General features: G+C 38.1%; 1 protein-coding gene and 2 long non-coding RNA genes across 5 annotated transcripts; 2 read left to right on the plus strand and 1 right to left on the minus strand.

Annotated features, from left to right (window-relative positions):
• Nucleotides 1-22,382: 22,382 nt before the first annotated feature.
• LOC113537232 (uncharacterized) lies at nucleotides 22,383-25,534 on the plus strand. The gene is made up of 4 exons (XR_003403736.3): nucleotides 22,383-22,544; nucleotides 22,746-22,793; nucleotides 22,937-23,173; nucleotides 23,965-25,534. It is a non-coding gene; the product is annotated as an uncharacterized LOC113537232 (long non-coding RNA).
• A 16,868-nt stretch (nucleotides 25,535-42,402) lies between these two features.
• Nucleotides 42,403-86,143, minus strand: brat1 (BRCA1-associated ATM activator 1). 3 transcript variants are annotated; one of them, XM_053229843.1, is made up of 14 exons: nucleotides 86,061-86,143; nucleotides 78,930-79,089; nucleotides 76,474-76,628; nucleotides 75,628-75,775; nucleotides 74,075-74,468; nucleotides 69,531-69,650; nucleotides 69,356-69,444; nucleotides 62,883-62,983; nucleotides 57,604-57,784; nucleotides 51,611-51,684; nucleotides 51,337-51,421; nucleotides 44,130-44,228; nucleotides 43,869-44,020; nucleotides 42,403-43,667 (listed from the first exon to the last, which is right to left on the minus strand). In XM_053229843.1, the coding sequence occupies exons 2-14, from the start codon at nucleotides 79,054-79,056 to the stop codon at nucleotides 42,912-42,914; spliced, it is 2,481 nt and encodes an 826-aa protein (XP_053085818.1). In that variant the 5' UTR covers nucleotides 79,057-79,089; nucleotides 86,061-86,143; the 3' UTR covers nucleotides 42,403-42,911. The 3 variants fall into 3 exon arrangements, with proteins under 3 accessions (XP_053085818.1, XP_026787981.1, XP_026787980.1); XM_026932180.3 differs by having other exon boundaries at nucleotides 43,869-43,951; nucleotides 62,874-62,983; XM_026932179.3 differs by having other exon boundaries at nucleotides 62,874-62,983.
• Nucleotides 86,144-86,839: 696 nt separating this feature from the next.
• Nucleotides 86,840-107,454, plus strand: LOC117596136 (uncharacterized). Its single transcript, XR_008301046.1, has 2 exons — nucleotides 86,840-89,012; nucleotides 105,999-107,454. It is a non-coding gene; the product is annotated as an uncharacterized LOC117596136 (long non-coding RNA).
• Nucleotides 107,455-107,729: the final 275 nt, after the last annotated feature.

The raw sequence follows: 107,729 nt of genomic DNA on the forward strand, positions 1-107,729 counted from the left end.
GTACTTTTTATGTACTTCTGTGTGCATTAGGCTCTGAAAATGCGTTTAACCAAGTTTCAAAGCATCAGAGCGACAGCATTTTTTTAATTAAAAAACATACTTGCACATCTGTTTAATAATTTCAATAAAGGTTTTTCACGTTGTTATGATGGAAAAGGACAGGAAGCATGATTTTTTTATTTAAAAATTCGTATTTTGATATTATGTGATTTAAAAAAACTCAACCCTAACATATCATGTGTAGAAAGTGACGTTTTATTAACAATGGTACAGCATATTCTTTTCTACCCGACTTCCTAAGTGCTTACTCATGTGTGTGTATTAGGCGGAGAAAATGCGTTTTGTTTTATGGCGCCAGAGGTGTCAAAACTTCTCAAATTGATATTACTGAAAATGAGATGAAAAAAATGGTTATTTGGAATTCATAATTTAGTAAAATAGTGATAAAGAGATTAAATAGTGACAAATCATATGCTGAAAGTCCTTTTTCATCAAATATGGGACAGTATATTATTTTCTCAACGAGTATACTGCGTTTTAGCGAGTATCAAAGCGCAAGAACATCAGGAAAGCCGTATTTTCATTAAAACACATACATGCACATCCGTTTAATAATTTCAATAAAAGTTTTTCACAACATGAAGTTAGTTATAAACAATAAGTTTCATATCGTTTTCCATCATAACAATGTGAAAGACCTCTACTGAATATAGGACAAGAATGTGTTTGCAGGTATGTGTTTGCATTCATATTTCTTGAAGCTCTGGCGCACTGAAACTTGCTAAAAACAAATTTTCAGCGCCTAATGCGCACAAGTGTAAGTACATAGAAATTCTTTGAAAAAATAATATCGTATTTAATGAAAAATGACTTTCAACACGATTTGTCAAGATTTAGTCTTTTTGTCATTGTTTTACCAAAATATGAATCTTAATGTAAACAGTTCTTTTTCATCTCATTTTCTATCAATAACAATGTGAAAAACCTGTTGAAAGTATGACACGGAAGATCACGTGTATGTGTCTGGATTGAAGAACGGCTTTGCTGGCACTCTGGCTAAAACGCATTTTCTCCGCCTAATGCACAAACTTGAGTAAGCACTAAGGCAGTCGTTTAGACAACAGAATGCTGCACCATAGTTGATGAAAAATTACTTTCTACACATGATTTGTTAGGATTGAGTTTTTTTTTAATATCATCATAATGCCATCATAATATCAGAATATGTATTTAATACAAACAATCATGCTTCATGTCCATTTCCACCATAACAATGTTTAAAACATCTACTGAATATATGACACGTACGTCCACGTAAAAGTTTGCATGAAGAATGGCTTTCCTGCCCTTCTGGAGCATCGAAACTTGCTAAAAAATCATTTACTTAAACTATTGCACTCAATTTTTTAAGCACATTGGCATTCTTTGACTAAACAATATGCTTTACCATAGTTGATGAAAAATGACTTTCTACAAATGATTTGTCACGATTTAGACTTTTTATTATAATGTTAATAAAAAATGACGTTTATTATAACGATTATGTTTCATATCATTTTCATCATAACAATATGACACACCTCTATTGAATATAAGAAAAAAAAATTTTTTTGCACGGAATTAAATATGCACGGAAGACGGCTTTCCTGCCCCTCTGGCGCCTTGAAACTTGCTAAAACGCATTTTCAGCGCCTAATGCACACACGAGTAAGCATTTAGGCAGTCATTTAGAAAACAATATGCTGTGCCATAGTTGACCAATAATCACTTTCTACACTTGATTTGTCAAGATTTATTCCTTTTATCATTATATTATCAAAATGTGAATTTTAATATAAACAATCATTCTTCATGTCATTTTCCACCAAAATTTTGTACACAACCTCTTCTGAAAGCATGACACTGAATTGAAGTTAGCACTGGCTATGTACATAAATCTTTCAAACTAGCAGTTATCAAACCCCTGATTAAAAAACCTGACCTCAATCCCTGTCAATTTTCCATCTATACGCCAATGTCAAAACTCCCCTTTGTCTCCAGAATTTTAGAAAATGTTGCAGCACAGACGATATGCTCATACCTTATTTAGGAATAACATTCATGAAATGTATCAGTCATTATTTAGGCCTCATCAAACAGAGACAGTGCTGGTTACAGTGGTAAATGACCTATTAGGGCTTCTGATAAGGACTGGGTCTCCTTGCTTTTGTTGCCTGAACTTAGTGTAGCTTATGATACCACTGATCATGCTATTCTCCTTCATAGACTAGAAAATGTTGTTGGCGTTAAAGTGAATGGCCCTCTCCTGGCTCAGGTCTTAGTTTGTAGATGCATGATTTCTCTACACACAAAGGTAAAGTTTTGCGTTCTGCGAGTTTCTATTTTACGCCCACTGATCTTTTCTTTATATATGCTACCTCTGGGCAAAATTATTTGTATACATTGTATTAGCTTCCACTGTTATTCTGATGACACGCAGTTGTATGTTTCAGTAAAGCCAGATGACAGACATGAAGTTAATAAAGTTGAGGAATGTGTAAAGGACATTAGACACTGGATGATTATTAACTTTCTTTTTCTTAATTCTGAAAAGACAGAAGTACTTGTACGAAGACCAGATTCAGCTAGAACTATGCTTTCAGATTGCATAGTAACTCTGGATGGCCTTTCTGTTTCATCATGTGCAGCAATAAAGGACCTTGGTTGTGAATATTGACTCTAGTGTTTCATTTGAAGTGAATGTAGATAATATTACTAGGATAGCCTTATTTCATCTCAGAAATATTGCTAAGATAAGAAATATAATATCACTACACAATGCAGTTGACTCTATCAATTTAGTTACCTCTAAGTTGGATTATTGTAATACCTTATTGTCTGGATGTTCCAGTAGGTGCATAAACAAGCTATAGTAAGTCCAGAATGCAGTATGTGCCTCTGTTCCTGAGCATACTTTTAGTGGTTTATGATTCTTCATGCCTACTTCAATCAAAAGGTGCAGGCTATTTTTTGTTACCTTGAATAGTGAAGGCTACATTGGGGGGTAGAACGTTCGCTTACAAAGCCCCACAGTTATGGAAGAGCCTTTCAGTTAGTGTTCGGGACACAGATTCAGTCTCACTGTTTAAGTCTAGGGTGAAAACATATTTGTTCAGTCAAGCCTTTTGTGAATAGTTTTTTCTTCAGACCTGGCAGAGTGTTGTGGTGAACTGGAATGTTAGGATTCTCTCGTGCCTCCCACTCTCACGCATTCACTCAGGTTTGTTGACTGTGTAGTGTCTGGCTGCTTTATCTGGCTGCTTTATCTGACCTAGGGCAACTTCATGTCTGTGTTACCTTCTGGCTCCCCCTTTAATTATGCTGTCATAGCTAGTCTTGCCAGAGTCCCTGCTTGCACTCTGCACGCAAAGTACATTGTCCTTAAAGCACATACCTAACAATTCTCTGTCTCAAGTAGCTAACACACCTCTCTCTACCTCTCTCTCGCTCTATCCATCTCTCTCTGTCTCTCTCTCTTTGTCAAGGTTCAGTAAAAAAGACCTCATAGGCACACCTACTTCGAACAAAAGGTGCAGAGGATTTGTTGACACCTCGGACAGTGAATGCTACAGCATGGGGTAGAGCTTTCTCTTTTTTCTGATTAGGCCACAGCTCTTTCACCGCTGCTGCCAGGGTTCGATTCCCAGCTAGGGAACTAACCCCATCCACTGGGGTTCCGTGCTACAGTGCGCTGTCTGTGCCAGTCCCAAGCCCGGATAAAATTGGGGAGGGTTGGGTCATGAACAGCATCCAGCTTAAAAACTGTGCCAAATCAAATACACAGATCCTCTGTGGTGACTCCTAACAGGAGCATCTGAAAGAAGAAGAACCACAACTCAGTCTCAGTGTTTAAGTCTCAGCTGAAATCGTATTTGTTTCATCAAGCCTTTTGTGAATAATTTTTCTTTGGTAAAGGAGCAGACCTGCGTTGTGAGTGCTGTGGTAAACTGGGATGTTTCAATGCACCTCTCTCACGCTTTCTTACAGGTTTGTTGAGGCTGGAGTGGCGGGCTGCTTTATGACCCAGGTTGCCTCATGTCTGTGTTACCTCCTGGCTCTCCCTTTTGGTTATGCTGTAATAGCAATTCTTGTTGAAGTTCCTGCTTGCACTTTGCACACAAACTACATTGTCCTTACTCATTACGGGACAAAAAGCATACCTAAAAATCTCTCCCTCTCTCTCTCTCTCTCTCTCTCTCACTGTCTCTGCTGAGCTACACATTCTACTACTGGGATACCAGTGATCCTGACCACTTCTGCTCTTGAAATTGAAATTTGAATTGGATGTGCATGTATGAAAATTGAAATTGAATTGGATGTGCATGTATGTCTTTTCAATGAACAACAGATTTCCTGCCACTCTGGTGCCTTGAAACTCACTAAAACACATTGTCGATGACTAATGCACACACTTGTTTAGGCACTCATTCAGAAAACAATATGCTGTACCATATTTGATGAAAAATCACTTTATACACATTTAGTCTTTTTTCATTATATTATCAAAATATGAATTTCAACAGAAACAATATTGCTTAATATCATTTTCCATCATAGCAATCTGAAAAAAAAATCAATTTAATTTATACCACCTATGTCCACATATGTGTTTTCATGAAAAACGTCTTTCCTGCCTCTCTGGCACCTTGAAACTTTCTTAAGCGTATTTTCTCTGTCTAATGCAGAGAAATGTCTCTAAATGTATTTTCTCTGTATACACTTGTGTAACCACTTACACAGTCATTTAGAAAACAGTATGTTTTTCCTCTTTTGGCTGCTCCCGTTACGGGTCGCCACTGTGGATCATTGTTCCATGTATATGATTTGGCACATGATTTTTACACTGGATACCCTTCCTGACGTAATCCTGACCAATTTTATCAGGGCTTGGGACCGGTACTGAGAGCGCACTGTTGCACTCAGTGCACCCAGGTTGGTTCCCTGGCTGGGAATCAAACCCAAGTTGCAGTGGTGAGTGCAATGTGGCCTAACCACTAGTCCTCCAGGGACCCTTGTTTAGACAACAATATTTTGTACCATATTTGAAAAATGACATTCAATGATTTTCACGATTAATCTTTTATTATCAAAAAATGAGTTTTAAAGTAAACAATCATTTTCTATCTCATTTTCTATCATAAAATTGTGAAAAACCTCTACTGAAAGCATTACAAGGATTTGAATGTGTGTGTTTTAATGAAAACTCCTAATGCACACAGATTGACCGGTATAAGATGTAAATAGCGATTTCTCTACACATACTAACGTAATGTTTGGTGCTCTGCAAGGTTCTGTTTTAGGCCCAGTCTTTATATATGCTACCTCTGGGCAAAATTAATTTCAAACTTGGTATTAGCTTTTCCTGTTATGGTGATGACACACAATTGTAGGTTTCAGCATAGCCAGATGACAGACACCAGCTTAATAATGTTACGGAATGTGTAAAGGACATTAGACACTGGATGTTTATTATCTTCCTTTTACTTACTTCTGACAAGACAGAAATACTTGTACTAGGACGACATGAAGCTAGACGTAAGCTTTCAGATTGCATAGTAACTCTGGATATTTCATCACGTGAAGCAGTAAAGGACCTTGGTGTGATTAGTTACTCAAAACGTTTGAAGCTCATCTAGAAAATATCACTAGGATAGCCTTCTTTCATCTCAGAAATATTGCTAAGATAAGAAATATATTGTCACTACGCGATGCAGAAAAATTAGTTCATGCTTTTTTTAATCTCTAGTTACGATTATTGTAATGCCTTACTGTTTAGATGTTCCAGTACATGCATGAACAAGCTCAAGTTAGTCTAGAATGCAGCAGCGAGAGTCTTTACTAGAGCCAGAAGATATGACCATATCATATCTTATCATATCTTATCCACACTGCCTTGGCTACCAATCAAATTTCACATTGATTATAAAATACTGACCTATAGCATTAAATGATCGCAAGTCTCAGTACCTGAGCAAAATTTAGTCTTTTACAATCCATCACGCCTTCTTAGATCAAAAGCTGCAGAGTATTTGTTGGTACCTCAGATTGTGAACGCTACAGCATAGGGTAGAGCTTTCTCTTACAAAGCCCTTAACTTATGGAAGAGCCTTCCAGTTAGTGTTGGGACTCGGCTGAAAACGTATCTGTTTAGTCAAGCCTTTTGTGAATACTTTTTTCTTCTGTAAAGGAGCTGACCTGGTGGGCTCTCAGGCATAGAGTGTTGTGGTAAACTGGGATGTTTCAATGTACCTCTCTCACGCTTTCTTACAGGTTTGTTGAGGCTGGAGTGGCGGGCTGCTTTATGACCCAGGACGTTCTCAAGTCTATGTTACCTCCTGGCTCTCTCTTTTAGTTATGCTGTCATAGGTATTCTTGCCCAAGTCCCTGCTTGCACTCTGCACACAAAGTACATTGTCCTTACCCATTACGGGACAAAAAGCATACCTAAAAATCTCTCTCTCTCTCTCTCTCTCTCTCCCCTTCTATCTCCCTCTCACTCATTCTCTATCCTCTGTCTCTGTCGAGCTACAAATGCTACTCTTGAGATATCAGAGATCCTACCCCTTCTTGCTCTCTGGCCTACCTGATCGACCCTGATGCCCTACTTCTGGTTGGAGTTCTCATCGGTTGGAAATCGCTCGCTGCTGCTGGGGTGGCCCCACATGGACGGCCTGAAGATTATTGTGATTGATGGGGATGGTTCTGCTTAGGGAACATGGAGATGGCTTTGGACTCCAGCTCATATGGGCAGTTGTACTATGATGTCTTGGGACTGCGATTGCCGTGGTGGCTTTGCCGGCAGCAATTTTGCACTCACGTCTCCACCAGTGGACAGTGGATAGTTTCAACAAAACATACTTTATTTGAAAACTGTAATCAAGTTCCTGGCTACATAATTGCACTATTTGTTCATGTAGTACACAGGTATAGAAGTGATTTATTCATAATTGCACTATCTGTGGCCACCCAGATGTGCATGCGTTTGCTTTTGAGTCTGGTTTCTCTCAAGGTTTCTTCCACATATTGTCTCAGGCAGTTTTTCTTTGCTACCGTCGCCTCTTGCTTGCTCATTATGGATAATTTTTATAAATTTACAATGTATATCCTGAATGTATTTATTTCTGTAAAGCTGCTTTGTGACAATATCCATTGTTAAAAGTGCTATACAAATAAAATTTACGTTGAATTGAATTGAAAATGAAGTGCACATACCTGTTTTCACCGAACAACGGATTTCTTGACGCTCTGGCGCCTAGAAACTTCCTAAAACTCATTTTCAGCGCCTAATTCACATACATGGAAAGCTCTTATTAAGTGGTATAGAAAATAATATGCTGTACCGTAGAAAAATACATGATACAACGCATGATTTCTTAGGATTGAGTTTTTTTTTTTTTTGATCATCATAATGTAAAAATATGAATTTTAAAATACACAATCATGTTTCATGTCCTTTTCCATCATAACAGTGTGAGAAACCTATTCCTAAATTATTAAACAGATGTGCATGCATGTGTTTTATTTGAAATACTGCTTTCTTGACGCTCTTGCGCTAAAACGCATTTTCAGCGCCTAATGCTCACAAGTACATAGAAAATTCATACATAGTAAGTTCCTAGAAATTCGTTGAGAAAATAATATGCAGTCCCATACTTGATGAAAAAGGACTTTCAGCACACGATTTGTCACGATTTGGTCTCTTCATCAATTATTTTTCATCCTATTTTCCATCATGACAATATGAAAACTCTCTATTGAAAGTATGACACGGATGTCTACGAACGTGCCTGCAATGAAGAAGGGCTTTCCTGGAGCTCTTGCGCCTTGAAACTTGCTAACGTTGCATTTTCTAAGTCTAATGCACACAACTGAGTAAGCACTTAGGAAGTGGTTTAGAAAAGAGTATGTGGGGCCGTTGTTGATGAAAAATCTATTTCTCCACATGATCTGTTAGGATTTGGATTTTTTTAAATCATCATAATATCAAAATATGAATTTCGATATTATGTCCTTTTCCTTCATAAAAATGTGAAAAATCTTTAATGAAATTATTAAACAGATATGCATGTATGTGTTTTAATGAAACACGGCTTTCCCGACGGTCTGGCCTAATACACGCAAAAGTAGCTACATATAAATTTCTTGAGAAAATATTATGCGGTCCCATATTTGATGAAAAAGGAATTTCAGCACATGATTTGTCACGATTTAGTCTCTTTATTACTATTTTATCAAAATATGAATTTTTGTAAACAGTTATTTTTCATCCCATTTTCTATCATGAAATTTTTCAATCATGCGTTTTAGCAAAAAAAAAAAAAAAAAAAGATTATTTTTGAAATTCATAATTTAATAAAATAGTGATAAAAACATTAAATAGAGACAAATTATATGCTGAAAGTCCTTTTTCATCAAACATGGGACATTATATTATTTTTAATAATTTCAATAATTTCAATGTTTTTTCACGTTGTTATGTGGAAAAGGACATTAAGCCTGATTGTTTATATTAAAATTCATATTTCAATATTATGATTATTAAAAAAAAACCTCAGTATTAACAAATCATGTGTTGAAAGTGATTTTTCTTCAAATACGGTTCAGCATATTCTTTTCTCTACGAATTTCTGTGTACGTAGACATTTGTGTGCATTAAGCGCTAAAAAAAAAGAAGCGCATTTCAGCAAGCTTCAAAGCGCGAAAGCGTGAGGAAAGCCGTTTTTTCATTAAAACACATACATGCACATCCGTTTAATAATTTCAATAAAGGTTTTTCACAACATGAAGTTCATTCTAAACAATACGTTTCATATCATTTTCCATGATATGAAAAAATTTGTTTTCCTCTGTTGAAAGTATGACACGGAAGATCACGCGTGTGTCTGCCTTGAAGAACGGCTTTGCTGGTGCTCTGGCTAAAACGCATTTTCTCCGCCTAATGCACACACATGAAAGTATGGCAGTATGGCACTAAAACAGTAGTTTAGAAAACAATATGCTGTACCATAGTTGACGAAAAATTACTTTCTACACATGATTTGTTAGAATTGAGTTTTTTTTTTGTCGTCGTAATATCAGAATATATATTTAATATAAACAATGATGCTTCATGTCCTTTTCCATCATAACAAAGTTCAAAATCTCTACTGAATATATGACACGTATGTCCCCGGAAGTGTTTGCATAAAGAATGGCTTTCCTGGCGCTCTGGAGTTTCGAAACATGCTAAACTAAAACTACATTTTAAGCACATAATTATTCGTTGAGAAAACAATATGCGATTTGTTACGATTTAGACTTTTTATTATAATGTTTTAAAAAAATGAAGTTTATTATAACAATTATGTTTCATATAATTTTCATCATAACAATATTATACACCTCTACTGAATAAAGGCAAAATATGGATACCTATGTATTTGAACGGAAGACGGCTTTCCTGCCCCTCTGGCGCCTTGAAACTTGCTAAAACGCATTTTTAGCGCCTAATGCACACACGAGTAAGCATTTAGGCAGTCATTCAGAAAACAATGCTGTACCATAATTGACGAAAAAAATCACTTTATACACTTGATTTGTCAAGATTTATTCCTTTTTTCATTATATAATCAAAATATGAATTTTAATATAAACAATCATACTTCCTTTCATTTTCCATCAACCTCTGTTGAAAGTCTGACACTGAATTAAAGTTAGCACTGGCTGTGTACTTAAATCTTTTAAACTAGCAGTAATTAGCTTCCACTGTTATGCTGATGACACACAGTTGTATTATCACATCCCACACGGCACCACGCTCCCTCCGATCCTCTAGCACTGCTCGACTGGTCCCCTCATCTGTCAGGGTACAAGGAAGGCATGCATCGATACTCTTCTCTGTTCTGGCACCAAGGTGGGGGAATGAACTTCCCCTAGATGTCCAAACAGCTGAGTCACTGGCAGTCTTCAAACGACGTCTAAAGACTTACCTGTTCCTAAAGTACTTAAATTAGCATTTAAAAAATTGTACTGTCTGAGCTCTTGTCTATTACTTCCCCAACAGAGTTTTTGGACTGATGGTATTCCTAGTTTGTGACCTAGCGAGCCATATAGCCAGATGACAGACACCAGCTTATTATGTTGAGGAATGTGCAAAGGACATTAGACCTTGGTGCGATTATTGACTCAAGTCTTTCATTTGAAGCTCATCTAGACAATATTACTAGGATAGCTTCCTTTCATCTCAGAAATATTTCTAAGATAAGAAATATATTGTCTTGGTCTTTTATCAAAATATAAATTTTATAGTAAACAATCATTTTCCATATTGAAAGTAAACAATCAGATAATGTTCCATCATAACAATTTACCTCTATTCTAAGCATTGAAAAAAGCGTTTGGATGAAAAACGGCTTTCCTGACGCTCTGGTGCCTTGAAACCTGCTAAAACGCATTTTCTGTGCCTAATGCAAACACTTCTGTACGCACATACGCTGTCATTCAGAGTACAATATGCTTTACTATATTTGTGAAAAATGTCTTTCAGCACATGATTTGTCACTATTTAGTGTTTTCATCACTATGTTATGAAAGTATGAATATTAAAATAAACAATATATATATAAACAATATATACATTTTTTATCTCATTTTCTATCATAACAATGTGAAAAACCTCTACTGAAAGTATGACACTTATGTGCATGTATGTGTTTGCATTAAAAACGGCTTTCCTGACCCTCTGGCGCCTTCAAACTTGCTAAAACACATTTTTAACGTCTACTGCACACATGCATTACTTGTCTAAGCACAACGGCATTAGCTGAGAAAAGAATATGCCGTAGATGTAAAAGTACTTCTTCCACCATAACAAAGTCAGAAACGTATACTGAATATATGACACCAATGTGTTTGCATGAAAAACGGCTTTTCTTAGGCTCTGCCTAACGTACACACGTGTGTAAGCACATTAGCGTTCGTTTAGAAAATAATATGTATAATAGTTGATGAAATATGACTTTCTTCACATCCCTTGCCATGATTTAGACATCAGGGTTTATCATTTAGTGAAGTGAAGTGACTTGTGGCCAAGTATGGTGACCCATACTCGGAATTTGTGCTCTGCATTTAACCCATCCAAGTGCACACACACAGTAGTGAACACACACACACCGTGAACACACACCCGGAGCAGTGGGCATTATCCATTATATTATCAAAATATGAATTTTAATCAAAGCAATCATGTTTTATATTTCCATTATAACTATTTGAAAACCTCTATTAAATATATGACATGTATGTGCATGTATGTATTTGCATGAAAAACGACTTTCCTGACGCTCTGGCGTCTTGAAACTTGTTAAAAGGCATTTTCTGCACCTAATGCACACACTTGTGTAAGCACATAGACATTTGTGTATAAAACAATATGGTGTAGCATATTTGATGAAAAATGACTTTCTGCACCTGATTTGTAACGATTTAGTCTTTTTATCATATGTTATCAAAATATAAATTTTATTGTAAACAATCGTTTCATTTCATTTTCCACCCTCTTCAGTAGAAAGAAAACCCTCTATTGAAAGTATGACACGGATGTGCATTTAAGTGTATGCATGAATAATGGCTTTTCTGAAGACCTAACGCCTTTAAACTTGCTAAAACGCATTTTCAGCGCCTATTGCTCACGGTTGTGTAAAAACATAGATATTCCTTGAGAGAAGAGTGTGTTCGACTCTTTTTTTTAACATTTATCAAAATATTTTAATCAAAGCAATCATGTTTCATATTTCCATTATAACTATTTGAAAACCTCTATTAAAATATATGACATGTATGTGCATGTATGTGTTTGCATGAAAAACGACTTTGCTTACGTTCTGGCTCTTTGAAACTTGCTAAAACACATTTTCTGTGCCTAATGCACACACTTGTGTAAGCACATAGGAATTCGTTAAGAAAACAATATGCAGTAACATATGTGATTTAACTGATTTATAGTTGTGGGCAGTATCATTTTACATTACGTGTCAAACACAAGGCCCTTGGCTCAAATCTGGCTCGCAACCACTTTACACTTGGACCACGTGATCTTATATAATGAAAAATAATGAGACTGGAGCAAAGATCCACCTTGCAATGACAATGACATACTGCCAAAGCTACAATGGAGTTGTGTACAGTGTCGTTGTTGTGTGCGTGTTCTCCCTTCATTTCCTCTTCAGAAGGTGAAATGCATGCTCAGTTGGTTAAGGTCTGGGTGATAGATTTGGGCAGCCTGAAAGCTTCCACTTTTTTCCCTTGATAATATCCTTTGTTGTGGTGGCAGTGTATTTTGGGTCATTGTCTTGCTGCATGATGAAGTTCCTCCCAATTAGATGTATTTCTCTGTAACTTGGTAGACAGAATGTTTCTGTAGACTTCTGAATTCATTCTGCTCCTACCATCATGACTTAAATCATCAACAAAGATTAGTGAGTCCATTCCAGAAGCAGCCATGCAAGACCAAGCCATGACTCTACAATCGTGTTTGACCAGTCAGCTTGTATGTATTGGATCATGAGCAGATCCTTTCTTTCTCCACACTTTGACCTTTCCTTTACTTTGGTAAAGGTTAATCTTGGTCCAGAGCTTTTGTGGCTCATCTCTGTATTTCTTTACAAATTCCAATCTGGCCTTCTGATTCTTACTGCTGATGAGTGGTTTGCATCTTGTGGAATGGCCTCTAAATTCAGGTAACACTTCATTTTGATAGTCCATCTGTTGACAAGTTATCTGTAGCTATTCAGTCGCATGTCAACAGTGTATCAGCTGACATTCAACAACACTGTTTCAACAGACAAGTAACATACTCTCAACTAACTATATGCCTACAGACTATATGGTGCATTTAAAGTGTTGATCTACAGATTTTACAAAAAGGTGCCTGTTGACTGTCAATATGTTTTATTAACCAATATTCAACTAACTATCTGGAGGTTGTGTCACCATCTTGTAAGTTGTCTACCAACTACTCATAATCAATCTGTCAGCTCAGAGTCAACATCTCAGTCATGTCAACATATGATCAAGAGCATGATATGTCATCCTTACTCACAAGGGGTCTCAAACTCATCAAATGAATGATTAGTTGTTTTTTGTTGTTAGCTGTTTTTTCTCTGTTGGTTTTTCACAAAATCTTTATTTTGCTATCTGTTGATAATTTGTTGATCATCAACTAAAGATTAGTTGCTTATCTGTTGTTGTCAACTAATCTTTAGTTGACTATCAGCATACTATTAGTAGGTATTCTCCACTCAGCGTTTGTAGACGTGTTTTAGGACCTGTTAAAGTTAACAATTGAAGTTAAAAACAGTTGAGAACAGTAGAAAGTCTATAACTTATCAACACAACATATACATTCATTCACTAATATGAATATCCACTAGTGGTTAATATGCAACATAGTACCCATTTGTAAATAAAGATAAATGTTTTGCACAAGTGATCGCTAACACTGGATAACTGAAGTCAATATCAGGCTATAAATCGATCAGTAAAACAAACACTATATAGGCAGCATATCGGAAAAAGAAAGCACTTTTATTTTAACAAACTACTACAAATATTACAAGCCATTCTTCACTAGGCTATCAGCAGCACATCTGAACTGTCTGATTATGTGTGACGAACATTATACTGACCATTTCAAAGTTTGTTGTGAATATCAAAATAAGAAAACTCTCTCAGGTAGTCAATACCTGGCCAAAAAAAAAAACATCACTACAATGGCAACGCAGAATTCTTTACAGTTCAATTAGCCACAAATAATTGTAGTTTCTCCCTAGGGTCCCTGGAGGACTAGTTTTTAGGCCACAGTGCTCTCACTGCTGTGGCCTGGGTTCACGTCCCAGCCATGTCTCCAACCCCAGCCACTGGGGTTGCATGCATCAGTGTGCTCTCAGGGCCGGTCCCAAGCCCGATAAAAATTGGGGAGGGTTGTGCCAGGAAGGGCATCCAGTGTAAAAACTGTGCCAAATCAAATACATGAAACAATGATCCGCTGTGGCGACCCCTAATGGGAGCAGCTGAAAAAGGAACAATTGTAGTTTCTGCCTTTTTTTCTTTTGGTGTTTCTTTGACATCATGGAGGGTGTTGCTGTGCTCTGTGCCCTTTGCAATGCCATCTTGAAGCATGTCTACTTGCCGTAGATGCAAACCCTGTACAAACGATTAACAAAAATAATTATCATTAAATAAGAACAGTGCATTTCCACATCAAGAAAATGTGTGCTTGATCAAGTCACAAAGCATAATTTGTACGAAGTATATTGTATTTGGGACATCAGTTTTTTTAACTACTGACATGTTTTGCTGCTCAAATTCTACAAGCATCAATCGTTTGCAACCATTTTATTAATTTTTAAAGACGACATTTTGATTTCTTTAACATAAACCTTTCTCAAAAGTTTTCTCTCCAGTGAAGCCATAGAGCCAGTGCCGAAAAAAGCATCCCTGCCGCGGGAACGCGCATTTGGAGATAGATGCCTCACAACGGAAAGATAAGGAATAACAGCTGCCGTTATTATTAGCGTTTGCATTTGTTCTCATTCAAGTCCAGATATAATTAGTAAGTATGGTGGAAGATTGTTTAACAAGTGTGTAGCAACAGGGTGAGGACTAGGCATGCTGGCTTAAAATACACTATATGTTCTCAGCGTGTCAAATATTACTGTTTGTCTGGATTATTTCAGCCTGTAAAAGAAGCTTGTAAGGTGGCATATACTGTAACAATGTATCAACAACATAATGTAACACATTGGTAATTTGTGTGCGCGTGAAATGAAAAATAATTATTGACTTTTCGTTTAGATTGGATGCTATTTCAAAAATGGGATTTTGAGCTCACACACTTAAATAGAACAAATGTAATGCTTTTCACGGCAAGCCCCTCTGCCAGGAAATGCACCCCCTCATACTGTATCTCCCTCTAGGCAAGTGCCACAAACATGAAACTCCCAACTCCCATTGAGATAGTGTTATATGAAAGTTTTAAGCCAAGTGGTTGAACATATTCAAGCATATTCAATTTTTTTGGGAAATGCATATACGAACTCGTTGGGAGCATACACAAATTCTATTGTAATAAAGTACTGAAAACCATCTCAAGTTTTTATTTTTTAATGAATTAACTTTTGAAAAAATATTTAAATAATAAATATTAAATATAGAAATAATAAAAATTAAATAATAAAATTAAATAATAAAAATTAAATTTACTAAGTAATAAATTAAATACTATCAAAATACTGTTGTCGCAGGTAATAAATCAAAAGACAGTACAACAAGGGACACCATTATGCACATGCCGGACGCAAGTACTCCTCATCCACTGGAGGCCTGTTCACGCATTCATGGCGGTGCCACCTTTCACAGCCATCACAGCAAACCTGGGAAAACAGGGTCATGTAGTGGTCTGTATGTTTTGAATTGTAGGGTATCTCTAAATACAGCATACGTGATCTCTAGATTAACTGACTGCTCATATTACTATTCTGACTATTACATCTTACATCTTACTATTCTTTTCATTTTTGGAAGTTCTCACCAACTTAATGTTGTATTCTGACTACAATTAGAAATTATTAACATCATACCAATCCTGCTTTGACCAATCTTATATTATATAAAGCAATATAAAGGTGACATGACACCTTAATAAAACCTCCATCAGGATGTATAAAAGCAGGTCAAGATCTTTACTGTAATTGTTAGTGATGGTAACCGCATTTCACACTCACTTTTAAGGCCAGGACATCACAGAATGTGCCATCTTGCTGACATCTATGAGGGAGACTGCTGCATGTCCACCTTGACACATTACAGCCTTTTTTCCTCATGAATGCTCTAAAGTAAGTAAATAGTATGTGTAAAATATGTTTTACATCACTATTTAACAACTCAAAAGACATAAGTACTCATTTTCAAGTCAAGTTTACCTTGTAGACTCCAGGCACATCTTAATCTTTCTGTCAGTTTCCCCTAGTGAATCGAGGAAAAGGGTTCTCTTCTCATTTGGGTACATAACCTTTTATTATTGACAATAATGATTAGGCAGAAACACATGGTATTAGTTATACTAGTGAAATTGTACAATATGGGGTATTGTAGATCAATTTTACTAACTGAGTGCATGTCTGCATTGCCCAATATAATTAGTAAATGGTTAATTATGAGGAGTTTATGCAGTACATCACTATAGATACAGAGTTAGGGTTAGTTAGAGTTGTGCAATCTCTTGTTCTCACCACCAACATCCAATGATGGTGCTCATTCACAATTCCCACAATAACTTTGTGTGCCATTATATCAAGCTGAAAGTAGTCATGAGAAATACAAAATCCCTGTTACTTCAAAAATGTATATTTGCAACATTTACAAAATGTGAAATTTACATTACAATCCAGTACATACCCATATTCTTCCAAATTTTCCCTGCCAGATTGCAGTCATTGCATAGCTGTCAATAACAGCTGCTTCACCAGCATTGCATTGGTTGTATTTTCGAATAAGCAGTGTTAAATATGCACTGATCACCTATGAAAAAATACTAGGCATTAGGGAGTGGAAAGTGATAATTCTGGACAATGACAAAAAAGGGATACCTCACTCTCAGGCTCCTTGTTGGGACCAGTCTTCTCAATATCCCAATAAAACAGTTTGTATGAGTCAACTTTGGAAAGAAGTACATGCACATCTTTCCCCGCCCATGCCTCATGCACATCTAAAAAAGCACAGTAAAACATTATACTGTATAACATTATTAAAGGGATAGTGCACCCAAAATGAAAATTCTGCCATCATTTACTCCTCATGAAGTTCTTCCAAACCTGTGTAAATTACTTTGTTCTGCTGAACACAAGGGATGATATTTTGAAGAATGTGGGAAACAGAACAGTTATAGGGCACCATGGTTTTCCACAGTAGGAAAACCAATTCTATAGAAATCAATGGTGCCCCAAAATTACCTGGTTACAATGTTTCTTCAAATTATATTCCTTTCTGTATAAAGAAATTTATACAGGTTTGGAACTACTTGAGGCTAAGTATTTGATGACAGAATGCTTATTTTCTGGTGAACTTTGTACTAATTTCTACTGAAATAAAAAAAAAACCATCATACTACCTACATCTTTCAACTGAGGTGGCTGCTGAGACAGGGCCTGCTGAGGTTGGTGATGCTGTGGAGGCTTGTGCAGCTGATGAGGCTGACACTGCAGACGAGGCTGGTGAGGAGGAGGCTGGTATGGCTGTGGAGGCTGGTGCGGCTGTGGAGGCTGGCGAGGCTGGTGAGGAGGAGGTTGGTGCGGCTGTGTAGGCTGGTGAGACTGTGGAGGCTGGTGAGGTTGGTGCTGCTGTGGAGGCTGGTGAGGCTGGTGAGGAGGAGGCTGGTGCTGTTGTGGAGGCTGGTGAGGCTGGTGAGGAGGAGGCTGGTGCTGCTGTGGAGGCTGGTGCAGCTGTGGAGGCTGGTGCTGCTGTGGAGGCTGTGGAGGCTGGTGAGGAGGAGGCTGGTGCTGCTGTGGAGGCTGGTGCGGATGAGGCTGGTGATTTTTTTATTTTATGAGGGATTCGGGGAAGCTCAACCCTTGCAATTTTTAAGTGATCTACATTGATTTTGCTAAAAACAGTCCCATCTTCTCCCAGCAGATCAGCACTTTTCCCCTGTAGTGCCATCACAGTGAAAGGGCCAAGGAAGTTTGCCTCCAGCTTGCCACCTTTTCTCTGTTGGCTTCTTACATTTTGTCTCCACACCTGGTCCCCTATTTTTAAGGCCGGTTTAGGAGCACCATGCTTCAGTCGCCTCGATGTGCTCTGCTGCTGCTTGGTGACATTGCCATGAACAATATCCTTAATGTGATCAAGGCGCTTTATGTCCTATGTCACACTTTCCTCAGCCACAACATCCTCAACACTGCTGTCTACCTGTGAACACATTTTTTTGTCTTTCATTCCATGTGTTCAACACTGTATTGATGGATTTAAAATAATATTATATTTATGAGTTTATATTTATGTTTATATTTATGAGTTTACCAAGTGTGAAGTGTTCTGGCACCTCTGTAGGGTACCGAGCCTCTCGCCCAAACATCAAAAAGAATGGGGAGAAATTAGTTGTTACTTGTTTTTTAGTCCTCAGCCCAAACATGACAGCATCCAAGTACTCGTCCCAATTTTCACTTTTTTTTGCTACAAGTTTGCTGAAAGCTCTGGAAAAAAAAAAGAAAAAAAAAAAAAAGAATTTTAACTGACAATAAGAATCCCCCAAACAGATTTATTTTTATAAAACCACTTGCATTTGCTGCCGTAAATGGAAGACCACATGGTAAACATGACAATAACGAACATTAAGTTTATAATGAATTTATGTTAAATCAGCCATTTCACTTACCTTTGTATGGTACCGTTCATCCTCTCTACCAGTCCATTGGTTTGAGGATGGTAAGGTGAACAAAGGCTCCTTTTAATTCCCAAAAGTGCACATATATTTGTGTTTATTTGTTCATATAAAGAACATATTATAACAAATATTATCCAAATATTGAAATTTGTTTTTGAAAGGAATTCTGTGAGTGAAGGTGAAGATGTTTGTAATAGTAAACATTTTTTGTAACTGAAGCGTATATCAAAACACAACTTTAATATTTCAGCAAAAAAATTTTAAAGTATTTTTAAAAGTACCGCATTCACAAACTCCGAGCCTTGATCAGTCAATATCCTTTTTGGAGCCTCAAACTGGTGGAAAAATTTAATTATGCATTCAGCCACCTCAGCTGCTGTTTTGTTACGGAGAGGATAGGCTTGTGGCCAATGAGTCAGGTAGTCCACCATGACAGAGATGTACTGATATCCACTTTTTGTGGTTTTCAGTTTACCCATTAGGTCCATGCCTATCAGCTCAAAAGGATGTGTAACCGGAAAAAAAAGCAGCAACAAAATAAATAAGACATTTCATTCTGAGCATGCTGTTTAAATAAAATTGTTAGGCTTTAGTCAGTCAGAGCTTTCTTCCTTTCCACATGCTCTGCTAAGAAGTGTGTAAAGATTGTCATGTATTTAGATCTGTATGTTATTGCTAGATATGTTTTGTGATAAAAGAACAGACATGTTGATTTTGATTATGTGTCAACAATAGCTACCTTTATCGGTGTATACTCCACTTTTGTTTAATACTATGACCAGCTGCCTGGCACACTGCACATTCTGACACCTTTTTAAAACATATATAAATAACTAAGAGTAACTATCTGCTTGCATTTTTCTGTCACTTCAAGAACCTTTGAATCACTTCAAGATTCTCAGCTCAGAGACTTTGAAAGACAAAGATGAGGAGAAATGAGTATACAATATGGGTATATAGTATACCCATGTCTTGTTTAGAATTTTTTTTTCATTTCATGTGTTATCACAAAAAACAAAGGATATGGATAAATGTGATCTAGAAGATGTAAATGGCAAATATTAACCATATATGCTGTCTACATTGCTTGTAGTTGAGATAAAATCAACATCTGTTAAGTATTTATTACATAGATTATTATGGCTCTATTGTTTTATAAACACAATAATGTGGGTCCAGCACACCCGCGAATATTGGGTCTCATTCACACACATTTCTCGAGGATCGGGCGAGAGCGCGTCTGCAAACGGCGGCAGGTTTGACGAGAGAAAAGCGCGTGCGGAAATTTTTTGTGAAATGTTCTGTTCCTGCAAATACGAAATTATCCACGCAATTCTCAGTGAATGAAACTCACTGAGTAACAAAAATACGAACACATCAATAAAGTGAAACTCAATAAAAAGCAATAAAAAGTGCCTATTTTCCTCATTTGTAGTGCTTACCCATTTATCTATGTCAGCAGACAACCCAGGCCAGAAAAACCTTTTAGAAATTTCATCTCTGGTCTTTTTTGTCCAGTGTGAGCACCTGTGGGGCTGTCATGAAAATCCCTAAAAATGGCGTTAGCCTCCTCTGTGCCTCTGACCACTTTTGTTCTGACGACCCTTCCATGACCTTTCGAGTAGTACAGAGCTCCATCTATAAAATAAATTACAAATTTACATCCAATATATCAAACATTACTGGGTCGGATAGCGGCCTTTTGTTTTGTAACACAGAATAGTTTGATATAATTCTGGATCCATGTTCTGCTGTTAACGTCGCGAAGTTGTCGCTATCGTTTTCCAGGGTCTTATGGGGATCCCACAAATGTGACGTCACATTGGTATAATGACAATGTAATAATATAGGCTACAATAAATGCATTTAGCATATCATGCTGTTTATATATACAGAAATTATAATAAAATGACTTCACCTAACATAATCTTCATTATAATATATTTATTTATCATCATATTACGGTGTAATTATGTAAACTACATTAAAACTGTTACACTAAATGTAAAGACAAATGCAGTTATTATGTAGGCTACTTATGCCTACATTTCTATTGATTTCATATGCAAATAAGCAGATGCAATTGAGTGTAAAATAAATTTAGTGTAAAACTACAGTAACATATTATAATATATTCATAAGAGTAATATATTCATTACAGAAATATATGCATTAAAAAGGGTTGTGTTTCTCAAATAATTTGGAGGGTATAGTGGTAGGGCCGATGTGGTGAAGTGGGGTGAGTTTCATGTTTGTGGCACTTGCCTAGAGGGAGATACAGTATGAGGGGGTGCATTTCCTGGCAGAGGGGCTTGCCGTGAAAAGCATTACATTTGTTCTATTTAAGTGTGTGAGCTCAGAAGAAGCCTATTCAAAAGCCCATTTCTGAAATAGCATCCAATCTAAACAAAAAGTCAATAAATTTTATTTTCCAATTCACGCGCACACAAATTACCAATGTGTTACATTATGTTGTTGATACATTGTTGCAGTATATGCCACCTTACAAGCTTCTTTTATAGGCTGAAATAATCCAGACAAACAGTAATATTTGATTTAACTACACACTTGTTAAACAATCTTCCACCATACTTACTAATTATATCTGGACTTGAATGAGAACAAATGCAAACGCTAATGATAACGGCGGCTGTTATTCCTTTTCTTTCCGTTGTGAGGCATCTATCTCCAAATGCGCGTTCTCGCGACAGGGGTGCATTTCGCGGCAGGGATGCTTTTTTCGGCACAACACCGGCGGACCAAGCTAGTAACTGCTGGTCAATTTATCGACCAAGACAACCCAAAAATTGAAAACTGGCGCACTTTCATTTTATTGAGTTTATCGGGCTGATGATACACATGCGCTATACATCCTGGGCCCTGGGGCTGAGTGTTGGCAGAGCTGACACGTGACTAAATGATACTCCCTGAGATCTTCTAGCATCTGATTGGCCAAGCCGCACTGCTTACTGCGCTGAACTTTTGGCCGTTGAGATAGTAAGCGTCAACTTCTTAGGAAACATTGTGTTTTTCAGAAACAGTCCTTATTACTCCAATTGGTTCACACTGGTTCATTGCATGTGAACCAATATTGCTATCTCACTTTTCTTTACAGCATCACATTGCAGATTTGATCATGTGCGTTCAGTGCACCGCCCCTCACCTGGCAATGGGAGCAGTGCGCTGGGTACCGTGCGTTTTATCTGGGCAAAGGCACGGAGGGGGTATACTGAGGGAGAAGAAGGACAAGATTCCATACACGAAAGTGCTAAGTTATGATTATAAATTTAAAAGTAGTTGGCGTTATTGTGCTAACTTCAAACTCTAGATATGCTGACTATCCTGACCAACTACGATTAAAGCTGTGTTCAGACCAAACGTGAGTCTGATTTTTTTGTGCGGCTCGATTGCATACAAAGTCAAAAAAAAAAAAAAATTCCGCGTTTGGTCTGAACACAGCTTAGGCAAAAGTTAATATAACTAGGTGGGCTAACTGGTCCCAAGGTAGTATGCTAGGCTACACTGTTTGGTGGAAAGATAGCTAACATTCAGTTCAATTTTTAACACGCTATCACTAACATTACTTTGAATCTTCTCCTTCAGAGCTCCTTCCTCCGTATTTCTATTGGGTAGACCAGTTGTTGATCTAGCCTCACTTTTGTAAGTTAGGAATTTTATTAAAACATATATTTAAAACATATTAAGGAACACTGGCTCTCTCAGAGACCTAATGCCTGCAAGTGCAGATTAATGTTGTTGCCTATTAACCAGATTTTCATTGATTCTATGCTAGTGAGGGTGACCAGTTGACATTTCTGCAGTCTGTCGTCTTGTTGATCAAATTATATAATGCATAAAAAAACTGTTGACTCTGTGCCTACAAGGTTTGCCCCCTCTACTCCACTGACATGCATTCCTAATTTTTCATGTCATATTTTGCAGCTGGTAAGGTGGAAAATCTCAAGCCTGTCAAACAGCACATTTTCTGGAAAAAAAACTGAGATACTCCAGTCTCAGGTGGAAGAGCTGGAGGAGGAAAATGGCTTACTCAAGAAGCAGCTTGAAGAGACGTCTGCACAAGAGCAAGGTTTGTACAGGTGGAGCAGATGGCTCCCCAGAACCTGTGTGGCTTCAAAAGAATTCTGCCACAACATAACAATATTTCAGCTATGAGTGACTATTGTGGCCAACCTTTCCATTCTGCCACAACATACCTGTACCAAAACAGTATTTCAGCTATGACTGACTATGATTGCCAAACTTTCCATATTATTTTTTCTCATGTTAGGCAATGGGAGCAGTGCATGCATTTTACCTGGGCAAAGGCACGGAGGAGGTATGCTTACCATCTTTTCGCCCCTTCCTCAGCCTCTTGCCCACTTTTACCATTTTTCAAAATTATGCAGTGGGTGGAGTTAGGCTCAGAGCCAAGGTTTCACTATAAAGTTTATTTCTGTTTGTTGTTTTATCATTTGACAGATGGGAACATGGAGATAATGGACACTGGAGATGAGGAGCCACAAGCCAAGAAGTTGGACTCCAGCACTGACTCCATCACTGATTCAAGCTCTGATTCCAGCTCAGGCTCTACCTCTGTCTCTTCTGATGAGGAAAAGAAGAAAAAGAAGCATAAAAAGAAGAAGGACGAGAAGAGAAGCAAGAATAGAAAGAAGGAAATCAAAAAGGCAAAGAGGTCAAAAGGACAAGGAGCATGAGGTATAGTAAACTAAGACACATGCTGTATTTATTTAGGTATTAGTTATTTAGGTTATTATTTTGAGCTTAGTGCTTTATACTGGGTTTGAGGCATAGTGCACACTATCCCGTTGACCAATCGTGATCACTCTTATCACCAATGTACTCTTCATCGTGGTTGGGGTGTAGGTTGGTGACACATACTGTATGTAGTGTAGCCATGATAATTTCAATTGAGACACAACCACATGCATCGGAACATTTTTTGAATGACATGAAATCAACATGTCAAAAGCTTAACTGTCCTGTAACAGCCAGTATCCCAGATTTCTCTACTATTTTTTTTTTCTTCAATCAGTGTTGATCAGTATCTAACTTATATTCATAATATAGTTTTACTACAGGTTTCTTACAAACATTATTTAATAAATAAAGTAAATTAGAGACACACCATGCGCTTACTATTATAGCTGGATGAGCTGAACCTGTAATGAATAATTAAAGATAAAGAATGTTCTCACCAGTTTTTACCACCAATATGTTTTTTTTTTTTTTTTTTTTTAAACCAATAATCAGCAAATAATCATAACTAAACCGGCACACTGTGCACACAGGCACACTACCTACTATTAAATACAACAAATGTTCTAAAACAAACGGTAAGCCACACACACGTTCATCCAAGTTGTAGCCTCCCTTTTAAAAAGAAAATATGTGGGAAACACTATGACTCACCCTGCAACTGAGACAACGCAACAATCCTTGGGGGGCCATGCCATTTATTCACATTAATATATTTTTTTATTTTTCAGTTGCTACCATCTCAGAAGTGGTGAGAAGATATCAGCGGATCCTCAAACCTGTGCAGAGAGGCTTCAGGATGACCGCTTTCAAGAAAGCTCGAGTTTAAAAAAATGCTGTGAAAGACACGGCAGCAATTGCAGAGACACTTTTAGATAGTGGACAGAAGTGTCCTAGACCAGTTCAGTGGTAAATACAGACTTTTGAAACTAGCCCAAGTTTGTCAGAAAAAAAAAGTGGCAGAAAAGATCATTGAAATGAAAAGCAACAACCAGCTCATCCCCTTTACTGTCAAGAAATACTGAACAAGATAGCTAAAAGTTATTTTCTTTTTTGAGGGGAGGTGGCACTGTTTTTAAAGGTCAATCTTGGCCTCAGCATAGGGCAATAATTTAAAATGTTCTTTCACTGTTATACAGTTGGTCAAGTTTGTCCCCCCCATATCTTCCTAGGGAGAAACTGCAATTATTTGTAGTTAATTGAACTGTAAAAGAATTCTGTGCTGCCAGTGTAGTGATTTTTTTTTTTGGACAGGTATTGACTACCTGAGAGAATTTTCTTATTTTGATATTCGCAACAAACTTTGAAATGGTCAATATAAAGTTTGTCACACATAATCAGACTGTTCAGATGTGCTGCTGATGGCCTAGAGAAGAATGGTTTGTATTAATGTGTTTTGGACTCAATATTAGAATATATCAGTTGAGCGCCCACCTACAGTATATCTATGATTGGATAATAAAAGATGACCCCTCCATTTGGTTAGATATCAAAACGTACTTATCTAAATATCCATTGCAAGACTTATTATTCTTTAAAAGTCTTAAGGATATAAATGGAAGCTGTGTTAATCCTGTCACACTCAATACATGGCAGTTAGCTAGGCTACAGAGGGCAGGTCCAAGTTTACCTTCTGAGAAAGGCTGGCAAAAAAGTATTAATTGAGCTAGTACCACTGGAATACCTTACATGTATTTCTCACTCCAAAACTGATTATTTTTTATAAAGTACGGGAACCATTTTTAAAGTACTTGGATCTCGGTGTCTCAGCTATTATGCTGCATGAATTTCAATGATTGAGACCATGCATACCACCCCTTAGGCTAGTGTGAAGTATGCTTTTGTATTCTGAAACTGTTTTAACAACTGAAATGAGCTGTCTTTTTTTATTTTTTAAATTTATTTTATTTTTTTATTCTATTTTCTGATTAATGAATGTTCTCTTTTTTGTGGTTGTTGTTCGTTAATTGGTGAAAATCCAATAAATATACTATTAAAAAAAAAAACCTTGCTGAGCTTTGCCAGCTAGCTAGATAACTACCTAACACTAGATGAACAAGAAGTTCAGGGATAGCAGGTAAATGCTCATTCAAACATTAGGTAACATGTTGAATTGTAACATACCATGAAGCTTACATGGCTGATAAAAACTATATTGTTGGTCAGTCTAGTGGCTCTCTGTTTGTGTGTGCATTGCAACCAATATTAAGTAGATTAGAAGCGTTTGAAATGGATTTTGCAGGTAAATGAACGAACTGTGACTTTTGTGATATACTGCATTTGACCGTGGAGTATTATGTAATAAAGCATATTTTTAAAGAATATTTTGTTTCTTTTTCTTTGTTTCATTTTTGTTCAAAAATAAATACATCAATCTTCATCTTGGATTTTGGATTTTATGCATGAGTCAAATTACTAGCACCAGTAACTTTCCTCTTGGATAAAACCAAGGAAATAGCAAGAAACACAGGAAATGCTTGATTTTACCATTACAAGTTTCTGAAATACTCAGACCAGCCAGTCCGGCACCAACAACCATGCCACAATCTAAGTCACTGAGATCTAATTACCTGGTGAGTGAAATCTGCAGAATCTTTGTTTATACAATTCTGTCAAGCATTCAGCAGAAAATGTTTAAAACCCACCTACTGAGTTGAATTCAAATGCAGCATCAGTAATGGTAATCACGTGCACTTGTTATTTCTTTTTTCGTGTTATTAAAGAGAGTCTGTGGCCTGTATTTTTTTTTTCTCTGACTAACCCCAAACAAAAAGTTTGGATACCCTGCTTTAATTGTAACTGGAAAAAAAAATGTTTTTACTAGCTTATTTACACATTTTGTTTAACATATGTATTGAAGTCAAAATATTTTTATTGTGACACAAAAGTTAACTAAAGAAGGCATTTGTTGGGTGCATAAGTATTCACCCACCTGGCTCAATACTTGGTAAAGCCATCTTTAGCTGCAGTTATAGCTGCAAGTCTTCTGCGATATGTCAACTTTGCACATCTGGATCATGATGTTTTTGCCCCATCATCTTGGCACAATTTATCCCTAAGCCAGGGGCAACGGTGCCAAGAAAAAAACTCCCTGAGATGATATGAAGAAGAAACCTTGAACCAGACTCAAGAGGGAACCCATCCTCATCTGGGTGACACCAGATAATGCGATTATAAATAATTCCCTTTTAAACTGTATACTGTATGATCAAAAAGTACAACTGTGTAACCACAAAGTTCATTATAGTTTACACATGAAGTCTATGTTGTTGAAGTTATCAACTGTTCACTGATGGAGACTTGAGTGTAAAACTGTTCATGGGAATTGTAGTCCTAAGCCATCATAGCAAAACTCTTCAAATCAGTTGAACAGTTCCAAATCCATCTTCATGGGTTCCAAGTGGTACCATCCACAGTAATCTCAAGTCACTTTAGGCTGTCCATGTGGGGCCATCCTGGGCAGCAGGGAGTGGTTTCCAAATGATGAGAAATCCAATCGGGGGGATAGGATAGTGTAATGTGTAATGTGACTGACAGGTGTTTCTAGTTGCCCAGGTGTGCCCTGTTAAATTGATTAAGCAATTAATAGCTCTAATGTCTTCTCTTGGTTTGAGCCCTGGGAAGACTGCATTTGTTATTAAAAGTGGATAAACCAACGTGAAGACGAGGGAGCTGTCTATGGGAGAAAAGCAAGCCATTCTGAAGCTGAGAAAAGACCGAAAATTAATCAGAGCCAGTGCACAAGCATTGGGCATAGCCAATACATCAATGTCCTGAAAAAGAAAGAAACCACTGGTGTACTAACAACCAGAAATGGAACAAGCCGGCCAAGAAAAAACAACACCAGTTGATGACAGAAACATTGTGAGAGGTATAAAGAAAAACCCAAAAACAAATCAGTGACATCACCAACAACCTCCACAAGGCAGAGGTGAAGGTATCACAAGCTATCATTTGAAGAAGACTTTGAGAGCATAAATGTAGGTAACACTTCATTTTGATAGTCCATCTGTTGACACTCTACAAGTTATCAGTATCGAATCACTCGCATGTCAACAGTGTTTCAGTTGACATTCAACAACACCGTTTCAACAGACAAGTAACATACATTCAGCTAACTGCCTGAAGACTATAAGGTGCATTTCATGTGTTGAGGTGTTTATAAAAAGTGCCCGTTGACTGTCAATGTATTTTGAAACATGTTATTAACTAATATTTAACTAATTATCTGTAGATTGTGTCACAGATTGTGACACAAGCTACAGATAGTTAGTTGAATATTGGTTAATAACATGTTTCAAATGTTGTTGCAAGCTGTCTACCAACTACTCAAAATCAATTCGTTGGTTAAAAGTCAACATATGATCAAGAGCATGTAATCCTTACTCACAAGAGGTCTCAAACTCATCAAATGAATGATTAGTATCTGTTGGTTTTTCACTAAATCTTTAGTTTACTATAGTCTATAGCTTATCTGTTGATCGTCAACTAATCTATAGTTGACTATCAGCAGACTATTAGTATGCATTCCCCACTAAGCATTTGTAGACATTTTAGGACCATCCAGTTAAAGTGAAAAACAGCTGAGAACAGTAAAAAGTCTATAACCTATCAACAGAACACATACATTCATTCACTAATTATATGCAACATATTAACCATTTGTGAAAAAAGAGAAAAGTTTTGCACAACTGATCACTAACACTAAATAACTGAAGTCAATACCAGGTTATAAAGTACAGTAAAACAAACACAATACAGGCAGCACATCAGAGAAAGAAAGCTTTTTTATTTTAACAAACTACCAGGTTTTCTTGTCCTTCAATTTTCTTTTCCTTCAGCTGAGCTTTCACCTTGTCAAAAGTCTTTTGTTTCTTTATCAATGCTGCCAAAAAGTCATTGAAGAAGTAAACCTTAGGTGAACGTTTAGGTGCACTGTGATGAGCTGCATCCATAACTCACTGTTTATCAGTAAAGTCGTGAAACTTAATAATTGCTGGTCTGGGACATTGATTTGGTCCTGGTTTCTGTGCAGGAGACCGATAAGCCTGATCCAGCTTAATGCACCCAGCTTTAGCGGTTAGTTGGAGGTAATCCGGAATCCACTTTTCAAAGAATTTTCCTGGTTCTGCGCCCTCTGTCGTAGGCCTACCACTCCCACGTTGCATCTGCGCCCTCGGTTTTCCAGGTCATCCATGTGCTCTGCCATGCTGACACTGGAGGTTGTACAGGGTGTGCAACTAACATGGAGACCTGCACCAACACTTTTGCCAAATTGGAACCAAACTTTCTACAAGCAGTGGAAAAGATGACTGAAAATATCACGAGTGTTATAGACACAACAATTGGCACAGTTCTGGAGGCAATTCATGTCCAAGCAACACAGCTATACATACCACACACTATTTGTTTCGCTTCTGTGAGGTTATTTGAAATGTTAAATGGCACAATGTTACAAATGAAAAAGGACATATGTAACGTGTTCTGCCATGTCATGCATCCAAAGGTGTTATTATTGCGTCTGCGGATGTAGATGCCATCTCTACCATAGCAATCATCTCTTCCGCTTCACTAATTCGCTGGCCCATTGCCTGTAGCTGTGTTGTTTGGACATGAATTGCCTACAGAACTGTGCCAATTTTTTTCTATAACACTCGTGATATTTTTGTTCATCTTTTCCACTGCTTGTAGAAAGTTCGGTTCTGATTTGGCAAAAGTGTTGGTGCCGGTCTCCATGTTAGCTTGCACACCCTGTACAACCTCCGGTGTCAGCATTTTCATCAAATGTCTTGTTCTCTTGGGCTTACTACTGGACGCTTTGGAAAAGTAATCCTACAAACTCATAATAGAACAGCCCAATTGTTAAACCAACGCACAATTTAACAGAAAAAATAAACTGATATTTCCAGAGCTCACTCGGGTTACAACTGACCTCTACGGCACCATCTTGCCTCTCCCCTCAGCATTGTTGGAAGTTAAAGCTGGGGTAACACATTTTCAACTTAGAGTGCACTTCAGCTAGTTTGTTACTATCTGAGTTAATGTTCAGCTAGATGACAATGTGTTACCATTAGAGCCATTCAAATGAGGTATTCCATGAGCTTTTCAGGCTAGCTAAGATTGAAAGATTGCCATTGAAACACCTGTCAGCAGTGCTTCGTGTGAATGAAGCTTTTCAGCTCTGAGCCTTATTAAAAAACATCTGAGAACAACAATGGGAGATAGGCATTTGAATCATCTTGGGGTCTTGAGCATTGAATCACTGAGGGCAAAGTAATTAGATATGAATGAATTTGTGATACGTCAGCAGCAACCTTAAAAAATGTTGAATTGTGCATTTTTGAGATGATCAACATGTACACTGCACCTCATTTGTCAAGATGGATACAAACAGATTTATGCATAAAACGTTCGTATGATCGAATCACTGAAATCACAAAAAATATTGTATTCATGAAAATCCTGTAAATTCAGAGGATGAAAGCTGGTTATAAGTCGGTTCCACTGGCTATAGCATCTTTTAGTAGTAGACTTTCCACTTTGAGAATTATGCCTTTTTATGGACAATCACCAGATTTGTGGGCATCACCAAATGCAAATCGGCTGTGCTGCGCTTGTGCCTAGTAATTTACGGATTTTTATTTGGACTTATATGGACAGTAAAGTGAATTTACTTTTTTCAGCTCTGTGTGCTGTGTCTGACAGTTTTGCTAGTTTTTGCTTGAACTTGAAAGGGCTTTAATGAGCAATTTACAAAGTATATTTGATGATGTGAGTGTCCTGCTTCTTGCACAAGGCTGTAGTGCCAACAGGAAACAAGGTATGATTGGTGAAATATGTATAAAGCTCACAGAACAAAGAATTATACAGGAATGCAGGACATATACTTGGGCCCTCTGTGTTGATTATGACCCCTCTGTGGCCCCTGATTTTGAAAACTACAAGATCCACCTGATCTCCTGGGATTTTCATGCACAACAGTCTACAGAGTTTACAGAATAGTACCAAGCCATGAACAAGGTCACCGAGATCATTTTTTTTCACATTCTGATAATTAATGTGACATTAACTGAAGCTCTTGACCTGTGTCTGCCTGATTTTATGCATTGCACAGCGGCTGTGGGATTGGCTGATTGGATAATTGCATGAATGAGAAGGTGTGTATGTGTTCCTCATAAAGTTGCCAGTGAGTGTATATACCATGTGAAATACATCATTGTTAAAGATGGTGTGAATTTATCTAGATAACGCTTATGGGCATTGGACTTTTAACTTGTTAAAAAAAGTCAGACGGATTGTGTTTCACAAATAAATATAATTTCCACCCATTACATCCCAAGTACATCAGTAAATGCTGATTTTCTTTGTATTTGAGTATATATGTTGATAAATGGCGAGCACCTGTGAACTACAGGGTGCATGCATGCCACATGATATTTGTGTTTGGCAACACCCACAAAACTCCATAAAAAGGCCAAGATCACAGAGCGGAAAGCACAAAATTGTTACTAAACAGCCAACAAAAGAAAAAATTTAAATACTTTTGACTCACACCTAAGAGAATAAAAATATTATGTAGCAGTGTATCCAATGGAGTCAAAGCAACTGAAAAGGCCTGAATATGAAGAGAAATTACAGAGGTAAATTTGGAGTTGTCCATCCACCACAATATAAGTGAGGTCAAAAGAAAATGGTTTGACAAAAACTGAGGCAAAAAAGTATTACTGCTAATCAGCAGAGATTTGCTTCTAAAGCATCAGTAAATGTTCACATCAAACATCAGAGTTAAAAGTGAGATCTCTGTGACTTTAACCATGGTATGATTGCTGGTGCCAGACGAACAATTTTTGCAGTGTGGCAGGGTGCATTATTCTGCTGAAAGAGACCACTGCCATTAGGAAATACTGTTGCCATGAAGGAGTGTACTTGGTCTGCAACAATATTTAGGTAGGTAGTACAGGTCAAAATAACATCCACATGAATACCACGACCCAAGGTTTCCCAGCAGAACATAGCTCAGAGCAACACACTGCTTCAGCCAGCTTGCCTTCTTCCCATAGCGCATCCTGGTGCCATCTTTTCCACAGAAAGCGAGGTACATGCACCCAGCCGTCCACATGATGTAAAGGAATGATTTGAAATATTTGATTAAAAACCTAGTGATATTCGCCCAGAGACGTTGTATCGAGACTAGAAGCAAAAGTCTGATGTAAAAAGAGAATTGAAAATGACCTTTTAGCAAAGGTTTTCTGTCAATGACATTTTGTCACAGTTCTTTGACAGTGTAAGTGACACAGAGGAGAATGTGTCTGAGACAGAGGTTAATGTTGAGGAGGACCCTGATTATGAGCATCCTCCTCTGATGAGAATCATACTCTTAGTGTTGACCCTCCTGTTGTCTCTCAACCACCAGCAGACACATTACCTTCCAAAAATGCAAAGTTACTGTGGTCCCTCTCCCCACTTGAATGGCAGGGTAGACTTAGTGCTGCTAATGTCATCAAAATGGTCCCAGCCCCACCAGATACACTGAGGGTGGTATTAGACATGGCTGAAGGACTGAATGGTCATAACATTACATGTAGGGGACAATGAGATAAAAACAAGCTGGAGCTTCCCTCTGAGCTTCTTGCAATGAAGAACAAGAAGGTAACATCTTCAATGTTTTTCCTTCACTGATGGAGCCACTGTCATCTCCTATTGCCCCAAGAAAGGGAAAAATGTCCTGCTGATGAGCACCATGAACAAAATGCTGTCCTGAGCACCAGAGAAGACAGGAAATCATAAATGGTCTTGGACTACAACCCCTGGCAAAAATTATGGAATCACCACACTTAGAGGATGTTCACCCAGCTTTTTTACTTTATAGCAAACAAACAAATCACAGGTATGACACAAAAAAGGTTTTGTTCAATAGCTTAACATTCTGGTTTGTGAAATATTCATAAAAAAAATTCAAGGACATTATTTTTTATTAATGGCATGTCTTTTTCCAAATCAAGTAGAGGAAAAAATTATGGAATCACTCAATGTTGAGGAAAAAATTATGGAATCATCAACAAAAAAAACACAATTAATACTTTGTTGCTCCTCGTCTGGCTTTTATTCTTTGAGGCATAGACCTCACTAATGAAAAACAATATTCCCCATCAATCTGGTTCCAACTTTCTCGAATAGCAGTTGACAGATCAACTGGACCAGTTTTTTTACTTTCCACCATAAATTTGAATTTGTGAAATTTTAAATTGGATTGAGATCCGGACTGTTTGCTGGCCATGTCATTGAGTTGATATGCCTTTCCTGAAAAAAGCTTTAAAACTGTTTGCTCTGTGGCAAGATGCATTGTCATCCTGAAAAATTATTTCATCATCACCAAATCTATTTTCTATGGATGGAATGAGAAAATGACATGCAACCCAATATCATAAATGAGTTGGGAAATTTGATTGATTCAGGCAGTCATCTTTATATGTTTTGTTAGAACGGCACCAGACAAAAGTTCCAGCATCATCTCCTTGGCCAATGCAGATTCATGATGCATCACTGAATTTCACTTTCATCCAATCATCCACACTCCATGATTGCTTCTCCTTAGCCCACTGTAACCTTGTTTTCTTCTGTTTTGGTGTTAGTGCTGGTTTTCTTTTGGCTTTTCTATATATAAATCTCATTTCATTCAGCCGGTTTTTTACAGTTCTGTCACAAACATTGACTCCTGTTTCCGCCCATTTGTTTTTCATTTGTTTTGTTGTGCATTTTCTATTTTCAAGGCATAGTGCTTTGAGTTTTCTATCCTGATGCTTTGACATCTTCCTTAGTCTGCCTGTATATCTACCTTTCATAACCTTCCCATTAAGTTTATACTTGCAACAAATTTTAGACACAGCTGACTGGGAGCAACCAACCTCTTTGGCCACACTCCATGTTGAAATTCCTTGTTGAAGGAGTTTTATAATCCTTTCCATTGTTTCAACTGACATCTCTCTCATGTTTCCTTTCAATTAGCCAAGTCCAACAGCCCATGAAAGTGTGTAAGCACTCCCTTTTAACTGCTGACTTATTAGCATTTTTAGACTTGTCCCAGTATGTTTTAGAAATGGAAATTAAAAATTGATTCCATAATTTTTTCCTCAACATTGAGTGATTCCATATTTTTTTCCTCTACTTGATTTGGAAAAAGACATGCCATTAATAAAAAATAATGTCCTTGAATTTTTTTTTATGTATATTTCACAAACCAGAATGTTAAGCTATTGAACAAAACCTTTTTTGTGTCATATCTGTGATTTGTTTGTTTGCTATAAAGTAAAATGCTGGGTGAACATCCTCTAAGTGTGGTGATTCCATAATTTTTGCCAGGGGTTGTACAATGATTACCCCTTCTGTTTTACAAATACAATCATTCTAAATGTTTGAAATTGTGTTTGTTTTTCCTGGGGTCAATTTGACCCTGAACATAATACATGTTACTATCCTTGGTATTCTGGATGTATAAAGTGGGGGGAGGGGGGTTGGGTGAGGGTGTATATTTTATTTAAAGGGCTATTTAGGTAGTCAACAAATAAACATAAAGTACTTGACACACAAACTTGGGTAAAAATCATATTCTGGAGGTTTAAATTGCTGGGGTCAAATTGACCCCAAGGATAAAAGATGTTAGTAATTTTGAGGATAATAGGAGGTTAACACATATGGCGTGTTATCTGATAATTAAAAGTGTTTCACACAGAAGCAAAAGACATTTTCGATTGGAAATTAATTTCATGAGTTATGAGTGAAAGACCGAGTGGAAACTGAGTTCTTCGGAGCTACAAGGGATTAAAACGGTCAAGTTCATCTGTGGTCTTGGTCAGGTTTTTTTTTTTTTCCTTCTTTCTACTTCTGATTTGGTTTCATCATAGCCCTGTAGAGCTGTAAGCTCTAAGTTAACGATGTATGGAGATCGATGCTTCACGGAATAAAGTATCTGGATTCCCGGATTTCATCCAAACTCCCGTGTTCGCGGAGGGAGTGAGGACTGGGAGTTCTCAACAAGTGCTACTGAGTGACATTTACATTGCTGTTGCCGAACTGGATGGTAGGAAAAGTGAACTAGCAGCACAAACAGCGCGTTTCACTGTTCTCTTTAGGAATGATCTAATAGGAGAGACTGAGTGACGAACAATTTCATTGTCGTTAACTGAATTCAGCCACATTCACAAGGTTGTGAATGAACCTCAAGTACTGAATTACAAGACTCTTGAAAATTGAGCTTTGAATTCATATTTGAATTTATTCAGGTTTATTTGGGTTTCTTCCTAATTGTGTTTTTCTTCTAATTTGATCAAGTGTATTTGTTTTCCCATTTTTTCATTTTTACAAATTCAAAACAAGAAAGGGAAATGTATTCCTCAAATTTCAAGAAAAATGTATTAAATAAGGGTTGAGTTTTATAATCTTCTGGAATCAAGCTTTCACTGAAAAAGGTGAACACACTGAGTTATTGATGCAGGTTTAATTTTTTTTATTTTTATGTGTGAACAAAGGATACAATTCTCATTTTATTTTGTTTTATTTTTCTCCAGAGTGAACAAAAAAATAAGTTAGCGATACCTCAAAAGGAGCAAACAGAAGGTTAACTTCATTAACTGATGTTAACGGTTTGTGGTGGAAGGGTGATTGTAATTCCCATTTGAGTTTTTCTGAGTTTTCATTTTGTCCTTGAAATCTATAAAGAAAAAAAAAAGAAAGAGCTATTGTCAAAACAGCTTGCACTGAAATAGTTTTTTCATTTTCTTTGTTTGAGAAACTTTCTTTGTTTGAGAAAGTTACCCATTGTATTTTATTTTATTTTTTTTCCTCATTCCTCTGATTTGGTGCATTTCAATTGCTAAGTCAAACATTTGCTTTTGACAAATAACACTGAGTTGAACATCTTACCGTGTCTGAGTGATTCATAGTTGTTGTTGAGCTCCTTATTCTCCGTAGGCGAACCTGAACTTCTGAAAAGCTGGTCCATATTCAGAACCCATCGTGTCTGCAGTACCAAGTACTGCAGAGGAGACTTCTGCATTGGGTAACAGGTATTTTGGCCCACTCTTCCTGAGCAAACTGCTCTAACTGTTTGCGGTTTGAAGGGTGGCTTCTGCACATTGCATATTTCAGATCTTTCCACAGATGTTCAATAGGATTAAGATCAGGGCTCATAGAGGGCCATTTAAGAATAGTCCAATGTTTTTTCCCCTAGCCATTCTTGAGTGCTTTTAGGTGTATGTTTTGGGTCATTATCCCGTTGGAGGACCCATGACCTGTGATTGAGTGAGAGCGCTTTCTGACACTGGGCAGTATCTTTCTCTCCAGGATGCCTTGATAGTCTTGAGCCTTCATTGTGCCCTGCATAGATTCAAGTCCCCCTGTGCCAGATGCAGCAAAGCAGCCCCAAAACATGAATGAGCCCACTCCATGTTTCATAGTATGTATGGTGTTCTTTTCTTTGAAAGCTTCATTTTTCTGTCTGTGAACATACAGCTGGTGTGACTTGCCAAAAAGCTCTAGCTTTGTTTCGTCAGTCCAAAGGACATTCTCCCAGAAACTTTGTGGCTTGTCAACATGCATTTTAGCAAATTCTAGTCTGTTTTTTTATGTTTTTCATTCAACAATGGGTGTTAAGCCCATTGTTGTTTAAAATGCGACAGATGGTGTGATCAGATAGTGACGTACCTTGACCTTGGAGTTCAGCTTGAATGGCTTTGGATGTTTTCCTTGGCGGTCACGTCCTGGGAGGTTGGCTACAATCCTATGGACCTTATACTTTTTGACAATATTTGCAACTGTAGTCACAGGAACATCAAAGTGCTTGGAGATGGTCTTATAGCCTTTACCTTTAAGATGGCTATCTACAATTTTCTTTCTGAGCTCCTCAGACAACACTCTCCTTTGCTTTCTCTGGTCCATGTTCAGTGTGGTGCACACAATGATTACCAACCTACACAGTGGCACGTTTTCTTTCTTTAAATAGGCTGATTCGCTGTTACAAAGATTGAAGACATCTGTGACACTAATTAAGGTTAAACAATTAGCTTGAAACATGATTAGAATGCAATGATTTCTAATCTTTTTAGGGGGTACAAAGGGGGTACTAATCTTTTTAGGGGGTACATCTGTCCAGGCTGTTTTAGATTATCTTGGTAAAATAAACAATAAGTCATTTCTCTTCACAATTTTATTGGGTTAATCTATCACATACTATGGGCAGGCAGGTATATATGAGACTATAGTATAATCACTTTTCAGGAGCAATGAATGAATCATTGTTTCAAAGAACTGTAAGGGTACCAACACATTTGTCCACATCTGTATATTTTGTATTTAAACATTTGAAAGATTAGGCGCTGCTAAGGGATAAACTGCTGACGATGCATGTGGACAGGGCCACCATATCTTGGATCATGGACTACCTGTCTAACAGGCCCCAGTTTGTTTGCCCGGGTAGCAGCATGTCTGAACAGGTGGTGAGTAGCACAGGAGCACCGCAGGGGACTGTTCTGCCTCCATTCCTGTTCACACTACACCTCAGACTTACTTGCCACTTGCAGAAGTTCTTAGATGACTCTGTGGTGGTAGGGTGTATTACGGATGGGCAGGAGGCAGAGTACAGGATGGTGGTGGACAGATTTGTGGAGTGGTGCGAGAACAACAAACTGCTACTCAACGTGTCCAAGACAAGGAGTTGGTGGTGGACTATAGGAGGAAGAAGACAGTAACCCAGCCCATCTTCATTAAGGGATAGGAAGTCATGGTGGTCAGTAGCTATAAATACCTTGGTGTCACCTCAACAACAGACTGGATTGGAGGACCAACAGTGACCATGGTCTACAAGAAGCATATGAGCAGACTCTAATTCCTGAGGACTCTAATTCCTGAGGAAACTCAGATCCTTCCACGAACATACCAAATTGCTGGAGACCTTCTATCAGTCTGTGGTTGCAAGTACAATATTCTTTGCTGCAATCAGATGGGACAGCACCATCAGAGCTGGTGATGCAAAGAAGCTGAATAAGCTAATCAAGAAAGCTGGCTCTGTCCTAGGCTGCAAACTAGACACCCTGGAGGAGGTGGTGGAAAGGCAGATGGTGGACAAAATTGAGAGGATCATGGACAATAGCAAACACCCCCTCCATGCCACACTGGCCAAAAAGCTGAGCTTCTTCTCCAGTAGATTATGGCAGCTTCTCTGTAACAAAGAAAGGTACAAGAAGTCATTCTTGCCCATTGCTACCCAACTCTACATTGAGTCAAAAACAAGGTTGGGGAGCTAGTTGGACATTGGAGATGATGGACATGTCTACTGATTTTGCATACCCTACCACTACATTGCATATTGCACAATCATTTTTTTTTACATAGGGTCACTGCACATTCTTACACACCCACTGCCACTTTACTTATGACTACTGTACATTTTTATAAACACACTACCACAACTGCTCATCACACATGTCTAATGTATAGTTTAAAGCCTGCTAAACTGTAATATATTTCATACAGTTAATCTGTACAGGAATCTTATTCTGTAAATAAATTAGAGAGCTATTTATATGTATATTTGTTTATTCCCTCTTATTTCTGGTATATTGTGCATTTTTGAAGTCTTGTGAACTGTTAAGTCTTAGCCCTCCGTGTTGCTCTTTCTTTGTGGGTGTTTCCCCTTGGGAATCAATAACGTACTCTCTCTCTAATACATACATATATATATATATATATATATATATATATATATATATATATATATATATATATATATATATATATATATATATATGTATATATATACAGTCAGGTCCAGACGTATTTGGACAATGACAGAGTTTTTGTGATTTTGCCTTTATACACCACCACAATGGATTTGAAATAAAACAATCAAGATGTGATCAAAGTGTAGACTTTCAGCTTTATTTTAAGAGGTTCCACAAAAATATTGCATTTACCATTTAGGAATTACAGCCATTTTCAACAAAGTACCTCCATTTTCAGGGACTCAGAGGTATTTGGACAAAGTGACATAATTGTAAATATAACCATAATTTTAATACTTGGATGAAAATCCTTTGCAGTCAATGACTGCCTGAAGTCTGGAGCCCATGTTCTCAAAACTCATATTCTGAGTTTCCTCCCTGGAGATGCTTTGCCAGGCCTTCAATGCAGCCACCTTCAGTTGCTGCTTGTTTGTGGGTCTTTCTGCTTTCAGTCTTGTCTTCAGTAAGTGAAAAGCATGCTCTATTGGGTTGAGATCAGGCGACTGACTTGGCCATTGAAAAATATTCCACTTCTTTGCCTTCAAAAAGTCGTGAGTTGCTTTTGCAGTATGTTTAGGGTCATTATCCACCTGCACTGTGAAGTGGCGTCCTATCAGTTTTGTAGCATTTGGCTGAATGTGAGCAGAGAGTATAGCCCTATACACCTCAGAATTCATCTTGCTACTTCTGTCAGCAGTCACATCATCAATAAACACCAGTTGAGCCCGTTCCATTGGCAGCCATACATGCCCATGCCATAACACTTCCTCCACCATGTTTGAAACATTATGTGGTATACTTTAGATCATGAGCTGTTCCTTTCTTTTGACATACTTTTCTCTTCCCATCATTCTGGTACAAGTTTGTTTCATTTGTTTCAAAGTGGTTTCATCAGTCCAAAGAATCTTATTCCAGAACATGGGAGGCTTTTTTAGATATTTTCTGGCAAAGTCTCTTCTGGCTTTCCTGTTCTTGAATGTTACCAGTGGTTTGCACCTTGTTGTAAACCCTCTGTATTTACATTTATGAAAGCGTCTCTTGATTGTAGATTTTGACATTGATATGCCTACCTTCTCCAGAGTATTCTTGACTTCTGCTGATGTTGTGAAGGGGTTTTTCTTCACCAAGGAAAGGATTCTGCGATCCACCACTTTAGTTGTTTTCTGTGATCTCCCAGGCCTTTCGATGTTGTTTGAGCTCACCAGTGCTTTCTTTATTTTTAAGAATGTACCCAACTGTTGATTTGGCCACACCTAAGGTTTTTGCTATCTCTCTTATAGATTTATGTTGTTTTTCAGCCTAATGATGACCTCCTTCACTTGCACTGAGATCTCCTTGGACTTCATATTGGTAGCTTCAGTCAATCAGCCGCCAAATACTTCCGGACTTGACTTTGTCAGATTTGACAGATTTGACAGATACACTATATGGACAAAAGTATTTGGACACACCTCTTAATTATTGAATTCAGGTGTTTCAGTCAGACCCATTGCCACAGGTGTATAAAATCAAGCACCTAGCCATGCAGTCTGCATTTACGAACATTTGTGGAAAAAAACGGGTCATTCTGAAGAGCTCAGTGAATTCAAGCGTGGTACTGGATAGGATGCCACCTTTGCAATAAGTCAGTTCATGAAATTTCATCCCTGCTAGATATTCCACGGTCAACTGTAAGTGGTATTACTGGAAAGTAGAAACGTGTAGGAACAACAGCAACTCAGCCACAATGCGGAAGACCATGTAAAGTCACAGAGAAGGGTCACCAAGTGCTGAAGCGCATGGTGTGTAAAAGTCACCAATGCTCTCCTGATTCCATAGCTGAAGAGCTCTAGACTTCCACTGGCATTAATATTAGCACAAAAACTGTGCGGCGGGAGCTTCATGGGATGGGTTTCCATAGCCAAGCAGCTGCATGCAAGCCTCACATCACCAAGTACAATGCCAAGTGTAGGATGGAGTGGTGTAAAACACGCTGCCACAGGACTCTGGAGCAGTGGAAACGTGTTCTGTGGAGTGACGAATCACGCTTCTCTGTTTGGCAGTCTGATGGGCGAGTCTGGGTTTGGTGGATACCAGGAGAATTTTACTTGCCTGACTGCATTGTGCCAACTGTTTGGTAGAGGAGGGATAATGGTATAGGGCTGTTCTTCAGGGGTTGGGCTAGGTCCCTGACTTCCAGTGAAGGAAAATGTTAATACTTCAGCATAGCAAGACATTTTGGACAATGCTAAGCTTCCAACTTTGTGGGAATAGTTTGGGGAAGGCCCTTTTATATTCCAGCATGACTGTGCCCCAGTGGACAAAGCAAGGTCCATAAAGACATGGCTGGATGAGTTTGGTGTGGAAGAACTTGACTGGCCCGCACAGAGCCCTGACCTCAACCTCATCGAACACCTTTGGGATGAACTGGAATGGAGATTGCGAGCCAGACCTTCTCATCCAACATCAGTATGTGACCTCACAAATGCTCTACTGGATGCATGGGCAAAAATCCCCACAGAAACACTCCAAATTATTGTGGAAAGCCTGCCCAGAAGTGTGGAAGCTGTTATAGCTGCAATGGGGGGACCCAACTCTATATTAATGTCTATGTATTTAGAATGCAGTGTCATTAAAGTCCCTGTTGGTGTAATGGTCAGGTGTCCCAATACTTTTTCATGGCCAGCTGTGGCCTGTTTCCTCCTTATATCATGATAAATTAAGGAGATAAAAGGTCTGGAGCTGATTCCAAGTGTTGAATTTGCATTTGGTAGCTGTTCATGGGAACTCTCAATATGCCATCCAAAGAGGTGTTGATGCAAGTGAAGGAGGCCATCATTAGGCTGAAAAACCAAAACAGACCTATCAGAGAGATAACAGAAACTTTAGGAGGGCCAAATCAACAATTTGGTACATTCTTAAAAAGAAGGAATGCACTGGCGAGCTCAGCAACACCAAAAGGCCTGGGAGACCACAGAAAACAACTAAAGTGGATGATTGCAGAATTCTTTTCTTATTGAAGAACAACCCCTTCACAACATCTAGCCAAGTCAGGAACACTCTCGAGGAGGTAGGCCTATCATTGTCAAAGTCTACAATCAAGAGCCACCTTCATGAATGTAAATACAGACGGTTTACCTCAAGATGCAAGCCGCTGGTAACACTCAAGAACACAAAGGCCAGATTAGACTTTGCTAAAAAACCTCTAAAAAAAGCCTGACCAGTTCTGATGCAAGATTAACTTGTACCAGAATGATGGGAAGAGAAAAATATGGAGAAGGAAAGGAAGGGCTCATGATCCAAAGCATACCACATCATCCATCAAACATGTGGAGGCAGTGTTATGGCATGGGCATGTTTGGCTGCCAATGGAACTGGGTCACTGGGGTTTATTGATAATGTGACTGTTGATAGAAGTAGCAGGATGAATTCTGAAGTGTACAGAGCTATACTTTCTGCTCAGATTCAGTCAAATGCTGCAAAACTGATAGGACAGAACTTCACAGTACAGATGGATAACAACCCAAAACATACTGTGAAAGCAGCCCAAGAGCTTGGAAATTAAATGTTCTTAAATGGCCGAGTCAGTCACCTGACCTCAACCCAACTGAGCTGCTTTTCACTTACTGAAGACAAATCTGAAGGCAGAATGACCCACAAACAAGCAGCAACTGAAGATGGCTGTAGTAAAGACCTGGCAAATCATCTCAAGGGAGGAAACTCAGCATTTGGTGATGTCCATGGGTTCCAGACTTCAGGTAGTCATTGACTGCAAAGGATTTACCTCCAAGTAATAAAAATAATCCTAATATTTATGATTATATTAGTTTGTCCCATTACTTTTGAGCCTGTGAAAATGGATGAACTCTGTAAAAAAAGTAAAAAATTCCTAAACGGTTAATGCAATATTTTTGTTAAACCCGTTGAATTAAAGCTGAAAGTCTACGCTTTAGTCACATCTTGACTGCTTCATTTCAAATCCACTGTGGTGGTGTACAGAGGCAAAATTACCAAAACTGTGTCACTGTCCCAATATTTATGGACCTGACTGTATATATATGAGAGAGAATTCCAAATTCCAAGAACTCACACATGTATAGGTTTATCGAGTAACAGACTTGATTCTTTCTAGAAAAAAACATGAAGGAGGCAAACATATGTTTGGAAATGTGCAAATGTGTAAGTTTGCATTTACCTTTACAACTTTGAGACTCACCTTTACTATCTTTCCCCAACAGCCAATTATGGTAGTAAATTAATTAAATGAAAGCTTCTGTTTGTTCTTGACTGCTTGCTTTTACCTTATTCTATTTGGGCTCTGTATCTTTTTGTGCTGGTTCCAGATCACAGAATTTCCCTCAACTGTAAAAGAGAACTCACTAAGCTCCATGTACCTGACAGACAGACAAACACACGTTGGGACATCACATATGTTTATTGATGAACTGGATAATGCCAAATAGCATGAAAATAGCCAAAAAAAAAAAAAAAGAAAAAAAAAAGAAAAACAAAAACAAACAAACAAAAAAAGAAGAACATGAGTATGACTACTTTGGGGTCCACAGAGATCATGTGTATCAAGTTACATTTCCATTTAAGAAGAATGTTTCTTACACCCTTTCGACAGTTTTTAATAGTCATATTTAATTGGAAAACCACAGTCAATCCACATTCCATTCAAGACATGAGACATTATAAGTTGCTAGTTATAAAAAAAAAGAAGCTCAGGGGTTATGTGCAATTATGTACAAGCATAATTGAGTTTAAAGTACAGCCCTATATTAAATTTTGTAAATGAAACTTAACATTTAAAGTTACTTATGAGTGTTATAAAACAAAGGCTTCTCTGTTCAACACAAAGCCATCAGGATACAATGTCAAGAGTACTGCCTCACAACAAGATTACCACTTTTGAGCACTCATTTTCAATAGCAATCTGCAATATTCTTTTCACTTTCTCTTGTCATAAATAAAATGTCTTCCATTAGTGATTTTGGTGAATTTATCACATGATCACTACTTAGTGATAAAGTATGTTGCATCTTCTCAAGGTCTAATAATTCTAATATCTGGCACAGATCCATCTCTTTTGGAGATACATCAAGAGAATCTTCACTGTCCATTTGCCTACAAGATACTTTGTCTCCATTTTTCACACAGTTAAGCTCAATGGCCTCTCGGTTTTTGTGGTATCTATGAAGTATTTCCTCATTCCAACTGTACTTACATATTTCAAGTCTAAGGACTTTGTGGTCAACAGTAGCAATCTCTTTCATAAATGTTCTTAGCTTAAGCAGGAGTGAACAAGCTTTCTGACAAACAGTTCTGTCACAGTCAAATAAGCATTTAAACAGAAACTCAAATACCCCTAAATCCTTCAGTTTGGTTAATGCCTGCATTAAGCATGTACTTTCAGAGCTTCTATAGATCTTCTGAAAGTGACAGGGACAATGATCTAGTGATTTGTCCATCAATACATCTGCTAACTCCAGGGTGTGAACTTTAACCTCCCAGTCAAAGTCATTTCCAGCAAGTAACAACACTGAGCTAAGAGATTGCTCCAAGGCAGTACAACAATGTGGGCTTTTTAGCCATGCAGTGAAGACCTTCACTGCAGCACGATGTGGGAAGCTCTGTGTATCTTGAGAGAGTATGCTCAACAGATGTGTCACAGCTTTTTCCTTAAAAAAGAAAGGAGGAAGGAAAGAAAGAAAATTGTGAATAGATCACATACAAAGATGAAAACCTTGTACGTAAGAAGACTTACAATTGAAGATTATAAATTTGTCATCAAGGCTGGTAAGTGGGCATGGTTTACAATGTCCATTTAGAAAAAAAACTATATTATTACCAAATATCTTGTTAAAAAGTAAATGTTTCACCTGCACATTGCTACAGACATCAGATGTAGTTATTGCCTCTCCAAGAGCCGCCACTGCACTTGCTTGGACATAGCCTTCTAAATCTGACAATGAGGTGAAGAGCACTGAGATCATGCCACTACTATGAAGAGTTTCAGTATATTTACTATTACCTGAACAAGACAGGAAGAAAGAGAAATCACTACTCGTTTTAATAATTTCATACAAACATTCTTTCAAATATTGCAATATTTCAATATTAAATTGGAAACTGGACAGTACCTTTGAGGTTGGCTGTGAGCTGTGTAATAAACTCCAGAGTTGAATCTCTCACTTCCCATCGTCCATCACATACATGTTTCTTCATTAATTGAAAGAGCTCTGACCACACACACAAATCAACCTTTCCTTTGATCTCCAAGAAACAAAGCTAGTAAAGGTATATTCAAACTCATCACAACACAATATTCTAATATACAGAGCAGAAAATTTCATTGCCACAAACGGCAAGCAGAGCTGAGCTCTAATACTCTAAATTGATGGAAATTAAAGCATGGCATAATGGTAATACTGTTTTACAGTTCTGTATAAATAAGCTTTCATTTTAAAATTGTAAATAGTTTCTCAGCCAGTCAATTGTTAGCTGCCATGTTACATTTGATTATTAAAGCTGCAGTGCATAAATAAATAATGAGTATCTTGTGTTTTATCTGACTAGAAAATATTAGCAACCTAGCATGCTCTGTGTCAGCTCTGTGCTGTTATTAATCTCTAGAAAAATTTCTACAAGATTTTTTAAATAAAAGGCACGTTGGAGTTTGGATTGTAGTTAGGAAGATTTAGTTATTTTCGGAGATGCTTAATAATGACAAGTTTGAAAAATGTTGGGACATGGCCTGAGCTGAGATTTATAATGTTTAGTAAGGGGCCCCTATCAGTAGTAAAAATTCTAAGAGCAGCATAGATCGAATTGAATCTATTACAGTTGTAATGTTGTTGGCTTAGAGGAAAGCTTAAGGGTTTGGAGAATATTAAATCTATTTTGAACAAATTTGATAGTCTTGCATTATGACATCACCTGACTGATCTGATAGTGAGCTAGAGTGCAGTGGACTACTGATACTCTGATGCTGTATTTTAGCTTTTATAGCAGCTATTTTCTGGCTGAAAAAAAAATCTGCAAAATGACTGCTACTAAGATATGGTAGGATTTGTGATTTATAATTAGACCTGATATTTGTTAGCTTGAATACAGTATTAAATAAGAATTTGGTATTGTTTTATTGCTTTCAATCCAATTTGAGTAATAAGAAGGTCTGGCTGAAAGTGTTTCCTTCCTCATGATTCCATCTATTTTCTGAAGTACACCAGTCCCTTTTACAGTAAAACACCACAACACGATGATGCCACATCCATGGTTCAGACTTTAAAGGCCTCACCTTTTTTCGTCCATATATAGAGTTATGACCAAGATCATAATGGCCAAACAGTTCAATTTTTCTTTTATCTGACCAGAGAACACTCCCCCAAAAGCCTGGTAATCACCTGCAAACTTCAGTCTGGCTTTTTTATGCCAGTCTGTATTAGATTTATAAATTGTGGCAATAAGATGATGCTGGACTGGTCAGATTAAAATGATCAGGAATGTGGGTCAGAGAGACCATGTAGAATAAGTCATATAAATTAGAATTAATTAAAATATTCCTCAGGGCATGTTTGGTTATCAATTTAATCCATATTTCATGGTGAGCAATGTGATGATTCCTAAATATCGTAGATGTTTAGGAAATAACATTTACAGTATACGATTTTATATTGTGCAACGTGTGATTATTGTTCCCACACACCTACACCCACACATACAACCTGGGACCACCTTTTGCCATTGTTCCACAGACTAATTTTCAGGAACCAAACTGACATATAACAACTTAAGGTGAGCCTACCTAACTGGGGGTCCATCCTACCATAAAATATATTCTGTCTCTTCTATTTGGTACTCTGGTCTTTATACATTTCACAGAGGCTCAGCGGTATAAAAAGGTAGGAGATGGCATACCATCCGCATCCTATGACAGCAACTCTGCCCATTGACTAAGTTGTGTCTATTTTTACTTTCTGTATATCATGCATTTGTGTTTTGTAATGTAAACCATTTTATCCCTAAATACTCTGTAGTTCTTCTGCAAGAAACATGATGCATTAAGAGTTCATGATTTGTATGGTTACTAGAAATAGTTTTCTAGCTAAAGTTTTATTACATTAGACATGTTTGAAAGCAACCCCTGACAAGCTAATAGAAAAGGCTAATACTTGCAAGTTTAAATAAAAACCTCTGAAAATAGTAAAGGCCTAGGCTTGCATGTCGATAGAAACCTCTGAGCTAACAGAATAAGTGGTTAATAAATAGGCTATATAAAATTATAGCCGATAGAGATGTAGGAAAATCACTTCATAATGAAAGTTTGGTACGAAACTGTATTAGATTAAATGTAATTTGAACACTGAGATATTATACTTCTAGCACTAACTAAAAGATTATTCTTTGGAATCAGTTACATTAAGTTAACCTAGTAAATTGGAGTCAGATAATTAAGTCAAAGTTAAAACATGCATTTAACCTTCGACTGCACCTATTTCTGTCCTTGGTCATAGGAGAGCAGCAGACTAAGATAATATAATTTTATATTTTAGTCCTACAGATCTTAGAGTAGGCGCTTCTTCTTTGCATGACAGCCTTTCACTCCGTGGTGATATAGGCCTCTCTTAATGGTGGATCCACATACTTTCATACCTGTTGCCACCAACTCCTTCACCAGTTCTTTTGTTGTTGTTTGGGGGTTCACTTGAAACTTTTAGGACAAAGCTCATACAACCCTGGGAGTTAATTTGTGCCTCCTTCCTGAGGTGTGCATTGTCTGTGTGGTAGCAAGATTTTTATATTTGCAAACTATTGTTTTTTCATGGTACCTTCAGTTGTTCGGATACTGCTCCTAAGGAGGAATTGGACTTGTGGAGGTCCAGAATTTTTTTGTCTGAGGTCATGGCAGAGTTCCTTAGATCCTCCCATGGTATCAAGGGCAAAACTGCACTGTCTCTAAAGGAAGGCCCTTTAACAGTCACAGGTGCACACCCAATTAACTCTAATTATGACAGAAGCTTCTAAAATTCATTACATGAATTTCTGGAATCTTTCGGACTGTGAAAAGAGACAATCAGTTGTATTTAAATGTTTGACCCAGTGGATTTCTGATACAGTGAATTTAAATTACACTGAAAATAAATCTGTCTCTAAGCACTTGTTTTAAAATTATCACTGATGTGAAGAACCTAGATGCCCTAATTGACTTGCTCAAAGAAAGGTATGGTAAGATGAAATGTCTGGAGTTGTGAAAACAGGTTGACTATTTTTAGCCTAGGTTTAGGTAAACTTTTGGTCTCAACTGCATCTTTTATATGTATAGAAAAGGTATATTGTTGTATAACAATCAGCCACAACATTAAAACAATGACAGATGAAGTGAATAACGTTAATCTTGTTACAATGGCACCTGTCAAGGGGTGGGATATATTCGGCAGCATGTGAACATTCATTTCTCGAACTTGATGTGTTGGAAGCAGGAAAAATGGGCAAAGGATCTGAGCAACTTTGACAAGGGTCAAATTGTGATGGCTAGATGACTGGGTCAGAACATCTCCAAAACAGCAGATCTTGTAGCGTTGCCAGTACACATAGGTTAGTACCAGTGGTGTAGTCGGGGTCATACACACTTTTCCTCCGGGGCTGTTGGCGTATAACGACTTCTAAGGATCAATATTAGCGTATACCCTCGGTATACCCACTTGTTTTGCTGCTTCAGAAGTCCCTAATCTACTCCTGTGTTAGCTTCCTCTTTAAATGTATCACTTTTTTTGTGAAACTTGCGATTCTTTGTTGTAATTGGTGTATTTTTATTTGAATTCCACCCTTCCCCACCCCGGACAACCACAGATAACCCCGTCACTGCTAGCATCGACTGAAGATATTGTCCCGCTGAAGCAGTCAGGAAGATTAATAGAAGTGCTCGAAGTGTTGTCAGTGCTCACCGGGACTGATTCTACTCTCTTCTGTCCCTGCTCAAGAGACCTCAACACTGAACTTGCGGATTCACTCTTTCTCCTGCGCTGCTTCAATCACAATCCATTTATGATATTGCGGTGCATCGTGATTTATAAATCTATCGCAACTTTTAGTACTGGCTTTACAAAAATCATTACATGGCAGGCAAAAAAAATGAAACGATTCAAAAGACATTTTATAGTCCACCTCTTGGAAGGCTCACGAGCTGGAATCCTCTTATGTTTTAGAAAAGGGTTTTATCTGTATCCCCTCCCCCTTACAGTTGTTTTGTAATAACCTTCTTTACTTTTACTCTACATTTTATTTAAGGTATTTTTCACCACATTTCCTTTATGGGCTTATCGGATACCCAACTGATTAACAGGTAATCGGTAATTAAATATTCACACTGAGATACTGTGTTGGCAAAATTGCAAATAAATATTAAAAATCTGTATTGAATGTACTGGCTTATGCTTTTCCTTAATTGGTGTCAACTGTCAATTAAATCTGCACTTTTAGTAGTCAACAATATCCAGCCCATATATCCACATATCCATATATACAGTATATATACAGTACTGTGCAAAAGTCTTAGGCGCATGCAAAGAAATGCTGTAGAGCAAAAATGCCTTCAAAAATAATGAAACTAAATGTTTCTACATTAAAAAAATACTATAAAGAGCAGTAAACAGTAATAAATGAAAAAGTCAATATTTGGTGTGATGATCCTTCGTTTAAAAAAAAAAATAGTAGTCTCAGGTACAATTTGTGCAGTTTTTATAAGGAAATTAGCTATAAGTTTTACTGAGCATCTTGCAGAACCAGCCACAGTTCTTCTGGAGACTTTGACTGTCATACTTGCTTCTTATTTTTGCAGCAAAATCCAGCAGCCTTCATTATGTTTTTTGTCTGAAAAGTGGTCTCTTATGCAATATGCTGCTTTCTTTACTGACATACAAACATACAAACTGACATATAAACATCAAATTAAATGATGATTCTCTATCATTTAATTTTGTGCTGGTAAACTAATGTTTGGAATTCTAAAATGTTTTTGTACTGAATCAATAATGTAGAAGTCATAAAATAAAAGTCTATAACAAAGTTTGTACTAAAAAAAATAGGGTGCCTACGACTTTTGCACAGTACTGTACACTGCAAACAAGGGGAGTACCGGCTCCTATTTTTTTCCTTCAACTTCAAGCACTGACAGAGATGGAAAAAAATGACAAATTGTATCATAAATGCATTTTAGGACATTAGTGATGTGTTGCACCCCTTAGGAACTGTATGCAAAGCTTTCTTGTCAGCACAGCAAATCGCAAAATGGGTATTAGTCTTATGAATGCCATTATGGCTAACACGAGGTCTGCACTTCTTGTTTCAGACATTTTGGGTTTGATGATGATCAACCTCAATGACCCACCAATTTCACTGTTGAACCCTGAGAAATATGTAATTTCCCAGGCAAGACATCATTTCACTGCAAATGACCCAAAGTCACGGCAATGTAAATCTGTAAATCTGACCATAGATAGAAAATTCTATCTATGGCTGAATAAACAAAGCATAAATTAACAATTTAATATGTTTTTACAACTGACAATTTGGTATGTTTTTTTTGTAACAGAGCATACAATGAGTTTACATAAGTGTATGCATAAATGACAGATTGTAGATTTAAATGTAATAATTGTCATGTTACTAATAAACCAAACACATAGACTTCTGTAATTTTTTTGGCCGCTGTTGGGGAGGGGTTACTACTATTTTTTTTTTTTTTCTTTTTCAGGACTACACCACTAGCTAGTACCTACCAAGAGTGGTCCAAGGAAGGACAAGGGTCATGCTTCATCCAATTCTCCCTTCAATCTTGACAAGAAACCCAGGCTCTGAGGATGAAAAGCACCCCCCCAGAGTATGATGATGCTACCACCATATTTCAGTGTAGGGATGGGGTTAAACAAGGCCTTATCCAAATACAATTTTAACAGTGTGGCAGGGTGCATTATCCTGACAAAAGAGGTCACTTCCATTAGGGAATACCGTTGCCATGAAGGGGTGTACTTGGTCTGCAACAATGTTTAGGTAGGTGGTATGTGTCAAAATAGCATCCACATGAATGCCAGGACCCAAAGTTTCCCAGCAGAACATTGCCCAGAGCATCACACTGCCTCCGCCAGCTTGCGTTCTTCTCATAGTGCATGCTGGTGCCATCTATTCCCCAGGTAAACAATGCACACACACCTGGCCTTCCACATGATGTAAAAGAAAATGCGATTTATCGGACCAGTATACCTTCTTCCATTGCAGAAGGCACTTGTAGGCACTTTTGGCAGTGGACAGAGGTCAGCATTGGCATTCTGACAGGTCTGTGGCTATACAGCCCTATACGCAGCAAGCAGTGATGCACTGTGTTCTGACACCTTGCTATCATAGCCAGCTTTAACTTTTCAGCAATTTGTGGTACAATAGCTCTTCTGTGGGATCAGACCAGACAGACTAGCCTTCACTCCCCACGCGCATCAGTGAGCCTTGGGCGCCCATGACTCTGTCGCTAGTTCACCGGTGGGCTGTCCTTCTTTGGACCACTTTTCGTAGGTACTGACCACTGCATACCGGGAACACTCCACAAGGCCTGCCGTTTTAAAGATGCTCTGTCATCTAGCCATCACAATTTGGCCGTTGTCAAAGTCTCTCTAATCCTTACACTTGCCCATTTTTCCTGTTTCCAACACATCAACTTCGAAAACCGACTGGTCACTTGCTGCCTAATATATCTCAACCCTTGACAGGTGCTATTGTAACGAGATAATCAATATTATTCATTTCATCTGTCAGTGGTCATAATGTTATGGCTGATCGGTGTACTTCCTCACTATTGTGCCAACAATGTTTACTGGGATGTCCAAACTCTAAATTTTATACCCTATTCGTAAGTTATGAAATTCTATTACCTTATGTTTAACTTCCACTCAAGTTTTACATTCAAGTCTTCAGTTTGATACAAGAAACCTAAAACTCAAACTTAAAACTTAAAAAGTATGATGCTCATACTCAAGTTCCTTTGAACACACTTAACACTGTGTGACTTTATAATATATAGTTACAGAAGTGGAATGATTTATAATCACACTATCCAGTGTCACTCAGATGAGGATTTTGAGTCTGGTTCCTATCAAGGTTTCTTTCTCTTGTTGCTTCAGTGAGTTTTTGCTCTATATCCATATTAATTTTATGAATCAATATTTTGTAAAGAATTCTAATAGTATACTTCATGACTTAAGGGCAACATTTCTGCAAAATACTGCTCGCAAAATCAAACAAGATTTCTGAAACAACTACATTTTCACAAGTATGGTGGAATGAAGCCCCAGGGGTACTCACCATGTATAACTGTCCTCCATAAATCTGATGATGGTGAACAGATACTGAGCCATTTAAGAGTGGCCTGATGTGTTTTCTTCAAAACCTAAAAAGAACTGACCTGTTATAATGAACTCTTTTTTTACATTAAATTCAAAGCAGCCAAGCGCATAGATAAAGAACCTTCATTTGCAATATAGCAGAAGAAACAATACATACGTTAATATTTTTAATAGCATAATGAATGTAACTCAAAACAAAATTAACCACTCACTGGGATTGACTGCATACTTACTGTAGCATGTGTGCCAGGATACTGCAGATACTGCAGAAGAACAGTAAAAGCCTCCTGAATTAAGTCCATGCTCTCTGGGAAATAACAAAAAAAAAAATAATAATAATCTGTCCATTCCAAAGCATCTGTAATACATTTATCGCTGTAAATATTTTTATACTGCAAAAAGCTTTCATACTCAATTTACAGTCTCTGGTTCAAGATGCCTTAAGAATTAGGATATTTTATTCTTTAGGAAAGACACTTCCCTGCAACATTCAAGAGCAAATCAGCTTATGAGAAAGTCATACTGCAACCTTCGACAAATACTTAAAACCATCATTATTATTGTTAATCGTCTATACCCAAGGATGGATCACGGAATGGACCTGCCTATTGGGCACAGGCCCGGGGGCCCAAGGAGTCAGGGGCCCACAAAACCAGAGCATCCACATAAAGTTGCTCTTATTAATTCCCCAGAGTCAAAGGGCCAAAAGTCTACCTGTAAAATTGAAGAAATGGCCTATGCAATAACTTTGAAGATGTCACAAGAAAGAAACCTTCATTACTCCTTCAAAGTGACTGTTTATCACTTTAGTTTTCCATAAGACATTGGGGGCAGAATCTTCTGTTATTGCAACTCCAATAAGAAATCCAAAAAGAAAGTACAAAACAACAGTTCTATTAGAACCTCTAAGAGACCTCTCAAGGGTGCCCAGAGAAAAATACACAAGCACCCCCTTCCAAAACAATATATAGAAATAAATATGGCAGTTACCTAAAGGTGTGGTTCATGAGGTCCCTGCTAATCTGTTGGAATAGGGTCCCCAACTCATATAAGAGCATGGTCCTCCTGACCAGTATACAAGTCAGAACTCCAGACCGACTTTAAGAATCATCCCAGGACCGTCCCAAAACTTTGTCATCTGTCCTTAACTGAAAATTGGCCGCCCCAAATATTTATTTCTTGATTTAATTTCTGCACTGCTTGTACTGCTATAACATCAGCAATCAACTGATATAGCAATCGGACTATATAATTATGACTAAATAAGCACAAGCATTGGTAAGAACATCATAATTACACAGACAGCAATAAGCACACCACATTATTTAAAAAACATGTATTTTCCAAACACCCAATGCAATTAAGAGGGGAAAAAGAGGGAGTATGGAGAAAAAGAAAAAATAAACTAGGCTGTAGTTTACTTAACGTGCTACAGTAAAAGCACTTCACTTTAGCATGTGCATGGATGGACACAAACACACACAACTGACACCTTTTTTGACAAATTTTTTTTTGGAAATTACCATTTTATGGTATATTTAACACGCTACGGGTTTCAGGCCGCTGTAACATATGAAATAGCCTGAAATAGCGTTAACCTCAGGAACGTGAGTGTTTGGAACAGGAGATGCTAGGACAGAAACTTTAGTCTTGTTACTAGCATTGCATTTTGAAGTTTATGTAGAATGTAGCACTTAGAAGGATGTTTAGAGATTCATCACAAATTGGGATCCAAAAATGTGGTGGCTAATGCATTATCATGTGTAGGAGTTAAGTTCTCTCAGCATTTTAAGGGGGGGGGGGTGTTATGTCAAGGCAGAACATACACCCATGGAATGCCATCTACATCCAGAGGTGGATGTACTATTTTCCCACTAGTTCAGAAATGCTTTGGGCCACAATTGCCATTGATTCAGCCAACATTACAGAGTATTGGATGGTAAGAGCACAAAGTACTGCTTGTGGCACCGAAGAGGCCAGTGAGACCCTGGTTTCCAATGATAATCTTACTGAAAAGCTGGGACACCTTTGCAGCTTCCCCTTTGACAAAACCTACTGTCTCATTTATATAGAACAATTTGGCAACCTTGGCTCGGACACCTCTGGATCACAATCTATGGATCCTGCAGGAAATGCTAGTAAACGCAAAAGCCCTAAGTTCACAGGCTTTGTATGCTCTCAAGTGGAAACTGGTTAGTGGTGCCCACATCATCATATGGATCCAGTACAGTATCCAGTCTTAGCCATTCTGCAAGAACTACTAAACCAGGGGAAATCTCCATCCAGTCTCCAAGTACGTAGCAACTACTGCTGAGCATGGCAATGCTAGAGATGGTATTTCACGAAGCACTCAAACTGGTTACAACATTTCTGAAAGGGATGAGATGCCTCTACCTATTGCCCTCTCCCAAGAGACCTCACACTTTTGTTAGAGCCACTGAGATCCTACATGCCTATACAGGATGTGAAAATGAAGTGGATTCTCTGAAGACCACATTCTTGCTGGCAATTACCTCAGCAAGAAGATTAGGAGTTATATGCTTTGGGCATAAGTCCACTGTGCATACACTGGCAGCAAGATGATGTGGGCATAACCCTGTAGCCCAATCCACGGTTCCTGCCTAAGGTCATATCTCCTGCTTTTGTGAACCAATCGGTTGATCACGCAATGTTCCATGAAGGAGGACCACCCAAGCAATCCTTGCTATTGTTTAGACAGGTGTTAAGATGATGTGAGCCAAATTTTGTGAAGATTGGACAAAATATGGAGAAGTAGCAAAAATGGCAGTTAGATGTTTGACAGGAAGCACACTTGAATTTCAGATGTTGGTGTGCGTTCACCTCTGCATACACCAGGGAATTATAGGAAAAATTGTGAATTTATCACAAACTCTTCAAGTTGTTTCAATTCTTGACCACAAGGAGGTGCAGTCACAAAGCTTCTTGGGTACATTCAGGGCATGGTCTTGAAGATACTCATCAAGTTTTGTGATGATACGTAGACGCATTGCTGAGATACACCGTCACATCCTGTTTTTTGTATTTGCCAGCGCATTACAGGAGAACAGGTTTGAATATCAAAACTCTTTTGATAACTTTTGTCCAGACAGGTCTCAAGACGACGTGAGCCAAATGTCATGAAGATTGGACAAAATTTGGAGGAGGAGTAGAAAAATGGCAGTTACATGTAAGCATTTTTGGCATGTTATTGTAACTTTTGACCAGTATGTGGTGCTATCACGAAATTTGTTACATAGCCTCAGGTCATGGTCCTGAAGATGCATACCAAGTTTTGTGTCAGTTTTGATAACTTTTGTGAGACTTACTCTGAAGATGAAGATGATGTGTGCCAGAAGAAGAAGAAGCATAAGAATAATAATAAGAAAACATAGAATAACAATAGGATGCCTATGCACTTTTGGTGCTTGGCCCCTTAACAACAACAACAATAATAATAATAATAATAATAATAATAATAATGAACAACTATTATTATTATTATTATTATTATTATTGTTTTATTATTATTAGAGTGCCAGGCAACGAAGGTGCATAGGCACCCTATTGTTGCTCTAGCACCACCTTCGGGTCAAATTTGGAAGTAAATTTATGGTCATAACTTTTGAACCATGTGTCCAAGATTTAAAGGCCAGACATCCCTGGATTCCCTGGGTCGAGCCAAGCTCAATGCATGATGATCCTATGATTTCAACTTCTGCCTAATTTTATTTTCCGCCACGTTGGATTTTGTCAAAAACAATTTTTTCACTACTCCTCCTAGAAATTTATCCAATCACCACCAAGTTTGGCAAACATCATCTTCAGTGTAAGCCTCACAAAAGTTATCAAAAGAATTTTGAATAGTCCAAAGGGTTGCCCATAATGGCCCAATGAATCTGATGGCGAAGCCGCCAAACAGGAAGTGAGGCTTTATCTCAGCAATGATTTTGCGCACTGACACAAAACTTGGTAGGCATCATTAGCATCATGACCTGAGGCTATGCAACAAATTTCATGATAGCACAACCTACTGGTCAAAAGTTACAACATGCCAAAAATGCATCTAACTGCCATTTTTGCTACTACTCTTCTAAATTTTGTCCAATGTTCACAACATTTGGCTCACACCATCTAGAGACCTGTCTGACCAAAGGTTATCAAAGGAATTTTGATATTCAAACCCATTCTCCTGAAGAGTGCTGGCAAATGCAAAAAACAGGATGTGAAGGTGTATCTCAGCAATGCATCTACGTATCACGAAACTAAGATTCTTCAGGACCATGCCCTGGATGTACCCAAGAGGTTTCATTTTTTTTCATTCGAAGAGTTTGTGATAAATTTACAGTTCATTTCTCCTTTAATTCTCTGGAGTATTCAGAAGTGAACGCACACGAACATCTGAAATTCAAGTGTACTTCCTGTTGACCATCGTGGATTTTTTTAAAAACTGTTTTTTTGCTACTTCTACACTTTTTCACCAATCATCACCAAATTTGGCACACGTCATCTTCAGAGTAAGCCTCACAAAAGTTATCAAAAGAATTTTGAATATTCCAATCTGTTGGCCCCAGTAACATACTATTTTTAAAATAATACATTTTTAAACAGTAACATGACAGTAACTTGAAGGTAACCTTTGTAAAAATAAAAAACAAACATAAATGTGTAAAAAAAAAAAAAAAAAAAAATTTTTTATGTAATTGACTAGTAGTTCCAGTGTCAGCTAGCAGCAGTACTGTTTAGTCGACTAGTGGACTAGTCTCGCACATCCCTAATGGACAACATGATTTCCATTCCATTTTCCATTCTGCCATAATCGATTTTCCACCATTTTGAATTTTTCCAAAAAGTTTTCTCACTACTGAGACCAACCCAAAAACAAAACAAAAAAGTTGTTTCTCAGATTTCTGATATATGGAATGGCTTGTCTGTATTTATAAATACAAATTCACTTGTGTGTTCTGGAAACAGGAAATGAGGGCATATCTCAGCAATGGTGTGACATATTCTGATCAAAATTTGTAAATATCTGGAAGACCTTGTCCTAAACAAATTTTACCAACAACCATGAAATTTGGGAGAGTGCTTTGGGAGATCAACCTGAACAAATCATTTTTCCTCAGATTTTTTTTTGATATGATGAACGGTTCGTGCAAATGCACAAGTGAATTTGACGGTGATGTCGGTCGGCATATCTCAGCAATGGTGTGATGATTTTTGACCAAGCTTTTTTGACCAAGTAAATGCCTCGTCCTGGGGACTCCAAGAAGTTTTTTCAAAATCCCCTGTAGGGGGTGCTATAATTCACAAATTAGGTAAAGTGCTCATAACTTTTTAATCACTTAGCATGCAATCATAATTCTTCTTTCTTCTGATTTCCTAGAAGGTGCAGAATGTTCATCATGTAATGAATTTGTGATTTGCCAAGCAGAAAGTCAGCCATATTGAAATTTAATAAAAACCTTATTTTTTTTTTTTGCTTCTTCTCCTGCAAATTTTGTATACCTTTCATCAAGAACTTTGGATTACAGCATTGTGAAATCATTCCAAAAAAAATAAAACTTGCTTCTCAGATTTTTGACGTGTGTGAAGTTTTGTCCATAAACTGAAAATGAATGTGTCACCAAAGAGGAAGTGAGGACATGTGTTAGCAATGCTTTTACATATTGACATCAGACTTGTCACATATATTTAGCAACATGACCTAAAGTTAAGTAGCAAGATTTGACTTAATTTGCAACTTAGGACGGCTACTGAAAACAGGAAGTGTGACAATGGTTTGATGTTTTGACTTCAAATGTGGTATATGTCCTTGGGAACAAGCTCTGATGGTCCCAGTGGCTTCTGATCATCTTCTGTCACAGAAATGTGACATTATCTGGTCCTCTTCATTGCTGTTTGCAGCTATATTTAGGGGTCCAAACACTGAAGATGGATAGGCACCCTATTGGACAGGGCAAATTTGGACAGATGTTTACAATAATAACTCTGCAGCCCAAAAATTCCCTTTGCCCTTCTACTCTGCCGCATATTGAATAGCATCTACATGAAACATTTACTTGACCTGAGCACTATAAACCTTGATGTTAACAGTTTGCACTATCTTGCTGGATATTTACATCAGATTTTTTTTTTTATGTCTGTCACATAATATTTTACACCAATTTCATTTTTTTTTGACTCTGGGGACAACACCACCACAAACAATATAATCAAATTTTCTTACCTGCATAAACAGTGAGGTCACCTAGTAGGTCAATACTGCACTGCTGAACCTTGTAACAGCCAATAAGGTGAGGAAATGTACCAGCTTCCAGTAGAGTGAAGGGGCGATGGCCAATGCATATTTTCAGAAGTTTTATCACAGAAGAGGCAATCAGTTGAACAGGAATATCGGTTAAAGATTTCTTTCCAGGGGAAAACAAAGATATCAGAGAGAGTACACATAATTAGTCATTTCTCAGCAAGTTTTTCTGACTGAATAGGCAGTGTAAAAGACTAACCAGGCCTCTTTACTATTAATTATAAGCCTAATAATTCTAATGTGTCTAATAATAATCATATAATTAGAATTCTGGATACATTTTATGTCCATGGTATACATGTTTCTGTGTCAATATGGACAACTCAATAATTATTGGGACCCTTCAAGAGAACGGGGACTGCATAAAATAAATATTAATGAAAAAAATAAATTCAATAAATATAAAAATACTGTCAATATAATAAAAATGAAGCTTATTGTTTAATAAAATGCATACCTTTTTTTCCCAGAAATAATAGTACTTTGTATAAAAAAAAAATTGGCAGAAAGAATCATTATCCCATGGTGAGAGACAAAAATGAACCTGAAGATTTAAGAATTGGACCAGTTTAAGTTCTTGGGCTTGTCACCTTTCAAAATCAACTATTAGGCACCATCTTCTTAACAAGCTGAAAGAAACACAGCACCTGAACTCATAAGTGATTTATGATATTTTAAAATATTACCCTACTCTTGGTATTAAAACTGATTTTTTTTTTCTAATAAATGTTTCCAGGTGAGTTTCCCATCTTGTATCACTGTACTGTAGTACTAATTATATTTACATTTGATTTGCTGGCCTATACGCTGAATGATAGGTGAGTTTGTTAAAAAAAAAAAAAAAAATAGCAATGCCATTGCACTGCAAAAAACGCATCTTAGCAAGTGGAAATATATTGAATTTAGTCAAATTTGTCTATTATTTCCAATTATAAGATCAAAGCAAACCCAATATATAATTATTAAACCTATTTCCAGACATTTTTACTACTTTGAAGCTTGAAATAGTTTTGTGCAATTGGCAGTCCAATTTTATTTGCCATTTATTTCTAGAAAGAAACAAAATTATCTTCCAATAGAATAAGGAAATTTAAATTGAAATGACTAAAAAATGTCTAGGAATAGTTTCAATAATCTTATATTTGGTTTATTGTAATCTTATTATAGGAAATACTAGATAAATTTGAATATATTCAAGATGTCTTCACTTAAGATGTAATTTTTTTTGCAGTACAGGACTGTACTGCAAAAAAAAGGCAGCAGTAGGAGGCAGAATCTAAGAATTGTATATGTCAAAAAAGTGGCAGAGGTTGGCATGAAAACGAAGGACTCTGTAGCACAACTCCTCACAGAGGATCTATCACTTCAAAAGCCCCAGTGGTTTATTGGACCCACAGAGCATTACGGAGCTATCCTGGAGATGGAGCACCCCCAAAGAATTCATCCTCAGACTACATTATGTGCACTATTATGAAGACATTCTACAAAAATTACTTAGGATGGAACAGATCACTTACAGCAGAATTAACAACTACAGCAAATTAATGATTAATTAAGATCTTTCCAGACTATCCACCAACACTTGTGAAATAGTGTGTGTTGTTCAAAAAAGTAAAGGAGTTGTTGAAGGCCATACCAGGACTAAAGTTGGTTTGCAGTATTTGGTGAGGCTGTGAATTTCTTACAATGGCGAAGAGCATTATTTTATCTGGATAAGGGATAAGCATTTAGAGCATTTCAAGGGTAAGTGGCAAATAATTGTGACTGCCTACCTAAGCCACTGTTTCTTATTAAACTTGATGTTTCTGACTCACGTTCTTAAAAACAATGTCATCATATTTTTAAAAACATATGTTAACATCACGATCTTAAAAACAAGTTAACAACACAACTTCTTGACAATATTTTATACAGTATATACACTCACCGAACTTATTAGGAACACTATACTAATACTGGGCATGGATTCCACAAGATGTTGGAAAAATTCCTTTGAGATTATGGTCCATGTTGACATGATTGCACCATGCAATTCCTGCAGATTTTTCAGGTGCACTTTCATGCTGCAAATCTCCTGTTCTACCACATCCCAGAGGTGTTCTACTGCATTCAGATCCGGTGACAGGGAAGGCTACTGAAGAACACTGAACTCATTGTCATGTTCATGAAAGTGCTTGATGAGTGTATTTTATACTTTTTGGAGCCATCTGAAACTCTCTTGCTACTAGATCTCAGTACTTGTCCTATCAGTAAATTGGTAGTCTCTGTATCTTTTAATTCAATTCAATTTTATTTTTTAGAGCCTTTAACAAAGGACATTGTCACAAAGCAGCTGTAGAAAAGTATATAAATTCTGAATATAAATTTTTAAATGTATAAATTTATCCCTAATGAGAAAACCAGAGGCGAGAGTGGCAAGGGAAAACTTCCTGACATGATATGAGGAAGAAACCTTGAGAGGAACCAGACTGAAAAGGGAACCTATACGCATCTGGGTCACACCGAATGGTGCAACTGTAAATAATTTCCCTTCTATACCTGTGTACTATATGGTCAAAAAGTGCAATTGTATAACCAGGAACTTACAAGTAACTTATGAATATAAGTATCAGAGTTGTTTCTGAATTCATTATGGTTTTAACATAAAGTCTATTTTGCTGAAGTTATCAACTGTTCAATGATAAACAATGATAAACTGCAAACTGTTTGTAGCAATTGCAGTCCTAAGGCTATCATAGCAATTGCAGTCCTAAGCGTGGATGCTAAGTGGTACCATCCACAGTAATCTCATTGATTTTGGCTGTCCATGTTGGGCCATCCTCAGCAGCAGCAAGTGGTTTTCAGGTGATGAGAACTGCAACTAGAAGTAGGACAGTCCTTTGCCTGGTGCATCGTCCCTTAGCACTATGAGTTTTTCACATCACTCCATCTGTGGCCAGCAGGCCTGGGAATACTTGCCACAAACATGGTTGAGTGGTTCTCCTTTGTCATACTGAACACTCTCTTGTATTCCCACAGAATGTAGCCTTTCATGGCACTTTGGCATGCCTAACATGGTTCAGTGGGCTCCCTCAATGTACTGCTGCTGGCTGCTGTTGAGCTTACTAGGTTAGCTGAACTGCTATCCTCTCTTGAAGTCACTGCTCGATCTTCTTATGCCTCACCATCTGCTCATGCTAGCTAGCTAAATGGCCCCTCATTCTCACTGCCAGGCCTGAGCAATTCATTAGCTTCCACATCCGTCACAGATTTACTAGTGGGCCCTTCATTCTGCTAGAGAATTCAGGTATAGCCACCATTTAACCCATGGGTTGGGCTCAAAACAGCACCCGCGCACCACTAAACACTCAATGTCTCAGGGGTATAAAGTTCATTTCCTCAATTGGCCGACCAAACATTTCAGGGCTCAGGGCCTTGTTAATTCCAGACCCTATCAAATCTTCCATTCTGTTTGAAGAAATTTAGTCCCTCTTGCAATTGAAAGAGTATACCCCGTGGTTAAGAACTAGGGGTTCTACTTCCTAGATTTACGTTAGTGGATCAGTGTGATTTTTCCCAATGCCCCAGAGCATAGATGCATTTTGAGGCTTACATTCCAATTCATAGTCCTAGCTTTCAGCCTCTTCCCAGCACCAAAGGGGTTCAAGATACATGCAGACAACCCTGTTGCCTCTGACGGCCAGAGACAAAAGAACACTGTCTTAGCTGGAGAACTGGCGTGTTTATGTACTTATTGCAGGGGTGCAGGTCTTCATTCCAATCAAGCAGGAGCCACACCTGATTTCACCTCTTTAATTAGTTGATCTTGCCTTTCACTAGACTATGAAGTGTGGCTCCTGCTTTAAAACTGAAATTAAAACCTGCACCCACACCTGCCCTTTCCAGATAAGATTGGACACCCCTGCAACAGGTGCATAAACAAACTCCAGTTAGTGCAGAATACAGCCAGAGGTTTTCCTTCAAAGCCCCCAGCTAAGGAATAGCCTTCCAATTAGAGTTTGAGACGCAAACTTTCAAACTTTAACTCTAGATCAAAATTTCATCAGAAAATGTGAAGCTCTGGGGGTTCATGGGCTTATAGAGTTATGGTAAAGTGGAATGTTTTGATGCTGTCAGGTTGTTGCATAGGTTCTCCATGTGATTCGCACTACAGTGTTGATGGCTGTATTACACTGACATTTATATAAAAACTGTGTCATATAGTTACTTTGTGACTTTGCTGACGGTCTTGATATGCGTGCACACACACAAGAAGGTATCCAAGTGATTCTTATTGTGATTATCTGCTGTTCAAAGAACCACAGTAACACTATATGGCCAAAAGTTTGTGGATATCTGACCATAACAGCCATATGTGGGCCTTCCCCAAACTGCTGCCACAAAGTTGAAAGCACACAATTGTGTAGGATGTCTTTGTTTGCTGTAGTATTACAATTTCCCTTCACTGGAACTGAGAGACCTAGCCCAAACATGTTCCAGCATGACAATACAACTCAAGTGGCCTGCACAGACGCTGATCTCAATCCCCCTGAATAACATTTTGGATGAAATGGAAAGCTGACTGTGCCCCAGGCCTTCTTGCCCAACATCAGTATCTGATCTCTCTAATGCTCTTGTGGCTGAATGGGCAAATCCCCACAGACACCCACCAAAATCTAATAGAAAGCCTTGCCAAAAGAGTAGAGGTTATTATAACAGCAAAGGGGGACTAAATCTGGAATGGGATGTTCAAAAAGCACATATGGGTGATAGTAAGGTGTCCACAAACTTTGTCCATATAGTGTACATACTTAACTAGCATTTTTGTTACAATGTAAGTGCAAGATGTACATTTAATGCAGTATATACATAGCAAAGAAAACTCGATTAATAAAATAATGAATTATAAATTACAAAAATAAAACCTTAATTTAGATAACTTAAACAAAACGTATGCTCAATATATTCTGACTTTTTATGTCAGGTCATTGATGTCAATAATATTCTCATATTGTCTACTATGTTTCTTTTTCATATAAATACTGAAATGTCTCCTGCATAATAAACAAGTTTTATTTCACAAAATCTTTTGTTGTTACTGAGGATTACTGGAAATCTGTAAAATTACTATTTTTATTCATTACTATTTATTACTTTTAGTATTTATTACTACTGATAAATGAACATTCATAAATTAATATTGTTCATCCTACCTTACATACATGCTCTGCTATGCCGGACAGGCTCTGAGTGAGCAGACACACACAGAAGGCTTTCAGGGATAGCTGCTTCTCCAAGTGTGATATGTAGCCATTTAGCTTATCTACATCAACAAGAGAGATATATTAGGTTAAAAATATAATGTTAGAAATCTTAGAGTACTTTAATGAACTGGTTCAGGAGAGTGCACAAAATAATTACTGACTGTATTCAGTTTTTTAGAACAAAGAATGGCCTAGTTTCAGGTAAGACAATGTTTTTAAAAACTGTGTTGAACAGTTCAGCAGTTTGAAGATGTCACTTAGAACTTTAACAGCAAACTATTATTTTATTAAGTAATGTCCTATAACCTTGTTGGGAAGTAGGGGTGCAACCAAATATGAATACATTATTCAGAAGGAACAGATAGTGTGTCCTAAACAAACATGAATACAAATTCAAACTGGATGGAGTATTTTTTTTTTTTTTGCACAAACCTGGCAAGAATCAGAATCCCACAGGACAAAACAAAAAAGTTTTTATTTATTTATTTTCTTATTTTTATATAAATGTACATCTATAAAGAACACAAAAATCTCAGGGATGATTGCCAGGTTTCCACAAAATTCCCAATCTAAGTACAACTTAAAACTGCACAAAAAGGGGAAAAAAATGTGGTCGTCTTCTGTTGTTCGACGTGCTGTGCATTCTGAGATGCTTTTCTGTTCACAACAATTGTACAGAGTGGTTATCTGAGTTATTGAGTTATCCGAGTAGCCTTTCTGTCAGCTTGAACCAGTCCGGCCATTCTCCGTTGACCTCTCTCATCCGTCCAAGGCATTTCCGTCCACAGAACTGCCACTTACCGGATGTTTTTCTTTATTGCACCTTTCTGAGTAAACTCTAGAGACTGTTGTTTGTGAAAATCCCAGGTTTTCATTTCAGTTATAGAAATACTCAAACCAGCCCATCTGGCACCAAAATCATTCCATGGTCAAAATCACTGAGATCACATTATTGCCCATTCTGATGGTTGATGTAAACATTAGCTGAAGCTGCTGGCCTGTATCTGCATGATTTTATGTGTTGCACTGCTGCCACACGATTGGCTGATTAGATAATTGCATGAATGTGTAGGTGTACAGATGATCCGAATAAGGTGTTTGGTGAGTGTAAATCTACATTTGGGTGCCTATTGTTAATACAATAGCACTATACATATAATTTGTACTGAAGCAGTTATTCCACTTAAATAAGCATGAGAGTAACAAAGAACTGTGGTCTGTTACAATGATGTAAATTACTCAAGTGGGACAACTGGGAAAGATTGCAGCAATACCGCCTTTCCTAATTCTGGGAGATGAGACACTGGTGTAAAACCACTTGAGTAGAAACTCATTCACTGTGTCTGAGCAGCTTTATGATCATTATGGATCGAAATTACATGCTGGTGCAAGAGATAAGTATGATCGTCTTCCAGAACATCTATACAAGCATCTGTCTGACATATTAATGACAGTTGCACAAACTTAAAAAAATCAAATTGACTCCAGAAAGGTTTGCGGCCTGTGAAATTATATATATATATATGAGTTAAGCAATTTTATTAGTCTATGTATATTTTACATATGTACAGATTCTACCTAATTGATATCTACCTACAGTAGATCTGGAGCCATTCCCAGGATCACTGGAGGTGAGGTTAGACGTCAGTCCATCACAGGCATGCACACACATTCATACAATCATTCACACCTTAAGGCAATTTAGTATGGCCAATGCACCTGCAAGCATGTTTTTGGGAGATGGGTGGAAGCTGGAGAAGTTTGAGGCAACCCACGTGGACACTGGGAGAACATGCAAAACACCTCACAGATTGAGCTCAGGATCAGGAAATTATTCTGATTAACCCCAAATAAAGACTAGCTGTTTCTGTAGGATCCTCACATCATCTTGGTTTCATCTGACTTCTGAAGCCATGGTCTGCAAAGAGCTTATAAAGCCTGTACAGTGTCCCACTCTCAAAAGGTATCAATCAGGAGCGAGGTTAAAAAAAAAAATTCCAAAACATTAGATGTACCATGGAACACCGTGAAGGCCATCATCAACAAGTGGAGCAAATGGAGCACTACAGTGACATCGCTAAAAAGAGGACGTCCCTCTAAAATTTATAAAAGGACAAGACAAAAGCTTAACAGGGAGGCTGCCAAGAGACCTAAGGCAACATTAAAGAAGTTGCAAGAATGACAAGTACTGCTTACTCTCTGCATGTGACAACAATCTCTTATATTCTTCGCATATCTGGGCTATGGCGTAAGGTGGCTAGACAGAAGCCCTTTCTCACAAAAAAACATCCAAGCTCAACTAAATCACGTGGCAAAATGTGTTATGGTCTGATGAGACCAATTCCAAAAGGTATAATAATTCCATAATTCCAAAATTTCAAAAGATATGTTTGGTGCAAAAAAACAAAAAAACAACAACAAAAAAAAACACATCAGCAAAAGAACACCATACCCACGATGAAGCATGCTGGTGGCAGCATCATGCCTTAGGGCTGCTTTTCTTCAGCCAGAACTGGGGCTTTTATCAAAGTGGAGGGAATCATGAATAGCTACAAATACCAGTCGATTTTAGTGCAAAATCTTCAGGTGTCTGCTAGTAAGCTGAAGATGAAAAGTAATTTCTCCTTTTAGCACAAAAATGACTCAATGCATACATCCAAATCAACAAAGGAATGGCTTAACCAAAGGAAGATCAAGGTTTTTGAATGGCCTAGCCAGAGCCCAGACCTGAATCCAATTAACAATCTGTGGGGTGACCTGGAGTAGGCTGTGTACAAGAGATGCCCTTACAATTTGATGGATCTAGAATGTTTTTGCAAGAAAGAGTGAGAAAATATTGCCAAGTCAAGATGTGCCATGCTGATAGACTCTTAGCCAAAAAGACTGGTGTGGTGTACTTTAATCAAAAGGTGTTGCAACAATGTATTAGCTTAGGGATGTGCACACTTACGCAACTAGGTTAATTTTTTTTCTTCTGTTTTTCCCCTAAAATGTTTCTGATTGTTTTTCATTTAATGTTCATATGCTGTAATTTCACAATGAGGGTGGAAAAAGTTCTGACATGATTTATCTTGGTTTCATTTTTTTTTTTACATCACAAAAACCTGCCATTTTAACAGGGGTGTGTAGACTTTTTATATCCACTGTAACGTTTTTAAGAACCATCCCAGAATGTTCCAAAACTTTGTATCAGCAGTCCCAAACTGAAAATTGACCATCCCAAATATTCAATTTCTTTGGTTTACAATACTGTTAGATTTAGTTCTCTGGTTAATTTCTTGTACTGCTATAACAGCATCAGCACTCAGCTACTTTTGGATTATCCTGACTATAAATTTCATATAATTATCACCAAATATCCACCAGCATTGGTAAGAGCATCACCATTACATAGATAGCAATAAGTATACAATATTATCTGAAAATTTATTTTCCAAAAACCCAATGCAATTATACTCAAAAGAGGGTGTATAAAAAGAGAAAGAAAAAACAAACTAGGCTGCAGATTATTGTGCTACAGTAAAAGCACTACACTTTAGCATGTGCATGGTTTGACACACACTCTCAACTGATATTTTTATGATGTCTTGAATACACTACTTTCGTGTATCAGGTTGCTCTAACAAAAAATAGCCTGCTCCTTTTGGCTTTGAACACACTCTTACTGCTGTGTAACAGGTGCACCACTGTTACCAACTCTTTTCAGAGTAAAGTAGGTAAAACACGCTCAAAAAGTTGCTAGATGATATCACAGACTAATTTGCATATTAACTTATTCTCGTGATCACTGACATGCCAAATTACAAATTAGAGTACATAAAGAAGGAATATTTTCTCTTAGAATATATATTATGGGTGGTGCAGTTTTCCCTACTCAGCTTACCCTTGCCATGGGAATTGGAGGTGAGCGTGACATTTGAATCTACACAGCTAACTGACATGGCGATCCACCAACCACAGCTTAGAAGTAGTCATTCTTTTGCGGCAAGCTAAAAAACAGTTCCACCTTCCTTACTGTAATCTAACATTCATTCACTTTTTACTTTACATATTTTACTGGGATATATTATCATCCCAAAAGCTCCCCAAAACAGATTTTACATTGTCCTGTTTTTGTTTTAATAGAAAAAAAGTATGTTGATGTTGTCAATAATTTGAAACTGACAAACGTTAATGGCATCAATCATTGTTAATTCCATGTTTAACACAAATCAGACATTACTTTTGATTTTCGATTAAACTGAATATTTTACATAATGAACCAAATGAAAATGACATGGACAAAAAAGATGGTACCCTTAACTTAATATTTTGTTGCATCACCTTTAGCAGCAATCGCTGCCAACAAGCGATCGTGGTAGTTTACAAGCAGACTTCTGCATTGGGTAACAGGTATTTTGGCCCACTCTTCCTGAGCAAAGTGCTCTAACTGTCTGAGGTTTGAAGGGTGGCTTCTGCACATTGTATATTTCAGATCTTTCCACAGATGTTCAATAGGATTAAGACCAGGGCTCACAGAGGGCCATTTAAGAATAGTCCAATGTTTTCTTTCCCAGCCATTCTTGAGTGCTTTTAGTTGTGTGTTTTGGGTCATTATCCCGTTGGAGGACCCATGACCTTCGATTGAGTGAGAGAGCTTTCTGACACTGGGCAGTATCTTTCTCTCCAGGATGCCTTGATAGTCTTGAGCCTTCATTGTGCCCTGCATAGATTCAAGTCCCCCTGTGCCAGACGCAGCAAAGCAGCCCCAAAACATGAATGAGCCCACTCCATGTTTCACAGTATGTATGGTGTTCTTTTCTTTGAAAGCTTCATTTTTCTGTCTGTGAACAAACAGCTGGTGTGACTTGCCAAAAAGCTCTAGTTTTGTCTAGTTTTCATCAGTCCAAAGGACATTCTCCCAGAAACTTTGTGGCTTGTCAACATGCATTTTAGCAAATTCCAGTCTGGATTTTTATGTTTTTCTTTGAATAATGCTGTTCTCCTGGGTCTTCTTCCATGGAGCCCATTGTTGTTTAAAATGCGAGAGATAGTGAGATCAGATTGTGATGTACCTTGACCTTGGAGTTCAGCTTGAATGGCTTTGGATATTTTCCTTGGCTCTTTGTCTACCATCCGCACAATCCTTCTGATCAACCTTGGGTTGCATTTCTTCTTGCAGCCAAGTCCTGGGAGGTTGGCTAGAATCCCATGGACCTTATACTTTTTAATAATATTTGCAGCTGTAGTCACAGGAACATTAAACAGCTTGGAGATGGTCTTATAGCCTTTACCTTTAAGATGGCTATCTATAATTTTCTTTCTGAGCCCCTCAGACAACTCTCTCCTTTGCTTTCTCTGGTCCATGTTCAGTGTGGTGCACACAATGATACCAACCTACACAGTGGCACGTTTTCTCTCTTTAAACAGGCTGATTGGCTGTTACAAAGATTGAAGACATCTGTGACACTAATTAAGGTTAAACAATTAGCTTGATACAGGAATACAATACAATGATTTCTAATCTTTTTTTAGGGGTACTAAGAAATTTGTCCAGGCTGTTTTAGATTATCTTGGTAAAATAAACAATAAGTCATTTGTCTTCACAATTTTATTGGTTTAATCTATCACATACTATGGGCAGGCAATTATATATGAGACTATTGCTTTTGGTATAATCACTTTTCAGGAACAATGAATGAATCATTGTTTCAAAGAACTGTAAGGGTACCAACAAATTTGTCCATGTCTGTATGTGATTGTGCTCTGTACAGCCATTTAACGTCTTTCAGTATGTAGGCAATTTTTCATGTTAATAATAGAAATTGTAAAGATCATTTATTTGGTCAAAATGTGTAAACTGACGTTCAGATCACCAAAACTGTCGGCTAGTGGACAGTAATTGTCTTTCACTACAGTAGACAATATATTAGTATGAGCAACATCTGACATGGCATGGACTGCAGACCGCATATGCACTTTTGTTATAATTGTGTAAAAAAAAAAAAAAAAAAAAAAAAGCTTAGTCCACTGGTTGCCTATAAATCCAAAAATTCCTGAAGATAGGAGTAAATGTCATTTCAACCAATATCAAAAAATATTTTATCATGGAAAATCAACCACAGTGGTGGGGAAACCTGAAATGCAATACACAGGCGTTATTATTTTTCATGGAGGCCATCCATATCATACACTGGAGTCAAATTTCATTTTGAGTACAAGAATTAATAATTATGTAGTCATTGTTTACTTTTGGTTGTGGAAAAAGAAAAATTATTCAACACTTACATCAGCAATATTAACACTGAAATAAGGTTTGGAGGTTTAACATTCATCTTAAAATCCAGAATGGTACTGTATAGCATAATGAGATCAGTCCACTTTCTTCCATTCTTTAGCCCAATTTAAATACTTTATACTTTCATTTTCCTGATAACACCTAAGACATGCACCTGGTTCATGAAGCTGTAGTGGGGATGCACTGGCACACAGTAGAGGAAGCATGATTACATCTGTGGCTTTCCATTTTAAAACTTCAGGGCTAGAGAAAGAACAAATGAAAGAAAAATTACTGATGTTAACAGTAGACCTATTCAAAAGTAAGAAATTTATCTCTTCTATAGTCACCAGTCTTCCATTTGCAAGATAATTGCTGCACACTGCACAGATTCAGTTGCACTTCTTGAAAACAACATGATGTCCATCAGTGTCTCCACTCTACAATCTGGTTGGATCAAAACAGGACTCCTGTGATAGAATTTTAACAGTAAACATTTTAAAATTAGATTGTGAAAAAATACAATAATTGCTGTCTATTGCCTATACTTGCATTCTACATTTTAGTTTATTAAAGGAGTTCGCAATTTCAGTCCTGGGTCCATATTCATCAAGTTTTCATCAAAAGTAATCAAAAATCAATCAAAATTCATCAAAAGTAGGAATTTGGTCATAACTTTGAAAATTCCAATTTTGTTCATTTCATTTCAATTAATTTAGATTCCTAATACATAAAAGCACTCCTAATTCCACAAAAAAGAAGAAAAGTAGGGAAAAAACAATTTAACAAAATTAATTTTGGGCCATGTTGTAATTTTAACTAAATATCTTAAGATATTATATGTTTATTATAATTTATCTCTTTATTTCAAGATCAAAATATTACGGTGCTAATTTCATTTAATACTTCAACATTGCTAGAGGTCTAATTACAACTAATAACTTTATATCAGGATATTATGCCATAATAAATTAACTTCTTATCTGGTATCCTCAGAAGATGGATTTTCCTTTTGAATTTGGTTCCTTTCGAGATTTCTCTCTCATCTACATTCATATTTCTACATAACTGCTTTGTGACAATGTCTATACAAATAAAATGTAATTTACTTGAAACTCTAGTTGTGTCAAGATATGCAGTTTTGTCTTAATATCTCATTACTTAAAACAACCTGAGTTCAAGAAAGGCCAGGAGAAGCTTGTAACCAAAAAAAAAAAAAAAAAAAAAATCCCACCCATAACACAAAGACCTGGTCTGTTCTGGTCTGGTCTGGTCACCCTAGAACAGACAACTAACCAAAAAAAAAAAAAAAAATCCCCTTAGTTAAAGACTGAACATCTCTGACATAACACTGAAACCTTAGTGTTTAATTTGCCTCACAGTTAAAGTAATTTCATTTGTTGATCTTTCAAATGTGAAAATGTTTTGATGATGGCTTTACTGAAATCAAAACTGTAATAAGCAATTGCTGCAATTATGATATTTTGTGTTCGTTGAATTGCACTCCAAAGACACATTAACAACCTTGCTAGTTACGTAGCTAACTAGATAACAGTGTAGATTAAACTTGCTAATCACATGCTTTCTAATCAGGGAAAGGACTGAAAACTATGGACTAAAACAATGGCAGTGTTTATTTTGATAAGTTATATTAAATGGATTATTTTCTTTTAAAGGAAATTCAACTCTGATACAGCAAGCATGGTTCATGTCACCATTGTAACAGTGTGTGAGACAAACACAGAAAAGGTAATATAATTAACTCTCATGTCCACTACTCCCCCTTTTCCAGTCTTTGGGAATTAGATAGAAAGGGTCTACTATATGGCTATGCCATTTAAGATGCCATAAAATCATAAAATATATTGCTGTAATAAAACAAGCTTAATGTATTGCCTTGTTCTTTCGATGCATTAATAGCAATTAACAGTAGGTGGTACGAATGTAATTAAAAATGAGTGAAGCAAAAGTGAATCTTAAAAGGGCTTCACTCATGATGACTACTGATGGCAGAAATGCCTTACCATGATGTAGAACAAGAACTTTACATAACTCAGTCTTGTAATTAGAAACTTGTTTAAATTAAGTTTAGCATAAGCAGTGAAATCACGTTTTGATGAGAAACATATTTTTTCTTAAATCTAACTGATCACACATTCCATTTTTTTCAGTATACTGTGTGTTGAGATACAATATGTTGCTCCATGTGCCAGCTGTTGGATATTGTGTGAAGTACAGCAAATGAATTTAAATTCTAAGAAATGTGCCTGCACACATGAATCTCATGAAACCACATGAAAAAATGCACATTCTTAAAGGCCACATCTGTAGGCCACTTGGCTGCTGCTTTAGAGGGACACACACAAGTACTTTTACATGTACATGGAAACCCCCTATGAGATGCAGACGTGCAACCTTTGGCATACATGTGTGCTGACATTATTACTCCCACCTTCAGCTACTGGCTTTGGACTCTGGCACTTCAACATTATGCCGTTTGGATTGTGCAGTGTACCAGCTACATTCAGAGGGCTAATGGGAGTGTGTTCTTCAGGGCAATGCGAAAGACATGTGCATAGTATATTTGGATGATATGTTGGTGCATGTCTTGAACTTGCAAGCTGCACTCAATGCACCTGACAAGCTGAGTGCTTCCTAAGCCAGAGTAGAATTAGTCTATCACCTGCAATGAGTTGCTAATCATGGTGGAATCTGTTCACCATTTAAGACACTACTTGTATGGACTCCCATTTTGCACACACACTGACTACGCATCTCTCCACTGGCTTTGAGAACCTGAAGACCAGGAGGCCAAATGGTTGGTTGATTGATAGTAATTAGAATTATAATAGTAATTAATAATTATTAATAGTATAATATTAATTAGAATTTATAATAGTAATAATAAATAATAATAAAAAACATAGCCGTATATACACACACACACACACACACACACACACACACACACACACACACACACACACACACACAGATCATTAAAATGTAACATTAAAACCCCTAACAGGTAAAGTGAATAAGTAAGTAAGTAACTGAAACAAACTCAGTGCTGACAGGACAGCAGTTTGGGGTCTCACTCTTGGTACTGTTGCTCAGCACTACTGACATGAAGGAGTTTAAAATGTGTCTTAAAATGTGACTAGTCAAAGAGGTAATGAAAAGGCCTTTGAAGTGAATAACATTGATTATCTCATTACAGTGGCACCTGTATAGGTTGGGGTATATTAGGCAGCAAGAGAACAAGAGATCAGTTCTTGAAGTTGATGAGTTGGAAGCAGGAAAATTGGGCAAGCTTAGATAAGGATCTAAGTGATTTTGACAAGGGCCAAATCTCCAAAATGGCAGGTCTTGTGGGGTGTTCCCGGTATGCAGTGGTTAGTACCTACCAAAGTGGTCCAAGGAAGGATAACCGGTGAACTAGCAACAGGGTCATGGGGGCCCAAGGATGCGTGTGGGGAGCAAAGGCTAGCCCGTCTGGTCTGATCCCACAGAAGAGCTACTGTACCACAAGCTGCTGAAAAAGTTAATGCTGGCTATGATAGAAAGGAGTCAGAACACGCAGTGCATCGCAGCTTGCTGCATATGGGGCTGCGTAGCTGCAGACCATTTAGAATGCCCATGCTGACCACGGTCCCATGCTGACCCCCATTGTTTTGGACAGCCTTAACGCATGGCCCAATCGCAACCACAGCGCCAATCTACCCTCCTGGAGAAGACGGAGGACTATAAAAGGAGCCAACGGCAGCTCTGCTAAAAAGGTAGGCGATAAAGGCGACATTGCTAAAGTGTGTTTCTGTCTCTCCTCTTTCAGAAGGCGATGTCAGTGAGGAAAACGATCCCTTTCTGCCTTCAGCTGCACACTCACGCCCCTGAGAGCTGCCGCTGTCACACCTCCATCTCCTTCAGGCGCTTCTATCCTGGGACTGCCACACCACACGCAGAGATGACACCACCCTCACTCATCCTCACCATCCACTCTCCCTGCACATGTTGAGATTGCTGCATTGACTTCCTCACACTGTAAATAAAAGGGAACATTGCCCCTAGCGTCGGTCTCTGGATGCTGGTGTGCTGTGTCTAGAGGTCTTGCTCGTCACAGACACGCATCACCTACCTTAACAGTGTTGCAGACCAAGTACACCCCTTCATGGCAATGGCATTCCCTAATGGGAGTAGCCTCTTTCAGCAGGATAATGCGCCTTGCCACACTGCAAAAATTGTTCAGAAATGGTTTGAGGAACACGGCAAAGAGTTCAAGGTGTTGACTTGACCTCCAAATTCCCCACATCTCAACACGATCAAGCACCTGTGGGATGTGCTGTACAAACAAGTCCTATCCATGAAGGCCCCACCTCTCAACTTACAGGATTTAAAAGACCTGCTGCTAAAGTCTTGGTGTCAGATACCAAAGCACACCTTCAGTGGTCTTGAGGAGTATATATTTTGATGGGTCAGAGCTGTTTTGGCGGCACAAGGGGAACCTACACAATATTAGGTAGATGGTTTTAATGTTATGGCTGATTGAGATTATATATACAAATTATATATATATACACTCACACACAAACACACTGAAGAAGAATCCTGGTGTAACTGCAGTGTGCATCAGTAATAATGGCAGGAGTGGTAAAAGTTCAGTACAGTACACAGTTTCCATTGAAACAGCAAGTTTTGGACAAAGGTCCTTCGACAATTAACAAAACAAAAGGCTGCTTTGGGTATTCTTTGTCTTGGAAGCTGAAGATATCTTCTTTGCAAGATAAATGTTATAGTCTTCTAGATAATGTTCAGATGTTTTAAAAGACAATGAATATAATTAATGTAACCAAGTACTACAGTTGGAAGTGCCACACAGTATGAAATAAGAACTTACCTTGCAACAGCTTGAAGGACTGCTATGATGTGCAGTGTAAATGAGTCATCTTTTGCATTTGCTAATACTTCCAGTGGTCCCACAACATGTTCCCAAATCATTCTCTTGAGTGGTTCTCCACACTCGGTGAGAATTGTGGCCAACAACCTTAAGGCTGAGATGATAACAGCCTGCTCCTGTGAGGCTAATGAGGCAGCTACATGGCTCATTATTTCTTTTGTAACTGAAACAAACTCAGTGCTGACAGGACAGCAGTTTGGGGTCTCACTCTTAGTACTGTTGCTCAGCACTACTGGCATGAAGGAGTTTAAAATGTGTGCTAAAATCTGACTAGTCAAAGAAGTAATGAAAAGGCCTTTGTCATTTTGCAGATGGAGGAGCAACTTAATGAATCCTGTGAAAGACACATAGAACAAACTCATTGCTTTTGTTATAAATTAAATACAACAAAACATTTTCTTTGTTTAATTAAGAACAGATATACAACAATCCAAATTCCTGGTGTATAGGCAAAACCTAAACAGAATTAAACAGAACTCACATAAAAAGAATGTAATGCAAGAGCATTAAATTTAGTCTTATTGTGCCCGGAATGAGAATGAGACTGTGTCTCAGGCAACCCTATCTGCAACAAATGCCTACTGTCACCAAGTGTTGGGCTAATATGTATTTCACTGATTTATATGTTTGTTAATGCTTTAATCTATATTACAGTTCCTATAGAAATATTCACCCTCTTTGACTTTACAACATTCACAGTGGATTCACAGTGGATTTAATTACAGGTTTTAACACAGCATTTTGCTGCACTGATAACTAGGATCTGCGAAGAGGAGCATTCCCACAGCATGATGCTGTTGATGTGTTTTGGTAATATGCAGTGCTTACGCCAAGCGGTATTTAGTATGATGCTCAAAGCTCATTTTGGTGTCATCAGACAACAGAACCATTATTCTTGATTTCAGAGTATGGCTTTTGATAAACCTTAGCCAAGATGTCATTCAAGTTCTTTCAAGAATGGTCGCACCATTGCCACGCTCCCATAAAGCTACAGAACATAAGGCAACAGAAACTCAGTGGAAACATCCAAGGCCTTCATAGTTGTCATAGGTCTCTCATAGGCCTCCTTGCACAGTCACTATTCTTTCCATTTTTAAGGGAATATTCAGTGACTTCTTGTATGTCCGGCATAGTACTTTTCAACAACCTTGTTGTGGAGTTGGTTGCAGTGTTCCTCCTTGTCTTCAAGAGGTAGCTTTTGCCAGGAAACTTGACCTTCCAGATACGGGTGTAGTAATACTACTCTAATACAGCTAATATAATATAGCTATGCAAAAAAGTCCAATGGGGTCAATATCTTTTTTAAACTGTATATGCTAGTGTGATCTATATGTTTTTAACATTTATTCACTTTCTACAAATGTCTGCAGAGTAGTTACAGGTTCATCTCCTAAGGGACCAAATGAGCGGTTCAAATGAGGATAGAAGCTGTTCTTTTTCCTGTGAGAATGAAAAAAGATCAAAGATCCTTTAAGTAAGAACTCAATATTCACCATTCTTGCAGAAAAAGTTCATGGACTGTGGATGCTGCAACATATTCCACAATCCCTGTAGCCACCCATAACGTACTGAGGAATTTTTCCAGAGTTCCAGCATATGCCAGCTCTCTGGCTGAAACATATACTCCAACACTCCTTTCTCCTGTTTCAGTAAAGTTAAGAGCAGTTACAACCAAAATCTTTGAAGAACACACATTACACACCCAACACTTTGCATATAATACTTCAAAGCTTTGTACATATTAAAGTAATTGCATAGAAACTGGACTGATTTAATGAAATACTGTAACAAGGGCTGGACTTTTGCACAGGCTAACATTGGTTGTAGCTCAGTGGCCCATGCAAATGAGGGCCACAAAATTGATCAGAATCTATAAATATTTAGTTTCAAAAAGATCAGCAATCAAAATATTTTCAAAGAATTATTGCTGCTGGCTTGTCCAAAGTTCAATAATTTGTTGAAATAAGTGTTTCGATTTGTTTAGTTGTATGTCTGTCATATTTGGCTTGTGTTTATTGGTTTAAGCCTTGATAGTGGGAAGAAACTCAGATACAGTCATGTGGGCGGTCAGGTTATATAACATGAATATGATAGTAGATTTTATAGATCTATAAATTCTATTCGGAATATATTCAAAGTATCTGTGTTGCCGAAACATAAGGGGCCGTTGATAAAAAGTGCAGTAAAACAAAAAATTGTATTTAATTGTATCTATTGCATATGTATAGAGCCCCAATAACGGTTTAAGGCCTCTGTGTAGTCCACCCTGACTGTGTAACACAGTGTTCAAGTAAGCAAGTAAACATTATGTATACAAGTGCTACTTTTGACATTCTTACCTCCAGCAAGGTGAAACTGTACTCTTTAGCTGCCAGCAGCCCAACAAGTTTGAGTGAGAATGAAAAAACAGAGGGATCTACTGTTTGAGATTTTGTTATGCTCTGCAAGAACTGCAGGAGATATGGTAGATACTGCATAAGATACTGCTCGTCTTCTGTGGGAAGAGGAAAACTTGCATTCAACACAAATATTAAAAGTACCTGTAATGAGCAAATTAATGAAGTAGGGGTTCATTTAAAATTTCCTGTACTGCATTAGCAGTCATGGACCATGTGCATTATAATGTATTGTAGAGTTTTTGGTTGTCAAATATGGCTTAGAGTAGTGGTGTGCATGGGACTGTTATTTTTTAAATCCCAATCTTGCCTGCTCCTGAAGGAATTCTGACCAACATCCCCATGGTCCTGCATATTTTTGTTTGTATCTGGCTGCAATATTTTTTAAAATTCACTTTTTTGTTTATATTTTGCCAAAATATAACCAAGTAAGTCATTTAAATCACAGCAACCCTAACCAAGAAAAAGCAATTACTGCAGATGAATGAATATAGAAAATGTGCCACACAGCACTCCAATGTATCCAAAACATCTTCATGCTAATCAACATGGCAATTCTTTGACTCATGAGCTTCATATATAACTGGGTGTTCCTGCTCATATGAGAGTAAAAAAATTGCTAGCTCCAACAAATATTTGTTGGGTCTTGCAGGATCCCAGTAAAGACAAGCTGCCACTGTTGGGCCCTTAAGCAAGGCCATTAAACCTCTCTGCTCCATGTGTGCCATATCATGTCTGACCCTGCGCTCTGACCCCAGCTTCCTAACTAGCTGGAACATGCGAAGAAAAGAATTTCACTGTCCTGTAATGTATATGTGACATATAAAGGCTTCTTCTTCCTAATGCACACTTCTAGCTGATGCACGCATCTAGCTTGTGTGATGGTGGGCCTGCAGCCTACTCGCTACAAACACTGCATGCTCCTCACGGGTGCTGAACAGGCAGCGCCATTTCAGCACCCACAACGTTGTACATAGCATGGGAGCACATGGCTGCAAGGTGGGACAGCAGAAACACACAACTGGCAGCCAATGACTGCGGTGGCAACTCCTCACCCTCCTGGAGATCTCAAGAGTATAAAAGAGCACAGCAGACACAGGCAGTCTTATCCTCACGATATCGCTGATCCATTCCTCTCTCTCTCTCTCTCTCTCTCTCTCAGAGACGGACAACAGTGAAGAAGCCCATGCTCCCCTACAGCGGCGCGTCCACAGTCTGCAGCCCGGAAGCCCAAGAAGTTCCCTGGGTCCCGCCTGGACGCCGCTCGCCCTTGTTCATCACGCCCCAAGGCCATGCGACCGTAACACTGCACACTGCCAGTCTCACCTTACACCTTTCTTACCTTCACCACACTCAAGGAATAAATAAAAGAGCACTTTTTTCCCACCACTCCTGCCTCCCGTGTGTCTGTGTCCGGCCTGCTGTAGCCTCGAGTAGCTACACTTGGAATACACAGATGTATTCACACTTGTTTAACAGCTATAATGTGACAGACCTCCTTTTCGTTTGAACGACTGGATTAAAATCTGTTTTAAACACATCTTTGTAGCGGCTAAGGATCCCATGCTCTCATCACAGCGGCCCGGGGCGATTCACGGGCAGAGACCTACCAAGCCACTGCCAGTCCCAAGCCCGGATAAAATGGTAGGGTTGCATCAGAGAGGGCATCCAGCATAAAACCTGTGCCAAATCACACATGTGGACCAATGATCCGCTGTGGCGTCCCCTACCAGGAGCAGCCGCACCAACAACAACAACAAAAACTTTTATACAGATACAATCCTAATACTCAAAATGCATGAAAAAAAAAATATTTATTAAAAAATTTTTTAAAAACTAATACTGAAATATTGAAAGTTAATAGAGCTGTAAGAGAATGGACAAGCACTCTGGTGCACCTTTCATTTCACTTTTTCATTCACTTTTTAAAGGTTCTTGGTTCAGTCTGATAAAACCCTTTGCTGGGTCTGCATCTGGACCAAGGTCCATCAACTGATGACCTAGTCCTGGTGGAATGAGAAAGACCACCTCTTTTTTTTGGCTTGTCCAATCTAATTATGGTCCACAAGATGACTAATTTATTTAAAAGCAGATTCTAAATTCATTCAATGTCCCAGATTACAACTTTATCAGGAGTATAATCTTTATCAGTTCAGGCCAATGGGCAGTACATTTGACACCCCTGGTTTTAAAGAAATCAAAGCAGCTATGGAGTATTGATATTAAGGATCCCAAAGATATTGTGTGAACACAGAACAGGACTGACAGTTTTTTTTTTCCCAAAAAGTAGAAATTCTTCATTATTACATTATCACTTAACCTAATACTTGATTGTATCAAACTTCTACAGATTGAGATACAACTTGACATGACTTCCAATTAAAATGTACAGTACTTACTCTGCGTTATCAGTTCTTTAAAACAATCAAGAAGCTTTTCCAAAGATGTGTCATCATGTAGCAAAAGTGTGGAATCAGCCAGAACTTCACAAACAGATGGCAGTAGGGTTAAGCAGTCACTGTCCATGGCTTGGTGATGCAGGTAACTTAAGTAAGATGGCTATAAGATAAACAATACACACAATAATTCAAAGTGTCCAAACAATTAGAGAAACCACTTATCTTTCTTCTAACAAAAAATCTTTATTTTAAATTACATGATTTTCCTCAAAAACATGTCAACATTATTCACTTACCACCCCCCCAAACCCCAACAACTATACAGTCTCCTCTGAAGGTATTGGAACAGCAAGGCCTATACTTTTGTTTTTTGCTGTGCACTGAAGACATTTGCGTTTGAGAACAAAAGATGAAGGAGATGATAGAACAGAATTTCCATTTCCTGATATTTACATCTAGATGTGTCAAACAACTTAGAATATGGCACCTTTGGTGGCAGACCACCCAATTTTTAGGTGAGCAAAAGTATAGGAGCAGATAGCCTTAAAGTAAATTAAAGTAAATAACACTTAATATTTGGTTGCATATTGCAATACTGAATAGTCAGTGTTCCGCTAGACTGGAGACAATGTAACTTCACTTATGAAATGAAACAATCAAGATGTGATTGAAGTGTAGACTTTCAGCTTTAATTCAAGGGGTTTAACAAAAATATTGCATTAATGCGTTTAGGAATTACAGCCATTTATTACATAGTCTCTCCGTGTTCACAGGCTCAAAATTAATTGGACAATTGACTGACAAGCATTTTCATGGCCAGGTGTGACCTGCTTCTTCATTATTTCATGACAAATTAAGGAGATAAAAAAGTCTGGAGTTGATTCCAAGTGTTGAATTTGCATTTGGTAGCTGTTCATGGGAATTCTCAATATGCAGTCCAAAGAGGTGTCGATGCAAGTGAAGGAGGCCATCATTAGGCTGAAAATATAAAACAGACCTATCAGGGAGATAGCATAAACTTTATGAGTGGCCGAATCAACATTTTGGAACATTTTTTAAAAAATGAATGCACTTGCAAGCTAAGCAACACCAAAAGGCCTGGAAGACCATGGAAGACAAGTAAAGTGGATGATCGCAGAATTCTTTCCTTGGTGAAGAAAAAACCTTTCACAACATCTAGCCAAGTCAAGAACACTCTCGAGGAGGTATCATTGTCAAAGTTTACAATCAAGAGAAGCCTTCATGAATGTAAATACAGAGGTTTTATCTCAAGATGCAAACCACTGGTAACACTCAAGAACAGAAAGGCCAGATTAGTCTTTGCCAGAAAGCATCTAAAAAAGCCTGCCCAGTTCTGGAACAAAATTCTTTGGACAGATGAAACCAAGATTAACTTGTACCAGAATGATGGGAATAGAAGAGTATGGAGAAGGAAAGGAAGGGATCATGATCCAAAGCATACCGCATCATCTGTCAAACATGGTGGAAGCAGTGTTATGGCATGGGCATGTATGGGTGCCAATGGAACTGGGTCACTAGTGTTTACTGATGATGTGACTGCAGACAGAAGTAGCAGGATGAATTCTCAAGTGTATAGAACTATACTTTCTGCTCAGATTCAGTCGAATGATGCAAAACTCATAGGACAGCGCTTCACAGCCCAGATGGATAATGACCCAAAATGTACAGCAAAAGCAACCCAAGAGCTTGGAAACGGAATGTTCTTAAATGGCCGAGTCAGTCACCAGACCTCCACCCAATTGGGCATGCTTTTCATTTACTGAAGACAAAACTGAAGCCAGAAAAACCCACAAACAAGCAGCAACTGAAGGACGCTGCAGTAAAGGCCTGGCAAAGCATTGCAAGGGAGGAAACTCAGCATTTGATGATATCCATGGGTTCCAGACTTCAGGCAGTCATTGACAGTCATTGAACGATTTGCATCCAAGTATTAAAAATAATCCCAATATTTATGAATAAGTTAGTTTGTCCAATTACTTTTGAGTCTGCGAAAATGAAGGGACTATGTAAATTTTTGTTAAACACTTTGAATTAAAGCTGAAAGTCTACACTTCAATCAGATCTTGATTGGGTCATTTCAAATTTGTTGTGGTGGTGTACAGAGGGAGAATTACAAAAATTGTGTAACTGTCCAAATACTTATGGATCTGAGTGTGAGTGAGTGAGAGACACACACACACACACACACACACACACACAGTTCCCTCTGAAAGTATTGTTTTTGCTATACACTGAAGATATTTGTGTTTGAGATCAAAGATGAATAAGAGATAGATCAGAATTTCAGCTTTAATTTCCTGATATCTACATATGTTGACATGTTTCTTGTTGCCCAGGTGTGCCATGATTGTTTGTTTAAACAATTAATAGCGCTGAATTTCACCTTTTGGTTTGACCCCTTGGTTTCACATAGGAAGATTGCATTCTTTGTTGTTGGTGGTGTTATTTTGGCTGCTCCCATTAGGGAGCGGAACATTGGCCCATATGTTTGATTTGGCATGGGTTTTAAGCCTGATGCCCTTCCTGACGCAAAACCTCCAGGCTTGGGACCGGCACTGAGAGTACACTCCCAGTTGCTGGGTTGGTTCCCTGCCCAGGAATCAAACCCGGGCTGTGGCAGTGAAAGCATGGGAGCCTTAGCCGCTAGACCACCAGGAATCAAATACTGCATTTGTTGTTGAAAATGATAAACCAACAGAAGACCAGAGAGCTGTCTATAGGAGAAAAGCAAGCCATTTTGAAGGTGAGGGTGAAAAAAAAAAGAGAAAATCTATCAGAGACATTCCAAAAGCAATGGGCCTAGCTAGTAAAACAATTTGGAATGTCCTGAAAAAGAAAGAAACCACTGGTGTACCAGCAACCACACATCTAACAGGTTGGCCAAGGAAAACAACAACAGCTGATGACAGAAACATTGTGAGAGCTGTAAAGAAAAACCCAAAAACAACAGTCAGTGGCATCATGAACAACCTCCACAGGGCAGGGATGAAAGTATCTCAATCCAACGTTTGAAGAAGACTTCAAGAGCAGAAATATAGAAGCCGAACTACAAGATGCAAACTAGGGCTGTCATAATTACTCGATTAAATTCAAGTACCCGATTTTTAAAAAAAAAAATCCTCAATTACAATTTACCGTTTCGAGTATCCTGTAAAATGGCAGAGGCACACAGATGACAAAGAATGTCAACTCTGGGAGCACTTTATATTAAATGTGAAAAACAATGTTGTTGTCTACCTTCACTGCAAAAATGAACTCAAATACCATAACCATCATTAATGCTGCAGCAACCTGAAAAGGCAACATCCAGGTTTCATAGATCTGCCGCCATATATATATATATATATATATATATTTACAGTTGAGGACAAAATTATTAGCCCCCCTATGAAATTTTAAGTTTCCTCAAGATATTTCCAAGTACCTATTTAACAGAGCAAGGAATTTTTAACACAGCATTTCTGAACATACTATTTTTCGTTAGAAGGACCAAAATATTTATATTTGCACACCAAAACATTGTTATGTAAGAAAAAGCTAAAATGACCAGGGACATTATTATTAGCCCCCTATAAGAAATGACCATTTATTAAGTCCTTTATCTTCACAGGTGATGTGCGTAAAGGTGATCAGGTGAAACAGGTGATCTCACTCAATAATTAAGTTAAATTAAGGTATAAAAGCCTCAGTATGGGTTATTGAGCTGTCATTTGAGAAAGCTGCCAAAAACAAAGGAAATCAGTTTGGACTTGAGACAAAGAATTAATGATGCACATAAAACAGGAGAAGGATATACAAAGCTATCCAAGCTTTTCCAAGTCTCAAGAACCGGAGTGAGAGGTATAATCCGGAAATTCAAAGAAAGCCACACAGTGCAGAACAAGCCTGGCAGAGGTAGGAAGCGAAAGATTTCAAAGACACTGGAAAGAAAACTAGTGAGAGATGTGTCTAAAGACCCCAGAACAACTGCCAAGACACTGGCGAATGACTTGGCCACATCAGGAATCATAGTCTCTAAGAAGACCATCACTAGAGCTCTGCACAGGAATGAACTGCGAGGTTGCAGACCAAGAAAAACTCCACTTTTGAAGAAAAGACACCTTCAAGCCAGACTTAAGTATGCTCAGGACAACCTGGAGAAAGATTATTCATACTGAAAGCGTGTCTTATGGTCTGATGAGACTAAACTAGAGCTCTTTGGCCACAGAGACACTGCTTACGTTTGGAGAAAAAAGGGAGAGGCAGTCAACCCAAAGAACACCGTCCCCACAGTGAAACACGGTGGTGGGAGTATTATGCTGTGGGGATGCTTCAGTGCATCTGGAACTGGAAATCTTGTCAAGGTGGAAGGGATCATGAATAAAGAAAAATACGTGGATATTTTGAAAGAAAACCTTAAGCAGTCAGCAGTGAAACTAGGTCTGAGTCGTCGCTTCATCTTCCAACATGACAACGATCCTAAACATACATCTCTCTTGGTGAAGAACTATCTCCAGACGAACAAGGTGAATGTCATCGAATGGCCTGCACAAAGCCCTGACTTAAATCCAATAGAAAATATGTGGGGTGACCTAAAGAAAAATGTCCATGCCAGAAAACCATCGAATCTGGAGGAACTTGAGAGATTCGCCAAAGAAGAATGGGCCAGGATTCCTCAAATGAAGTGTCAGAGACTTGTTGACGATTACACCAAACGACTGCAGGCAGTTATCCAGCAAAAAGGATACACAATTGACTATTAGAATGTGGGGGGCTAATAATTTTGACTCTGGTAGTTTTTGTGTTTTGTGTAATATTTTCATTTCTGTGTGGAATATAAAATAATGTAAGCATCCAAAATAAAACTAGGATGTCTAAAAAAGCTGTGTTAATTTTTTTTTGCTCTGGTTAAAAGCACTTTTGAAATACTTTTAAAACAATGACTATTTTGTAGGGGGGCTAATAATTTTATATATATATATATATATATATATATATATATATATTCATAAACTGCAAACAGTTCAAATAGTTTCCTTCAAACAAATGTTCTAAATATGATATTTTGACTCCATATAATTGAATTAGTTTGAAGTCTGATTTTCACAATAATTTACAGTTCCCATTAAGGTATGTAATGTATTTAATCTCACCAAACTATATATAATTTGAAAGGTTCTATCACTCAATATTTGATATTTGACCACTGTTTTATGATTGAAATGCTACAGTGATTATAATTAGTTTATTTGTGTGACGAGTAACCATTAAACATGCAAACTTATAGCAATATATATATATATATTGTTGTTTAACAGCATTGTTATTATGTATAACATGTATTAAGTCCTTTTAAAGGTTGCTTAGTTTTTTCCAATAAAGTATTTTTGTTTTTTTAAATGCTAAGCATACGTTATTGTTCACATAAGTCGATTTTTATTGTGAATTAAATTCCGAATCCGGTTACTTGATTAATCGTCAGATTACTTGACTACCAATATAATCGATGGTGACAGCCCTAATGCAAACCACTCATCAGCAGTAAGAAGCGGAAGGTCTGATATGAATTCTGAAGGTCTGAATGATATAAAGAAATATAGAGATGATCCAGAAAAGTTCTGGAACCAGGATTAACCTCTACCAAAGCGAAGGCCAAAGTGTGGAGAAAGAAATTGATCTACTCATGATCCAAAACATACAAACTCATTGGTCAAGCACAGTGGAGGTAATGTCATGGTTTGGGCTTGCAAGGCTTCTTCTGGAACAGGCTCACTAATCTTTATTGATGGGAGAACTCATGATGGTAGCAGCAGAATGAGTTCAGAAGTCTGCAGAAACATTCTGTATGCCAAGTTACAGAGAAATACATCCAATCTAATTGGGAAGAACTTCATCATGCAGTAAGACAAAATGCACTGCCAACACAAAAAAAAAACAACAGGGGGAAAAAGTGGAAGGTTTTAGACTGGTCAAATCAATCATCAGACCTTAAACCAACTGAGTATGCATTAAGTGGAGACTGAAGGGAGAAACCCCAAAAACTAACAACAACTGAAAGAAGCTGTGGTACAAGCCAGGAAAAGCATCACAAAAGAAGGTTGCAACAGTTTGGTGATGTCCTTGGGTCACCAGCATGATGCAGACCCTGCAAGCAAGGGATATGCAACTAAATATTATGTGTTATTTACTTTAAGACTGTTCCAAACCTTTTGTGCATCTAAAAATTGGGTAGTCTAAATATCAGGAAATGAAAGCTGAAATTCTGATCCATCATCTCGTATTCATCTTTTGATCTCAAACCCAAATGTCTTCAGTGTTTGTGTATATATTACACACACATACATACATATACACTACTGGGTGCATGTATTATGAAATACACTCAGTGGCCACTTCATCTGGAAGATCTGTGCAACTGCCAAATGTATATGCGTGTGTCTTTTTTAGTCTAAATGTGTGCTTGAACTGCACTTAAATTATTGCCTACACTATATCAGATGTAGGCACAGCCCATTAAATAGTAAAATAATAACAACAACAACAACAATAATAATAATTTTCTTGTCATTAAAATCTTTATGCTTATTCTGGTGTCACTTTATTATTATTATTATTATTATTATTATTATTATTATTATTAAGCCATATGTCTTCACATGTATTAATGTGGCTTGTTACATTTGAAAGTGAATGTACCCATCCTATTTTATTAGATGCCAATATAAAGGGAACCTTATGACTACCAACTAGGCTTGTATCGGTATAGTATCAAGGTCGTATTAAAGGGATCTGCTCTCAGAACGCTCCGAGAACCAAAAACAAACGTTTCAACGTTTAATAATTGCTAGCTGAGTATGTAGACTGCGTTTATCCAGTCCACTTCACCCAAGTGGCTTATGAATCCATATTAGCAGAATGCCAGAAACATTATGTCTACCAGTTGCTAAGATTGCTAGCGTCCAGTAGCGAGGGTTACCTATAACTTTGTGAGAACACACTGCGCTCATAGAACCCTGATATGTATAATATAAGTTTTATATTAAATAGCGTTTTTTTTTTTTTTGCTCAGGATTTAGGGTATTGGAGTACTACAAATGCTCCAGTAAATTACAAAACGCTGCTATTACCTACCTGTCTTATTCCTGTAGCTGCTTCGCCGTGTCTCCTCTTCCTCGTGGCTGTAGCTGTTTTTTTTTTTTTTTTTTTTTTTTTTTTGTCTTCTTGGTGGTGCACTGCTGCCACCATCTGGATTGAGTTTTCCGCTTCGTGTTTAAAGAAATATCGTCCATTTCACCATGTCAGCCATCCCTACGTCACATGGCGGACAGCTGGGTCAGTAGCTGAAACTACTGACATAAACAAAGAAAACAAAACAAATATGTTATCATACTCTGCAGTGTCATGTATTACGATTTAGTAATAACAGTGCTTAATGCGAATTTATTATAATATATTTTAAAAAAAAATTAATGTACGCCACCGATGTTAGGGCTCTTGAAAATGAACCCATGAAAATGGCTCTTTACAACTTAAATGTTTCTTTTTTTCCCCACAAAAAACATTAAACAAACAAATATTTTAAATGTTTATTAAAGGTCATATTTAGCACACATCACAAGAAAAACAACAATTAAGGACTTTCATTTACTGTATTTCTAGTCCTTGTGTCTTGCTTTAAAACAACAAAACCATCGCAAACTAATTATAAAACCAACGCGGTGCAAAAACTGTAAGACATTGTGCTTTACTTTACAGTCAGTTAGTTATACAGTTAGTGCACTGTATGCACTGTAAGATAATAACATTTAGAACGTTTATTATGGTGGTATGTGAGGAGGGTATATTGAGATTTGTCCAGTAGGGGGCGGTAATGCATTGTGTATGGGTTGGATAGTCATAGGCCGTGAAGAAGAGCAGTGCGTTGCGCACCATTGTCCTGTACTGTCTGCCTGCTGAGATGGGTCTTGCCCACAAAGAATTATGGTTTCCCTTCTGTGAATTTCTGCACTACATATGGCGACGAGGATAAAAGAAGATAAATAAGTATGAATAACGAAGCAGCTATTTTCTAGAAGCAAGTAAAAAGCACGACGCCGACGCCGGTAAGCTCAGCTGATTGAGATTAATGACTGCCGCGGGTGGTGACTGATTGAAAGGAATGATGGCTGGAGTGGTCGGATGTGTAGCACCTTTTAATAGTGGATTACAATCATGGGAAGAGTATTGTGAAATGCTGAATCATTTCTCCGTGGCAAATGATGTAGAAACTCCAGAGAAGAAACGAGCCATATTGTTGAGTTGTGTTGGAGCACAGACATGCACACTGATGAGGAATTTGTTGAGTCCAGAGAAACCAGGTATAAAGAGTTTTGAAGAATTGGTGAGTTTATTGAAAAACCACTTTAATCCGAAGCCAAGTGAAATAGTTCAGAGGTGGAAATTTAATTCAAGAAATAGACGCCCTGATGAAAGCATAGTGGAGTATGTGGCTGAGTTAAGGAAACTTGCACAAGATTGCAATTTCGGAGACACACTCACAGTGATGCTGAGAGACAGATTAGTGTGTGGAGTCAGTGATGACAGCATACAGCGGAGATTACTGCCTGAGGATGGATTAACTTTTGAAACGGCACTGAAGAAAGCTCAGGCTATTGAAACTGCTAATAAGGATATGGCAGATTTGAACAGAGTGAAAGGAAATCGTATGAATACTACTGTTTTTAAGATGGACAGTGAAGAAAGAAGTAACCTGACTGGTGCAGGAATGTGTTATCGATGTGGTGGAACTAATCATGGCCCGAAAGACTAAGTTTGCCAACGAAAAATGTTTCAAGTGTGGTAAAATAGGACATGTGAAAAGAGTATGTAGAATGAAACCACAGGAAACTGCTATTAACAAAGGCAGGAAAACGGGAAAATGGGAGAGAGGAAAGCAGTCAAAGAGGGCAAATTTTCTTCAGGAGGAAGAGGAAGTTCAGTCTGAAGAAATGTTCACTATGTATAGTATGCAAACAGCCCAATCTCAGGTGCCTCCGCTTACACAAGCTTTACTGGTAAATGAGTGCCCTGTGAAATTTGAAATTGACACTGGATGTAGTGTAACTGTTATCATCACAGGTGGAATATTTACTGCAAAATAAAGGTAGATCAAGACACACACAAGCGTAATTTTCACCTATTATTAACGTTATTGTAACCCTTTCAGCGGAACTGGGAACTGTCTTAAAGGTATTTTATGGCAACTTTATTAATATGGAAAGATTATTTGACAGTAGACTTTGCTTTAAATGATTAAATAACAAAATTAGTGTCATCGCCGCTCCTACTGCTATCTGACATCCACCGGAAATGCACGAGTATTTACCAATTCAACAGATCAGGAAAACAATCATGATTTTATTTTCTATATTTCCTCATCCCACCGAAATTAATTTCAGGTAATACCAACTGCCAGCACAACACAAGACGTGCTTCTGAATCGTTTTAGATGCAAGTGTGACTTACATTAAGCACAGCACACAGGAGCTGATTTTAACCCCCATGGTGAAGTCCGCGGCGACAGACAGCGTGGTGCACTGCAGGTTATGGTAACTGCCCTATTTTATAAAGACCAGAAAAAAGGCAGCGTTCAGTATTTGTTCAGCACGATGAGATACAGAATTTCTGCTAGAAACACCATCATTAAACACCATCAACTAAAACGAACATTTACATTTAAACATTTAAAGTTTTTTTTTTTTTTTTGCATACAGTCAACATTTAAATAAACGTAAATAGAGTAGTCAAAAGGCCGATGAGCGCAACAAACAATTAGATTGAAATATATTTAAAGAAGCACCAAAACTGTGCTTTGCAACGCATATTGTCAAATGTACGACATTTCTGTTTCTTTGCAGCTGGACCAGGAACATATATCGCCTGCTTTTAGGAAGAAACTTTTAAGGATCAACTGTTTTGCCACTGTCTCTTCAACCACGCGATTGTGCAGCGACTATTTGCCGGAAAATCTTGGAATCAGCCACCTTGAGTTCCAAAGAAGAGGAACTTTGATCTTTGGAATTGAGTAAAGTAGTATCTGACTGGGTAAAATGAAATTTTAATTCCAGACCTATATAGAATAGAGTGTATATGACTGTGACAGGAATTTTTAATTCTGTAATTGAATAACGTATCTGGATTTTCTGTGCATTTCAGCAGAAAGTTCCGCTTGTAAGACCACCCAGAGAGTCCATCCCTCAAACAAACCCCTGTGACTAGCGGCGTTAGAATTATTTAGCTAAAATGCGTATTTTGCTAAAAGTCTAAGTTTCTCGGATAGAAATGGATATTAAAGAAAACTGAAAACCATTGAGCAAACTACATAAATCCAATTTTAATTCCTCTCCCTCCCCCTCTGTCTCTTTTAACACGATCACTGTACCTGTGATTTACTAGAAAACAGCGATTCCATAGCAGTGGCTAAATTAATCAGAATCTAGCAGCAGGTAATGATACAAGCACAAGTGGCAGTGAGCTTAAACAGCGACTTTTTTTCTTCAGCATGTCACCTATATTCATTAACGTGACATCCATTATTGAATAAAATGAGTTTTAGAAAAGAAATTTTACTTGAAAAATTATATGTAATTTATTTATTTTTAAATTTGTATGTCCTTTAAGTGGCAAAGGAGAAGTGGATACAAGTTGAAAGAAGTGACAGCAGAAAAGCATCTCAGCATGCACAAAACATCGAACCTTGAGGTGGACAGGCTACAACAGCAGATGGCCACATCAGGTTCCACTCCTGTCAGCCAAGAACAGGAATCTGAGGCTATCGTCAGCACAGACTCATGATAACTTGTGTCACGATAGTCTCAGATTCCTGTTCTTGGCTGGCAGGAGTAGAACCTGATGTGGTCTAGAGACTGTTGTGTGTGAAATTCCCAGGAGATCAGCAGTTTCTGAAATACTCAAACCAGCCCATTTTGGCACCAACAACCATGCCATGGTTAAAGTCACTGAGATCACATTTTTTCCCTATTCACAATGTTTGATGTGAACATTAACTGAAGCTCTTGACCTTTATCTGCATGGTTTTGTGCACTGCGCTGCTGCCACATGATTGGCTAATTAGATAATTGCATGAATGTACAGGTGTTCCTAATAAAGTGGACAGTGGTGTATACAGAAGGAACACCAATATATATTGAATGAACACTGATATATATGGAATGGCTTCCAATCTCTCATTTTGTGGCTCACCTCTGTATTTCTTTGCGAATTCCAATCTGGTCTTTCAATTCTTCCTGCTGATGAGTGGTATGCATCTTGTCCTGTGTCATATTTCATATTTCTTATATTCATATTATGTCATATTTCTGTTCTCAAAGTCTGGATTTTGATACCTTCACCCCTTGCCCTATTGAGGTTGTTCATGACATCAATTGTTGTTTTGGGGTTTTTCTTCACAGCTCTCACAATGTTTCTGTCATCAACTGCTGTTGTTCTCATTGGCTGTTCTGTTCAATGTCTGGTTGTTAGTACACCAGTCGGCATGGAAGGTTCTACCTGTGTAGAGAGAGAGGGAGCAGGCTGAGACATCAGAGAAGAAGGAAATGAATGAGAGGGAGAGGAAGGTGACAGCCATCTGGGGTTTTGGGGTCCTGGTACCTCTGTCCTGGTACCTCTGTCCTGGTACCTCTGTCCTGGGGAGCTGAAACTGGAAAGGGAGAAGAGAGGTTGGAGAGAGAAAGAGAGAGAGAAAACAATGTTGCCTGCCGCAGTGGATGACACCAGGTGATCCTCCACTAGCTGGATGGTTTTGTTGAGAGAAGACAGACAGTGGCACTGGACCCACTCTTTTATTCTACCTGTGTAGAGAGAAAGAGGGAGCAGGCTAAGACATCGGAGAAGAAGGAGATGAATGAGAGGGAGGGCAGGGTGACAACCATCCAGGGTGCTGGTTTCTGGGTCCTGGTACCTCGGTCCCAGGGAGCTGAAACTGGAAGTGGAGAAGACATGGCCTTTCTTGATCCACAAAAAGCAGAGGCATTCCTGCAGCTGGATGAGCTGAGTAAAAACCTCATCAAATATGTCAACAGAGCTACCGCAAAGGCCCTGGAAGCAGAACTGCAGAATCTGGCCACACACTGGGATAAGTTGAAAGTTTCTGTGTCAAATGAATATAGTGTCAGGATGAGCACTGGGGAAGCTCAAGATGGAAATGAAGAACCCTTGAATGAACAATGGGATGTCATGAGCCAGATCTATGCATTATGTAAACAATGTGCAAATTGTTGCTGCCAAGTTCTACATCAATACAGTCTCCTGACTAATACCCTCTCATTGGTCTTGGATACAAATTTCTTCTGACTCTATCTGTGGCCCACGTGGCTTGTGAGCAAAGTTTTCAACTATATCAAGAACTGCTTGAGATCTACGGCATCATAGGACCATCTTGAAGCATTCGTGTTGATGGCCATAGATAAGGACGTCCTCACATCTTTAGTCATGAACAGCATTGTCACCAGAAAATAATACAATGCGACATTTGCTGACTGCTTAGGATAGCGCACAAACATTTCCTGTAGCGTTTCCCATTAGTCGGTGTGTTTGTGTGAGTTGTATGTCTGTGTATGTGTGCATTTTCATGAGCAAACATGCTAGGGAGTGACAGGGTGATGATTTTATTTGTTTTGAGATGGGGCCTGTACTTTGTATTTCAATTAATTGTCCTCTCCTAGCTTTTGGACATTTTACATTTGCCAGACTTCACTGTTTGCTCATGTTGAGTTTCTCCTAATGACCACAAAAAGGCAGCTAAGCTAAAACCTCTACAGCCAAAACACCGCCCATACATTTGGCAAGGAACAAAGTAAAGTCAAAGTAAAAGTATTTTGTCAAAGTTTGGTGCCCTGTAATTCCAGGTAAAACATTATAACAATGCTGCCATGCAGCAGTTAGCCTACAATAGAACTAAATCAATTAAAATCAAGTTTTTTGTCAGTTGTTTACTCTGCCTACATGGAAATTTTCTAGCACACATCATAATTCTTCCAACTGTGCCTTTAAAATATGTATTTTAAAAGAATTCATCTGAATAAGTAACCCTTTTAAGTAGTGTACCTGAATACATTAATGATTACATTTAATAGTGAGTAGTGGGTATTCAGCCATGTATATGTTTTTGAAGTATCATCCCAACCCTGGTGATGTATGTGAACTCTTGTCAGTTTTGTTCATGGGGTTCTGAAAGGACAAATAAAGCACACAAGTCAACTGGATGTAATCACATACAGTTGAGAATCATCATGCATTACCTGCTGGTTCAACACGCCTCCTGTATATACATGTGTTTATATGAAAGAACCAGCTCTGCAAGAGATAGATCAAACTGCTGGTCTGACATGACAGTTGACTGGAACAAACTATCATTTGCAAAGGTCGAATGATGTGCAGAGGCAGACCTGCCAGACGGGAGCTGTAGTCCAGTCTTGAAATGACAAGGGACTGAGCAAGCACCTGAGTGGCAGTTCATTTTTGCTGGGATTACATTTCAGCTTAGGAGCTGCCCCCCATAATGAGATGTCTACCAGGCATGCTGAGATCTGAGCAGAAACATGAGTGTCTAAGGAAGGAAAGGAGAGGATAAGCTGAATGTCATCTGCACAGCAGTGGTATGAAAACCCATGTTCATAATATTCAATTCAATTCAATTCAATTTTATTTGTATAGCGCTTTTAACAATGGACATTGTCACAAAGCAGCTTTACAGAAATAAATGGATTCACAAAAATATATTGTAAATATTTAAATTTATCACTGTGAATTTATCCCTATGACCTCACCAAGAGACTGGGTATAGAGAGAGAACAGTAGAGGACCAAGTACTAAGCCTTGTGGGAAGTGATTGTGATTGAAGTTCCACTCAATCCAAAAGGAAGCATGACAAATTGGTGTAAATCAAATGGAAACCAAGTAAAAGGGATCCAACATGGTGTCCAGCTAGACAGATGCACAACTCAGTGGTCCTACCACAAACGGCCAGATTTCCAGATTTATAACTTTAAAAGACATTTAGCTGACTAAGTAGTCTCTGAGTTCAACCGGGGTCAAAAAGAGTATAGTTTCGTTATGGTAGGATCATGAAGAAGAATCTAGATGCAAACTTTTTGGAAAAGTGGCTGACTGATGTGTTTGGAGCATCTACCTTTCTAAACTCCCAACAAAGCTGCAGAAATATCCACATGTCCTGATCATGAAGTTTCTCAATTTCTGCTACCATCAGAGTGATACAGGCTGCCAGAGAGATGGGAACAGTAAAGTATGAGGAGCAAAATGTGATGTTCTTCCCAGAATTTTCTGTAGAGGTGAGACAACAACGAAAGCAATAAGACGAGGTGAAGAAACGTCTCTAGTCGCTGAACATAACTTACAGATTTGTATTTCCAGACAAACTGAGCTTTCTGCATAAAGTTCAGTGGAAGACCTGTGAGACCACAGGAGATGTACAAAAGTGCATAGAGGAAAACTGAGAAGCGCTTGGAGAGCAACGATAAGACCTCAACTAGTAGGCTGAACAGATATGCAGTCTGATTTTGCATAGCTGATCTCATAATCAAGGTAATTTACTTTGGTCTGGTTTAATTTGGACGTGTAAAGTGACAGATTTCACATTCTATACCTGTCTGTTCAAGCCATAACAAACATATTTAAATGGGACTTAGGGACGGAGTCAGTTCAATGAATATTTGATGGAAAAGACAATTGTATATTCCTGATGTTTAATTATTACATCAGGCTGTTTGTAGACAGTTAGGTGCCTAATGGATATTTCGCTCACCAAGGATGTGTTCCTAGTTGTAGGTCCAACCAAGCCTGTTGAATAATCTTTATAATATGGAGGGAACGGGGCGAACACTGGTTTGTTCTGTTCAGGTGCGTTCAAGAGCCATGGTATACAAGCTCGATGTTCATTGGATTCAATATTTGTTTTCCACCTCAAGTATTTTTATTAAATATTTTTCTCTTGTGTTATTACATTTGTGGGTATGATCATAGAGTTATGGAAATGTAATGTAAAAGATGTCAAGTGAATCTCAGATAACATTTATATCCTGGAATGTTAGGGGTCTGGGTCAGTGGCGTAGCGAGGGGCGCTTGGGGGGCTTAAGCCTCTGATGAATTGTCAAAAGCCCCTGATCTTTTTGAAGATTGAACATGTTTCACTTTCACAAATAAAACAGGTTTTATGACTTTTAATTTGTTCTCCCAGTATTGGAAATCCGTCTGTCAGTGATGAAAAGCAGAGGTAGATTACAGCTTACTCCTTTCCTTAAACGTTCCTTCCACTCAACGCAGTTCTGAAGCACTGGTTTTACGTGTTGGGTATTTAATTAGGCAGCTGTTAAACAGTACATGTTTCGGCCGGCAGGTGGGACTGTTGTCACTCAGCAGGTTTCAACAAATCGCATTGAACAATCGTCATTCATTCACTCAAAGAGCTGTGAAGAGAATTTATTTCTAAAACTGCGAATTTATTTCTAACTTCTAAGCTTAATAACTATTCACAGTTTACAATGCCACTTTGTAAGTTTGTAGTTTTGGTGAAATTAAATAACTTTACCAATAAAATGTATGTCATAAATGTATAAATAATAAACATTATTCAGAGAAATAATGTTGTAAATTTTAGGAGCTAGCTATTTTATCTAGATTTGATATAGCCAGCTAGGCAACTGTCTGATAACATCTGTTACTGTTATGTTATCTAGTGATGGGCAAATCAGTTGATCGTACTTGAGCAAACTATAACTAATAGTTAAATCAGAGATTGGTTGGCTAGCTTGCTACACCTCAGTTAATTCGTCACTTTGCCCAAATTAACATGTTTGTGGCCTTGTAGCACATTGCTTGGAGTATGCTTCATATAAGCTAACAGCTTACACCATTATATAAATCACACTTCAGGACTTAAAAAAGACAAATGAGAAGATGATGAACTGTTCTCAGGGGGGCTAAGCCCCTTATCTCTTCCAACTCTTGCAATGCCCCTGGTCTGGGTAAACTTTCAAAGTTGAAGCAGGACATGTCTACAATATCTATTGTGTTGTTACAAGAAATCCACCTAATATCTAGCGAATTACTGAAGGTATGTAGGAGGTGGCCAAGCCAAGCGATCTCTGCTTCATATACATCCAACTCAAGGGGGGTAATTATTCTGATTCATAATGCCACCCCATTTAAAATAAAAGTAATATGAGATAAAGCAGATTGATTTTTAATTGAACAAGGCTTTTTTATAGACAATAACATTACCCTTGTGAACATGTATGGCCCAATTCTGACAATGAAGAATTTTTTCAAAACTCGTTCTTAATTCTGGCCTCCCAACCTAGCAATTTAATCATAATCACAGCTCACATGCAAAGTAGGAAAAAACTTCATAGTTTTATAGAGGAACTTGATTTATGTGACCCATGGAGGAGAAAATATCCCAACAAAGCTGAATATTCATGCTACTCTTCATCACTAAAGTCATACTTACAAATAGACTACTTTTTGATTTCGAATAAATTATTTCCTCTTTGTGATCAAATGTTTTTTTTTTATTCAAACCCATACTAACGAATACTATATCATAATGCAAACATATTTTAAGTATAACCAAAATAAATCACACCCACCCCCACCTTCTCCCAGTTTATATCCCCTCCCCCACCCCTAATTATTTTTCCCACAATTGAGATATAGTTAGTTGGTATTGTAATTTACTCCAAAATGTTCAAATACATCCAAGAGACCAGGTTCTTGGAGGGAAATAAAATAAACCATTTAATAATCAGATGTGCAACAAGTTGTTCCCCCAAGGGACCCCATAGGCCTTCAGTGCTGATCTGAGATGCAAGTAAATAAAGAAAGGTTCTGTCCTGTAAAGTGAGCATAATTCCTGAAAAGTCATTAGGCCAATAGCACCAAATAGATCCTCAAATGTATGTATGCCCTTCTGTGTCCAATGTTCAAAAAACAAATGGTCTGCCTCCAGATAAAATATATCTGTTGTGCCAAATGGGTGAGTGTACATGCCATTTATTTGTATAATGTATTTATTTTTCAATTTGTCTGAAATTGGATATTGAATTGGTAATGATTGGACTGAAAGCTAGCATACATTGTTTAATCCCCAACTCCGAAAATAAAATATCTTGTAATCTGTATTTCCCCACTAAACTTTCCTCCATGTGTCTCCAAGGCACTTTGGAATGTGGATCCATCCATATTTAGATGCATTTTAGTTGAAAAGTCCTTTAGTATAATTCAAAATTAGGAAGTTCCAGAACTCCATTGCTTTTTGTACACAGCAGTGTCCTTTACTTTAGTCTGGATTGTTTCCCATTCCACACAAATTTTTGTATCAGAGAATCAACCTTTAACTACAAATTCCTTTTGGGGGCGGCGAGGGGGGTGGGGGGTTTGCGGAGGGTAGAGAGATCATTGAGCTAAGAAAATTAATCCGAGGTAGTACATTATTAGTACATTGACGATGTAGTCCATCTTTTAAAGTCTCATTCAACATTTGTCAGTATTTTTCAATAATTGTTTTTTTTGCAATGGCATGTAGTGAGGTCTGAACAGCAATACCCAAATAGGTGATGGTAGTCTATACTGGGATATCAAATGGAAGAGAAGGGGCTTTAGCATTTCCATTGAGTAAAAGCAGGGAAGACTTGTTCCAGTTAATTTTGCATCCTGAAAAATGGCTGAAATCATGAAATACTTTCAAAATTCTGGGGATTGATATCTGAGGCTCAGAGATAAACAGTAATGTATCGTCTGCATAGAGAGAAATATGTTGTTTGCAAGAGTTCACTGAGATAGAGCAAATGTTATTCTGCCTTATCAGTTGAGCCAGGGCTCAAGTGATAATGCAAAAAGCATTGGGGATAGCGGACAGCCTTCTCTTATTCCGCGTTTAATATTAAACGGCTTTGAATGTAGTCCATTAGTCGGGACTAAGGCAGAGGGGTGCCAACATGCAATAACCTATGAATATTATTGACTGCCAGTCTTCCCAGTATAAAATCAGTCTGGTCTGGGTGGATTAACTTATCTATATATTGCTGAAGGCATAGGGAACACTCTTGTATATGTCGGTGTTTATCAAAATGATCGGTCTGTAATTGGCACACTTCGTATGATCCTTCCCTTGCTTCGGTATCAGTGAAATCAATGCAGTGTTCAACTGTGTGTGAAAAGCACCAGCCTCAACTGCAGAATGTATGGCCAACAGGAAGACAGGACCAAGGATGTCAAAGTATTGAAGCACTAGTTCTGCCAAAATCCCATCTATCCCCAGTGATTTACCCTTCTTTGCCCATTGTAATGCCTGTTTGATTTTATCAAGGGTGATTGGTTGGCCCAGCTGTTCGGCTTCTTCCGAATTGAGACTTGGTAAATCGAGAGAGCGCAGACAGACATCGCACTTAGACTTTTCTAAGTCTAACTCAGATGTATAAAGTTCCGAAAAAAGGCATGGAATATATTATTACTTTCCCTACCATCACTAACAAGCCCTTTAACTGGATGACAAATAGTTTCAATGGTGGCTTTGGATTGACTTTGTTTTAATCTCAGAGCCAGGAGTTTACTGGGTCTGGAGCCATTAAAATAGTAAATTTTGTTTGGTCTGATGTATTGTGAATTCAGCTCTTCTCCTCAAGAGATCATTTAATTCTGCCCTGTAGTTTTGTAGCAAGTTAAAAAGTGGATGGGAGAAGGAAGTTTTTAAATCGGTTTTCTAATTTCTGACACTGTTCCTGTAATGAATCAATTGTACTATTCAAATCAATTGTACTATTCCTTATTTTCTTCAGGTTAGCGGCAAATGATGTTGTAAAGTCTTTAATGAAACCCTTTGCTGCTTCTCAGACAAAAATGGATCTTTAAAAGTGCCAATGTTAAATGAGAGAAATTCCAATAATGACTACAATGTCTAGCACTGGGTCTGAGACTGCATTCATATCCCCTCCAATTATTAAAGAACCAGGGAGTGCCAGGTTATATGTGGGAAGAAAGTAACATCAAACACAACAAAAACTGATAAAAAATGCTATATTCCTCCCCTCAATGTTGACACAGATATAAGATAACCTGCCAGAATTATCGTGACTCTTTGTCAACTTCAAATGTATATTTCAGAGAAATCAGAACAACCGTTTCCTTAGTTTTGGTATTATCACTAGAGGAAGCAAATGCTCTGTAGAGTCTTTTCTGTAACCTCTGCACATCTATTTGTTTCAGATATGACTCTTGTGTTAGTGCTATATCTATTGTTTTCCTGTGCAAATAGTCAAGAAATATGGCTCTCTTGTTCAGGCTTTTTAGCCCTCTAATATTAATGGATATAATCTATATTTATCCATGATCTCTTTGACAAGTTAAATTCAATTCAATTCAACTTTATTTGTATAGAGCTTTTAACAACAGACATTGTCTGGAGCTTGTTTATGCATCTACTGGAACAGCCACACAGCAAGGCATTACAATAATCCAACCAAGAGGTAACAAAAGCATGAACTAATTTTTCTGCATCATGTACTGTCATTATATTTCTTATCTTAGCAATATTTCTGAGATGAAAGAAAGCGATCCTAGTAATATCTACATGAGCTTCAAATGAAAGACTGGAATCAATAATCACACTGAGGTCTTTTACTGCTGCACATCATGAAACAGAAAGGCCATCCAGAGATATTATTTAATCAGAAAGCTTACTTCTAGCTGCATGTGGTCCTACTACAAGTACTTCTATCTTGTCAGAATTAAGTAAGAGAAAATTAATAAGCCTCCAGTGTCTAATGTTCTTTACACATTCCTCAACTTTATTAAGCTGGTGTCTGTCATCTAGCTTTGCTGAAACATACAACTGTGTGTCATCAGCATAACAGTGGAAGCTAATACCATGTTTACGAATAATTTTGCCCAGAGATAGCATATATAAAGAAAAGAGCAGTGGGCCTAAAACAGGGCCTTGCGGAACACCAAACTTTACCTTTGTATGCGTGGAGAAGTCACCATTTTCATCTACAAACTGATAATGATCAGTCAAATAAGACCTGAGCCAGGAGAGGGCTGTTCCCTTAACGCCTACAACATTTTCTAGTCTATCTAGGAGAATTGCATGACCAGTGGTATCAAAAGCTGCACCAAGGTCAAGCAATACAAGCAAGGAGACAAAACCCTGAACAGAGGCCAGTAGTAGGTCATTTAACACTTTAACCAGTGCTGTCTCTGTGCTTTGATGAGGCCTAAATCCTGACTGATACATTTCACGAATGTTATTCCTATGTAGGTGTGAGCATAGCTGCTATGCTACAACCTTTTCTAGTATCTTGTAGATAAAGGGGAGGGAGATAAGAAAAAATATTTCACTACTTTACGTCAAATGTATGTAATATGTATGTGATAAATAAAGAACCTTGAACCTTAATGATGAACTCCAATTTATACCAGAATATTCTTGTGATAAATGTGGCCATCTGTCCAGCAACATAATCTAGGCCAAAACTGGGTCATGCAACAGGACAATGATCTCAAGCACACCAGCAAATTAGCCATTCAGATGTTGAAGAAGAAAACAATTAAGGTGTTGGAATGGCCAAGTCAAAGTCCAGCCCTCAACACCATTGAGATGCTGTGACAGGATCTTAGGAGAGCTGTGCATAAATGAATGCCCTCAAACATCAGTGACCTGAAACAATGCTGTAAAGAACAGTGGGCCAAAATTTCTCCAAAACAATGTGAGAGACTGATAAACTCCTACAGAAAACATTTACTTCAAGTTATTGTTGCTAAAGGTGGTTCTACATGTTACTGAATTATGGGGTGTACTTATTTTTTCCCACCTGGTTTCTGAATGTTGATTAACTTTTCGAAAATAACTACATATTGAAATCTGTTGTGTTTACTTCTTGTCACCTGAGATAATTTGTTTGTTTATAGAAGTCAGTGAGGACCACATAATTGTTAAGTAGGCCCTGAGAAATAAAAACAGAGAATTGAAGGAGAGTGTACTTTATTTTTTAGATACATAAAGAGAGGTACTGTAATAAATTTGCATGCCCATATTTATAAGAATTTCTGATTGTCATTTCCCACTAAGGGGCATTAAATGTAAAAATACTCTTCTCTATCTGATTTTTTTGAATATTTGAGGCCATACATGTAGATAAGGATCACTGTAAAATAACAGTTTTACATTTCAGTGTAAATTTTAAATATAAATCTGAAAGTTAAATGTAAATGTTAAATAAAGCTCTAAATATGAAATGTAAATATAAAAGCAAACATCCCAATTAGCACCCCCAAGTGCCCAGTTCTTGCCAATTTATAAAGAACAATAAACAAACAGACAATAGATGAACATTGTTCTCAGGTTATGTGAAGACAGCTCAATGCTAACCCTGTCAAATGCCTGCTGAAATCTGATTGGCTGATGGTGTTCATATTTTTTAAGTACTTAGATCACCATCAAAAATCCACTTAAAGATTAGCACATAGATGCAGCATACCAAATTTGAGCTTGATAAACTAATACTTTGTTAAAGAACCTTTTGATTTCATTACACCACTCCACCACTTTTTGGGTAAGTGTGTATTAGCGTGACACATCTTGACTTGGCATTATTTGCCCACTCTTTCTTGCGAAAACATTCTAGATCCACCAAATTGTAAGGGCATCTCCTGTGCACAGCCCGCTTCAGGTCAACCCAGGGATTTTTAGTTGGATTCAGGTCTGGGCTCTGGCTAGGCCATTCAAAAACACTGATCTTCCTTTGGTTTAGCCATTCCTTTGTTGATTTGTATGTATGCTTTGGGTCATCGTTGTGGTAAAAGGTGAAAATTCCTTTTCATCTTTAGCTGACTAGTAGAAACCTGAAGGTTTTGCACTAAAATCAACTGGTATTTGTAGCTATTCATGATTCCCCCCACCTTGATAGAAGCCCCACTTCTGGCTGAAGAAAAGGACCCATAAAGCATGGTGCTTCCACCATCATGCTACACCATGGGTGTAGTGTTCTTTTGGTGATACGCTTTTTTTGCACCAAACATACCTTTTGGAATTATGGAATTATTATACCTTTTGGAATTGGTCTCCTATGACCATGACACATTTTGCCACATGGTTTCGGGTGATTTAGTTGAGCTTGGATGATTTTTTTTGTGAGAAAGGGCTTCTGTCTAGCCACCCTGCCCCATGGCCCAGACATGTGAAGAATATGAGAGATTGTTGTCACATGCAGGGAGTAATCAGTACAGCAGAGAGTACTCAGTACCATGGTGTTCCACGGAGCCTGTGAATGAATGGCAGGGGTTGCTGGCAGGACGCTTCCCGGCAGAAAACACCACCCATAGGGTACTGACTACCTCAAGCCAGTAGACATTGTTGACCTTGTTATTGGAGTACAGACTCCATTTCCACTTTTGACCCTTATCCTGAATGCTGACCTTCTTGGGGCTCAAGGCCTCACCATTTTCAGACTGTGAAAACAGGTGCTGCTCTGACCCAAGAAGTTCCTTCCCTCTTGGACAGAGGTGCAACCCAAATAAGTGGAACCCACCATTCAGAACAAGGGCTTTTACTCAATGTATCTTTTTGTCCAGAAAGGACAGCAGCTCCCATCTTATTCAAGATATGAAAGGACTGAATTGGTTCATTAAAAAAAACTCACTCTGCACTCACAATGATACCATCCAGTGCTCAACAGCCTTTCCCATCAGGCAATACACTATGTGTTCTAGAGAAAAATCACCATTCATTCAAGTTTATAATTTAACATTTTTTTCTTTATTTCTGTCATCTCACAACCTGCCAGAGCATGCCCCTGCATCATGATACAGGTGCTGCCAGATATGAGAGTAATTTGCTGACCAGCCAGCCATACTGGTCAGCAAATTACTCTCATATCTAGGCTTGATGACCAGCTAACCCCTTTTGACCTGGGGCCAAGCTGGGATGCAAACTGGCCAACTAACGAGTCCACCTTAACACAAGCTAAACTAGGCTGGGAGACCAGCTAGTCCACCAACTATCAATCTAATCAAGACCATCAAATCAGCTAAAGCCAGCAAACATCTTAGGCTGGTCTAAGCTGTTTTTAAAAGCAGGATAACCGAAGCTCAGGGTCAAACTGGGAAACACTTGAGCTGTGAGGTGGCAATGCTACCCACTGTGCCACCATGCCTCAAACTACAAAAAAGAAAAAAGAAAAAAAAAAAAAAAAACTTATCTACCTGTGATAGAGAACACTGTCACAGACTGCGACAGCACGTAACTTCCACTTATTTCATATTTTACATCACATTTTCATTTGCTTTATAGATCCAATTTGTTTCTAGTGCTGGCACTTCAGCTGTGAGTGCACGTGCAGTTGTAGTGCAGAGAACTGTCACGCCATGATATTGTCACACATTCGCACATAGATAACAGTTTTAAACTAGAGTACACACAGACACACACAGACAAAATACATCTTGTGTAAATGTTCTTTATTGTTCATTGTACTTATCAGTGAAGTTAGTGTTGTATTGTTTCTTGTAATGCCGGCAGTTTGTTGTTCGTTGTTCTCTGTATTCCGAGTGCACATTTCTGCAGACCAAAACGAGAAGTCATGTTACAGCACACTTTTATTTTGTTTACCTCAGGCATACTTCCAGATTAAAGAGGTTGGTGGAAGATACCACCACACTAAAGGTTGCTCTATGCTAATATTAGTATTTATTACATGTATTATTGTTTGTATTTTTTTGTTCATCATAAGAAGGGTGATCAATTGTAACAATATGAGGGGGTACAATATTGAATGTATTGTAAAGTTGATTGATTGTTTAATGTCATTCTTTTGTGTAGCTATGTGAGTGGTTCCAAGGGTTGGTGCTTACCCCACATAAGGAGCCCAGAAGTGCTGTCTAGTCAGTCTGAACCAGAGCCTAATGGAAGTAGGACCTCTGGCTATATTCGTAGACTTGTACAAAGAGCTTTTGCTTATTTTTTGTGTGTTTTTTTGTTTGTTTTTTGAGGGTCTGCACCTCTCCTTGCATATACACCTCCTGTTTGGCTCACTGGGATTTGTATTTTTCCCCCCCAAAATAAATCGCCTTGCACTTACATGCTATAGTTTATGGATACGCCGTAATGGACTCCTTGCCCCTCACCAACCTGATCCAGACCTTCACCAGCACACACCAAAACCAACATCAAGCCCTCCTCAAGATGCGTGCTGAGATACAACACTTCAAGGCTATCCTTCAGGTGCAGACCGAGGACTGTCATGTGCCTCAGAGTTTGTCTCAGCCCCCGGTACTCCAGCAGTAACCACAGCATTTGCCGCACCCACGACCCACATCATGCTAAAAACAGTGGGGCTCCACAATAACATAGAAACATTTGTGGAGCTTTTTGAGCAGGCAATGGCAGAGAGGGACTGGTTGGAAACACAGTGGGCCATCCATCTGCTTCCCCTACTGTTGAGGGAAGACAAGCTTGCGTCAACATCGTCAGCAGTACCGCCCAGTGACATTCAGCAACTTTGGCCACCCATTCACCTTCAACCCAGCAGCTCCGAGATGCCTGTCAGAAGAGGGTGCTGGCAGAGAAGTGCATCACTGAAGAGGTGGAGGACCTCATGGTGCTGGAGCAGTTCATCACTAGATGGCCAGAAGGGATGGCAGAATGTATCCAGTGCCACAGACCAGCGTTGCTGGAGGAGGCGGTCCAACTGGCAGTAGATCATTTGGCGGCATAACCGGGGCAGAGAGCCCCTCTTTTCTCTGTCCGTCTCTGTTACATCCCCCTATCTGTCTACTCCCTGCTCCTGTTCTCCCAATATCACACAATAGAAGAGATTAAGCATGAGGAAAATCTGACCTATTGTTCAAAGCAGATAACATTAACATGGTCAATATCACACCTTTGCTTACATTTAAATAAGGACCTAGAAATAGGGTGGAATGTTGAATATATTAAATATTCAAAATATTTAAAATTCTAAAGCCTTCTGTTTATTTCCAATTTTAAATGAACCCCTTGATTTTAACCAGTGTTTCAGTGCTGTGAAATTTGAGCCTGTGGACACTATACAGTGGTGCATGCAGAATGTAGGTGGTTGCTGCGCTCTGGATCTGATGTGAATTCTAGATGTTGTCAAATGTTGTGCAGCAGTGCTTCTGAAAGTTTGCATGGGCCAAATAAAATGAAACAGTGGGCCGTGTTTGGCTAATAGTTGATCACAACTAATAACTAGGATCCCATATCAGGGGTGTCAAATTTATTTTAGGTAATGGGCCACATTATACTTAGTCCAATGTTAAGTCGGGCAGACCAAAAAAAAAAAAAATATATCAGTTTATCAGACCAACAACACATCAAAAACTTCTTGTAAATGTGATCATGTAAAATGCAAAATTATTTACAATAAAAACATAAAAGTATGAAACTCCTAAAATTGTTAATTTGGAAAGAGACATGGCTACAATCAAGAATCAATGAAGAATTACATTATTAGCACATTTTTGTCAGCAGGGGAGTTTACACACTGAGTTTATTACTCTATTTTGCCCCCTAATGCAAGAGTATTCAAATAAAATTTGTGAGGTTCCAGTTACATAAAATTCCTTACTTATAAAGATCTGGATAAGCAACTGAAATAACTGAATAGTGACAACAGTTACCTTTTAATGCTTAACCATTAGTGATTAGTTCATGGTTACCTATATCACTGGGAGAATTTGCAAAACTCTGGGATATGTTTTTTTTTTTTCTTTGACTGTCTGATATTTTTGTTTCCCATCCAAGACATTTGAGTTTTAGATCAAAAGATGAATATGAGATGCTAGCTCAGAATTTCAGCTTTCATTTACATCTAGATGTGTTGAACAACTTAGTACATTTTGTTTGAATCCACCCATTGTGTTTGTTTGAATCCACCCATCCAAGTGTAAAAATACTAGAATATGTGACTGACAGGTGTTTCTTGTTGCCGAGGTATACCCTGTTAATTGATTGGTTAAACAATTAACAGCTTTGAATGTTTGATCCCTGGGTTTCAGCTGTGAAGACTGTATTTGTTTTTACAAACGATAAACCAACATGAAGACCAGAAAGCTGTCTTTGGGAGAAAGGAAAGCTATTTTGAAGCTGAAAAAGACAGAAAGAAAAAAAAAAGCCATTGCACAAGCATTGGGCATAGCCAATACAACAATTTGAACTGTCCTGAAAAAGAAAGAAATTACTTGTGTACTAACAACCAGATATTGAACAAGTTGGCCAAAGAAAACAACAGCAGCTAATGACATGAAAACATTGTGAGAGATGTGAAGAAAAACAACCACCACAGGGCAGCAGTGAAGGTATCACAATCCACCATTTGAAGATGGCTAGCCATACCACAAGATCTAAACCACTCATCAACAGTAAGAATCAGACCATATTGAAATTTGAGAATTCAATCAAAAGTTATTGACCCAAGATTAACCTCAATGATGGAAAGGCCAAAGTGTGGAGAAAGAAAGTATCTGCTCATGATCCAAAACATACAAGCTCACTGGTCAAGCACGCTGGAGGTAGTGTCATGGCTTGGGCTTACATGGCTGCATCTGGAATGAGCTCACTAATCTTTATTGATGATGTAACTCATGAAAGTAGCAGCAGAATGAATTCAGAAGTCTACAGAAACATTCTGTCTGCCAATATACATGCAGCAAGACAATGACCCAAAACACACTGCCAACACAACAAAGGACTTCATCAGGGGAAAAAAGTAGAAGGTTTGACACTTAGAACACAGATTCAAATTCATTTGTCAGGCCGGATTACAACCATTGTCGGACCTTTAGCAGGCCTAGGGAGAACATGCTAGACAATAATCAGAGGTAAGGATTAAACTACAGATTTTAGAGCTGTGATTCACCAACACTACCAGCTGCAATACAATTTAAATACAGTGAAAACTAAAACAAGTGAAGTATCTGGAAAAAAAAAAAACACACACACACAATCAGGCTGATATTTTGTCTTACTTAATCATTCCTCAGCACTGGATTGGAAAGCTGAGCCGGCTGGGCCTGAACACCTCTCTCTGTAACAGGATCCTGGACTTCCTGACTGGTAGACCTCGGTCAATCCAGATCGGAAGTAGCATCTCCAACACCTCTACAATGAGCACTGGGGCCCCCCAGGGCTGTGTGCTCAGTCCACTGCTGTTCACTCTGCTGACTCATGACTATGCAGCGATGCACAGCTCGAATCACATCAAATTCAGCAATGACACAACCGTGGTGGGTCTCATCAACAAGAACGATGAGTCAGCATACAGAGAGGAGGTGCAACGGCTAACGGACTGCTGCAGAACCAACAACCTAAGAGACATAAGAGACGGTTGTTGACTTCGGGAAAGCACGGCGCGACCACTCTCTGCTGAACATAAACAACTCCTCTGTGGAGATTGTCAAGAGCACCAAATTCCTTGGTGTTCACCTGGCGGAGAACCTGGCCTGGTCCCTTAACACCAGCTCCATTGACAAGAAAGCCCAGCAGTGTCTTTTCTTTCTACCAAGGCAGAGAAAAGCCCATCTCCCACCTCCTATCCTCACCATATTCTACAGAGGGACTATCGAGAGCATCCTAAGCAGCTGCATCACTGCCTGGTTTGGAAACTGCATCGTCTTGGATCTCAAGACCCTGCAGCGGATAGTGAGGACAGCTGAGATGATCACTGGAGTTTTTCTTCCTTCCATCACAGACATTTACACCATATGCTGCATCTGCAAAGCCACTAGCATGGATGACCACATGCACCCCTCACACAAACTCTTCACCCTCCTGCCATCTGGCAAAAGGGACTGAAACATTCAGGCCCTTCAGGCCTAGACTGTGTAACAGTTTCTTCCTCCAAGCCATCAGACTCCTTAATACTCAGAAACTAGACTGACACCAACCCTCCCACACACACACACACACATGCACACACATGCACACACATGCACACACATGCACACAGACACACTCATGATCAACGGAACACCACTCCACTCCCTCTGCAACTTTTGCAACTTTTTGTAACTTATTCTTTCTTAAATTGCTGCTAAAACACTGTACACAAAATACTGTATTGACCACCTGCACTCTTGCTGCTAACACTGTATTTATCATAGTAAATACATAGTGTCATAGTATATTAGGGTTAGTTACATATGGCACTCTGTCCACTTTATCCACACTAGAAATGTGTACTAGTCAGCGCTGCACTGTCCTTATTGTGCCTATTGTCCTGTTTTAGGAATTTGTACTTGACTTGTGCTGTTTATACATTTGCACACATGCACTTTAGGAAATCCTGTGTAGGTCTGTGTAGTCTTTAGTTAGTTCTGTGTAGTCTCATGTAGGTTTGTGTTTTATGTAGCACCATGGTCCTGGTGCAAAGTTGATTCATTTCACTGTGTACTGTACCAGCTGTATATGGTTGAAATGACAATAAAAGCCACTTCACTTCTTCACCTCACTTACTTCACAGGCATGTTGCCAGGCTACGTGTTCAGAACTGTAACACCCTCACTGTATTTCTGTTAATAGGTTTCCAGGTATTTGCAATAGTGTATTCATGACTGGTTCTTAATAATGTTTGCAGTCAAACAGAGGGCTTATGTACATTCGATAGGGTGAATTAGATTAATCTGGAACATTTATTGAACTCTTAAAAACTGTCTTATTCCACAATTTACTTAACACATTAGATGTAACATATGGCAAAGATTGGAATTGGATTT

The sequence above is a fragment of the Pangasianodon hypophthalmus genome, chromosome 26, assembly GCF_027358585.1.
Source record: "Pangasianodon hypophthalmus isolate fPanHyp1 chromosome 26, fPanHyp1.pri, whole genome shotgun sequence".
NCBI classification, from domain to species: domain Eukaryota; kingdom Metazoa; phylum Chordata; class Actinopteri; order Siluriformes; family Pangasiidae; genus Pangasianodon; species Pangasianodon hypophthalmus.

Coding starts and splice junctions, on each gene's coding strand:
- brat1 (XM_026932179.3), bottom strand. CDS start 79,056: ATGGACAGTGACTGCTTAACCCTACTGCCATCTGTTTGTGAAGTTCTG. Junction 51,685..57,603: donor TGACCTCACTGTTTATGCAG/GTAAGAAAATTT, acceptor GTTATTTCCCAG/AGAGCATGGACTTAATTCAG. Junction 44,021..44,129: donor GCTCACAGCCAACCTCAAAG/GTACTGTCCAGT, acceptor TGTCTTGTTCAG/GTAATAGTAAATATACTGAA.